The sequence below is a fragment of the Melospiza melodia genome, chromosome W, assembly GCF_035770615.1.
Source record: "Melospiza melodia melodia isolate bMelMel2 chromosome W, bMelMel2.pri, whole genome shotgun sequence".
NCBI classification, from domain to species: domain Eukaryota; kingdom Metazoa; phylum Chordata; class Aves; order Passeriformes; family Passerellidae; genus Melospiza; species Melospiza melodia.
This window is the reverse complement of record NC_086225.1, coordinates 58520186-58658970: the sequence shown is the minus strand read 5'-3', so window position 1 is coordinate 58658970 and position 138785 is coordinate 58520186. Positions and strand designations below refer to the sequence as shown.

The 138785-nt window shown below is 47.3% G+C and overlaps 2 protein-coding genes across 13 annotated transcripts; one reads left to right on the top strand and one right to left on the bottom strand.

The window, feature by feature from the left end:
• Positions 1-2460: 2460 nt before the first annotated feature.
• On the top strand, positions 2461-29267 carry ALPK2 (alpha kinase 2). The gene is made up of 11 exons (XM_063179545.1): positions 2461-2532; positions 5059-6537; positions 9973-12817; positions 14764-14911; positions 15596-15723; positions 15826-15861; positions 16825-17099; positions 17219-17307; positions 17559-17776; positions 18550-18598; positions 22228-29267. The coding sequence occupies exons 1-11, from the start codon at positions 2461-2463 to the stop codon at positions 22460-22462; spliced, it is 5574 nt and encodes a 1857-aa protein (XP_063035615.1). The 3' UTR covers positions 22463-29267.
• Positions 29268-48406: 19139 nt separating this feature from the next.
• On the bottom strand, positions 48407-125344 carry NEDD4L (NEDD4 like E3 ubiquitin protein ligase). 12 transcript variants are annotated; one of them, XM_063179554.1, is made up of 32 exons: positions 125265-125344; positions 105723-105796; positions 96725-96806; positions 94025-94063; positions 92937-92990; positions 74081-74131; positions 72147-72208; positions 71928-72030; positions 71537-71700; positions 70510-70642; positions 69836-70012; positions 68685-68759; positions 67267-67326; positions 64532-64663; positions 63949-64068; positions 63116-63313; positions 62639-62716; positions 61289-61343; positions 61143-61199; positions 57378-57436; positions 56026-56091; positions 55329-55558; positions 54592-54713; positions 53758-53828; positions 53560-53655; positions 52465-52538; positions 51451-51511; positions 51091-51150; positions 50511-50618; positions 50100-50196; positions 49748-49820; positions 48407-48787 (listed from the first exon to the last, which is right to left on the bottom strand). In XM_063179554.1, exons 1-32 carry the CDS (start codon positions 125310-125312, stop codon positions 48685-48687), a joined length of 2982 nt encoding a protein of 993 aa, XP_063035624.1. In that variant the 5' UTR covers positions 125313-125344; the 3' UTR covers positions 48407-48684. The 12 variants fall into 12 exon arrangements, with proteins under 12 accessions (XP_063035624.1, XP_063035629.1, XP_063035626.1 ...); XM_063179559.1 differs by lacking the exon at positions 125265-125344 and adding an exon at positions 110696-110716; XM_063179556.1 differs by lacking the exons at positions 105723-105796; positions 125265-125344 and adding exons at positions 99145-99241; positions 101392-101606.
• Positions 125345-138785: the final 13441 nt, after the last annotated feature.

Here is a 138785-nt window from a genome sequence, read left to right as displayed (position 1 = left end):
TTGACTCTCTAAACAGGATCTGTCTGCTGGAGAAAGCACTTGAGGAGAGCAGACTGTGTGTGGCCTCACACCCACATCTCCTCAGGCGCACCTACGCACAAAGGAGGAAGGCTTGCCTTCTTGCGTGTACAGCTCTGGTGAAAGTTAATCCGTGATCACTGCAGGCAAGGGCTTCTGACAGGATTGGTGTGGCCAGCAGCAGCTCAGTTCCTGCAGCCATGGTCCACGTTGCCTGCGGCACACGGTGTTTTCTGGAGCTCTCTCTCATGGTTCAGGCGTCCCAGCAGTGCTGTCAGCTCGGTGCAGAGAGCCCGGAGCGCTGGTTGATGAAAGGCTGTTTTCCCGCTGTGGCATTGTCAGTGTCACTGCCCGGTGTTGTGCTGAGAAGGCGCTCAGCCTCTCCCTTCCCTCTCCTGGGCCGGGCGGGCCAGAGGCAGCTCCTTGGCAGGGCCTCTCTGAGTGGGAGCCCTTGGGGGTCGCAGCTGGGCTCCATCCGGGGGGGGCATTGGCCAGGGGCTCACCGCGCCGTGGGAACGCGCGGGGCTGCTCTGATAACCGGAGCTGGCCAGCAAGGGCAGGGGACAGAGAGCGCTGCTCAAAGACAGCCGGGAATCCTGCCGAAAAAGGGCGTGGGCCGAGGAGGGCCTGCACACAAAACACAGATCACTCCGTGAATAGATCTGAAATAAAAGAAAAATGCTTCAGAGAGGTCATAAAGGGTATTTTCCCACTGACTCTAGAGGACATGAACCTCACAGAAAGGCACAAATTCACTTCTGGCTTGCTAAAATGCATAAGCTTCCTGTAGAAATAATTTCTGTGATTATAAAAATTGCTTACAAAGAATGTGAAAAAACAGAAATCACTGCTTACAGTTTTTAAAAGTTTAATGATAATAATAATAATGATAGTAATAGTATTAGGATAAAAAAGGACAATATTTCCAGTGCTGGGGGGGGGGGGGCATACAGACAATGTTATCTTTATACAGTTACATCAATAAGATACATACATATTCTTGTGTTTCATGCATTATTCAAACGTTCTTTTGAACTTTCTGATGTTTTGGGAACTCCTTTGTTTGACTTCTTCATACTCCAGCTTATCTGCATGACATGCTGGGTGTCAGGTCAATATATTTTATTTCTTTTTGCGTCTCCATCCTGCTGTTTTGCATCCTCTGATAAGATTTTAGTATGCCCTCCTTAATTTTAACACGGTATTCTCTAATTGTGCTCTGGTTTGTGTCGTGGTTACCTTATCACTTGGACAGGTTGGTCAGTGGGATGGCCTTGCACTGGTTTTGGTTACACAAAAGCCTTTTTTTCCACATCTTATGTTTTGCTAAGGTCTGTAACACAGTACATTCATCACACTATTATTTCCATAAGTGATACATAGCTATTATATTCATTACACTGCTATTTCTATGAGCAACACAGTGCATACTTTAGCTGATAGGTAATATTAACATGCAGCTAAAACCAGTTTACAATTGATTACTATTTCTAAATAGTTATAATCACTAACAGCATGCATAGGCTAATACTTAAATGCAAAAGCCAGTATTATCTGGTCATTTTTCACAGGAGGATTTTTTGTTTTGGTAATAATTTAAATAAAGTAGGAAAAATGTGATGCAAGAGAGAAAATTTAATGGCCACTTTTTAAGTTTAATCAAGTTTATATTTTTTTGTAGTTAATTTTTTTTCTGACATTAGGAATAATCCCTCTGAAATCACCAGAAGTGGCTTTGTCACCAGAACTACCTACAAAATATAAAATAATTTAAAATTTTTTCCTTCCATGTTAAAGTGTAATTCAAAACTGTTTTGATCTCAGTTGAAATAAATTATCAAATATTGAACATATTTAATAATGTATAAAAATAAGGTTCAATTAGGAGTGATGTCATTTCAAGGAAGATAATATTGAACAGTCAAATTTTATATTTAGAATTGGAATTTCAGACAATACTTTCATTATGAAGAGTGAATAGACTTTTCACAACCAGTGTGGAATTATGACAAAGTATGAATTTTAAATGAAAAACCTCTTCTGGAAATTGACTTGAATTTGTTTTATTATATATATGCCTTACAGAAATGTTGAGTGATTGTTTTAGCCATTTTGATGCTTTTCCCAGCCATTCTTTTGTTAACTACTATTTGAAATGGATTATTTTTCACAAACCCTGATAACTTCCTGCCATCAAAGGGTTTTGGTGAAGCAGCTCCATCTGTCTCTTGCTGCTTTGTTAATCTGACTGTTGCAGGTTTGCATCGGTTCAGTATTTCTCCTCAATCACACCCAAGCACAGTTGTCAGGTTGCTGTTCTCGTGCTGCTCCCAGCTTTGTTCTCCCTGAATCTCAGTTCCCAGGCACTGCTGAGCATGAACTTGTCTTTCATTTGCCTCAAGGGCTACCATAAAAATTCCCCATGGTTCTGATCAGTCCGAAATGGAAAATCTGTTTACAGAAGATTTGAGAGCCAAAGCAGGCATACTTCCTGCCGTGACCTGCTCAAACCTGGTGTGTGAATTCCTCCTGTGTGGCTGGGCTTCAAGTGCCTCCTGTTGTGAGCCAGGGCCTGATTCAGCAAGTAACATCATTGGTTTTCAGAGTGAGAGTTGGGACAAGCAGCCACAGCACCCTGGCATGTCCTCATGTCTTCTGCCAGCAAGTGTTCAACTCCCAGTTTATCGGGAAGTGAGTTCATTTCAGGTTACTGGTCAATAGCTGATGGTAAATTACCATGGTCTGTCCCATTCCTCTTCCCTTTGTGAATTTCACTGTGCATCCTCTGTCACAAGTTTTCCTGATGAGCTGAGAGGGTATCGTACTAGAAGTTCTCTTTCCAGTTTATGTCTAAATTCAGTAATTGGATTTTTAAAAAATCTTAATGCTTTCTACTTTCCTCCCAGATGTAAAAAAATAGTATCTCTTTGTCTTGGGTGGAAACCCATGCAGTTTTCTCCTGAAATGTTATTTTGCTTTCATTTCTGTGGTTGTGTCTGACAGTGCATGGAAACCCAATGTAATTTTCATATGGAGAAATCTTGACAGCTCTTTTCCCCTCAATGTCAGAGTGCAGCCTAACTGAGACAATGATAACTGTCTAGTACAATGGCTTTAGTAAAGGCTCTGCATTAGTCAATCTGCATTAAGAACATGTTGCCAGAGCTCTTTTCAGCTGGGGAAATTACCTGCTTTTAAAATAATTTGCAACCTCCAAAAGAGAGGAGAGAGCCATCTGGTCTTCTGAAAACAAAAATGAGAGAAGCATTGAAAGAATGCAACAGGAAACATTAGACAAATGCATATTTGCCTAATGAGGAGAGGCTGAACTCTGAAGGGTATTTCCATGGTACTGTAATACAATGGATGAGGAAAAGATGAATCCCTACTGCTCTGTTTTTGTCCTGTTAAATATATTCATTGGTGTTGAAAAGGGAAGCAGTGAGATCAGAAAGGCCGCTTTGGTTGCCCCGCGTGCTGTTTGTCTGGGCTCCTTGCCGTACATGGACTCAAAGTGTCTGTCACACATCTGATGTTGTGTCCTTCCTGTTCCCCACTTTTCACCAGCCAGGTGACTGTGGAAGAGGTGCTGGTGGCAGGTTTCCCCAAAGGGAGCTAAGGTATCTCTGGCAGCTTGGTGCTCTTTAGGGAGAGGCAGAGGGCAGCCGCTGCTGTGTCACCCACGGGCTCCATCCCGCTCCCGCTCTCTCCCTCCCGCGGCACCGAGCTGGGCCCTGCTCTGCAGGCAGCGCTGGGGCCGGGCAGGGACACCGGCTGGAAGCATCATTCCAGCACAAGCAGGGAGAAGGAAAAGGAGAAGGAACAGAGGTGTTTTTAAATTACTTCATTGGATTACATGGCAAGAAAGCTTTTCCTACTGCTTTTCACTAATTCTGGAATAAATGTAGTCACTTTTTTTCAGAGCCCTTAGTCTGGCATCCTCCAGGAGGTCAAATTGACTCAAAACTGCTACAGTACTTTTCCAGTGCTACCATGTCACACCTTTTCCAAGGTGACTGATGAACCAGAGTGCTCCTAGCAGTGTACAAAAGCTTCTCAAGTATCTAAAATACTAACATTTGGGAATGCTAGGGAAACAGGGGCTTTGTTACAGGAAAAGAGAAATTATTCCACATTTCTTTGGATTCAGCCAGTGGAAGCCTTTTGGTGTATCTCACTTGGATTTTATGTGAATTCAGCATTGCCACACCACTGTGCTACTGCATACCTGCTTGAGGGGAAAACTTGATATGAGCAGGAAATTGAAGCAAGCCCGCCTCATTTCATGTTCTTTCAGCACAGGAATGACAAATATCAAGCCAGAGCACAAGAGAATTGCTTTAAACAGAAATTGCCCTATAAAGTCTAAGCAGGCTGGTTGTTCTGGACATTTCTACAAACAGAGTTTGAGATTTATGTCCCTATGATGCCAATCCAAGGAATAGCCTGCTGTTGTGCCAATGTGACCACCAAAGCAGCAGGTAGCTGTAGCAGTGGTGTCCGTGTGGAAATGTACATTGTCTGCAGGTTCCTGTTTGCATTTAGAAAAGGTGAAAGGCTGTGTACTAGAGCCCCTGTCGAGGTGCCACACGCGTGTGTGGGTGTGCTCAGGGTTTTGTTCTCCTAGCACAGATCACTCCAGACACTGCCAGTAAGTGTCATTGCATAGACAGCCGGGTTAGGGTTACTGCCTTAACGTCTGATCTTGGGTCTTAAATAATGATTTCTTATTTTGAAAGTGCTTGCAAATATGTGTCAACTGACCACCTTTTAGAAAATACCTATAGCCATTTCAGAAGTAATTTTAAGCTTTGCGTTTCTTTTACTTGCAGGTGCACAGAACAAGATCTGCACTTCATTGAGAGCTAGAATGACTTTTCTTGACCCAGAACCACATACAAAGAACAAAACTTGCGCAGAATTTGTTGTTGTCCTAAATGAACTCGTGACAGTCTTCAGGGTAGAATGAGGAAAATGGGAAACATTTTGAACAATGCAAGAGTTCCCCCTGTGAGGGTGAGACTGTGTTGATTTCATCAGGTTCTGACTCTTCAAAAATCATTCATTTACTGCTTGAGAAACTCAGCAAAGCAGGAGTTTTGTCTCCACTTGAGAAATCCCTCAAGACACTTGCCTAACACAGAAGACAACATGGATGTTAAGAATGTAGTTAAATCCCAGGCAACTTTTTCCTGCCTGAGGGATTTGTCAGAGGATAGTGATGACCTGCTTCATTTTAACGGTGTGGTTGATGTCACTGCTGGAAGAGCCGAGGAATACTGCAGCAGGCAGGTGCCTTCCCACCCCACAGATGTAACCACTTGTCACACAGGCAACTGTTGCCTTAACACACAAGACTCTGGATCTCCTCAGTCTCTGGCCGATGTCCAGGCATGTAAAAGGACTGGGCTGGGCAGACCTCTAAGCAGGAATTCCCTGCTGGGTGAGCAGGCAGACACTTTCCAAGGTAATCTCACTGATTTTGGAAAATATGACTCTGAAAATTCTGCTGCTGTTGTGGAGATTTATTCAGAGAAACTAACAAGCGTAAGTGATGACTTGTCTGATGATGACCTGGAGTACTTTGAATGTTCAGATGTGCTTACAGTGCATGAAGATGAAATCTGGAGAAAGAAATTAGAATTTTTACTGGAAAGCGATGAAGATGATCTAAAACTGGGTAAGGATTGTGATGGGTGTGCTTACTTCCTCAGTGAAATGCCTTGTGTGTTCCAAGTGTCAGATAACACTACGCCTATGGATACCCCCATTGGCTTCTGTGAGCATCAGTCAAAAATCAAAGGAGTAAACGTAAGGAGAGACCCCTCTATGTACAGCCAGTCAGCTCTGCAGACAGAGATGACTCTCACTGTTGGACAGCACCGAGATAAAAGTGCCATTTTGAAAGACAAAGAGAAGAATCAAGCGCATGTTGCTTCTGCAGCCACTGGAAATGAACATCCCAGAAGTGAGGAAGAGACTAATGGAAGTGACCCTCTGGCTGCAGGTTCCTCAAGGGACGGACCAGAGCCCACGGACACTGTCCCTGCCCAGGTAGATTGCTCTGCCCATGGCACAGGTGCTGCTTGCCCCGATCAGGCTTCGGGGACAAGGACAGAAACCAGCCCCAATGGGGACGTGCTGGGGGAAAGCTCACTGCTGCTGGAGGAGGGGAGGAGGAATGTGCCAGAGGAAAATGCACAGCATGCTGTCTGTACCTTAACAGAAAGTCTGAGGAGAAACCTTTTCAAGCTGTTAAACCCTATAGAACTTTGCAGATATGTAAGTACTATAGGACAGTCTTTCCAGGCTGCAGCAGCAGGCAGGGAATCCAGAGCTCCGTCTCCCAGTCAGGAAGGTGTCTGTTCAGCACAGACTCCCGAGGAAGCAGAGAGTGTGCAAATGCAGGCTGCTCTGTGTCCCACAGAAGAGGCAGATAACGACAGTCACTGGGAAAGGAAAAGGACTCGGGGGCCGTCTGAGCAAAACCAGGTGCCAGATGAGAACATCGCGTTTGGGGTAAGTAACATCTTTATCTTTTAACACAAAGAGCTGCTCTGCTGAACTCAATGCAATTTATTCCTGTTTGTCACAAAATACTGTAAAATCAAAATTACTTTGAAAGATACTATTCATGTACTTCTGAATGACAGCTACGGCTGGGAGGGAAATCTGGGTTTAGAAAAGGCCCAAGTAAAGCCTAAGCTGTTCTAATTATAGAGTGAGCCTGATAATGGTGAGAGGCACTAATGGGCCTCTGGACAGCTGGATAGAGAAATCTGATATGGAGGGTATTGCACAGGTCTTAGCAAAGTAATGCTTCTTTCTACCCAGAAAGTTTCTCAAATACCTGTTGGTATTTGAGCAGAGAATGCTTTCATTTACTTTCTTTTCAATCTATATGCAAGAAACAAAACCATCCTCCACTAATGGTGCTGGAAACCGAAACCAAATCAGCAGGGGTTTGCTCTGGTTTTTTAACAATGAAGGGAATTCAATGCAGAGAGTTCATGTTACAGAGGTGAATGGAGCTCTGTGATTTTTAAAAATGAAACAATGAAAGACTTGGATGTTACAGTTGACACATACAAACCAATTAAAAGTTAAAACCCCTGTGGTACTGTCCATGTACTTGCATGTTTTACACTGTTGGTAGAAAATGATCTGGAGAAATCACTACAGTTGTAGAGACTGGTATGATACTCTACCAGTTTTCCTAAGTAGGAAAATTGAATCATCATTTTTATTTCACACTGTAAGGACTCAAGATATAGAAACACTATTAAATCATGAATCATCTTATTGTCACCAGTTTTTCTAGCTTGAAGCTGTGTAGCTAATTGCACAGAAAAAAACTCCTTTGTCACAAAAAATTTTTTTTCCAGTTGCACATGCTTTTCTTTGTCTGATCATTTGGGAAAAATATCTCCCAGTTCTGTCGTGTCACAGTAGAGGGACTTTAATCTCACCACTGGGGTGTCTTCAGCAGTCAGAAATCACTGAATTCTTCTTCCTGAAAAATGCTCATAGGTTTCTCTGGTTTTATGGTACATAAAATTCCAACCCCATCTGAGGAGCACATGATGTCCTTGTGATGGGGAATACCCCTCACTGGAATGAATCTTCTCAGAGCTTCCTGACAGGGTGTATGGCCGTGGTTTGCCAGAGGCTGTGTTTGCTTTCTTTTCCCCAAGTCCAATGCAATAATTTAAATCCCAGAAGCCTCTAAGCCAAGAGCAGCTGTCAGGTGCCTGGCACAAATTTCAGAGCAGCCCCTTAAAGTCTTATTGTGCCTAGTCAGTAAGTCTGCATTTCCATGGCCAAAACTCTTCACTGGATAAAAAATTACTATTGGTGTACACAAAAGGATGAGAGCTGGGCACACACCAAACCCTATTTTTAAACATGTGTGTATGACAGTGAAATTCAGGTGTAGCTTCAAAATTATGTGGTCTTGAAAATGAGCCAAGCAAAAGCATCCCGCCTGAATACTGCTCCCTTTTTTGGAGCACTAGAAAAACGTGGACAGCTTCTCACAGCACCCATATAGTAAGCCAGAAACTCCTCAGAAATCTGCCTGTGTAATCTAAGAGAGGCTAGAGCAAATCTATTGCTGCACACAGGTTTCTGTAGAAGTACCCCCAAGTGAGACTGCTCTGCGGGAGCCAGGGGAGGGGCTCGCAGCAAGCCCGCAGCTGACCGCTTTGGAAGGGTGGGATATTTTCCCTGTCCATATGGGAATCGGGTCTGCTGAGGGGTACAGAGCAGCCACGGGATCAGCACTAATGACCCAAGGATTTACACTTCCCCGTGGCACCGAGAGTTCGAACTGGAACAACCTTTGCAGTGTGTCTTGTGCAGCACCTGCTGTGCTGAGTGACTCTCCTTCCATTAGATAGTTAAAGTGCGAGGCTCCTCACTCCTTTCACGACCTCATGGCCTAGCCTCAGGTGAAATTCTTTAATTACCTGCTGCTTCAGAGCAGCTTCATTAATAATAGTTCCAAGACACCAAAGGTGCCAGCTGTGTGATGTTGCATAGTGTGCAGAGAGCCAGGAGGCTTTTCTGGGTGTCATGAGAATCTGGTTCTGTTAGCAGTCAGCCAGCACCCTGTTCCTGTCAGAGTTCAGTGTTCAGCCAGAGCCCTGTTCCTGTCAGAGTTCAGTGGTCAGCACCCTTGGGTCCCTGTCAGTGGTCAATGTTCAGCGCTCTTGGCACAAGGTGCTGCTGTCACTCCTGGGTTACAGAGCCATTATTCTGGTTTTTTCCATATCAGAACAGCCTATTCACATAAAATCTGAGAGATACTTGGTTTGACCTTGCCAAGACAGATTTCTGTCACTTGTAGACAATTTTGAATTTTGTTATCCAAAGAGGAGAGAAGCAGAACTGACACAGGTAATTGGGTGTCTGGCTGAGATGAGAGCTCGGTGCTGCGAGGGAACGGTCCGGGCCTGAGCGGCTGTAGCTCTGTGTCAGAGCAAGTAGGGGAGTCCTGAGCGGAGTCACTGCAGCTCATGACACCAGTCCTGCTCATTCAGTGGGATCTACCCTAGGAATGACAGTTAACATCCCATTTTGTTGCCCATGTCTTAAGTTGGCTCCAGTCTTTCCTGGGAGACACACCAAGAAAAAATCCCTTAGAAAATCTGTACCGCTTTGGAGCATGGGCTCCTGACAGCTGTGCATGGTCAGCCTGTTGCTCTGTGTTGTTGGCAGATGACTCACTTTCTGGCCTTTAAAATATTGTAGTTCTTCCTCTTTTTCTGTCTTTTGAGCAAGAACAGCAGGAGGCTGGCAGGATGTGCCTGTCACTCTGCAGGATAAAGCACAGCTCAGGTCTTTTGTTTCACCTGTCTAAAGCAGATGAAATAACTACAGATATTGAGGTATTTCAGCTACTCCAGGGCAGGTGTGCCATTTAAAAGGGAGCGTCATTTTAGGAAAGGGGAATTTGAGTGGCATTGCATGAAACAGGGAAGTGGCAAGATCCACTAAGGCGGATTGCTGGAGAACAATATAAAGTAAAAGCACTCCCAAATGTAGTGGATTTGAGGGAGCTAAGACCCAGAGACAGTGAGTCTGTATTCTAGTCTGTATTCTAGGGATTGCTTGTTACACTCCCTTTGTACAAACAGAGCGATATAAATATAACATGGCGGCTTTGCTTGCAAAGGAAAATTACCTTGCAAAACCATTTCTGCTTAAAAAACAGTGAGAAACTGTGAAGTAAAATTGATTAGCTTCATTACAAATCCTTCTCTAAGGAGCAACACTTTCAGACTCAGACCCAGGAGGTTGATTTCAATCCTTTATGTTGATAATTACAAGTCAGAAATTTGATTATTGACAAATATTAAAAAAAAAAAAAGTTAAAAAAATGCAAGTCTTTAGGCCTGTGTCAAGCTGTAGTTCTAATTTTTAATTACATTGCTCTATTCTCCTTCTTTGAAGAGTCAAGGTGCTAATCTTAAAAGTGTTACCCAGAATTGTGAGAACCTCTGTATGGAGCCCAGCGCAGAAAGGGAAGGCATCCTCAGCACTTGTGAGAGTGCAGGCACCAGCCAGCTCTCTACTGAAAACACGCTGCAAGTGAAGAATGCAGATTTACAGACCTCTTCTCTTCGCTGTGCTCCTTGTGAAAAGAGAGAAGGTTGTCACCAACAGGTCTTCTCCGGACAAGAAATTATTAGGAATGGCAAAATGTCAAAGAATAACATTTCTCCTTTTCCTCTATGGGATATGGACTCTCTTCCTGATAAACAGGAACGCTTGTGTGCTGTTCTCTCTTCTGCAAAGCTGTGTGATGAGCCAGGGGAGGGAGAGCAGAGGCCTGGGCTTGACATACATGAGAGCAGTAACCCAGATATTCTCTGCAGCCAATCAGCCGATGAGGCTGTGTCTGAAGCTAATCCCAAGTCAGTCCTGGAATCTGGAGAACCTGAGTTCAGCAAAGGAGATGCTGATATATCTGCAGTGCATGACAAGCTGTGGAAACTTCTTCATGAAGATGACTCAGACTATCAAATCCCATTTGAAAGCAGAGGCATCCCAAGTTTAGGTACAGGGCAGACAGATATCAAAGTCACAGAACTGGACTTTGTGCAGGAGACCTGTTCCAATCGTCCTTTGCCAGTGGATTTGATAGAAGAGCAGGGGCCCATCACAGAACCAGCTCATAACCCCAGAGCTGAGAAGGCCGACTGCAATGTTTCTGATATCCTCCTGCAGAGAGCTGCAGCATGTGAGAGTGCATCCATAGGAAACATTTGTCTTGCACAAGTGGTAGGAACAGATGGTGTCTGTCTGAATTCTGGCACTGGGAATGACAGGGAAACACCATCCATTTGTGTTTCAGCAAGCAGTGTCCTCCTAAGTACCCAGGAGTGCTTGGAGCCGAAGCCAATGGCCACGGGCAGGAATGGATCCACTGTGGCTTGGGAAGGGAAGCCTGCTGTTAATAGTGCTGCCCAAACATGCGAAGCAGATTCTCCTCAAGGGTTACAAAGTACTCAGAGTGGTAATTTAGCATGTCCCAAAGCTGACTTATCAGATATGTCACATGGGACAGTTGGACAGTTACTTCACACTGAATACAACACACCCATGACAAATGAGTCTATACCTGGAGAAGGCTGTCATTTTACAGACTGCTATCCAGTGAGGGGAGAACTGGCTTATTTCCCTGAATTGGAAGACATTTTCCCCAGTGAAAATACCAGCCAGTTTACACATGCAGAACACTCTTCTGTTAACTCCGTACATAAAAGTTGTGTAGTGAATTTACAAGAAAAAGAAAATCATTCAGGCTTGAGTGCACCAAATTTCACTAATTCTGACGGCTACCATCTTTCAAAAAATAATGGCTGTCAGGATTTTCAAATTGTTCCTAATGCACAGAAAAACAGTAATGTAATGCAATCGCCTAGTTTAATTCAGATTCATGAAACCATAGCACATAAGAATCTACCCCAAAATACAGACCAACTGCCAGAAATAGCAAAACAAGAAGGGGCAGTCTCTCCCCCTTTTGGGGAGCCATTTTTAAGAGATTTTTATCTAGAAGTGCCCAGCTGTGAAGCAAGTAAACCAGGAGGAGAACAGACAGAGATTTGCATACCTGAGGAACACAGGGCTGAAGCTTCCTGTGACTCAGGAGTTAGTCAGGTTTCAGAGAGTCAGATTGCAGCTTCCCCTTGTAATACAGCAGAACAGCATTCATTTTCTGTTGACAGCACCTTCAGGTCTGATGAAGGGTTAAAAATAGATTCTTCAAAAACTCCCACCTATGCAGCTGGAAGTGTAACATCAGCCAGCGCCCCGCTGCCCAGGGAGGTTCCGAGTGAGCACCACAGCACAGCAGGTGGGGAGGATGGAGGCGCCCAGGATTGGCTGCATTCCCAACAGCTGCTTGGAAACAAAACCCTGCCCTTCCCCACATCTGTAAGCCACTCAGAGGGCCTTCCCAGTGCATCTGCAGTGGCGTGTCCTGCCACAAGAAATGAGGGAAAAACTGGAGTCAAAACCATACAAACTGGAGTCAAAGTAAACAGAAATTTAACTACATTGGAAATTTCCTGCATGCCGTTGAAGGGTCTGTTACAGAGGGTCCCTGGAGAAACCAAAGGAGAAGCAGCCTTGGGTGAAAACGACCATGAGATTCCAAGAGCTCTTGAATATAACCCAGATGAAGCTGAAGCAAAGGCTCCTTTGCACACTTTGACTGGCTCCCGGGCTCCAAAACAGATTGTGAATATTAACACAGAGCAGCCTTGTCCTGACTTGATCCCTTCCAGCAAGATAGCTGAGGCTGAGAATTCAGTTAAGTCCACTGAGTATGATAAAATGGAGGAAGTCAGGACAGAAGAGACTGTGGTAAGGGGTTTAGTTAATTTGCCACCAATTGATTCAGGGAACAACCAGCGTTTTCAAGAACAACCACCCCGCAGAAGAACTCCGTCATTCTCTTTGGCGTGGACCACTCTTGATCCATTCCCAGTCATCACAGAAAGTCAAAGAAATCAGGAAGGGTCAAAATCCTGCCAGATACCAGTGGCTGCTGCAGAGCCTGAGCCCATCAAATGTAAAGAGGATGCAACAAAGAGTGGGCATGCAGCTGCTGGAGCTAAGAAGAAATTACCACCAGCAACTCTGTCCAAAAAACCCAGGTTGGAGGAGAGGGGAAGTGTCAACAAGGACACCAGCTGCGCTAAAAAGTCTGGCAAGAGCGAGGGAGGCGTGATTCATAAAGAGGATAGAAAAGAGCAAAGGAAACTCATTTTGAAAAAAGATAGCAAAGGTAAGAGAAAATGGTTTTTCTTTTCTGTCCTTTCCCATCATTCTGGCTACAGTACAAAATTAAGATTATTGAAAGGCACTGCAGGCCTCTTTCAGATTGACTCAGTCAGCTAAAGGTGTCCTGCCCTCATGGAGCTTTATTTCCAGATTTGTTCACTTAGTAATGAGTGCTGTGTCCATGCCTCAGAGATGAACCCTTTTCCCAGCTGGCAAGTATATTCAATTCATGAGCTTTGTAACCTATTTAAAATAATCACTGCCTCATTGGCCTCTTGGAGTAACTTTGCATGGAGGAACAGCATAATGGTACCACATAACTGCACACCACATAGCAGCTGCAAGCCCACTACTTGTTCTGTTCCCAAAGGGCTTGTTCCCAGTTATGCTCCTGCATTGCAGCTCCCAGCTGCAATTCCCCCCTCTTGGTTGCCAAAGGATTTATTACTAGCCAAGTGTTACTGTTAGCAGTAGGGTGCCACTGATAAACAATGTTTTGAGGTCCTGTGTGCTGACTTCTGACTGGTTCTGCATTGCTTTGCCCTGCTGCAAAAATGACACGGATGAAATGAGCAATATTAAACTGACAGAGGAAACATATAATGGAAAGGAGATCTGGGTTGCTGCCAGAGTTTCTAGAAGGTTGCTAACACTGTAGCAGGATTGTGACTCTGGGCGGATGAGGGATTTGTTGTTGCTATGGGTAGTTTGCCCATATATATATGGTATAAGGACCAAGGTCTTATTTTTACCTTCTGACATGACATTTCATGTTCACATCATAAAATGATTTAATAGTTCAGAGCAAGACTGAACAGTGACTAAAGGTAAGCTACACATTTGTGGAGCTTTTCACACACTCAAATTACTGTGCGGTCTCATGAGACTTCTACTTTTTCTAATCACATTTTAAAAAACCCCAGACTTGTCTCTGTTCAAAGATGCATCCTTTTCCAGGGAACCAGATGTGTGGGAGGGGAGACACATTCCTTCAATGCCTGACCTGTTTCCATTGCTTGAGGCTACACTTGCAAAATGTTTTAAACATTCAGGCTGCATCAGATAACAGTGAATTTTATTCACCTGTTTCAGCTCTGCCTCAGTCTCGACTGAAGTATGTCTGTGGTCTAGAGGACAGTTGTGGCCCTTTCCCTGGCACTATGGGAAGGCTGGTTTGGTTGCTGTGGAATATACTCAGTGTTCTTTTGCAGTATTTCAGCTGCAGGAGAGAAGGCTGGCCAGGCCAGGAATCTGGAGCCATTAGTTCTATTTCTAGAGCTGTCAGGTCCTGTCTGTGTCACTTTAGCCCTGATACAGCGCGGTTCACATGCCCCAGGACTCAGGGACTGCTAGTCCAGTGGGGAGACCTGGACTGGATGGGGCCTGGAACTGGGAATGGGGAAAACCATGGCAGTGTGCCTGACCCTTCAAGTTGGGTGTTACTGGAGTAACACCAGTACACTGTAATCTGCAGGAATGGGATCCCTGAGGGGGCACATGCCATGCTACCTCGTTCAGAGTGCAACAGCTCAGAATTAACACAGTTGGAAACAAAACATCTTGCATTTTACATCTCTTGCATCGAGCAGGGATGAGTGACTTGAATGATCACGGGGCCGATCCCAACACCTTTCTCTAAGTCCACGTCAATTCCCTTTCTTTCCAAGTCCCCTCCAGCCCCCTGCCCGCACCATGCCCATGTGCAAAGACACTGGAGTATTCTGTGAGGCAGTGAAAAGTCCTAGCAGAGGTCCAGGCTGGCAGGACCTTTTGGGACTTTTCCCCAGGCTGTGATCAGCTAAAAAATTCTACTAGTTATTAGTATTGAGACACCAGAAGTCATAATTACTTACCGGGGATTTCAGCATTTGTGTTCTTAATGTGAAATGTTAAAATGCCAAAACAATGTAATTGTCATCAAATCCTAAACTGTGGTTCTTGTGTTTCAAGCCCCCAGGCTGCTGAAGAAGATCCAAGCAGAGTTATTCCCCGACTGCTCTGGAAGTATTAAGCTGTGCTGTCAGTTTGGTGACATTCATGGTGACTCCACCATTATATGGACTAAAGATTCCCAGGTACTGGCTCGGCTGCAGAGAAGGTAAGGGAATGTTTCTGAAGGACTGGGAGTTTCGGGGTAACTGCTGTTCATAGGAGGCAGATCTTCTCACAGTGCATTGATATTGCTCACAGTTTGTGCTACATCACCTCTCAGCTTGTTCATAGCCAGTGTCATCCAAATTAAAAAAAAAATACCAAAGAGGTTTGAACCTCATTTAACCTAGAGAAGGGTGGAAATAAAAGCTTCTTAAGGGCATTAACAGCATCTACCCTTTCCATTTTAATGAAATTAGTTATTTTCCTTGTAATTCTGGTATTTTCCTTGTAATTCTGTATTCTGATTTAAAAAGCTGTTTAGAATGCTTCAAAAATGCAAAATTAAGATTATCCAGAAAAAAAAAAAAAAAGAAAGAAAATACATTTCCATCAAAATGCTCACTTCTGAGAAAATGAAAAATTTTGTAGGAAGGATTCTTCTTAGATGTTCTTTTAAGTGGAGAGAAAAAGTTGCATGAATTGCTTAAACTTTCTATTCTGATTCTTCTTGTTTTAACTCTTCTGATTTTGATTGTTGTATTGCAATACTAAATGTAGTATCAATACATGTCATTATCTGCTGAATAATTATGCTGCGTCTTAACAAATGGTGCAGAGAGATCAAATTTATCCGTTTTTCCAGTGAAAACAGGTAAAATATGTGATAGCACAAAATGCTCTGTTGCAGTGCCCAGGATGACTCTCCCGTCTCTCTGGAAATAGCTGAAGCCAGTTACCGAGACCAGGGGATGTATTATTGCTGCTTGAATAACACGTATGGGAAGGTGACTGCTGAGTTTCATCTGACTGCTGCAGGTAAACCCCAGTTTAGAGTTTTGATTAATAATAATGACTACGACAGTTTCCATTCAGAGTTTTTTACTACAAAATTCTTTTTTTTTTCTTGCTTCCTCCTAGTATTGGAGCGTCTGTCAAGTTTACAGAGTTATGAAGGTAAATATAAAGTGAAGTAGCATTGCATGGCATCATACAGAGACACACACATACACACACTGGCAGCTCTTTGGCACAAACACATGGTTCTTGCAGGTCACCTGCTGTGTAACTGTATCCAGGAGCAAGGCAGGCATGGAGCTTTGGAATGCTTTCCCTGTGTGTTAGCTGGTGTTCAGTGACACCGGGCATGTGGCCTGTGCTGCAGCTAAAGATAGTGCCTTGCCAGTGGGGTTGTCATTCCTGAACAGCCTGCAGAGATCCAGGTCTTCAGTTGGCATGGTGACTTTTCTTTCTTTCCCTTGAAGAATTAGAATTAAGCATTTATTTCCTTGTGCAAAATAAATACAGGACTTATCATGTAGCAGCACTGTATAACTTTTAATCAGAGAATTGGAGGTGGAATTAAGGAGTGTTCTAATTCTGGCCTTATCTGTGCAGTGTTTCCTCTGTGCTTTGAAGAGAAGCAATAGTGTACAGAGGCTAAACCAGAGGTAACTGCAAGGGACAGCTGAAAGGAATTCCTTGTTGTGTAGTTCTGTTCTCCTATTTATCCTCTTTACTGATGGTCCTTGAAATGTTATTATTAGAGACACCTGAAGTGTGGTTAGGATGTTTTAGTTTCTCTCAGTGCTTAACTTTTTCCCCCTTATGAATTTTTTTGCATTCGGATTCCAATGAACATTTAAAGCGGTGAAATCCAGAGTCTTCCTTGATTTCATCTGTAACAGACTTGTAGGCTGCACTCTGGCTTCTCTCCTTATGATCCTGAGCTGCCACCTTTCTCCATACTGGCTTTAGATACCGGCAAGCAGCTGCCTCTCAGGAGCTGCTTGGGGTCCCAGCCCTCAGGAACACAATTTCTGCTTCCACTGAGCATTTTTTCCTCCTCTCTGGAGAGGTGCACCTGCTGTCCCATGCCCACCCCTCCACGTGCCTGCAGAGATTCCTGTTGTGTTTTAGGTGTGGAAGAAATCGAATTCATGCAGCTGATGTTCAGAGAGGACCCCCTCAGCTCCAGCTACTTCGGTGGGACACTGCACGGAGCAATAATGACAGAGGGGCTGCACTTCGGCGAGGGGATGCACCGCAGAGCCTTCCGCAGCCGCGTGCTGCAGGGGCTGGCGCCCGCCTTCGCCCCCGGCCACCCCTGCGTGCTGAAGGTGCACAGCGCCCTCACCCACGGCACCAAGAGCCGCGACGAGCTGCTGCAGAAGAACTACAGCCTGGCGCTGCAGGTGAGCTGCCCCGGCCTCCGTCATCCACGCCTGTGGGCCAAAGCTGCCCTCAGATTCAAACAGATGATCTGTTGAATGTTTTGAGCAATATTCCCATAGGCATGTCTGTTGTAATACAGGAATGCTATGTCCAAAATACTGCGAGAGAGTATGCAAAGTTATATGCAGCTGAAGCTGAACCCTTGGAAGGCTTTGGAGAAGTACCAGAGTGAGTATAAATATATATTTTATATACATATATATGCCTATGTATACCATCCTGTGCCATGGCAACCCACTGATTGCTAGGACTAAAGAGGAAAGAGGAAACCTGGGAGCAGCGTTACAGCTCTTCCAGCTTGGTTTAGAGTTGGTACCTGTTCATTCACTCTCTGAGATCACTGGCCACTTTTGTCTGTTTCTTACCCTTTTACTGAAAGATTTCTCAGGATTTTATTAGTTTCTATCCCTTAATTTCAGAATCATTCAGATTTTTCTTATTCATCGCCCTGCTAATAACATCCCCTATGCCACAGTGGAGGAGGAGCTGGTTGGGGAGTTTGTGAAATACTCTGTCAAGGATGGCAAGGAAGTGAATTTCCTGAGAAGAGATTCAGAGGCTGGCCAGAAGTGTTGCACCTTTCAGCACTGGGTGTATGAGAAGACCAATGGGAACTTGCTTGTCACTGACCTGCAAGGTGAGTTGTCTGAGTAGGGGCAATTTTTATCAGGCTTATGTTCTCGTAAGAGGGCAGTTTGGAAAAGGAAACTAAATCTTACACTCTTAATGGAGGAGTTGTTCTTTTGCATGTACCTTAGTGAATCTGGACACTCAGTATGAGCCAAATCTGCCTTTTTCTCTCACCACGCAGAGATTAATGAAATACCTGCTGAGTGAAAGACTTCAGGTGTTAATGACACCCTAGTCCTTCCCCTTTCTTTTGGGTCCTGGCTAGTTTTGAAGAAATATATTCCTTCAAAAAGAATAGGGAAGAAACACCCTCATGTTTGCTAAGTGCTACCTCAGCTCCCATGGGTGTGACTCCTCTTCAGTCCTGCAATATATCTGGAACAGGGGAAGAAAAACAGAAAAAGCTGGAATCTTAGGAACATCCTATATTCTTTTACATGTGAAGGCAGAAAAAATAGCAAAAAGGCATCTAAACAAGATCCCTGAAGTAATTTAAAGGAAGGAGAAAGAACAAAATCCTAGCTCAGGAAACAAGCTGTGCTGTTGATCACCCTGACAGCTGCAAAATAGTGGCATGAGCCTGACTTCTAGAAACTGCTGGTGACACAGAGAACATCCTCTTCTTCACTGGGGTGCTTTAAAATGCTTTGAAAAAAATGTGACAAATAATTAAAGTGAAAAATGTGACTCAATAAATAATATTTAACACCTCCATATGTGAACATTGTCCTAGAAATTCCAGTATAAGCTAAACTCTGTGTTTTCCTTGCTGCCTTGCAGGTGTAGGGATGAAGTTAACGGATGTTGGCATAGCAACCCTGGCCAAAGGGTGAGTGAACGTGATTTCTCAGCAGCATGCTTGTGCTTTACTCCTCTGACTCTTCACAGTTAAATGTGGATGGGGGAGGGTGCACTGGAAATTCATTCTTACTTTAACTTTAGAAGAAAACAGTCCTTATCTAAGCGTTTTAACTTCTTTGTATTCATATTTATGAAAAACCTGCCTGTAAAGGAAACACTTTTATTTTGTTATGAAAGAATGGGGTTACCCTGTAGATTGAGCTTTGTTTTTCCTGCCTACCTCCCTTGAAACGGGCTTGTCCAAAGGGCATTTCACAAGTGACACGAAGGGTTCTGGTGACAGCAGGTAAGGCTCCTGGTGGTCCATCAGCTGGAGGAAGGTAGGGCTGCACACACGGGGCCAGCACTGGCTGCAGTCCGGGGTAAAAGGCACCCCAGAATCACTCCTGCAGCCAGCAAAAGTGCCAGAACTTTGGGATATGTATTTGTGACACAAGCTTTTATAAAGACTCTTCTCAGTGGGATGCTGTGTTTTGGCCACTTCCCTGATAAACAAGGACAATTGTGAAGAGATTTGATGGTATCTCTCCCCTTTCTCTCTCAAAAACAGCAGTTCTGAGCCTTAACAAAAGATTATTCAGGGCATTGCTAGAGCCTGTTTTCTAGTCGTGTTGCAAAGGCTTCAGCTCTTTTGGGGAAACTTCAGTGTATGTGTAAAGATGTAGACCTGTAATATTCTAACTTTAATCCACTTAAGGCTTCTAGTTATAACACAGGCCAGCAGAGCTGTGGATAGGAGTAGGCAGTGGCTGCTGGACAGGGAAAGGGGATGGGGGTAAGTGCTTTAATTTCATATTCTCCTTTGAGAATCTGGCAGGAGAAAGAAGATCTGATCATGTGTTCAGCCCTTGTTCTAAAGACCTTGTCTGTATACCTCACAATATCATCTAAATTATTAGAGTGTTATTAATATTATATTATATTATACCATTATTAAAAATGTGACTCTAGAATATTCTGGGAGAATCTTGAACATGTGCAGGCTGGCATCCATTCAATTAGACTGATTTACGGATTTACTCTTGCAGCTGTAGATCCAAAGTAAAATCAGTTGAAATAAATGTACATCATCCTGTTACAAACCAAAAGAGTAATAAATGTTTTATTTAGGCAACACCATTCTCAGGAATCAGAAGATTTATAAAAATGCTTCAGTGAATGTTGTCCAGCTCACTGTGGGAAATGATTCCTATAAAAACACACATTGTGTTGGGGAGGAGGAAGTGAGCACACAATGCAAGCTGTAGTAAGGATCACCTCATATAGAAAGGAAAACAATTTCCCTAAATGAACAACCTCCTGAAAATGCTGAGTATAATTTTGTTATTTAGCTAATGGTATTCCTGCAAGATGACAGATTTTTCCTGGTCCTGTATTTTGTTTGCATGCTCCTTTCCTGGAAAGAAGATCTCTGTATTAATGTCAGCAGTTGGATTTTTAATTCTGTGAACATGGGTGGGGAAAATCAACTCAGTGCCTAGAACTCCTGTGTGTTGCTGGGTCTTGCTGCTTTGGGTGTGTTCAGCCGAGCTGCTGAGAGCTAACCTGGTCCCATGAAGGGGGAACAAATCTTCTACTGGTTCTACTGAGCCAGAATTGCAGAGTGGGACTGCTGTGGCTTGCGCTGTGCTGGCAGAGGGGACACAGAACATATCTCTTCTGTACTCCAAAACAGAGTCCACGATGTGTGGAGGAAGGAATTTTGATCTTTTGTCCTCGCTTTGTGTGTTTTGCCAGGGAGCTGGAAAGCAGAGGAGCCCAAAGCAGCGGTGGGGTGAATGTGCTGCAGGAGCTGCACTGCAGTTCTGTCAGGAGAGGGCGAAGTGGATCTAGGAACGCCAGGGAAGCATTTTTAATGCGGCCACAGTGCCGCTCCTGAGCCTTAAAATCGGCTGCTCTGTAGCCTCTCTGGCGAACGGAAACAAAAACAGCACAGCACAGTGCCTGGCTCTTTGCATGCAATGTGCATGAGGGCCCAGGGATTTATCCAGGAATGGTGCACAGAAAGGAGGGAATCAGGAGCACAGTAACCCATGGTTATGGTCATTAACTGGAGTGCTGGTTGCCAAGTCTGGATCTGAAACTCTGCCTGGTTCCAGGGCACTGACAAGTGTAGCTTTTCCTTCACATGGTAACAAGAGGCATTGGGGAGTTTAAGCCTGAGGGCAAATCCAACATTTCCCCTTCAGATTTGAGGAAGATTTGGTTTGGTTTGGTTTGGTGCTGGATAGAAGAAATTCTCTTGCTGAAGGCAGGTTTGTTTGCCTGTGAAATTCCTGTTTTGTGGGTGTGTCTGGTGCATCCACCAACACAACACATATCTGTGAGCTCTTGAGAGCAGCTCAGTAAAGTCTGAAGTCTCTGATTTCTCCAAGGCAGCAAGAGAACCATTGATGGCCCTGCTGGACTCCAGGATGCAGTCTTGGGGTAACAATGACATGGCTCTTCAACCTGCTTTGGTTAAACAAACACAGAGCTCACTTGGAGAGGAGAGGAAAATCCCTTCAAGGTTCACCTGCTGTTCAGAGCCAGCTGAGTGGGGTCTCCAGAGCAGGGTCTGTCTGTCAGCAGGAGCCTGACTTCTCAGAGCAGCAGTATTCTCTTTAGCACTGTGTAGTCTGCCTGAGGAAGGATATTCTCTGGATGCTGGGAATGAGCATCCTCTCTTCATTTAAGAACCAAATCTTGTTTGGTTGGCTTTGTGTAGTCACAACTCACAGTTCACCTCTGAGGACACTGGATGTCCAGCAAGCCAAGGGAACAGGGTAAAACAGGCACTAATTAAGGTTAAAAAAGGAGAGAAGCCCCCTGGCCTTTCTTTTTCCTTCTCCATCTTGAGAATTTAACCAAAAAGGCTCCTTTGAAGAGCAGGTGCACCTTTTAAAATAATCTGATGCAGCTTAAAAAGCAGGCCCTGGGAGGACTGTCAGCATCCAGAGCAGGGTGAAGAGAGGAGGGATACATGTGCCCTGTACTTCTCATGGTGGGAGGTACAGTGGGGGCTGGATGAAACTGCCTTCCTCAGGAACATTCCTTCCATCCTCCCTGAGGGGCTTGGCTCCTTGGGATCCTGTAGGCAGCCAGGGCAGGGCAGCAGCATAGCCTGGAAATGATGTACATGTTTGGATGGAAACAGCTTCTAGTTCTGAAACACCTTGTGCAGCAACCTTGTTTCTTCATGGTGGCCACCAGAACTGTTCATAGAGAATGATGTAGCATGGATTTCCTGTGTGTATGTTACTGAGAAAGGTAGCCAGCAGACAATTTTATTCCCAATTTAATGCCATGAAAGACAGTGCCAGGACCCAGCCCACAGAGCTTTGCCTCTAGTGCTTTTCCCTCTTGTGTCACCATTTGTTATCTGGTTCCTCTCACCTCCCAATGACCCAGTCTGAGTTTCTGTGGCAGTCGATGCTTCTCAAGCCAGCATGGGTAGAAGAGACTTGCTTATTGCTTTCAAGTTGCTTATGAGTCAGCAGTCATGCTCTGCCTCCCTGTGCTGAAAATGAATCTTGAATTCCCATTTGGTTTTTTTTTTTTTTTTTGTTTGTTTGTTTGTTTTTTGTTTTTGTTTTTGTTTTCCCTTTGCTGCTACAGATACAAGGGGTTTAAAGGCAACTGCTCCTTTTCCTTCATTGAGCAGTTCAGAGCCCTTCACCAGTGCAATGAGTACTGTGAGATGCTGGGGCTGAAATCTCTCCGAACCACTCATCAAAAACAGAGGAAAGCAACACCCACTAAAAGTAAAAATCTGCCCAACTCATCAACAGTAAAGAAAATGGTGCCCAAGAAGGCAAGAGAACCTAGAGACTTCATTTCTTCAGAGCACTGAGTCTCACTATCCCACTTATGAAACTACTCTTGAGGACAGTGATATGCACCAGTGACCTGAGGGGATAACTTTGGTCTTTTGCCTTTTGACATTGTTTTGGAATCATCCTGATGCTGATGCCAGCAACCAAGGAAGAAGTTGATCCTCTGCTCTTGGTGCCTGAGATTTAACACTGGGACAAGGTTTTGGAAACAAACTATGCCATCTCCTGGATTTCCTTACAGGCTTCTGTAAACTGGCATTGGAGAAGAACATCTCTGTGTCTACATCCATGGCCCTGTGGTACAGCTGCTATGGAAACATCAATATATTTAAGATGCCAAGTACAAGATTTGCACAGTATTGCATATGCATATGCATGCTGGGTTATTTAGAACTAGAAGTCAGGAAAGGTGAAGTTTGGAACACACTGATGATTATTAAAGTTACCACTTCCATTGCAAATCAGAGCATAACAAATCTTGGACTGTTCAGTGGGATTGAGGCTTCTCAGTACACTGCTGGTACCTGGCTTTTGGAAGTTCCTACAGATGATGCCTATTCTTTACAATAGCGTTCAGAAGAATTTCTGTGAGGACATTGTGACTGTTTCCAAAACAGGAGGTTTAGAACATAAGGCAAGGGGCTTGAGCATGGTGGGATGGGAACAAAGCTGAAAGCATTGGATAAATGGTGTTTCAAGTTAGAGGCAATAGATTTTTATCAGAATTTTGGGAAGTGTTCTGTTTGAAAAATGCCAAGAGCATCTCAGCCAATTAATATTCCAAATGTATGTTGTAGTTAGGTCCCAAAGTCAGAGATGGAGTTTCACTCTATTGGCTAATTGCCTTCAGCTTTATTGTCCTGGTCAGTTCAATGAAAATCACAAGCTGACCTCTCAGAGGGAAACACAGCCCTATTAATGCCAAGGAAATCCACATTCCTAATGATGACAGTATAGTGATGATTCCTTAAGATGTCTGGTGTGCTTTACAGTGGGGATCTGGAAGTGCATGTGTCAGATATGGATTTCTCCCATATTCTGGTGCTTTGGCCTCTAAAAGAAGGAGTGGAGTCATCTTCCTGTGCACGTACTGTGGTTATTTATTCCTCAGCACAGTGGGAAGATGGACTGCCAGAGGTCCCAAACCTTCCTGACCCGATGCCTTGTCTGCCAGGAACTATTTAGTGTGATAATGGCGTTTGATAGACTGGACACAAACACCATTGTCACACTCCACAGCTCTGGGAGCAGGTCCTTAGCCTGGGAAGGAGTGTTGGAGGCACGCTGCAGACTTCAGCAGAGGGGGTTTCAAAGACCTGCAAAACAGACACAAGACCACGTTTGTGCATATTTAGATGTGGCATATCAGGGTCCTCCCAAGGAGGCGGGACACAGGATCCTGAATTGGTTTGAGGTGAATATTGTGTCTCTGCTAGCTGTGAGAATGTAAAAGCTAAATGGCTTTGAGTGGCCTTACAGACAAGGGAGATGGACAGCACCTGAGAAATAATCTGTACTATTCTAGAGGCAAATTCCTGAGGAGAGGGATGAGTAATTTTTGCAAGGGCCTGTGTCTTCCTCCAAGTGGTGGAGTCAGCCCAGAATCAGCATCAGACTTTTATAGCTATGTCAGACCTGAGGAATCACAGTGCTGGGGATTATATTTGATTTTCATATACTTGTTTTTAGCAGCATTTTTGAGTAGCCCACATGCAAGACAGCCAAGCTGGTCTATAGTCCTGGTCCTACTGCCCCTGTGCTATTCTATGATGTTCTTCTGGGACACATCAGCACCTGTACATCAGAGAATTAAACTCTAGGGTCCATAGCTGCGGTGCTCATCTCTGCACAGGCTGGGTGTTTCAGAGTGTTTCTCTTGTTGTTTAGCGTGCTAGCCAAATAACATTTCTGCACACTCGCAGTCTGAGAGTAGAAAATATCCCATAAAAGATTATGTGGACTAAGGAGTGGATTAAGAGCACACAAATATGCTGCACAGGGATTTGTAACCCATGGAAATTCAGTTATATGCCATCATCATATCTGAATGCTGCAGAGAGGCAGAGAAAACAGAGAAGGAGGAGCACATGGAAGGGGGGAGGTTAGAAACCAGGGCTGGGGTGAACAGCAGTAGCCTTTATTATTTCTAAATACTGAAAATTGAACTTATTGAATGCCAGATTATTACAAAAGTAATAATCTGGCATTCCCATCCCTGCCATGAAAGCAAGCCTAGAAATGCTCAGACATGGCTGACTTCCAAGGGGTTTTCATGTCCCACTGGTTCTGTGTTTTGAGTTTGTAGTGCTGCAGTGGGACAGTGCTGAGCATTTGAACACACATACAAAACAGGCAGATGTGCAGATCCACAGGTCAGGCTCCTATGCAGTCCCAGCTATGAAGGAGATAGCTCTGAAAGAAGGAGACGAGCTCCAGCACACCCTGAGCATCACATGGCACTGGGTCTTTGGAATTAATGATGGCAAAAACCCAGTCATGCCAGAACATTCTGTCAGTAAGGATGCAGCTGTGGCCCTGAGGTTCACGGGGCTGGTTTTGGTAAATGTGCCCGTGCTGCAGCTGGTGAGAGTGAGAAATGAATGCCAAAGGGACAGAGGTGCTGTACCTGGCTTTCTAATTCCCCTCAGTGTTGGTGTCTTCCCTTTCCTCAAACACATTTTACTCAGCCTACTCTCTGCAGCAGAGGGGAAGGATCATGCAAATTCCTACTAATTAAGCTCCCTGAGGAAAAGGTTGGCAATCCTGTGCAGAGCAGGAAAGCCCAGAAATCCAGGCAGAAGGACTTGACTTCACTGCAGAACATGTAAGGAGAAAGCAAAGCAGCTGATGCCACTGCAAATAAGCAATTTTTAGTCCCTCAGCTACGTGGGAGCTTCCAGCAAAGCAACAGGAATACTTCCAAGACAAAATAGCATGCAAGAAAGAGAAATGGCCACGAGTTTTTAGTACTGCAAGAGGAAAAACCCCAAAAATAATAGGAAAGCTACAGGGAGAAAACAAAGCATAAACATCAGAGGAAAAATCCCCCTTTTGTTTCTCTTCTGCCGGGCATCTGTGTAAAGAATCTCATTGGGATGTTCCAATGCAGAGGGCATTGTAAAGAACAAATGTGTTTTCAGGAGGGTTTTTTGAGATGGGTCACAGAACCTGTCCTTCCCACATGGCCAGGCCTGGAAGCGTTCCTGGTACCCCAGAAAGTCTGTCAGCTTCCCCAGCACCCCATCTCTTAAAAACAATAAACAGGGTGGCTTACACTACCCTAACAAAAGCCTAATCTCTTTCCAAGTGCAGGTAGAGATCACTAGGTCCAAGACATTAAATCCTGTTAAATTACACAGTTGAGCCCTGGGTATGTGTGGATATTTTAGTATGCCAAAGTGCTTAGTGTTGGAAATCCACCTGCACTATTTTATTTTTGTTAATCTCTTTTAGCATTTCCTTTTCCTCACATGAATTTTGCTCAGGGAGGCACTTACCATCGGAGACAACAGCCAAAGGATCCTCTGGGGTGTTGTTAGGGCTTGGCAGAACTGGGATTCTCTCGCTGGACGTTTTGCTGACTGTCTGTACTTGAATCTTTGGAGTCGTGGATTCTTTTCTGAGTTCCCAGCAGTGGGCAGCTGCTGCAAGCCTCTGCTTTCTGTGGACACCTTTCCCTCTCCCTTTATGGGATCCTGAGGTTTTAAAGTAAACAATTCATTCTTGTTCTGATAAGTCATATTAAAATATTGATCTGGGGGAGGGAGATGACCCTTGCTGCACTGAGCCGGAGTCACCTTTAGTCAGACTAAAGAATGGAAAAAAGCTCAGAGACTTCAATTTTCTCTGTTCCTTCAGAGAGCACTTGTGGGGAGGGAAAAATGCAAAAGATAAGGGGGTTTCAGCTCTTTGTTTTGCTGAACCCTGAGATGAAGAGTGTTTACCCTGGCTGCATATTAATTGCTTACTTCTGCCAGTGAGACTGATTTCATCAGTTTCTCAGTGCTCATCTCATGTTCACTGCTGAGGCTTGCCAATCTTTTTTCTTTCTTAAATTTTGAGGTACTGTCTGCTTTGCCTAGTAATTTTCAGGTTTTACTTTTTCCAGCACACCTGGGAAGTAGGGGGAAAAACCTGGCTTCAGTTGAGCCTGTCTGAACAGCACTGGCAAACCCAGGGATGGTACACACCTCCCAGGACCTCATCCAACAAAGAGATTGTATAAATCTCCAGTTTAGGGCCTGATGAATTTCACTTTTTAGGCCAAAATAGGATTTGAACCTGAGATCTTCTCTGAACATAAAATAAAGTCACATTTTGGGTATGAGAACATTTGCTAGTTAACTAACAGTTGTTTCATCACTTACTTCCATTACCACTTGTGTTCTATTAGAATGTTTTGGAAAAGTCTGAAGTAATAGTTTGGGGGTTTAGGAAGCAACATTTTCAGTATGAATACTTCACAAAAGTGAGGAACCAGGTAATTTTACTGATTTTGACTGGATGTTCCGTCCAGCAGCAGAAAACCATCATGAAATCAAATTTGGAAAACATTCTGTGTCTTGCCCTCTCCTCCTTACACCCTCTTGGTTACCAGCTGATGACACATCTTTTTTGCTTAAATCTGTCTTGGACTGCAGATCTGTCATGGCAAGAATAATCTATGGTTTCCTAAAATGCTGATTCCTAATCCCAGTCCTGTTACGTAAATAGTAATTCCTTGTTTGGGACTGGTCCATGCACACAGTGTAAAGATGACGAAAATATTTCTTCTACTATTTCAGAGTCTGCCCTAGTCGTAGAAGATGTTTTGGGGAAAGTAGGTATCTAAAAATGACCTATAAAATTATATCAGCATCCTGTGTGCAAACTCCTTATGCTACTCGGAACTGCTCTGAAAGTAAAGATGTGCATTTGAAGTCTACAGAAGATATATGACAATATGCTTAATCAGAATAAAAGAGGACAATATTAGGTCAGGAAGACCTCATATTAAAAAGAAATCAACCAACCCAAAACCAAAATGCCACATGTTGTCCAAAACTAGCAGGAAAAACCCCAAAATGTGCTACTTTTAATCACAGCAGAAACACCACTTATTTGGTGTTTGTGAGTTGTGTTTCTGGGGAAAAAAAATCCAGTTTCCCTCAAAATGGGTCTCTGCAACTGTAGGTGAAGCACTGGTCACTCCACAGGGAGCCTGGGGAAAGTCTGGAACTGCATTGCAACATCCAGCACTGCTGCAGACTGGTTGGGGTCCAGTTCTCTGAAATGAAATGCCAAAGTATTGGGAAATTCCTGGAAAAAGAAAAGGAACTGGTTTGTTTAAATGTTACTAAAGGTGACACAGGGGCAGATAATGCAATATACATTGCACACAGACCTGAGGGCCAGATTCTTCCCTTGGAAATACATACCTATGACCCCAAGCAAAATCATCTAACTTTGAAGTGCAGTCTAACTGTGAGGCTGGCACTGCTCAGAGCAGAGGACTGACTCCTGTGATCTCCAAAAGTCCCTTCCAGCCTAAATGATTCTGTGCTTCCATGTTATATGCAGAGTTCCTGGTGAGTAAGGTGTCACTAGACAAAGGACACAATTTGATCCCTACAAAAGCTCTTTCCTCTCATTTATCTTATATACAATATGAAAGATATGTTGAGGGAAATGGAAATCACAGGGATGGTGTCTTTTCTGTGTAGAAACAGTGGAAGAACCACTTCAAAGCTGAAGGAATAACTGCAGGGACAAAAACCTGAGCTGTATCTTGTGGCTTTACTCCAGCACATAATACTCTTCAACTGATCTGGGGCTGGCTATTGCCATCTTTGGAAAAATCCTGCCACTGTCCCACCAGCTGTGGGCATGGCTCCCTTGGCTTAAAATTCCAGATTCAAAGATTTAGGCCAGAATCTTTTATGGAGAAAAATTACACATAACCAACAGTGGAAGTGAATTTATCCCTTTGCTTTCTGAATGTCAGTAACTGTGCTGACTCACATCACTTTTGGATATGGCCATATAATTTTTGAGAGGACATTGCTACAGGAATTCTTGGGCTCAGAGGAGGCAAAGGTGGTGTTTATCAGCTTATCCCAGAGTACTGCAGCATTCAAAGGGCATATTTACCACAATCTCATGGACAGAGGTAAGGGCTACAAGTGCTGGAACACTCAGTTACCAGAGCTCAGTTACCAGAGGAGAAATGCTGTGATCCTTGTCAGTCAATGGCCACTGGTTAAAGATTACCTGTGCTGGTCACTCCGATGGCTGGGTGGAGAAAGATTAGCTCAGAGCAGCAGAAAGTTGAGCAAAGGTCTTTAACCTGGAAGCCATGATCTCTTCTGATTTCTGCTGGGGATCAGTAAACGAAATTGATTTGAGTTTCCCAATCATCAAACTCATTACATCAGTTCTGGATCACCCTGGCATTTCCTGTAACCATTCGCCCTCTGACAGAGAGGGGTTGGGAATTATCTTCAGATTAGGAGAGTAAGGTCTGGCTGACAATGTACTCTCCATGACATTGCTTCTTCCCCAGCAAAATAGTTGTGAGCAGAATTTAAGCAATTTTGCTGCAAACAAAAGGCTAACACAAAAACCTTGTATTTACCAGTCCCTCAGGGTGACTCTCCTTGTCCCAGGAGATCTGCTGGCTCTGCAGACAGGTGTGCTGGGCACACCAGTGTACAAAGGATGCCCTAGGGTGGCTTTGAGGGAGCACTTCCGGCTCTGTTAGTCCCCTGTCCCCTGAGCCACACATGAAGATAAGCAGCTTTATTAATTTTTTGTCTCTGCAAGTAAAAATTCTGTTTCAATCCACTTCTGAGAACTTGAGGAGACTTTGGTGACCTGCCGTCTGTCAGTCCCTAGCGCAGTCTGTGCCCGGGGCTGAGGGTGGCTCTGCTGAGGGGCACTGTGCCCTGGCCCTGTCCCTCCTGGAGCCCAGCCCCAGCAGCCAGGCCTGGGGCAGCGGGGACAGGGCTCTCGGTGCCCTTGGCTTGCTGCAGCCAGCTCTCATTGACTGCTGCTTGTCTGAATGGCAGCGCTGCAGGTTTGGGTGCGAAGGGACCTAAAAGATCATCTCCTTCCACCCTCGTGGGCAGGGATGTCTGCCGCTCTCCCAGGCTGCCCCAAGCTCTGTCCAACGTGGCCTGAGACACTCCCAGGGATGGGGCAGCCACAGCTTCTCTGGGCACCTATGCCAGGGCCTCATCACACTCACAGCTGAGAATTTCTTCCCATTATCCCATCTAATCTTGCCCTCTGGAAGTGTGAAGCCATTCCTTGTGTCCTGTGAGTCCAGGCCCTTGTCCCAAATTCCCTTCCCATCCCTCCTGTGAACCCCTTAGGTACTGCAAGGTTGCTGTATTGCAGGGAACCTGCACACAGAAAGAGCAGGGGGGTGAAATACAGATCTTGAGCTCAAAATAAAGTGAGCATTGGCAGTTCCTGACCTAGCACTGGGCATTTTAACATTATGTATGAAAGGAATGGAAAGAAGAATTATTAATGTCTAGTACAGGCTGCAGAAGCAGGCGTGGGAATTTACACAGGTGTTCAGGTGTGCTGAAGTCAGTTAGTCCTGATTGGGATCAGGTGTGGCTCAGGGAGCTTGTAACGGTTTTTTAGTCTAAAGTCATTGTCAGTGTCGTGAGGGTTTAGGAGTGTTTCTGCCAAATTGGACAAGGTAATCCATTGCATTGGATATTAAATTTACTGGATAACAACAGCTCTGGAGTTCCCGAGACTGCTCTTCTAGACTGACTTGCCTGGAGAGACTTAAAACTGACCAGTAAGTGGACTTCTGTTTGTTGTGGTTGGAATGAGGTGACTGAGGTTCCTGTACTCGGCAATTAAAACAGGTGGTGGTGTGCCTTGGCATGTATTAGATTTGGTGAGCTTTATAGAATGATTATCTGTGGGAAATGTGCTGGATCAGAAAGAAATTACCAGAAAACTTTTTGCCTGCCTGCCAGCATCTTCATGCTCTCTGAGGATAGCTTAGAAAGAAAAAAACTGAAATAAAACAGAGTGTGGTTAGTGAATCAGAGGTGGCCTTGTGTTTCAGCCTCTGGATCACCAAGGGTGATGGTGTCTTGATCCTGGACACTTCTACCTGCTTCCTGAAGTCTTTTTCACAACATTCTGATTTCAGGACCTCAGAGAAAAAGAAGCTGCTATGTTTTCCCAGTCTGTCCCTGTGGGTAATCCAAAGCAACAGGTTTGAGGGGCTGGCTGTGGCTGCACAGGTGCAGCTGGTCTGTAATTACTTAGGTTGGTGCAGGTGCTGACCATCAGACATCCTCAGGTGTTCAAAGATAGTTTTGAGTGAAAAGAAGGACTAAAGTGGGGAGGAAAGTGAGGCAGCAGCTTTTGTGAGAGAACAATTCCCTGCGTTCCAGGGCTTTTTCCAGATCAGCTCTTGGGAATCAGTGGGTTTGTACTGTGCTCACAGAGCTCGCAAAGGTATTTAGCTGAAGTGTAATCCCAAATGCTGTGTGATGGACTAGGCTGAGGTATTCATTCATGTGCCCTTCAGAACCCCCATGGATGTCCGTACCCGGCACCTGCCTCGGTGTGTGAGGAACAGGAGCGGTGCGGGCCCTGGAGTCCCTGTCCCTGGGTCAGGCGGTCACTCTGTCCCTGCGGGGAGCCCTGGCACGGCCTGAGGGTGGCGCAGAGCGCCGGCCGTGCCCAGGCCCCGCTCCGGCGCGCCGTGCCCGCGGGCCGTGCTGCGTTTGCAGGCGGCGCAGGGCGCTCGGGGGCTGCGGGCAGCGAGGGCAGGGCCCCTTGTGCCGCCGGGGCTTGTGGCACCTGCCGGGCTGCCGGCCCTGGCCCCGGCAGCGAACGCTCCTGCGGGTGAAGGGCCGGTGCGTCTGCGGGCACTCGAGAACAATGAACAGCCTCTCCTCTCGCTGCGAAAACAGACACAGTCACTAACCTGCTGCTCCGTGTCCGCCTGTGTCCCGCACACCGTGGAGGCGTCACTGGGCAAACGGGGCTGCCCGGGGCCGAGCTGGGCTTAAAAGGACACGGGTTCTTGTTGGGTGGGGAGGAGAGGAGTGCCCAGCTCTGGAAGGAAACATCTGGCTGTCTTTAACCACTAGGAACTGCGTGCACGACCTGCCTGTGTAATCACATACCAGTTCAGCTCACCAGAGCTTGAAATCTATTGCCATAGCCTCACAAGGTTTCCCAGTTACACAATGTTGTCCTCAGAATACAGTTTAAAAAGTTATTTTGAGAATTCCTTTTTATGTGTTTTGTTTCTTACTGTTTCACAGTGTTAGTAGTATTAGTCTTTGAGAAAAGAACTCGTTTGCTGGTTAAATTAATTCTTTCTTTTAATGGAGAAATGAGATCCAACAGTGAAAAGTAACCTTTTTAAAAGAAACACAAAATAAGGGAGAAGGGAGGAAAATTCTGTTTGATTTCCAGCAAATGCCCACTTTAAATATCTGTGTATTGATATTCTTATTTGGAGATAATGCTAAGGTGTTTCAGTAAATTTTTTTTGGACCAAAGGTACCTGCTCTGTCAATCTATATCAGTCTCACCAGGGATTATATGGTACAGCCACTGTAGAGCCTGTTAATGGTGTATGGGACCCCTCTTTATTTTCATTAAATAGGACATAGAATGTGCCCATTTAAAGATAAAGAAACAATTAGCGAATTTTATGTCCAAGTGAAGATTCTTAAACTATGTAATTTGCAGTTGTTTCAAGATTATTTGCTTCCAATACATATTCAGGGATTCAGATATTATTCTCTCTGCTTACCAAGAAAAAACCCCAAATTTTAAGTAATGCTTGCAGGATTAATTCTGTATGAACTGACATTTAGAACTCACCTGCTGTTCCTAGAATACTCCTGAAAACTTGGTTTTCTTCCTCAGAAGTTTATTATGACTAGAAAAAACCAAAACACCACATATACAAATCTGAATCTTTGTCCCCAGTGGGAAGTGAGTTATTTCCTCCAGATATCAGCTGACGCTTTTCCAGCTGAGGTGAAAGCTCTCTGCCCCTCCCAGGCTGTGGAGCTGTCACTGGCATGGATGGGGTGGCCCTGGTCCCTGCCAGAGCATGTGGCATGTGGCAATGGTCCCAGAGAGTGCCCGGGGCTGTGCCAGGGGCACCTGGGCTGCTCTGTGCCCCGAGACTGTGCCAGGGGCACCTGGGCTGCTCTGTGCCTGGGATGGGCTGTGCCAGGGGCACACACCAGGGCTGCTCTGTGCCTGGGATGGGCTGTGCCAGGGGCACACACCTGGGCTGCTCTGTGCCTGGGATGGGCTGTGCCAGGGGCACACACCAGGGCTGCTCTGTGCCCGAGATGGGCTGTGCCAGGGGCACACACCAGGGCTGCTCTGTGCCCGAGATGGGCTGTGCCAGGGGCACACACCAGGGCTGCTCTGTGCCTGGGATGGGCTGTGCCAGGGGCACCAGGGCTGCTCTGTGCCCGAGATGGGCTGTGCCAGGGGGCACACACCTGGGCTGCTCTGTGCCCGAGATGGGCTGTGCCAGGGGCTCCAGGGCTGCTCTGTGCCCGAGATGGGCTGTGCCAGGGGCACACACCAGGGCTGCTCTGTGCCTGGGATGGGCTGTGCCAGGGGCACACACCTGGGCTGCTCTGTGCCTGGGATGGGCTGTGCCAGGGGCACACACCAGGGCTGCTCTGTGCCTGGGATGGGCTGTGCCAGGGGCACACACCTGGGCTGCTCTGTGCCCGAGATGGGCTGTGCCAGGGGCACACACCTGGGCTGCTCTGTGCCCCGAGATGGGCTGTGCCAGGGGCACACACCAGGGCTGCTCTGTGCCCGAGATGGGCTGTGCCAGGGCACACACCTGGGCTGCTCTGTGCCCCGAGATGGGCTGTGCCAGGGGCACACATCAGGGCTGCTCTGTGCCCGAGATGGGCTGTGCCAGGGGGCACACACCAGGGCTGCTCTGTGCCTGGGATGGGCTGTGCCAGGGGCACACACCAGGGCTGCTCTGTGCCTGGGATGGGCTGTGCCAGGGGCACACACCAGGGCTGCTCTGTGCCCGAGATGGGCTGTGCCAGGGGCACACACCAGGGCTGCTCTGTGCCTGGGATGGGCTGTGCCAGGGGGCACACACCAGGGCTGCTCTGTGCCTGGGATGGGCTGTGCCAGGGGCACACACCTGGGCTGCTCTGTGCCTGGGATGGGCTGTGCCAGGGCACACACCTGGGCTGCTCTGTGCCCGGGATGGGCTGTGCCAGGGGCACACACCTGGGCTGGGCAGCCCGTGGCACAGGAGGGGCCGGAGCTGTTGGATCACAGCTGCTGGGGATGTGGATGGAGATCTTTGGGGCCTGGCTGAGAGGGGCTCTGGGGTGGCAGGGACACGGGTGTGGGTGTGGTGACACCTGCTGCTGGTGGCACAGCTCCTGTGTTCCCAGTGTGCCTGGCGAATTAGGTACCATCTGCCCATGGCTGGCAGTTGGAGCTGTTTCACATATGTGAGCTGCAGCATGTCAAACATTAATCATTCCTCTCGAGCCTCTGTGGGTGTGGGCCAGGTTTGAAACTAAGTGGTTGCGTGGCAAGATTATGTGTGTTTCACAATTCTTAAATGCTAGTAGAACATTCCTGAGTGCTAGTGGAGTGTAAAGTCCAATTTTAATTTAGGATCAGTGAGTAACTTAACTAGACATGTGTACCATACTGCTGTGACAAGCAGCCTGGGAATTCCTGAAGCTTGTTGAGGATAATTTCTCATCACAAGTGCTCAGTGAGCCAGCTAGGAAAGGTGCTCTGCCACAGGGGTTTGTGAATAGAGGACTCATGGCAGGAGTGATGGTTCTGGTCACAGTGACCATGACATGGTTTGGTTTAAATTTTCTGTGTAGTTACAAAAAGCAGAGTTGTTGCCCTAGATTTCAAATTGAAGCTGCCAGGGAGCAGTTGGCCATGTCCCCTGAGTGCTGGTCGGGTTTGACTGAAACGTGCAGAGAGGCAGTGCCATTGAGGCAGAAGCCAGGTGGGTGGGGTGGATGCCAGCTTGGCTCAACAGGGCACGCTGCTCTGGGCTCTCTGGGAGCCAGGCCAGGTGCCACGGGAAGAGGAGAGCTGTGGTTTGCCAGCAGAGTGCTTGGGTCTCAGTCCAAGGGCCCGCACTGTTCAACGCTGCTGTGCAGGGTCTGGGGGCAGGAGTGAGGATGCTGAACTGGGAGGTGCTGTGGGCTCGAGGGACCAGAGGCCTCGCAGAGGGGTCTAGAGAGGTGGAACACTGGGCAGTCATCAGTGGCACGAGAATTCGTGGTGGTTTCTGCAGGGCCTGGATTTCACCCAGTATGTACTAGTGCAGCGCTTATTGTGTGAATTACAGGATTTTGCTGAAAAGCATAAAGATTAATGACTGTACCTGCTGGGAGCATGGGATGGAGTTCTCTCGAAGTCAGGCAGTGGCAGCCACAGGTTTGTGAGAACTGGCTGACTCACCTTTACCCCTTTACCCCAAACTGGGAATTTTTCATCAAATTAAGTTTTCCTGAAATGCATCATTTGACAAAATACTCCTACTCTGCTGAAGTGGTAACTTAAAAAAGCTTCTATTTAATTTGTAACTGTATTTTTTTTTAACTCCTGAAAGCTGGCATGAGTATGGCAGTTTGAATTAATGTTGCTTTTTAAGTGTTGTTTAAAGTTGTGCTTTTGTTTACATTAAGTCTTGGGGGTTTCATGGTTGGGGTTTTTTTAAAAGTCAGCTTTAGATAGTACAGTTTGAGCATAAGAACAGAAGGAAGCTGAGTGAGGGTTGCTATGAATTGCTTATGTGTGTTTGCTGAACAAGCACCTAGTGAAGTAATGGTGCTGGATTAAGTTTTTGGGTTTTTTTCCCTCAGCACTTTCTAAAGGCACCCAGTTATTTTCAGTACCAGATAAGTTATGATTTTGGTGCTGTGCTACATGTCTGAACGATGCTTTACTGACAGAGAAGTTTGCAGAGCTATGCTAGTAAACGGAGAGCTGTCCTGGCCCTCTGTGCAGGCAGGAGCTGTAGGAAGGCCTTGCGTTGCCTTGTGCCTCTCCCAGGCTGTTCCCCAGCAGCCCTTGCCCTGCTGAGCTGGAAGGAGCTCAGGAGCTGATGTGGCACTTTCTTGGTGCCTTTCTTCTCTCGTGGTGCCAGGTGAAAGCTCTGGAAGGTGGTGTTAAGCAAACTGCGTCTGAAATGTGTGTTGTACCCAGGCATTGATAAAACATAGAAGCACAATTTATACTTACGTTATTATGACATCATGGGAGACGGTGAGCCAGCTGCTTGATTGCTGAGGAAGAGGAACTGTTTCAAACTTGACAATTTTCTTAAAAGCTGCCGTTCACAGAAGTAACGCACTAGGGCAAAGGAAAGTCCTGGTGTGGTAGGGGAAATGTTGTCACTTGTGCAAACAGGTGGCTCTCAGTTCCCTGAACTCTAGGTGGGCTGCGGAGGAAGGTAATTACTGGACTTACACTATGTTACCCCACTTTAGGCAGGTAGAAGTTATTTAATGGTTGTGCTCTGTGAAGAACCCCTTAAAACTAAATATCCGTGCTGCACCAGCATACTAAAACATGTAGAGGTACAGCAGAGAGGTATCTGCCTGTGGCATACAACTAATATTTGCCAAGTATTATCTAGAGTGCATCTCTTATCTTTTAGCTGTAGTCCAAGGTTCAAAGTTTACCTTTTGTTTAAGAACTGATTTCACAGGGAGGTCATGTCCTTTGGCTAATCCAGCAGCAATAGAGGTCTGTAAAATGGAAATTGGGTTTACCAGTACTTGGAGGAGAGCCCTGAAGCCTACATGGAATCCCCTGTGGCACAGAGGTGTATCCACTGACATGGCAGTATGCAGAGAGCCCGGACAAGCGACAAAGTGGAGGAAATAATTAGTCTGCTGTGGAATGTTGTGGTGTTGCCAGACCCAGCCTCAAACCAGGAGAAGATAAGCCCTGACCCTTTGCTCCTGACCCAGGCACAGCCCTTCCCAGGGTACTGGTCACTCATCCCCACCTTCCTATTTTCACTGCAAAGAGTCAGTTGAAATTATTCCCAAATAGCTGAAACCACCAAGCATACTGGGAAAGGCAGGTTTACCACAAAACAAATGGCCACAAGAAAATCATAACATAATGTAGCAGAGGGTGTTAGTTTTTACTTCTGGTTTTCCTTTATATAGCTATGTGCATTTGTATATAACGATCTGTAAATAGGGGTGAGGAAAATCTCTCCCTTTAGAGGCAGAATTAAGTGATTATGCATCAAGAATTTATTCAGAATTTTAAAACTGAAGCAAGCACAGAGTAGTTCCTGTCCACAGCAAGTTTGGTGCATTTCGTTTCTATTTAAGTGGCACTGGCCTCTCTGGCCAGGGTTGTCTCTGTGTCTCAGGCACTGGGGACTGCAGTGACCAGGGCATGGACAGTCTGAAACCAGAGCAGATCTCTCTGGATCAGCAAGCAACACGCTGGGGACAACTGAGGACAAGAAGGAGCAGAAGCCTCTGGGACAAGGACTTAATTTTAATCACACAGATCATGCCTCATGTAGGGAGGCAGATCCTCAGACCCTCTTAGCACAAAAGCCCGTTTTGATCTAGTTCTCCTGTCCTCCACACAAACCACAGGAATCCGAATTTTAGGCTACCTTTACAAACTGCATTTCAGTTTTGCTAAAGCCAATCCCTGCAGGCCCCTGCTTTCCAGAGCACCAGTCCTTACTGATCTCCAGTTCCCTGGAAAACCTGCCCCAGTCCCAATCTGAGCCAGCGACGGCCGCAGCCTGGCTGAGCAGAAGTCTGGAGAGGTCAGAACCCTCTGCTGGACTGCTGTACTTGGAGTGAGATCCAGCTGCAAATGGAGCTCTGGAAACAGCCTCCAAAACGTTCTAGCGTCAGACCTTTAAAATGGCTCTAAAGAGCTCCAGTACGAGTCCTTGTCCCAGCCCTGGCTCACACACACACAAGAAACCAGGGGTCACACAGGCCCTGCTTGCAGAATTCCTGATCCAAACCCGCACCTTTTGTGCCCAGCGCTGAGGGATTTCTGACAGAGGATTAATAAAGAGCAGTCATCACCCCAGCCCTTCAGGCTTTGGCAAGATTTTGTAGTGAACGGACCCAAATTCAATTCTTTCATCTAAATCTCTGACAAGTCTTGTTAGAAAGATACCAGACAGTCACACAGGCCACAGAATTAAAAGCCTGCAGAAGGAATAAAGGAAGCTTTCCTAGTAATAACAGAAGTGCCTTTCTTCCCTCATCAGTCTGGGACCGTAGCACTAAATCTTTGCCAACGCTTAAACCCCTCACAGGTTTTATTTCTCAGAGCTGGGCCAGTGCTGAGCTGCTCCCATGTGCCTGCAGCGCTTTGGGGAGGGGCAGGACAACATCCCACTCCTGCCTGGATACATGTCAAGCTCATAGGAAGTAATTTCCCTTCTCTCTCTGACCCGCGGTGCTGTGGGAAATGGTGCTGAGGTGGCGGGCTCTGGGTTGGGGTCGGGGTAGGTGCTTTTCCGTGCCGTTTTCCAACCGTCCCTACCCAACACAGCACCGCCCTCTTGGAAGGACACCCAATCCGTGTCTCGGGTGCCGGGAACTCCACTTCTCTCACCATGCTGGCTTCTGGCAGGAGCCACTGGTGGCCACTGGTGTGGGCTGGCTCCAGCTCTGCTCTGCTCTGCTCTGCCAGGGCTGCTGCATTTACCTGTGCCGTGCCAGGACAGCAGCAACAGAGCAAACGGGCTGCCAGAGCTGGGGCCCACCAGGCTGTGTTTCCCCCTGAGAACAGTCTCCATCCTTCTCTGGAGAAGAGAATGAAAAATGGGGAAAAGGAGGCGATGAGTAGGGAAAATTGTGGGAGTAAATATTGAGAAAAGCTCCATGGTATCAAATAAATATTTTGAAGTAAAAATGAGGGAATTTGTCGAAGAGTAGGGGAATTTTGGGGGATGAAACTTAAAAAAAAAATCTAAGAATGAGTATTTTTGGGTAAAAAAATAAGGTAAGGAAAATTTGGGTTGTAAAACTGGAGATAGTCCCTAGAATAGATGATTGATATTTTCTTGTAAAAATGAGGAAATCAGAAGTGGAAAAATAGGGAAAATTTGGGGAGGAAAAGTAAAATAATCCTCAGAGATTCAGGAATTAACATCCTGAGGTAAATTGAAGTCATCAGTTGTGGACATGGAGCAAAAATTTTGCGTGTAGAAATGGATGTTTTCTCCAAGATGGAGAATGAACATTGTGAGGAGAAAATAGGATTACTGGTAGTGGACAGGTAGGGAAATTTGGGGGGTAAAGAGTTAATCTACATGGGGATATTTTTGAGGGAAATTGGGCCCAGAGGTTAAAAAAAAATCCAAAACCAATCCTGCTTCACCTCTATTTCCCAGGATAAATTCTACAAGCTGCCAGTTGAGGGACTAAAAAATTATAAAAATGGAGCCAAGAATATTAAGGGTTCTAGGAATCCCATCCAAGTGTTGTCATTGAATTTTTAACAGATCTTGAAGCTTTTGATGACAATAATGCATTTCTCTGTTGGGATTGCCATGGACTAAGTGAACCCTCAGGACTTGTTTTGCTCATTTCTCTCTGGAAAAGGATGTTGCACATTCCGAGCCATTGATGAAATGCTGGAAAGGGCAGTAATTTAAGGTTATTTGGAGGAGTTGTATGTATGCTGTCTTGTCAGGCGCCAGCCAGTTCTGCCTTAGGGTCGTTCAAGGGGCTTAGTGTGTAAAACAGCAATAGTAGAAAAGGAGCAGCATTCCCATCCTAGCGCTTTCTCGTGATCCCAAAATTGCTTAGGAGCTGAGAATATGAACATTCTGAGTTCAACCCCTAGATGGGCCAATAACTTCTCATCGTTTGACCTGATGATCCTTGGGGGTCTCTCCAATTCAGAATCTCCTCTGCTCGGGAAAAAAGGAGGTAACAGATTCCCCTGGCATTATAAACCCAGAGGTTTTTCCATTGGAGAGAGCCACAGAGAAAGCGGGGGAGAGGAAGGAGAGCATCGGGTCTCACCCGGCAGGTGTCGGATGAGCGGCCCGAGCGGGGCCCCGCTCTCACCCCGGGCGCGGTCGAGAGCGGCAGAGAGGGACCGGCTCCTTGTGCCCGCGGCGCTCCAGCCGCGCTCGTTCCGCTGCGCCCCGCGGGGTGCGCTCGCTCGGGGGCCCGTGGGGGGCTCGCTGTCGCCGCGGGGGCTGCGGGGCGGCGCCGTGTCCGCCAGGGGGCGCCGCGCGGGGCAGGCGGCGGGAGCGGCGGGGCCCGTGGGGTCCCCGTGTCCAGCCCGCTGCCAGCCGCGATCCGGCGGCCGCTCCATGGAACAGCGCCTCGCACACCGCCCGCCGGGGACGAAGCGGCTCTGCCCAGCTTCCGCAGTAGGCACCGGCGGGACCAGGACCCGAATCCCCGGCCCAGATCCCGGTCCTGGCCCCGCCAGAGCGCCTCGGGCTCCGCGCAGCGCCGGGAGCGGCCCCCGCTCCGAGTTTCCGCACAGCGCCGAGCGACGGCCCCGCCACACGCCGAGATGAGCATCCACCGCAGAAAGCGGGCCGGGCCGGACCCGCCGGGATTTAGGGGCGCGGGCGGGGCGGGGCCCCGGGGGGGCGGGGCCGGCACAGGTGCGAGGGGCCCCAGAGCGGCTGCGCGGGGCGGGGAGGCATTCGCTCCTCGGCGCTCGGTGAGCGAGGCTGCGGCCGGCCGGGCTCTGTATTTCTTTTTCCCTGTATTTTTCTACTGCATTTCTTTTCTTTTGTATTTCTTTTTCTCTATACCTCTCCTTTCTACCCTCCCTTCCTGCCCTCCCTCCCCCCCAGGCGCCCCCCCATCCCTTACTCACCCCTACCCTACCCCTCCATCCTCTCTCTCTTGCTCCCACCCTTCCGTCTCAAACACAGTAGAAATTCTCCAGAGTAGAAATCCATTTTGATTTAATTGAAATGTACATCTTTGAGTCTATGGTTAGAAAACATAACTATGTAGCTTGACTGCAAAAGCCTAAGCTCAAAGAAACTGCTTCAGTGAAAGACAGATAAGGAAGAAGAGACAAAAGGTGATAAAGAGAGACGGAGAAACTACTGTGAGAGCAAGTCAACCTGACTTAAGAATTCTTTCTGATAAAGAAGAACTAGCACCAAATGTCACGCGAAATTCGTAAAAATGAATATGTATGAACCTGTTGGGAAATTATATGCATATGTATCCAAGAGGGAGATAAAAAGAGACCTGAAGTTCCCAGAGGTACGCATGTCTTTTAAAGAGCGTAATGTCCACATGCGTCCAGCGCTGTAATAAACATACCAGCTTTACAACTTTCACAAAGTTGTAGAGTTTTTAGTTATCTCTGCAAAACACTTCCCTCCCCAGCCGGGCTCCTCTCTGCCCCCTCTCCCTCCTCCCCTTTCTCCCGCCCGCAGTCTCTCCGCACCTGCCTTCTGTCCTTGTCACCCTCCTCTCGACTAGCCCCTCTGCCCCCCCCTATTTCCAGTCTCCATCTCCTGCTCTCGCTCTCTCTTGCTCTCTCTCGCTCTCTCTCTCTGTTTTTCTTTCCTCGCAGCCGCGGGGCGCGGGGTGCCGGGCAATAATAAAGCCCAGAGGGCCGGAGCCCGGCGCCCCCGCCCTCGCTGGGGTCCCCACACGGGGCGGAGCCGCTCTGCGGGTCCCCCCATTCCAGTTCAATACACCGCCCCACACTGCCGGGGTTCCGGCTGTCCCTACATCACACTGGGGGGGTCCTGGGGCGGGGGGTGCGGGTTACAGCGGCCCCCTCACTAGGAGGGGGTGGGGGGGGGCTTCCTCCTTAGGAGGGGGTCCCTCCGGAGGAGGGGGTCCCGGGGGTGTCGCGGTGACTCCCTCCGGAGGAGGGGGGCAGGGGGGCCACCCCCGTCTAGGCCCCGCCCCCTTCCCGGGGACGCCCCTCCTCCGGACCGGGGCCCGGGGGGAGGGAAGGGCGCGGGTGGTTGGGGGAGCCGGGCGGGAGCGCCGTTCGTGTGTGTCTGTGTGGGGTTTGTTACGTCTGTTCTCGCTGCAGAGTGACGTGTCCCCCCCTGATTCCCCCCAGCCCACTCGAGGAGGGGTCTCCGGGAGCGGCCCGGGGTACACCCCGTCCTGAGGAGGGGTCCGGGGGAAGGGGGCGGGGTCTGGAGGGGGGTGGCCCCCTCCGGCCCCCTCTCCGGGACCCCCTCCTCCGCAGGGGGCTCTCCCTGACCCCCCATCCCGGGACCCTCTCCCAAGGAGGGCGCCCCCGTGTGACCGGGGAAGCGGTTGCGCCGAATTCGGTGCCGCTCGCTGAGTTCGGCGCAGCCCGGTTCGGCTCCCTCAGTTATTTATTAGTCAATAAAAATTATTATAATTAATTCTTCTGAAAGCCATCATTCTTATTATTGATTTACTACTTCAAGAATAATTGTATAGTTATTATTCATGACATCACCATTAATTAATTACTACTTTACAAGTAATTTTACAATTCATGAGTAATTATAGCTCATTAAGTTGTGAATAATTAATTGCTCCCTAATTTTAAAATTAATTATTAGTTAAAGAATAATTACTAGTAATAAAATTAATAATTAATAATTAGTAGCCGAGTGTAGCCGAACTGAGCCGAGTTTAGCCGAACTAAGCCGAAACGAGCCGAGTTCAGCCGAACCAGTCCGAGTTTAGCCGAGTATAGCCGAAGCGAGCCGAAGAGCCCTGGGGGCGTGGCCCGGAGGCGGTCGGGGGCGGGGCCAGGCGGTACCGGGGGCGCGGCTTCAGGGGCGGATCCGGCTCAGGTGTGCGGGGTCCCAGGTGTGCGGGGTCCCAGAGCGGCTGCGCAGGGCGGGGCCGAGGTAATTTAAGGTCCAGTAACCGCCGCAGCCGCCATTTGCTCACTCTGAGCTCGGTGCGGACGGGTGCCTCCTGTCCGGGCTCCGCAGCCCGAGACAGGACGTGCTTCGGCCTCCACTTCTGTCCCCTCCTCTGCTCTTCCTTCTTCCTCCTCGTATTCCCCTTATTTCTCTGCCTTTTCCACCTTTCCCTCTCTTCCCCAAAGCTCTCTCCTTTCCCTCCCATTTCGGCCTCGCCCTTCCCCCCCTCATTCTTCTTTTCCAATTCTCCGTATTCTCTTTCTTTCTCTCTCCTCCCCCCCTTTCCCTCTCCTCCCTTGTCGGCCGCCCCTCCTGTCCCCCGCTGTACCCTTCCTTCCTCCTCCCCGTATTCCCGTTCTTTCTCCCCTAAACCCGACCTCCCCACTCATTCCTGTCCTGTCCCTACCCCGCTACTCCATTCTGTTCCGCCTTTCCCTCCTCTATCCACTGCCCCTCTTTCCCCCCTCCCGGGCTTTCCTTCCCCTTTCGCTTTCCTCCCTGCTGTCCCTCCTCTCTTCCCGTTCTCTCCGTTCCTTCTTTCCCCTCAGCCGCGGGGCTGGGGGTGCCGGACAATAATAATGTCCAGAGGGCCGGAGTCCGGCGCCCCCGGCCCCGCTGGAGCCCCGCTGGTGTCCCCATGCAGTTCCGCGGTTGTGAACGCAGGGGGCGCCACCGGGGCTCCGCTTCCCCCATCCCACAGGGGCCCCTCGTTTGGAGGGGGTCCCGGGATGGGGGATCGGGTTTGGGGACCCCCTTGTTTGGAGGGGGTCCCGGGGTGGGGGGCCCCCTCATTAGGAGGGGGTCCCTGGGGGGTGGGTTAGGAAGGGTACCCCTCATTAGGAGGGGGTCCCTGGGGGGGGGGGGGTTAGGAAGGGTACCCCTCATTAGGAGGGGGTCCCTGGGGGGGGGGGGGGGTTAGGAAGGGTACCCCTCATTAGGAGGGGGTCCCTGGGGGGGGGGGGGGGGTTAGGAAGGGTACCTCATTAGGAGGGGGTCCCTGGGGGGGGGGGGGTTAGGAAGGGTACCCCTCATTAGGAGGGGGTCCCTGGGGGGTGGGTTAGGAAGGGTACCCCTCATTAGGAGGGGGTCCCTGGGGGGGGGGGGGGGGGTTAGGAAGGGTACCCCTCATTAGGAGGGGGTCCCTGGGGGGGGGGGGGGGTTAGGAAGGGTACCCCTCATTAGGAGGGGGTCCCTGGGGGGGGGGGGTTAGGAAGGGTACCCCTCATTAGGAGGGGGTCCCTGGGGGGGGGGGGTTAGGAAGGGTACCCCTCATTAGGAGGGGGTCCCTGGGGGGGGGGGGTTAGGAAGGGTACCCCTCATTAGGAGGGGGTCCCTGGGGGGGGGTTAGGAAGGGGCCCCCTCATTAGGAGGGGGTCCCTGGGGGGGGGGGTTAGGAAGGGTACCCCTCATTAGGAGGGGGTCCCTGGGGGGGGGGTTAGGAAGGGTACCCCTCATTAGGAGGGGGTCCCTGGGGGGGGGGGGGTTAGGAAGGGGCCCCCTCATTAGGAGGGGGTCCCTTGGGGGGGGGGGGGGGTAGGTAGGGGCCCCCTCCGGAGGAGGGGGTCCCGGGGGGGGCGGGGCGGGCCCCCTCCGGGGGAGGGGGCCCCGGGGAGGGGGGCGGGGCGGAGGGGGGGGCATCCCCCCCTCCTGGCCCCGCCCCCCTCCCCCGGGCCCCCTCCCCCGGACGGGGTCCCGGCCCCGCCCCCTCCCGGGGACCCCCTCCTCCGGACGGGGCCCGGGGGGGGAGGGGGGGCGGGTGGGGTGGGGGGGGAAGCAGAGGGGGGCACGTCACTCTGCGCCGTGGACACATACGTACACGTGTAAAAAAAAAAAGCACACACACGAACGGCCCCCCCCGTCCGGCCCCCCCCCACCCCACCCGCCCCCCCTCCCCCCCCGGGCCCCGTCCGGAGGAGGGGGTCCCCGGGAGGGGGCCGGGCCGGGACCCCGTCCGGGGGAGGGGGCCCGGGGGAGGGGGGCGGGGCCAGGAGGGGGGGATGCCCCCCCTCCGCCCCGCCCCCCTCCCCGAGGCGGGCCCCCTCCCCCGGAGGGGCCCGCCCCGCCCCCCCCGGGACCCCCTCCTCCGGAGGGGGGCCCTACCTACCCCCCCCCCCCCCCCAAGGGACCCCCTCCTAATGAGGGGGCCCCTTCCTAACCCCCCCACCACCCCCCCGACCCCCTCCTAGTGAGGGGGCCGCTGTAAACCCGCACCCCCCGCCCCAGGACCCCCCCAGTGTGATGTAGGGACAGCCGGAACCCCGGCGGTGTGGGGCGGTGTATTGAACTGGAATGGGGGGACCCGCAGAGCGGCTCCGCCCCGTGTGGGGACCCCAGCGAGGGCGGGGGGCGCCGGGCTCCGGCCCTCTGGGCTTTATTATTGCCCGGCACCCCGAGCCCCGCGGCTGCGAGGAAAGAAAAACAGAGAGAGAGAGCGAGAGAGAGAGAAAGAGAGAGAGAGAGCGAGAGAAAGAGAGAGAGAGAGCGAGAGAGAGCGAGAGCAGGAGATGGAGACTGGAAATAGGGGGGGGCAGAGGGGCTAGTCGAGAGAGGGCAGGTGCGGAGAGAGTGCGGGTGTGCAGGGCAGCAGGGGCCGGGCTGGGGGAAAGGAAAGGAAGGATGTAAGGCAGGTTGAGGGGAAGGTGTGGGGAAGAAGGTATCATGGAAAGCGGGCAGGTGGAGCTGGGGTAGGGGGGGAAGGGAGAAGAACTGAAGGCAGGTGGGGAGAGAGTGCGGGGGGGAAAGGGGAGCACGGAGAGGGGGGCAGAGAGGAGCGCGGCTGGGAGGGAAGGACGGGTAGAAGCAAGAGGGAGAGGATGGAGCAGTAGGGTAGGGCAATAGAGAGGGGGGGGGCGGGGGGCGGCCATAGGGGGGGAGGGAGGGGAGGGCTAGGGGGGAGAGGGAGGGGGGGGGGTTTGGGGGGGGGGAGGGTGTGGGGGGTGGGGGAGGGGAGGAAGGGAGGGTTGAAAGGAGAGGTATAGAGAAAAAGAAATACAAAAGAGGAGAAAAAGAGACACAAAAGAAAAGAAACGCAGCAGAAAAAGAAAAAGAAATATAGAGGCCGGCCGGCCGCAACCTTACTTACCGAGCGCCGAGGAGCAAATGGCTCCGCCGGGCTCTCTCCGCGGCTTAAATCCTCCAAGCCCCGCCCCGCGCAACCGCTCTGCAACGCTCTGCACCTGTGCACGTCTAACTCGCCACACCTGTGCTGGCCCCGCCCCTCGCACCTGTGCCGGCCCCGCCCCCCCGGGGCCCCGCCCCGCCCGCGCCCCTAAATCCCGGCGGGTCCGGCCCGGCCCGCTTTCTGCGGTGGATGCTCATCTCGGCGTGTGGCGGGGACCGTCGCTCGGCGCTGTGCGGAAACTCGGAGCGGGGGCCGCTCCCGGCGCTGCGCGGAGCCCGAGGCGCTCTGGCGGGGCCAGGACCGGGATCTGGGCCGGGGATTCGGGTCCTGGTCCCGCCGGTGCCTACTGCGGAAGCTGGGCAGAGCCGCTGCTTCCCCGGCGGGCGGTGTGCGAGTCCCGGGGCCGGACGATCGAGGGTGGGATTGGGGCTGGGATCGGGACCGGCATATCGCCGCGGGCGGGAAGAGCCGCTCCGGGGACGGGCGCTGGGACTGAGCCCGGTGCTGCCGCACCTGCTCCGGCCGGCGCGGGGCTGGGGTCCCGCCGAGGCTCCGGGGCCGTGGGGAGCCGGGGCTGTGCCGCTGCTTGGGCCCGCCAGGAGGACGGCGCTTTTTCCCTGGACCAGCCGCCGGATCGCAGCTGGCAGCGGGCTGGACACGGACACGCCCGTGCCGGCCCCGGGACCCCACGGGCCCCGCCGCTCCCGCCGCCTGCCCCGCGCGGCGCCCCCTGGCGGACACGGCGCCGCCCCGCAGCCCCCGCGGCGACAGCGAGCCCCCCACGGGCCCCCGAGCGAGCGCACCCCGCGGGGCGCAGCGGAACGAGCGCGGCTGGAGCGCCGCGGGCACAAGGAGCCGGTCCCTCTCTGCCGCTCTCGACCGCGCCCGGGGTGAGAGCGGGGCCCCGCTCGGGCCGCTCATCCGACACCTGCCGGGTGAGACCCGATGCTCTCCTTCCTCTCCCCCGCTTTCTCTGTGGCTCGCTCTACCCAAGTTTGGAGGGAGAGGGACGTGGGAGGAAGGCGCAGAAAAAAAGGAATACAGGGAGAAGGAAGGAGGACTAGGTGGGCAGGGCAGTTTTGGGGGGGGCAGAGGGACGGGGGAGAAGAAAGGGGAATACAAGGAAAGGAGTGGTAGAGGGGAGAGAGGAGCAGTGGTTTTTGGGGGGCAAGGAAAGGGAAAAATGGGGAGGAAAAGGGGAACACGGGGAGAAGGAAGGAGGGCTAGGTGGGGGGAAGGCGCGGAGGTTTTGGGGTCAGAGAGAAGGGGAGAAAAAAGAGGAATACGGGAAGGAGGGGGAGAGGTGGGGAAGCCGAAGCCCCCACGACTCACCTGGGAAGCCGGGACAAGGAGCTCCTACCCGCGCCGCGCTCATAGTGAGTATAACGGCCGACGGGCGGTTTCCGGGGGTTAAATCACCTCGGCCCCGCCCCGCGCACCTGTGTCGGGCCCGCCCCCTGCCTCCCGGGACTCTCCGGGGTGCCGCGTTAGAGTCAGCTGTGCTTAAGGTGCAGGTCAGTGGCAAGACCTGGATTTATCTCTTCTATCCCCAGAGCCAAGCAGTCAGTGTGGCATTCCTGTCTACTCTGATGCCAGCCACTGTCTTGTGTTCCAACTCACTCCTCAGATGGAAAAAGGTCAGGCAGGAACGTCAGGAAGCATATTTAATAGAGAAGGAATCTTGTACTGCGCTCAAGTACTGCCCTAATCTTCCTCAGGACTGGGACCATAACTGCTGAATGCTACTGGCAGTGAGGCTTCTTCCCAGCTGGGTGATGCTGTATCCCAGGCTCTGCGGCGTGGCTGGATGCAGGCTGGACACGCAGGTAAGGCTAGGGCTCAAAAACTGTTGGCGGTGAGGTGAAAGTTTATTTTGGCAAGTGGTGTCATCTTGCTTGGATGCTGGGGAGCAGGCTGGGGCAGAGCTGCAGGTCAGTGGAACCAGCCCTGCTCCAGCAGTGCTGTCACCATGTCACTGCACTGGGGCAAGCACAAATCTGTCACCTTTAATCTGCCAGAAAACAGATGCAACTCAGACATTATAGATTAGGCATGCAACATGTCATAGGTAACAAAATGAATTAGATAGCAGTGCATATTAAATAAGTTTTTGTAAGTAAAAAAGAAATCACAGAAACAATTACTGAGGAACACATCTGCAGGCTCCGGTCTAGAGCTGGTGGGGTTTTCTCTTACACAGCAGCAGCCAAATTCACCATGTGTAGAAGGACATATGTGTAGTGGGAAGGAGTAAATCCCATTAACTTTATGTTCAAACCAGGTCTGCCTTCCTGGTGGTACAGAAAGTGCCTTCAGAGTCAGTGCTGTTAGAAATGAACAACCCCAGTGTTAATTAGGTTCGTTAGCAAGTGCACACAAACAGGAGCCAGAACAGAGCTGTGTTCCAGAGTGCCAGATTTCATTTGGAATGCCTCCATTGCAAACAGGAATGCAGAAAGGATGAAAACGAATCACTGTACAGAGAGAATGACAGGGTTCAGCATGTTCTCCTGAAAGGCTAAATGCCAGCCCCAGCCCAGATGCTTTGTGGCACATGTACAGCTTGGCAGTAACGAGGCAGTTTCAGTAGAACGGAGATCTGGACATGCTGTGTCAGGGCTCTGCTGTGCCTTGACACTCTTCTAGTACTTATACAAAAATGCAACATCCAGCCCATACTTCTGGATACAGAACAACAGTGATGTGCTTAATGAAGAGAGTTGCTTTTGAGAGACAGCCTGTGGAGGTAAAGCTTCCAACAGAGCTTTCTCCTACTGTCCTGGTTTAGGAACACAAGGCTCAACGTGCTTTGAAAAAAAGTCTGGTATGAAATTAAGAAAAATGCTCATTTTTCCAAGTATATGATATTTAATTGTAATGAAATAAAATCTGAAAATGCTTAAATCAATTAAGAAGTAAACATGAGTTGTAATACTATACCTGTAAAATGATTAATCCCGTTCATTGCCATTAGAAATTGTGTAAAATATTTATTAAGGGCTTTGCCTACAGAGGCACAACATAAATAGAGCAAGTCCTGCTGAAGTGTGATCAGTTCACAACTGGTGCGGGAACATCAGCAAGGCCACCCCAGGTGCCAGCCCCAGCCTCAGGGCTCAGCCCCCGCGCTTGCCGGGCTCTGCTCCAGAGCCAGCGCCGGGCAACTGCTGTGCCACAAGCCCTCGAGTCCCTCGGGCAGGTGCCAACGCCAGCAGAACGTGCTTGGAGAGGGAATGGCTGCTGCCAAGTTAATCCACCCCTTCAAACCCTTGGGCATTCTCCACAGCCATGAGGAGCTTCTCCCGCAGGTCCTCGAAAGTTTCATACAGAGGTAAGTCTAGGCGGTTAAAGCTGGAAGGGACAAGCAAAGGGTCACTCAAATAATCTATGGGAAAACAGAGTTTTAAAGAACTAGAAAATATTAAATAATTAGGAGTCTTGATTAGGAATACAGCTTGTGGTCCACAGTGTTCCCTGCATGCTTCACACCTGCCCAGGGTGAGCTCTCCAGTAACTGAGTGCTGCCTTCCTTTGGAAAGCTGGAAGCAGGAATTTGGTAAGAATCATTTCAGACAGGGAAAAAGCCAACAGAAAGCCCTTCACTGTATTTAGATGATGGAAAACAATCTTTGTCAAAGGACTGATTTCTTGAAGCTCAGCAAAGATATTCTGGATTTAGTGCACAGATCCTTTCCTCTCTGGAGGGGAAAAAGATTAAACATCCAAGAGTAAATCTTCCAAAGGTAAAAGCCAGCAGAGAACTGGAACCCAAAGAGGATGGGTTGATTTTGGAATGTGTTTGGGGTAATATTGTTGTTTGTGTTTGGTAGATTTTGTGCTTTTGTTTTCAGGGTTGTTTTTTTTTTTTTTTAATTTAAGCTCATTATTCTATAGAATTATTAGTTTCACAGAAAGATCCCCTAGTCTGTACTGACAGTCTATTCAGCACCATTTTTCTTTAAAAAGCCACATTTCTGAAATGTAACAGAGCAAGACAAATTTGTACTGGATGCTTTCAATGTTTGCAAAATCTATAAACCAAGGTTAAATTATTTTATAATCTTACATTTGTTTTCAATTCTCCAATGATTGATGGGCTTTTAATGGCTGTTTGGTGATGTCTGACTCGCTGTAGTTCATTACATCCACTTACTAGGATGTGGGAAATAAAATAATATCCTTCAGTTTCTCAGTTTGTGAAGGCACTGGAGACCCACAGAATTAAATGCTGTTTGATGCAGAGCTGAGAATGGTCAGCAGCAAGGACCTTTTGGCAGGAGCAGCTCTGGAATTCGTGCTTTGGTGACTTACCAGGTGTGAGCCCGGGGCAGCTTATCAGGACTTCCCCACTGCTCTATTGTAAACAGCTGAGGACCATTTGAACCTGGGTGAAAATGAAAACCATATGAAACAGAAACTGCTGGACACTACAGAGATTGCCTCAATATTATTTTTAACGTGAAATGTTGGCATCAATTGTGGGCTGGATTCTTCACCTGTAACAGGTACATTAAAGCAACATGAATGTGGTTCTTTCTTTCCAAGCCCAGTGAGCTGGTTTCAGAGCTTGCATAATGCCAAGGAGTTCAGCTCAGAGATCAGCATTTGCAGCCGAGTGCTGTGCGTGCATCAGAGGCTGGCTGGATTGCCACGAGCAGCTCACCGTAAAGTTCAGCAAATCCGTTCATAGGCACGCGTGACGTCCCGGTCACAAACTGCAGGAGCCGGATCCGTTTCTCAGCATCCATCAGCAGAACAGCCTGTTGGCAAATGGACACCGTCAGCCTCGGCCTCCTACCCGGGCCTGGATGGCCCTAAGAGCAGCCCAAAGCCAGCAGGAATCTCCTTTTGTATGAGCCACCCCTCTGGACACAATGGATTGTCTCTGCTCCAGGTGCCATCTGGGAGCTGCCCTAGCAAGAGCTACACCTGCCCTCACCTGAGTGAGATGGGAGCAGCTCCTGCCCCCAGCACAACACTCCCCATTCTTGGCAGTTTGCATGAAGAAAAATGATTGCAAAAAAGGGCAATAACTTTCGCTTACAGGACCAGTCAGAGGTGGTGCCAGTCTTACCTTCCAGAACCACTGGATAACAGGATGATTTGGGCAGTAACCATTTTTGTAGATGGTGTGTTGTCTCCAGTCATTGACATCCACATCGCCAAGGCCACACATCAGTAACTGCAGGGAAACACAAGGGTGGGATGTGAAGGAGTGTGTGCTTCCCTGCACTCTCGGGGTGACAAGGTGTCACTGCCCCTCAGGACTCTGACCTCCAGTCATTTATGCGCACACAGGGGAGAGACAGAGCTTCTTCAGAGTACTCCAGTCACTGCAGACCGGCTGCACACTGCCACAACGTGACAGCAACTTCCACGTGTTTGGCTCAAATGTGACTGGCTGAGGCATGATGGCACTTACCCACTAAGCTACTTCCAGGCTTTCAGAGGCACACTCTCAACCACCTCCCTGAGTGCAGTTCTTTGCATGCCATGAGTAGATTTATTAATTAGGAAGAAACATCTAATTTCCAACTCTGAGCAAGGGAGCTGTGTCTGCACATTCCCGTAGGGAGAGGGATGGATGACTGAAGAGCCCAGAACATGGTGCATCTGTCACAGAACTGTCAGCTTGGGGCACCAAATTGACTCACCTCCAGTTCATTTTCATCAAAAATTTTAATCAGATCAATTGGAAGCAGCTCTGTGAATCCCTAAAAAGAAAAAGAGCAAAATTAAAACTCTCATCCCACATAAATCCTAATTAAAAACATCAATGACCAAATTACTTCAAGCTCAAATAATTAAACTTGAAAGAGAATGACCTTATTCTCACAAGGCAAAGATGATATATTCTCACACAAGATAAAACTGAAAAATCATAAACGTAAGTATTCTATTTGCATTCCCTGCAAGCTCCCTGCTCTCTTTTCACAGATACCAGTGGGTAAGAAATCAGTGTTAGAAAAAAAAAATCCCTACTTTTGTGAAAGAAAGGAGCTAAAGAGCCTCACCTCCAGAAAGGCATTCATTTGTTTCTGCACTCTGTTGACAAACCGCCACTGGATGACCAGGCTGCAGAAAGAAACAAAACCCCATCAGAAAAACAAACTCGTGAGCAGGTCTCAGCCAAGTGTTCAGGTAACTAAGCAGCCTTCACCAGCTGTTCCAATACAATGGCTGGTGACTGATGGAATTTTGAAGAAACAAACCAAAAACCCCAGTGACTATGACCAAATGACAGTGGGAATATTTTCGCTCCTGTAGGTACCTAAGTGAGTAGACATTTTATTCTTCCAGAGCCCTGAGTAATTAAAAATTCCCAGCAAAGTCTGCAAGCTCTGAGGAGAGCTGTCAGGACAGTATCTCACCTATAAATAAAGAAATAAACTGCAGTGTCAAAGGGACACCTTGCTTTCATTACCAGTCACCCACAGCACAAACACCTCACAGGTGCAGGCACAAAAAATCAGTTCCAGGCATGGAATTGGTCCAGATCCAGACACTGGAAATGAATTCCCAATTTGCATGAATGTATCAATTTCAATGTCTTTCACCTTGGAAAAGGCCCTGATTTAAAATGCCAGCAGGTATAAGTGAAGTTAGCATTTTACATCCTGGTAGGCGAAAGAACTGGGAAAGCTGAAAATAAAACCTAGTTTCAGATTTGGCCAATGTTTGCTAGGAATGCTGGCACTGGAATCCTGGCTCTGGTCTGTGACTGGCAGAGGAGGACAATGGGATGAAGGTCAGGCTGGAGAGCACCTTCTGGCTCATGTGAACTCAAGCCAGATGTTGGAGATGCACGTTTCCATGGGGGAGAATTCCAGGAGAACAAAGCATGGAATTTAATTTACTCTTTGTTCTTATGTCTGACTGGATATAACCAATGATTAACAGTAAGTTGTTTTTTTTTCCAGCAATATCAGATGCTCTTGTGCAGTACAAAGGACAGGAATTGCAGCAGGGTCAATTGTAAGTACAACTGCTCTTTCCTCCCCCCAGGCATGTTCCATAATGATACTTACTCAATGTATTCCCTCTTGTTTTCATTTGTTACCATGATTTCGGACCCATTGGGTTTCAGGTCCACTTGATATGTCTGTATTTCACAAGACCAAAAAACCTCCTGTTATTTGAGGACATTTGGGACTTTCCCCCAGAACCCACTCTCCCTGAGCAGTATTTTACAAGCAGTATCAGGAAATCATTAGTAAATTGATTTACAGTTTTGAACAATCTTGCACAACAGAACAGAAAACTGGCAGAGAGAGGCTGGCCATTTACTAATAATATTATTTATAATAACAAAATGATATATTTATATAACCACTAAGTACGTACTTTACATATACAAAATTGTAATAGTTTTTATAATAAAAGAAGCTAAATCACATATTGAAACTTCCAAAGCCAACCAGTGTATTACAAAACCTCTCTATTCTGTGGCTTCAATACTCTCCCTAGTTCTCCATGTAATCCATGACCTTATGTTGCTTCAGGAGAAAGGCAGTACACACTGAAAAGTGGATCAGAATGTTTTTGACATGACATTGAGTGCATAGTTTGAATTGCTGAAGTAAGTTTTTATAAAAAGCCCTATAGTCCCCAGGTCCAGTCGTACCTGGAGCCAGGATTAAGGTCTCAGAAGTAAAAAAAAGTGAAGACACTAAAAAAGGTCATAAAAGCCTCTAAGCAAATTAATTTAATGCCTACAACATTTTCATTTGTAATGGGAAAAGTCACCCATTGACGTGACCCTTTTAAACCTGGCACTTCCCCCTGTCATACCAGCTGCCCCTGCGACAGGCAGGACAGAGAGGACCTCCCTGGCATCATTCTGCCACTCTCTTCTGAGAACACCTTTGACCTCAGAAGCCAAGCAGTCCCTGGGCTTGCACCATGTCTCAGCTAAACTGTGGGACAGCTTTATTCCTTCTCATTGCAAGTGTTTAACTCAGCTGCATTTCCAGCTTGTCCCAGAGATGTCACAGCTCCCCGGTAGGAATGTGGCACCCCAGTCCCAGCTGGGAACACAGCGAGGTGAAGGCTGATCAGTGCATTCACCACCACGAGACTCTGCTCAGTACTGAGGTACTAAGATGTAAATAACCTTTACATACCTGTCCAAAGTTTTCCTCGTCTATGCAGAACATGAGATCCAGCTCTGTAGGGTCATTTTCCAGGATCCACTTCAGAGAGTTGTAGTATTCACTATCCTAGGGCAGATCACAATTAGGCAGTTTGAAAATGGGCAATTAGTGCAGAGTTGTAGAAACCCATGGCCTGTGAGACCTGACAAGGGTTAAAAGGGGTCTTACCACTGATTCCATGTCCTTCAGCGTTATGGGCTTGCCCAGCATCATCTTGTAGAAAGGTCTGATGAAGAAGCCTGCGAGAGAGAGGAGAGCGTTACATGCCCTGCTCTGCACCTGCACATTCCATAAAGGTACGACTGCTTGAGGGCACCAGCCCTGGCATTTCCTCTTACTCCTGACTGTTACAGTCCTGCAACTGCAACAGCATCAGAGCAGCTCAGGTTTATGGAGGCACAGAAAGTCCAGTTTTTCAGTTTCTACAATTATCCACTAACTACCATACTCCAGTGACCACCCTAACATTAATGGCAGAGAGAGCTGGGGAACTGAGCTCAGGGCACACTATCCCATTTAAAATCACTGTTCCTCTCTCCAAGGAGCTGCCTGAAAACCAGGCTGCTGAGCTTCCTCAGCTCAGGATTCCTCCGTTTCCTCTTCTGCACCGGGGCTCAGGAAAATCTGATCAGTAATGTCTGCCTGGTGTGAGATTTCAAAATGCAGCAGAAATTGTAATTAAATCCTTCAGCAGTAATTTTACATATCAAAATATGCTGCATTTGACCCCCCTAGTTTGGCTGCAGGTTTTCATGGAAATGACTGATACAAATTCCATGCTTTTCCTCGAGGGACAGTGCTCATGCTGGTTCTAGAGTTTTAACTTGAGTGGAGAATGGAGCAAAACTTTGTATGAAACCCACTTGTTGAGTAAGCCACTGTAATTTTGTGAATCACCATTTAAGTCTCAACAGTGCCAGTCCCAGACTGTCCCCAGGGCTCCCAAGCAGGTGCATTTCCTTCCCCAAAGCCCAGTGGCAGCAGCAGCAGAGCAGGACTCACCGTCCAGCAGCTTCCCGTGGTACACGGCCAGGCCGGCCACCCGGCCAATGAACGTGAAGTACGACAGATGGTCTTCGTTACAGAGACCTGAATTAGGATTAATCTGAAGTGTATAGTTGTCCCTTTTTTGGGGAAAGAAAAAAAATAGCTAAAGAACCAAGTCTTTAAATAAGCACATACTCAGATATGTTAATAAATAACTTGTGCTCGGTGGCATGTCCCTTCAACAGCGCCATGGGGCTGTGTCCAAGTCCTTTCCAGCCCGTCCCATCACGGAGCCACTGAGGGCTGAAGGGCTGCCCCAGCAGCAACCCAAACCCACTGTGAGCAAGAGATGCCCTCTCCCCTTGCACTAACGCATTGCTCCAAGATTTTAAAGCTGGGCAGCCCCCATTTCACACTTCTGGGAGGCCACTGCTGTGTGAACGAGCAGCTGCATTCTGAGCTTGCTCTACAGCAGTGCTGGAGCTCTGGCCAGCAGAGGAAAGGGACTCTTCTCTGACATTGGTCCCTTCACCATTACTGGCCTCAAAAACTGCAGTTTTGCTGCCCTGGATATTGTCCGAGCAATGGAAATATTTTCTGGGTTCTCAAGGAGAACTCCAGAGGCTCTCTGAAGGGCAGCTGGAACAGGGCACCCCGGGAAGGAGGAGCTACTTCTGCCCAGAGCAACTTTGCCTCTTATGCAAAATGTAAAGTATATCCCTTGAGAGTACAAATATTTAATGGACACTTACGTTGCTGAGTATTCAAAGAGACCATAGTAAGGGTTAAACATCTCCTTGGACAAGAGAAAAAACCATTCTCTGGCCACACCTCCATAGTCAAGTCCTTTTTCTGACTCAAATTCAATCCAGAGCCTGGCTTTTAGTACATCAGGTCTCTTCACAGACATGATTCTTCTGTAGGACTCCTCAAAAATGTTATTTCTGTGTAATTTCATCTCAAATCTGTTGGGTATGTCAGCCTGTTGAAAGAAGATTAGATTACCCTTGTTAGTCTCAAGAAATAAGTCTTTGGGCAAATTACTGGTTGACAACAGCCCAGTGACAGCTCAGAAACCTGGTGCTCCAGTACCCCATGGTTTTATTTCCCAGTGCTCTCCCAGTCCACAGGCTGAGAGCATGGCGGAAACTGGGCCAGTTCCAGAACAGTGCTGCAGATTTCTACAGTACATATTTGATGAAAATGACAAGAAAAGTATCAAACAAACAAAACAAAAAAGGAGAAACATTGACTGTGCTCTATTTTAAGAGCATTTGCATTTATCTAGAAAAATGTGAGTCTTAAAGACTTAGAAAAGCTTTTTGTTGAGAAACCCATCAAATTCAAACTTTGCTTCATGTTTTTGGCTCCTACGTGAGCCGCTGATGAGCAGCACAATGGAGTAACCTGGCAGGTGTGTCCTGCAGCCCCCGAGCTGGTTCTACTCACAGGTTTCTTTAGCTTCTTGCGGAAATAGTCGTATTTCTGCTTGAACTCCCTGGAGTACGGCACCGCCTGTTGGGAGCAGTGGGAGGACGTGTCATTCCTGCTACTCAGCACTCTGATACCCCACAGCATTCAAAAGGGATGAACAACCCACACACTGTGCTATGGGCTCCCCTGAACCCACCCATGAGGCACAGCAGCCAGGAGAGATTTAAAAATCCCACAAAATGACATCATTTTACTCTGATCATTTTACTGATGTTAATATGACTTTACTACAGCCATTAAATAATATTCCTACGTGTTTCCTTTATTTAAACACTACGTGAAATACAATTTAAGTAATTCTGTTTGTCATGGCACCAGAAATATATTGAAAACATTCAGATGAATCCTTAGTGCCTCTGTGAAATTGATTAGCTCCTGCTTTCTCTTAAAACCAACAAACAAACCACTGTCAGTTGCTCAAGGGGACCACGATAATTTCATTTCCTTCAAACAAACTTTCTCAAATAGTCTCTCTCATTTATGCTCAGCATTTCTGGGGAGAGGCCTGTTAGCAACTCGCGCAGTGCTGTGTGTGAGGATCTCCAGTTTTAAATGCCTGATAAATGAGTAAATCCCTCCAAAAGCAACTATGGTCAAAAAGTGACTATTATTGATATTATTACTAAGCAATTGGAATTTAACCTTGCAGCAGGCTCATCTGCTGTGTCCTGAAACTCTTAAAAGTCCCAAGGACTTATGCAGAATAAAAAGGTACTCTTAGTACCAGGAAACATCTTGGGATTGAAGTCTGATTACTCAGAATACCATAAAATGGCATAGACTGGCATAACCCAGCAGAAAAAGTCAAAGAATCGCTCTTTGATATTTTTAAAATTCGATACTGAAGTAAAATGCTGTGTTTATTTTTTTCTAAGGCTGATATTCTGAAACCCCTGTTTATTTGCAGAAAGCTTTATGTCTCTTAAAACTGACAGACCCGATTTTTTGTCCTTTTTTTCCCACACTTTGAATCTACATAGGCCCACCTCTCTCCTGCCAAATGTAAAGAGCTTTTCACTGGCCAGAGATCCCAAAATCAGTGTGTGTCAGCTCAGTAAAATCCTACTGTCAGTAGTGATCCAGGTCATGGGTCAATAGGAGCACTTCTCCACAACCATCCCCAAACCCTGGACAATCTGGGAAACTGCCCAGAGCTTGGTGTGACATTCCCAGCTTTTTCCAACTTAGGATGTGGACTGTCAGAGCTCCTGCTCCCCAGGCTGCCAACCCCTGATCTGGGGAGCAGGCAGGGCCTGCTGCTGTTCCAGCTGTACCCAGTCAGGATATTTCATGGAAGCAGTACTTACTGGGCCTGTGATTGCTGGGTTCTGCAGTCTGGGGTCTTCCCACTGGGTAATTTTATTATCTGCAAATAACAAAAGAAATGATCCCATGGCTTCTCTGGTACCATACCGTGAATTTCTGTTGGTTTTTTCTCCCTAGCACTGCTCAGGTCTGTCAGGGTTAACAAAGGCTTTTGTTTCCCCACCCTCCCCAGCTCCAACACACTGTTTAGTTGAAAACATTCACTTAAAAACACAGAACTACCCCAAAACCCAGGGAACTTGCACTGCTTTGATGGCAACATCTGCAGGAGTGAGTGAACATGTTCATTTGAACATGGACTAGGATTGGAGATGCACAGCCCAACAGGTAACGGAACCCACAACTTTTGGCAATGACACCCTAGGTTACTTGGGAAATTTTGCATAGACAGCAGAAGTATCATACTTCTAGATTTGGAGGGAATAACATTTTTCCTAGGCTCTGATTTAATGAGAAGGTAAAGGGAGGCAGAACTGTCCTGTTTTGGTGCAAGAAAATCACCCAGTTATGACCAATGGAGATGCTGGCAGTGGCACAACACAGCCCAGTTCTTTCCATCTACAGCTTTGAAGAGCACCAGGAGGGTGACAGGAAAGGTTCTACAGGACCACGGTGAGACTCCCCTTCCCTGCCTCCAGACAGCTGCTCCTCCCAAGATTCTGAACACGACAGAATCACAACAAAACAATGGTGTTGCAACAATAAGACAATGCTCCAAACCCCATCCCAGGTGCCACCTGCAATGGCGAGGTGCTGGCCACCCTTGGCCTGCCATCCCTCTGTGTGTTACAGACACTGCTCTGGGTTAGGAACTGGGTATAAGGAATCAAGATTGCATTTTCCACATCAATGGAACTGGAAAAGCCCTGTAAGTTTGCATCCCAAGTTGGTTTAAGAGGGACTGGGATGTGAAAGATGTCATTCAGCAAATGTTAACTGGAGAAAATTCTACATGATTGCAAGCACATTTCAAGACATTAGATCTATTAGTTAATTTAATAGTAAAATACTATTTCATTTCCCTTCACACATTGAAGCTATTTATCACTTATGGGAATGCTGGAGGGCTGCCAGCCTGAGCTCCAGAGACCCCAGAGGTGCATGAAGCAGAGCTGCTGCCAAGCTGGACATCCAGCCCCACCCTTTCTCTTTTCAACCCCTACACTGGAATTCCCTTCTACAAAGTTCTCTGGTCACCTTCTTGACACCAGCAGCCACAAACCACAGTGCCAGTTTTCTGTGGAATCAGAGATAACTCAAGTGGAAATGACTGACAGTGTGTCAGCTCTTTGCTCTCTGCACTTCAGGGTGTGCGATGACACCAACGAATCTCAGTCTAACTTTCTCTTCAGAGTCCTACAGTGACTCCATACTAAAAATGGTTTTCCAGGGCTACAAGGGTCTGACATGAACCACTTCACCTGGAACTGTAGCTCAGGATTCTCTGTCCTATCCCAAGTGGATATGAATAACAAACTTATTCTTTTTGAAGAACATTTTCAAAAATTTCAAAAATTTGAGTCTTCCCACCAATACAATTCTCTGTCATAAACCAGGCTCTCAGGCCTTCGAGGATTCCCTCTTCTCCCTGCCTTTCCAATGGGGCCACAATTTCCCCTGTCAGACACAGAACTCCCACAGCCAGACATTCCCAGAGCTGATGGCATCAGAAGGGTTACTCCAGGTTGGATTTAGGCACTCCTGTCAATATATCACAGGGTGAGATAGCTCATGACCAGGTGGTGGTATTTTTCATGCCCTTTTCAACCCAAATTCTGCTAATTACTCCCATTCTGAGTAACACTTTGCAATTCTCCTTCCACAGCCTCTTCCTGCGCACTGCAGTGGCCATTTGCAGACTCACTCTGACTCCCCATCCCATTCCAGTGAGCCCCTCTAGAGCCCCTCTCCTGCCCTGCTGCTTCCTGCTGAACTAAGGAGCACTTCCCCCTAATTCCTTGTGTAAATCACTGATGCATATTGTGAATATCACCATGTGCAGGTGGATGTGGACAGACTCTGAGGGGAGCCCACTCAGTGTATCCATCCTCCCTGCCCATGAATCACGGGTTCAGAAAATGGTTGCAGAATGGTTGTTTTCCCTTCTGATCGCTTCCAACAGGCAGACAGCACATTCCTGGGAGGCTCCCAGGAATGGCAGCAATGTGCAGGGAACAGGGAACACCAGTGTGTCCAAGGAAGGCAAGGGCCCAGAGAGCCAGGGGGAGGTGTTCACTGTCACACCCAGCCCGTGGTGCCAGTAACACCAGCGTGCTGCATCAGTGCTCCTGGGCCCTGGGCACAGCACAGGGGCTGTGCTGGCTGCAGGGGACTTTGGCACTTTCTTCCAGGGATGAGAAAAACATCTCAAAAATAGGACAAGCAGCGCTGGAGAAGTATGCAGCAGAGGTACAAAATGTAGCAGGGAAGCAGGACATGACCAGCAGCTGACTCTGTCACCCTTGTCCTGCTGGTTTTGTGTCCTGGCAGTGGCACAGCCCCTGGCCCTCCCTCCAGTCCCCCAGCCCAGCCACCTCAGCAGTGCTCAGGCACCAGGCTGGGACCAAAGGGACATCTGCTAGAAACAGGCAGCATTACCAAAAGCTTCCCTGAACTTTTGTGAAAAATGCTATATAAGAAGCTAAATCCACTCAGATCAAAAGAGACTAGAGGGAGAATTCAGATGCACATAAATTTTGCTTCCTAACAAATTCTTTGAGGAATTGTAATTAATGTATGACTTTAACATTCCATTTTAGAGACTAACATATTCTCAAATAGCTTTAGGAGACTGAAAAATTAAAGAGTTTTAAGACATTGGGAGGCTCAGGAGTTACACAGGTGTTTTAAATGGGACAGATTTATCCTGCGACTCCTTAGTGGCAGCAGTTTAGAATCATTTGCCATAGTTATATTTCCAGATCTCTGTTGAGAAAAACAATTACAGAAGGGATAAAGGATAATAACTCTGTACCAAAGTTTGGAAGAGAGGTTCATCAGACGCTTATCATGTGTGTTATTTCTAATGTTTAGTTAAAAGTATTTATACCATTTCAAAACTGGTATTACTTTAAAAGCAGTCTTTTAATCATGACTTAATATTGTCATCTCTAAGGATAAGCGTGGGAGTCAGCGATACTGAGGGACAAACCTAATTCTGTCAAACATGGGTAAGTTTAGGCTTGAACTCTGTGTGCACACTCCTCTGATGGTTATGAGAGTTAGCTATGGCTGTGAAGAAATGTCTTATTATAAGAAGACCCAGCCCAGCCTTTGTGGGCTGCTTTGTTTCCAAACACCAACAAAACTCACACAGCAGTTCTGAGATGCTCTAGGAAGACAAATCTACAATGAAACATCACTTACACTAAAACTCCACTAACAGAACTGGAGAGTATTAATGGGCTGGTGCAGTTTCACATGCTCTAAATAGGAAATAAGATCAGAATCAGCACTGCCACAGACCTGAAAGCAGAGGAAAGTACTTCTCAGTGCTAATTGCTCCACTGCCTATATGTGGAGCTGTGGCTACAGGATCTTTTCTCATCTTATTTTCTATTCCTAGTTTATATTTTAATTTATTAAGTGCAAATAAGCCATGGGATCATCAACAACAACAACAACAAATCCAAAATATCAACAAGAACAAAATAAACCACAGAGAGGAAATGTTAATGCTTCACAAGTCAGAGAGGGACAAAGCTTGATGAGCCAATTAAAGCAAGCTTCCAGTGAATGTACAGTACCGTAGGAGGGCACTAAGTCTCTGGTATCAATGTCTCCACATATCAACACCTGGCTTCCTAAATGAAGAGTAAAATCACAAAGCTTTCACTTCAATACTTAGTACCTCCCTTTGTCTATCTGCTCTAGTACCTGAGTGCTTACTTACTATGGTCTATATAAAATGTTCTTCCATCCAGGTGTATTCTTTCCTCCCAGCCAGGCTGGAAATGGGAAATAAAAACAAAGAAAAGAGAGAGTAAGTGAAATAGTATCAGTGTCACACAGCCTGAAGCATGCATTGCTCACACCTACTGGACTTGTCTCAAAGATGTTTATGAGGTAGGAAACCCCAAGTGACCAGATGGATAATGGCAAGGCCACAAATCCAGGCAGACTCAGACCTAGCTCTTACATAGGTGACTGCATCCTGTGCAGGGAATATTTTTATAGTGGAAACCTCTTGCCTCAGGATTCCCACCCATCTCCTCTGCGAGGAAACAATCACAGAGAACAGATGGTCCATCTTAGTTGGAACGTTTCTGCTCCTACTTCTGAAAGCCATGTGGGTTATTTACTGTAAATGTGTAACCCAGGCTCCCTGTACAGTGGGACAAGAATGTCCTAACCTAGTCCTCAGTGCTTCCCTTTTCATCCTTTCCCTTTTCTCACGCCCCAAGGGCCTGCAGTGCAGAAAGGAGAGTGGATGGCAGGGACAGGTAATGCTGGCCAGCCTGGGATGCCAGAAAATACAGAGGAGAAATTATTTCACCTCAGTCTTGTTGGAGAAACTCGTGATAAATTCTGTAGTCATCCCAACCTCGCTCCAAACCAGGAGGTTTAACTGAGGTGAAATCTGTTACTAACAATCTCTTGCTAGTGACAGGTCAGGCTACCCTGGTTTCACAGCATGTTTTGCCCCTTGCAGTTAACAGAACAGATTGTAATTGGGCCTTCAGTGCCTCAAGGGTAACACACGCCCCATGTACCTGGACAACTGCAAGAGCACAGCTGTTTCCTAAAGCCAAAGAGCATTCCTGCTGCTGTGACCAGGAATGTGTCAGCTTTCACACATTACTCTCTACCTTTAAGGGCTGGGAGTATTTTAAAAACAAAGCAAAGCTCTGCATTTGACATGTCTGTAAATCCCCATTATACTTTGATTACAAGTATGACAAAACTTCTGACATTCGATTGATTATTTGTTCTGCAAAAGATGGAGGTTTCATTGAAAAATCAAAATTTATACTGATTTGTTTTTCCTAAACAGTGATTATGATTATCTAAAAGCACAGTCAGACACAGCCCAGGTAAGAGTGTGCAAAGCTCAACACTTCAGTAGCACAGAAAAAGGCCATGAGTTAGGGCCTCCTGGGCTGGCTCTGGAGGGCCTGAGTGAGCCCCAGGGCACAGCAGGGCTCCAGAGGCTCCAAGAAGAGCTGCAGCAACCCATGCCCAGAATGGAGCAGAGCCCTGGCACAGGAGGTGTAGGTTAGAACACAGGCACAGCATCACTTACAGGAAGAGGGCCCAAATCGTTGGGGTTCAGAGACGCTTTGGATCTCAAATGCACCGGAAACTTCAGTCGTGGATCCTCCTGGAACACAGGTATGCAACTGTAAATCCAACAGATCAAGGCAGATCTACAAAGTCAAGCACAGACTCTGGAAATCCTTCTCTGTTACAGTTATTCTTTTCTTTTCAGGGAATAAAACAAAACATGGCTTATTAGGATTTCTACAGTGCAATGACTTTTCCAGTGCTGAATAAGCAAGGGTGATGACTCCATTAAATGTGTGCTATATTCAGGGATATGCTTCAAAACCCACAGGCCTGTTCTTAGGATGCCTGCACTCTTCTACAACCTGCTTTTACAACCACAGGCACATTTTTGGCTCTTAAAAACACAAAGACAGGTGCCATGCTGGAATAGGGGCATGCAGCAGGAAGACAGAGGTGGGACCGTGGCCCAGGGCCTCGGCTGGAGCACCCTTACCCAGGTGGTGGTCTTGGTGTTGTGGTCGATGAAGAAGGGGCGGCCGTTCGGGGCGATGCGCATCTCCCAGCCCGGGGGCAGGAAGCTCTGCGCCCCCTTGTGCTGGGGCTTGGGGGAGTTGTAGGGGGACGGCTGTGGGGACTGGGGGTTGGACAGGGTGTCCTTCACCGCCCTGCGCACCGGAGAGTCCTTCATGCCCTGCGGAGAGCAAACAGAACCATTGCACACACGGCACTCGGGGCTGCAAAACCAACCTAACCTGGCTTCACAGCAAATAGCTTTTCATTCCTCATGGCATTAATACCAGAATTAAATACTGGGACTGATTTACTACAACTTAATTACCTCTATCTGTGCCTTCTAACATGCCCAGTCCTTTGCTGTAAAGGACATGGCGTTCCGTGCCTTTCTCTGCAATAACAATGTCCCCAGTATTTACACCTGGCTCTGCCTTCCTCTGCACCTGCCCTGGATGTGTCCACATTTCATTTTATCACGGAAATGACAAAAGCAGTGCTTTGTGCTTCAGGGGCAATACACCTCATTTACAAGAAAGCCTATAAGTGCAAGGCTGTGTGAGCCACAGCTCTCCAAACTCTTAAGCATGAAGAGGAAATCTGAAGAACTGGCTCTCTTCAGCACAGCCATGAGTAGCTGAGACAAGAGTTTGAACCACACTGCCACAAGTCAAACACGCACAGGCTTTGATTGCGTAGGGAGCCACTTCAGCTATTCCTTAGGCACGTGACAGGGAACATCAGTGGCCAGCATTTGGGAAGACGCTTAGGAGCGACGCAGGGAGGAGCGTGGGTGCGGGGGCGGCCGGGACTCACCTCGAGCGGCGCTGACAGGGTGACGGTGGGCGAGCTCAGGCTGCGGGGCCGCCGGATCTGCGGCTCGCTCAGGTGGTTGCTGCTGCTCGTGCCCGGCCCCACCATGCCGTCCTCGGCGAGCTGTGCGGAGCAAAGCCGGGTCACAAACGCCACAAACACTGCCCACGCGCAGGACACGATAAAACTGATGGCATTGTTATCATCACTACTGTCCTGAACCAGATTTCCTTAAGGCCAAAAAAGGTATTTAATGTAATTCCACTGGAAGGGCCAAGAGCTTACAGCTCTATTAATGGCTCGAGCCAACTTTCACATTTAATCCAAAGAACACATTTGCCTCCTTTTAAGAGCCCTTCTGCACCTCTGCAAATTCCTTCTCTTGCAGCAATCACCTTAACCCTGTGCCTTGACATAATTAAAAGTAACCAAAAACATCCCAAATTATTGCAGCTTTTTATGACTCATCTGTATTGTCATGACAATGATTAGGATATTTCCTTTCAATTTCAGCTTTCTGGAAGCTGCCGCAGCTGAATGCCCCTCAGGCAAGCCAAGTGCTGGCTCCCAGGGAGCAGCAGGGTACCTGCATGATGGGCCGTGTCCACGTTGTGGTCCGGTTGTTGTGGTTGACGTAGTAGGTCCGGCCCTTGGCGTCCTTGCGCTCCTCCCAGCCTGAAGGCAAGCCCGGCGTGGTGTGCACGTAAGCCACAGAAGGCTGCTCAGGCAAGAAATCATTGAATTCTTATTTTATAATAGATAAAACAACTTTACATTTTAAACTCTTGCTTGTAAAAAGAAAAGCAACTTGTTAACTTACACTCTTCTTAATCACAACAACCATATGGAAAAATCCAGTTTCTGATTTAATTTAATTCAGGCTCTTTATCATGTGCCTTTGAATCAAATAATTTTTTTTCTCCCAAGAGATCTTTTGGGTCAGTTTGACACAGATTCATCAAAGAGACAAGTTTATATGCCCTCAAACATTCTATTTTGTTACACATAATGACAAAAAGCAACTTTATGTTTTAGTGAGTTTTCCTTAAAAGGCTGAAGTTTCTTCCTTTTATCAGGATGGATAAGTAAGAGTTAAATAACCACAGAGTCTAGATCTCCCAAGTCCTGTTCTCTCCATTACCCCAGGGTATCTTGATTCAGTTGCCAGAAACTACTGAGGGGTTAGAATGTTAATCATTTTGCTCTGTCACAAATGCTGCACTCAGGGCTTCTGTATCCCAAAGACACCAGATAAGCCCAAACTGAAGCCTCAACTTCAGCATGACAGAAACTTTTAGCAAAAGCTCCACAAGCTCCCTGTTCTAAGAGATGCATACAGGTAAGGAAGAGTCACGTCCTGCTGCCCCACAGGAACTGTCCCTGTGTGTGGCTGACATTCTCTCGTGTCTATCCTGTCCCCAAAACACCCAAGCACGAGTTCATAGACACGAGCTAGGAACTGGAACCAAGGGGGATGAAAGACCTGCCTAATTCAGAGGCTGAGGCACTACAAGCTCTGGGCTTTTGCCATGAAACAAGGCAAAAGGCTCCTGCTGAAATCCAGGACACATTCTCTTCCTCCCCACTACATTCCTTGCTTCAGCAAGATAATGAACTTAATTCTTGCTCTTGCTTCATCTCTGCCAGACCTTTCCCAGAGCAGCTGCCACGGGCAGGGCAGGTGCTGTTTAAAAGCAGAGCACTGTTGACACAAGGAACTGGACAACTGTGGGGATAACGAAGAAAGGAAAGGAGAAAAGATACTGGATGGGTCAGGAAGCTGACATACTCCAATAGAGAAGAGAAAACAGAGGAAAACAGGTGAGAACCCAAGTGCAGACTCTCAGACTCATTTCCTTCTCTCTTGGAGAGCCAAGAGCTGTTTTACCCATGTTGGTTCCCAGAGCTGGCAGGCCATGAGGAGAACACATTGCCCCAGTGGTTGTCACTCAGTTACAACTCAGAGATGGGGAGAAGGACACTGCCTCTGGGCCTCAGCCTGGCTCCTGCTCCAAGGAGGGGGTTTGTAGGGATTCTGAAGGCAAAACCAAGGTGACCAGAGACTTTTACTGCTGACAGCTTGCTCATCTGCAAGCATCAGGTGCCCAAGGATCCAAGAGAATGCATCCTTTGAAGATAAAGGATTTAGACCATGAATCCTGTGTAAGTCCCAATTCCTCCACGGATCTGGGACTCTGGGTGTAAATGCTGAACAAAGTTGGGGGGGGGGGGGGGGGCATTAGATACTGCAGCATGGTGAGGTAAAACATCTTGGTATGGCAACACTAATGGTGAGTCAAAATATTAATATTTAGCTCTATAAAGTCTAATCAAGACAAGATGCTCTACCAAGGGAGTACCACTATCGTGCAAGTTCACCTAGCAAAATTAACTAACTACTAATGAGTCAGGCATTTTATTTAGACTTTGATATTTGCAAGTGTGCTCCTCTGGTTCTAAAATTAAAAACCAGCGAATATAGACAATAGAATGATGCATCAACACCCAAAGTAAGATTTATTTATTTCCCAGATGCAAATAGCAATTTATAGCAATTACAGATTAAATTTCTTTCTCTGAAACACATTCTCTAGGAGGGCACTAATTCATAAAAGCCATTTATGATAGTTACTGTAAATGACTTCCGTCAAATAACTCACTTCAGACTGGCAGTTAATTAGGTTAAAGGTTCAACATATATAATTAGAATAAAGTTCAATATAGATTAAACCCACTTTCCTTGTATTACACTTTCAGCAAAGCATACCAAGAATTTTATGGAATGATCAAACTACAGTCTTGGACTGCTGCGAAACTGCTGGAAAATGAAACTGGCATTCAGTAAGACCATTAAGAGCTCTGTGCTATATCACTGTACCCCCAAGGCTCTCAAATTAAGACCAACTTTAAGAATTAAAATGAATTAGTCTGGAGGAGAGTCATGGGAAAACAAGAAGACACAAGATGCAAACACAGCTATATGTACAATGATTTGATGTCTCTAATCACTGCAGCTTCCAGTACCTAAAAGAATTAGCTATTGTAGCTTTCAGGAGCCCAAGGCATTTACTTAGTGCACATCTTTGTCATAATTCAATGTCACATCCAACTCCCTAAACCATGCCAGTATTTGAGTACAATTGCAGTGTTTTGAGAAATGTTGAGAAAATTTGGTACAAAAATATTGAAGTTTTCATTCAATAGCTGTATTTCATTCAACACATGGCTGCTTTTTTTTTTTTTTTCAAGTTCCTCATTGTACAAGACCTAAATGTCCCCCCATTTTATCCAGAGATAGTGCTTGATAAAGAGTTTTATTACCGTTGGCTCCTCTCCCCCTGTGACAGTTGAAGAACGAGCTCTCCTAGAGGGACCATTCTGCTGTTAAATGATAATTAAAGTTACACAGATTTACTGAAGAAGGTCACAGGTTACTGTCACATCTTTAGGAGCATTTGACACATTTGCCAAGAGACAGCAGTTAGATGGTAACAGCAAATCTGAAAGTCATCAGTCACTGGTTACCAAGCCAGAATCCCAGAGGAGCGCTGGATTTAGGAAGAACGTGTACTCAGTTGCCAGAAGAGGAACGAACATTAGCTCAGGAAGGATGAAATGTGGTTAAGCTCAGGTAAGGTGATGTTTAGGGCAATGCTCAGTGCTGCTGATTTGAAATGAGTGTCCCTCAAGAAGCAGGAGAAAGGCCCCTCTCTTTCTCCCCAGCCCACGCCCGGCCCCTGGCTTTAGCATGCTAAACACAGCAAGAAAGCAGCCCAGCAGCCCCTGTTCCCCCTGCAGCCAGGCGCAGAGCTGCACTGGGACTGTGCCCAGAGCCAGGGACAGTCCCAGTGCTTCAGCTACACTAAATAGCTGCTACAGCCAAGAGGAAACCTCTGTGGTTTCTGGAAATGTTCTCCCAAGAGCAGCAGAGAGAACAAGCGACAGACACACCAAACTTCTTTGTATGCACAGGTTTTCTATTTGCACATTCACATGGGACATATTTATAACTTTTAAAAATGAATAAAAAACTCTTGGAAGAAAAGTATAATCTTTTGAAAGATTCTTTTGCAATCTGACCAGTTTTATTCAAAAGCACATCTTGCACACTCCTATTTTAAGTGGTCTCTGTACCTACTGCTGAGAGGTGGCAGAGGGAACAAATCTGCCACCTCTGCAACCCCTGCATGTGGGCTGTAGGAGAGGCACCACGTTCTGTCAGCTGGAGCACAGTGTGCATGGTTCTGATAGGAGAGAGAAGCTTTGTTTACAAAACATCTTTGTATCTTTTCGTGTTTGAACAATCTCCTTAAATAAACCTGCAGAAGTTGCCTCCTTTTCACTACAACCAGGCAAAACACCAATCCTTTAAGATTTTAGAGAGATTTATAGATTGCAAATAAAATCAATTTATGGGCCACAGAAATATGTCTGCTATCAGTCCTGTGGCTGCTCCAGTTCCAAGTAGAGCTGGCTCTCCTGTCCTCTCCTCCCTTGGAGGACTTTCTCCACTGAGTGCACACAGGAGTGCAGTAACCTAAATTTCCATGGTAAACAACTGAGGAGAGGGTGACTTGCTCAGTCTCCAAACATTTTCCTGTCTCAGGAATGTCCTCCTTTTTAAGCTCACATGAATTTGGTTTGGGACAATCAGATGTCCACCTGACTAGAGCTGGCCCAAGGCAAGGTGTTATTCAGAATGAGAGAATCCACCCAAAAAGGAAGGAGCTCTGGCTTACCAGGGATAACTGGGACTGCTCAGCGACTGCGTCTGTCACACTGCAGGACCTCAGTCGTGAGGAAGGTTCTCTTTGCTGCAAGGAAAAAAACAGAAAGATGTCTCCACGTTAGGGTGTCTTAAAATAATGATGTTTATTCAGAAAATTCAGTAATTACAGGTACTAACCTCTGAGAGCTCAAAGTCTTAAAAATTAATTGATTTTAAAATTTATGGTATTTCTTAAAAAACAAAAAAATCTGTTTCAATCTTCCTCTTTGCTGCTAACTTTTGAATTGGTTGTGCCTTTCCCAAGACACATCCTTCATGACTGTGAACTAGAAACAAACCCCCCCTAAAAAAGCAGACACACATCATGTTTGACACTACAATGTAATTCCTCCCCACCAGTCCAGCTGGGCACTCCAGGGCTGAGCAGTGTTTAGGAAAACACAGCACTGACATATCTGCAGTAAAACCAGTGGGTGCTACTAAAACTGCAGTTCTCAACACAAGCCCAAGTGCCTCTGCATGCAAATCCAGGAGAGCATCAAAGCTGTCACTGGCTGACCAACCTCCAGGTGACATTCCCATCAGGCAGAGACCAACTGCACTGGCTCTTTGGGAAAAATGCACCTAATCAAGATTCTGTTGGATGAGAACAGAGTATTTCTTATCTCTTGAACTGCAGAGGTACCTTGAGAGCATTGTACTAAGAATAAAAAATAAGAGTATGATGCTCTGTTTAATATTTACAACTATTTTTGTCATCAAAGAGACATAAAATATTCCCCCACTTGTACATGCATTATCCTGATTTTTAATGGCATCTGACTAATAGATAACACAGACAGACCATTTTTTTGGTTTTCCCTTTCCTCTAGAAATTCCTAGCTTAATACCCTGGATTCTCATATATTTTGTTTCACTAAAGGTCTAACAGTATCAGAGTCTGAAGTTAAACTCACACAGAACTCTTGAAATCTGAACAGAGGAATTCTGTTGTCTCAGGCAGTTTGCTTGCTGGTGAAGCTGTTTTTTGGAAGGTAATTTTAACTACATGCTCAGGTTTTCCTGAGCCCAGCAGTCACTCCCCATGCACAAAGTGATTCAGGTTATGCCAAAAAAATGCACATTTCTGCACTAGAACTTTACAGATGATAAGTTACGCACAATCAAAGAGCCGAGTTGTTCCCCATTGGAATCAGGAGTGACCTGGAGTCTTCTGCTCAGCTCCTCAGACAGCTCCTGAGGACTGGTCCGGGACACCGGAGATGCAGGAGGAGGTGGCAGTGACAAGCTCAAGGAATCCCCACTGGCACTTGCCTCCTCTGAAATGGTTTCCCAAGGCTAACAAAAGAGAAGAAACTAACTTCAGATTTTATACAGACCAAGTCTTCTTTCCCTTTGCCTTCTGTGTGATCATCTCGCTGTGCCCACCACAAACAACAGCTTCTCTTCACCCTAAATCAAGGCACTACAGAAAGCTAAAGCACAGGGCAGCTAAAGCCAGTCCACTTCCCTTTTTTTTATCATTTATTCCAATGTTGTTTAGAGCAAATATGAAAGTGTTTCTATCAGTGTATGTAAGACAAGCAATTTGGAATGATAAATGTTTCTCCCAGCATTGACATGGGACTCAATGCTGCCCATAGGCCAGCAGGCAGCTGCAGCTGCACAGGAGCCTGGCAGTGTGCCTCTGGCTGCACTGTCTTTGTGCTGCTGGCATCTTCCCAAGCAATGTCCACAAACGCCGTGTAAAACCACGACTTTCTGTGCAGCTCACATGTGAGAAGCACAGCAGCTCAAAGTTTAGTCAGCTCCTCAAGCCCAAGGCTTGGGCTTACCTCAGGAATGTCTCCACTCTCCACAGGCTCTGGCTCCAAATCCTCGCTGATGTGGCGCCGAGAGCGGAAGCGCCTGTGAGCTGCCTCTTGGTTTATCTGTCTGATATTGTTATCTGACTCCGAGCCCACGTCGCTGCAGGGGGGGAACCCAGCATGGGAAGGAGCAAAGAGAGAACAAGGAAATAACCCAAGTTAAACTAAGCCCCCCATTTTGTCCACTGCCTTCAAAACCTTGGTAATGCTTTTGATTATAAAAATCATCATTCATGCATGTATCAAGCTTCATAATTAGGAGACTGTTAAATCTCTCAGTTGAAAGAAAATAAAACTGGGAGCACTTCGCAAATATCACAGAACATCAGGTTGGGAAGGACCTCAGGGGTCATCTGGTTCAACCTCTGCTGGCAGGGAAACCATAGCCTAGACAAGATGACCCAGCACTCTGTGGAGCCCAACCATGAATGTGTCCAGTGCAAGGGCGATCCAGCACTTCCTTGGACATGGTTCAGCAGTGGCCTTGGCAGTGCAGGTTAAATACATGATCTCACTATAACTCCTAACACTGTCAGTTATTCACTCTGTAAAATGTAAGCTTGCCACAGCGTTCTAAAGCTAATCTTGAGAAGATATTGCTACAGAACTCTCTGACAGCACATCCTGGGAATGAAGCCTATTCACAGAGTAATAACCAGGATCTCCCCAAAGCCAATGTGTTCAACTTCATTTAAACTTAGTAGAGTTGACTTTTTTCCTTACCTCTTCAACAGTCTCTATAAACAAAGTAATTTCCTCCTGTCAAATTACTTACTGAAAAATTCCTTATCTGTCTCCTAATATTCTAGGGTGGTTTGTTAATGCATTGCCTTCCCTGGCATCCCAGAGCTCCTGGAATTTCCCAGAATACTCTGTGTCTCTGTGATCTGCTGGGGGCAAGCAAGGTCTCTTTCAGGCATAAACAAAGCACGCTTTCCTTTGTGCCTCGAGCCCCAGCCTGGCTCTCCATCCCCCCCCAGCCCCAGCTGCTTACATGAGGCTGGGCCGGTGCCACTGGGTGCTCCTGTTGTTGTGGTTCACGTAGTAGGTTCTCCCCAGGTTGTCCACCTTCTCCTCCCAGCCAGGGGGCAGTGGAGGAGGCGGCAGCTCCTCCTGACGAGACGCGGCATCGCTGGAATCCACCACGTCCCAGCCGTGCTTAGGAAGGAAGGAAAAAAGACTCTGTGGTTACAGTGTGCACCTCATTTCAATGAGAAAAGAGCTAAATCCCCAGCGGTCTGTTGAAGAGGGATCTCCAAAGGTGGCTGGGTGGTGGCTTGGTGCCAAAGAGAACCAACTGCCAACTCTGTTTCCAGGGCTTTATCCTTCAAGTGCAGCTGACTCTACAAGTTTTCTTGAATCCTTCCTTGAGGATTCAGCCTTACCTCAGAGTCATCCCTCTGATCACTATTTTCTTCCTCTTGGCCACCATTTTTGGGCATATACGCCATCTTCAGTCTCAAGAAACCCTTCACACGAGATTTGTGGCTACAAGACAAGGAGGTACACTGCATTTAAGAACACTTAAATAATTGCAAATAAAAAAATCATGAAGTAAGAAATGTTTTAAAGTCCTCAGATGTTTTAAAGGTCCTTCCTCTCACCTTCTTGGTCTGAGGAGGAAATCCTTAAATGTGTACGGCCTCTCCATGGTTGGGTCTTCAGTCTGTAAGAAGTGGAGAAAATAGCAAATTAATGGGCTTGCCCACAAGTCCAGCCATATAAAGAACATTCACACATCAGGCTGACAGATTACATCTCTGATTTCTACTGAATCCTAAGTTACCTAAAGCCTGGAATCTTGCAAACTTTCTATTCCTTGAGAATTTCAGCTTTCTTACCAAGTAAGTCACATCCTTCACATGTGCAAGCACACAGCTGCTGTGGGCACAGAACTAGGAATTTCAGATGCCAAGGGAAAAGGATGATGAATCCATACACACACTTCCCCTGCTGATTGTCTGGGGAGCCTTACTCTAAACTTAAAGCATGAGCTGTGTTACACTTGGCAGCCAAACCCCACACAGCCTCTCCTTTCACTGCCTGACCCAATGTCCGCTTTCTCTGGGAGAGACACGCTGCCCGTTTTGCTCAGAGATGGCAGATCTGAACAAGCTCACCGGGACACCGAGGCATGCAGGATTCTCACTGCTGCTCAGTGCTCAGCTGGAAGGGACGTGCTCCCAGTGAGGAATGTATTATTTACCCAAATTCTGTCCAGAGTAATTAGCTGGTATTGGAGAAAGGAGGACTTTGACAAACAAACCAGCAGGATGAGAATGCTGATTATTAATTTGTTAATAAATACATCCCAATGGCTCCTACCAAGGTAAGGAAGGATGAGTGCAGATGTACAGTGTGCTCCCACACCTTTCCAACAGGTAACTCTAGCCCTGGAACGGAGCAGAGCAGGCAGGGAAGTGTCTGCAAGGTCACAGCTACTGAAGGAAGGACTGCTCTGAGACACAGCAGCTTTGCCATGGAAAATGTCTGAGGGGCAAAGGACTCTTCCCACTGTCCCACGAGGGCTATTTACATCATGTCTGTACACAAGGATACATAAATGGAGATACCCACACAAGCCCAGGCCAAGCAATCCTGCACAGCACAGCTGGGATGACAACAGCTCCCATGAGAAGGGAGCCACGCATTTGTCACCACAAGGTGTTCCTGATCCTTCCCTTGTAGCCTTCCACTGTTACAGTTTATAACCCAACACGCTCCAGATCAACCATAACAGACACATCTAAACAAGCATCACAGTGCAAGTCATTACAAAGCAATTTTTCTCCTACAATAACATCCATCAATAGCAAGAAGTCAAAATTGGACACAAAAAGCCAGTTATGCTCAACTGACATGTTAAGATTAACATGCAGAACATTTAAAAAATATGAACTACATTCAGCTAATGTTAGTCATCCAAAACAGTATATAATATCAGAAGTGTTTGTACCAAGGCTAATGCAATCACCGTATATACATACACATATATATTTATTCTTATTTATAAATCTCTAGATAGAAGTTGCACTTAATTTAACATCTAATTTTACAGCCCTTGCAGAATCCTGGCTGCTGGGGGGAAACCAGACAACTTTACCGATTTACAGAACCAGCTTTACTCTGAATTCCTCCATTAATTAAGAAACAGAAACAAACATTACTACCTTCAAACCAAACACCTTAAATGTCTATTGACAATAAAATGATTCAAACCCTGTGTCAAATTACTTTCAATTAATTGCTATTGAACTCTTACTATTGGCAAAGAATTCAATTGCAGCTAAAATAATGAACAGATGACATAGTTCTGGCAGTCTTTTGGCTTTTCATGCATTTGCTGAAGCAAAGCTGCTCACATGAAGCTGTTTTTGCACAGAAAGTGCATCCCTGTCCATGCACGGCTGATGCATCTCCCTGTCCCTGCACAGGTGAGGCTAGGTTGTCCACAACAGTTTATTTTAAGCTCTGCTGGGAGCACTTGCTTTAAGAGAAAGTACACAGCCCCAGGGGTTTCCAGAGATCTGGTGCTTACCGGGAGGTGACTGAGCGGCACATCCACCTGGCCCAGGAAGTCGTCTCGGGTCTGTCACACAAAAGTAAACTTACATCAGAAAAGCAAAAATAATAAATATCAATCTAGTCACAATGAGACAAAAATAAAGATGGCTGAGTACCATTATTTTAGGAAACCCTGGTTTCTACCCCAGGGTTTTTATTGTTGCCCATAATTTGTTGTTGTAATTGATTTATCTTAGCACAGTATTTCTCGTGACACTCCAAACAGGTTTCTGAGCCCACAGCACATGTGGTGGCGCTGACACATTCTGCTTGGGGGAACCATCAAACCAACCCAGAGCCCCCCCAAGCACTGAGGAGCCCCGGGTGGTTTCCTGTTGAAGGGGGACAGGTCCAAGCCTTCCTTCATGGACTGACAGTCCTAACACCTACCCACGGTGGGGGCACCTCAGCCAGCAGGGTGAGTTCCAGCATTTGGGGCCCTGGCTCGAGGGACACTTGGGACTCACTGGGGCAGGAACTGTCACCATCAAGCAGTTGTGTTCTTCCAAACCCCCAGGGAAGGCAGCTTCTGTTCAGATACTGTTTGTGACACCAGATATCAGCCCCAGTGATTCCCAAATAACCTGCTGCCTATTTATAACCATGCTATGCACGGAATTCCAGGAAGTGCATGCTGCTGCTGCACAGCCAAGTTTACATATTTCTCGTAGCAGAGCATTAAGTTTAATATTAAAATTCATATTTTATATGATAACCTCATAAGAATTCTGTTTCTACTACAAAGATAGGATGACGTTTTGTGATCCCCACAGAACGGACACATCCTCCTGTGCTGGATGCTATGGAACAACACAAAAAGCACTACGGAGACCATGGTTTTTCCAATTTTAAGTAAAAAATAGGGAGTAGATTTTTCATTACAGAATTTTGACTGTTAATCTACTTCCTAGCAAATACTAGAAAAACCTGGTAGCATGCCCCATTTTTAGGAAATTAGCATGTTTTCCCCTTAACACTGGCAAATCCCAAGTACTTGCCACCTCCTGCTTCAGTACAGTCACTCCAGTAACAAGTACTCTGAAGAAAATACACACCTATTGCTACATCTCTTCTTCCAGCTTTTAGCTCAAGAAAAATACAACTCATGGATACAGGAAATGTTCAGGTAGGTTAGAAACAGCCTCAAAGAATCTGATCCAACAAAATATGCTTGTAGCTTACAGTGGAACTGGAAACCCCTCAGTCCCAGCCAGCTCTGTAAGCAGAATCACTTCCTCATCTAATTCTGCATGCATATGGTCACCTTTGCCAGAACTAGGGCTCTTGTAAAACTCAGTCTTTATGTAACACTTGACTGTACACATACATCTGTAAGAAAATGGGGGAGGCTACTATATTAATATTAGTATTCAGTACTTTTGTCTGTGAAAAGAATTTTCTCTTGCAAGCCTCCACAGCTCTAAAATTTAGGCATTCTCACTTTGGGGCTTCCTGCTTTCAGCAAAGGCACCTCATGAGCCACAGGAACTTTTTCCACGGCCTTCTTTTTCCATTTCTCATTATAATGATGCTGTTTGGGGTTTGCCCTTTTTTTTTTTTCTATGTTCTCTGTATTCTTCACACATATATTTGTAACTCTGTCACCTATCATATTAGTAGCTAGATATCCCAGTACTTTTCCATAGCCTTTCCCTAAGCAGAAAGACAAAACAAATTCCAGAGCTCCAAGCCCTGGGAGGTACAAGACTCCAGTACTATCTTGGTTCTTCCTGGGAATCAAGATTGAGAACAACCCTTCAAGATATATTTTCATGGACAAAGTACAACTAGTGCTGAAGAGGGGGCTCCAGACAAGGGGCTTAACTGGGGGGAAATTGCATCAGCACTTGTCCTCCTCCTAATTGGTGCTTTTTATCAAATATGCTAATTTCCTAAAACCTATAAAGATGTACTCACCCCTGGGGGTGTAGGCTTTTATGGACATCTTTCCACAACTACTCCTGAAGGCCTTCAAATGAAGATTACCTCCTTATTGAAATTATTTCCAGGTTGGGAAAAAAGCAACGATAACAGTGTCCGTTTTGAGAAACTTTCTCTCACTAAAGTCCACAGAGCCATCCAAGGCACCAGCCTGCTCAGCTCTGTATCACAGTATCACACTGCTAACTCCTGCTCCAGTCTGATCCCCCCAGACAGTGAGTAATCCCTTCTCCACCACAAAGGTACAGGATGCAGATGCTCACCTTGAGTAGGACTTTCCCAGCCAGAAGGAGTGACCCCTCAAATGCCATTGCTCCCTCAGTATTGCTCCTGTCCCACCTGGAATGTGGCCTCTGTGTGGGCAGCAGGACAAGCACACACAGGCAGGGGTGGGGCAGGGCTCAGATGCTTTGTTAGAGTCTTACTGCAAAGCCCAAGTACAACAAAAGCTATCCCAAAATTTCCTAATTAGCCTTTAACACTCAGAGCAATTTTACCAAGTTTCAGCATCCTCTGGTCCACCTGTTGGGTTGGTTTAGCACATTTGTTGTGGAACAGGAGAAAGTCAGACACTGTCCTATTTTCCAAGGAGCTCTCTTGAAATGAAAGGTAATCACTGCAGTGTTTTGGCAGACTCCCCCTCCCTGTGCTCAGGAAACCCATATCTGTCCAACCACCTCGCTCATGCATGCATTGATCCTGCGGGAAAGCAGCACCAGGCTCACACACACCAGGCATGGTAGGTGTTCATTCTGTGCACTGAATTGTGAGGGACCCCTCACACCTGCACAGACACTGCAATGAAACCTGGTCATCACTGCATCCCAAGAACAGCCAACACCTCAGCTGTCCAGTGAAAGACAATGGGAAAAACCAAGGAAACACTTCATTAAGTGTAATCAGTAGTCAGTGACTGAAAAAGCTTCAAAAACCAACAGAACTACTTATAAATTCTAACTTGTGCCAAAAAAATTAGGCTGTAATTTGATGCCTGTCCAAGTTGCAAGCCAGGAAGAAAAGCCTGGGATAAAATTGCAGTGCCCTAAACACCCTTAGTCTCCAAAGCAGCAGAGAAAGGAAAAGCATCTATTGACACTTCAGTTCAAACCAGAATATTTAGCTGAGCCTCGGGATTGTATACATACACATCAGCTTTACTTGGAACCACACAAAAGTATGAACAAACGGTTGCATTGATGCTCATTTCAATCACTGAAGCTTGTTGTTTTCCAGAAGGGAAAGTGTCAATAATAACAGTTCAGCTGTTTGAGACTTGTTCATTTCAGCTCTAGAGTAAAAGGTAAATATCACCTCAGATGTGCACCCGTAAAGTAAAACAGACATTACAGCTGTTCCCATGGAACGCCCCTGTATGAAACCGTGATCACCTTGGCCTGGGAAGCAGCAAGAGCCACAAGCCACAGAGCCGTGGCTCACCCAAACTAAGCACTGCACAGAGGCAGTGACAAGCTGTGAACAGAGGAACAGCCCCCCAAAGCCACACTGCTGCCAGCCAGGGCTGAGGCTGGAGCACTGTGGGCACAGAGCTCTCAGAGGTGCTTTGCTTCCCTGGCCAGACACCAGGCTGGGAAATAACACTCCACCCACCTGCAGTTCCCTTGGCATTTTGAGATGATCAGATCAGGATGTTCCCAGCTTCCTGACCTGAAAATTGTAGCGTACTATTTCTGGGCACTGTTTAAAGAGATGCCACATTCCAACCTAGATATCGCTTAATTTCAGAGCAGGCAGACATGATCCCTACGGTAAATTTAACTGGTTTTTAGTGGCCTTAAAGTAAACCAGAGTTCACACCTTTCTCAGACCACAACCACGCTGTGCCGTGCTTCAGCACACAGCTATGTGCCTAAATTATTATCCAGGTGGAAACAAACCCTGCTGTGGTTCAGAGCCCATCTTCTCTTGACATTTATTCTAAATATATTACAGCCATGTTATTTCCAAACTTTTCGAATGGCTGCCGCCCTGGTGGGTGACATGGAACGTGATGATAGTGGCTGTGAAGGGTGCTCATGGGAACACCGTGTGGAACGCCATGTGGAAGTGTGCCAGCAGGGGTTTGGTGGGAAAGAGGAGAGGGGGACAGGGAACCCAGCCCCTGGGGACACGGCAGCTGGCTTAAACCTGCTGATCCTGACAGCTACAGGCCAAAGGCACCGTGCAAGATGGGACAAAACCACTTGGCAAGGCCAAATCCCAGGCTCTCAAGAGGGCATTCTCACCTCCACTGAGCACTCAGCAGCCACTCTGGTACAGCAGAAGTGAAAAATTAACCACGAAATAAGCCAATTTTCCTGATGTAGTACTTAAACCCAGCACTTGAGATGTGATGTGCCTTTGCCGCCAAGTCCTGGAAAACTGCTCCAGGACTGGTCCAGACTGTCTGGTTCAGACAGCACCACATTTCCCAGCAAAAATACAAGAGTTGCACACAGCAACAGGAAAAATACAAGAGCAGAAACCACTGCTGCCTTCCCAGAGAGCTACAGGAAATCACCTGTCTCACCTGGAGAGAAAACTCTTCTGAACTGTACTTTTACCAAAGGCTTTAAAAATGAAAAGCACCCCAAAAAAACAAAGAGGATTTGTGTTCATTAAAGTATTGTTAATTATAAAAAAAAAAAAAAAAAAAAAACAAAACAAAACCAAAAAAAACTAGCAGCAAACCACAATTTTATTAATTGAAACAAAGAGCATTTAACTGCTCTCAACTAACACCTTAAAGTATTAGTTAGTCATCATAGATGTCTCTCTACACCTAAGGCTTATCAACTCCCTGATCTCATTCTCATGAATAAAGCTACAATGATATTTTTACGATATTCCTCTATCATTCGATTATATGATTACTAAAATTCTTAGCTGGACAGTTTCAGCAATCTTTTTCTTTCTTTCTGAACTGTCATAAAACTCTCTTAATTTATATAAACTCTCAGAAATTCTGCCACTTGCCACTGTCACCACTTCTTTCTTAAGGAAAATATTTTCAGCAGCACTTCCCAAGCATAACTAAAATTCCACCTTTCATTTGCTAATAATGGCAACTGACTATACTTTTGCAGTGGATCTCTGCAATCTGGCTCTGATATTTTCACTGATATATTCTTAATCAAGAATATTGCACTGTAACCACAGAAAAAAACCCTAATTGATGTGTGTGGGGGTGGTTTTCCTACTCCAAATCTGTAAGTGCAGGTAGAACAAACAACACAAGTGGCTTATTTCTTAAAAAATGATCTGTTATTCCTTCCCTCCAGAGTAAACAAACACTGACTTTTCCCCCAGGCAGCTCAATACAACAGTGTCAGATTACACTTTCCCTGGTGCCTTCCCTCTCAGCTTTCATTTTACGGCCCAATTGCTGCCCCGGGGTGTCAGTGCCACGCACGGAGCACAGGGAAGGACAGGGAGCTACACGAGGCTCCCAGGGTCACACACAGCCCTCGCTCTCCAGCCTGGGACACCACAGAGCCAGGGAACACGCAGGCTGCTCCTGGGAGCCAAACCTGAGCTGAGATGAAGGAATTACGTTCTGAGCTGCAGTTTCCCAGATGAGGCAGTGGTGCTCCAGAATCAGCACAACTGAGAGACAAATGTCTCCTTCCTGGCACACATAGTCAACCACAACTGGATCAGTTCTTAAACGGATTAAGCAAATCGCAAGACATAAGCGCCAATTATTTAAATCCTGAATTATTTGTCTTGCACTACCACTGCTTATTTAAACACAACAAAAATCCAAAAACCACTGGGCACCTCTGCCAAGATCTGGCATACTCCTGAAACCCAGTAACAGCCAAGAAAACTGTGGAAAATGTCGGGGAAAAAAGAACAAGTTAAGCCTTATCTGTTCATGACAGGAAAATGGCTTCCTACTGAGCTGCCCACGGTGACACACAGGAGGGCTGCAAACAGGAGCTGCTCCTGCTCTCAGCTACCAAAGACTCTCTACCTGCGATGGGCAGAGCAAATGCTGCTATCACCATGGCTACATTACCAAGAGCCTCTGGAAACATGGGAATCCATTCCTCCTTAGACACTTAAAACAGGCCTGAGCTGTGAGAGGATGTGGAAAACGTACAATTGCATTAGAACAGCCTCTGTCCTATGTTCCGTAAGAAATGAAGGCATTACTGAAAAAAAACCTCTCAGAACAAAAATGAAACAATCTTCTTATGAAGCTTCATCATAACTCCCCAAGAAAGAACAGTGAGGCACAATAGAATGGGCTCAAATTACCAGTGCCATAGTCAGTAAGCACCACTAACTTCTAAACATTGTGCACAATAATCTGCTCTGTGGAGTAACAGAAAAGCCTGCTGTCTGCAATCCATCTAACTCCCAGAGCTGCGGCAAGGGCAGGAGCAAGCGCAGAGCCTGGACCCTGCTGCCGTGGCCGAGCAGTTCGTGTCTCTGAAGGCACACGTGAGGAGGTGCTGCCTCGGCAGCTCATGCTCAGAGCCGTGCCCAGCAAAGCCAACCTTCCCCTGCCCACACCACGCACACTCTGCCGCCACAGGAGAAGGGCACTGTGCCAAGAACGCTTTTCCAAAGAACTCTGGCTGAAACGCTTTGCTCAGAGCCCTCAAGCCACCTTCCTTACCGGAATTTCAGAGCCAGAAAATCATGGAAGTATTTCTCACACCAAGTTTGGGAAACATTGCTCTTCAAAAGAGCAAAGAAAGGTGTTTTATGAAGCAGCAGCAAATACATAGAGTACATGCAAAGCTGTGGCACACCACGTGTAACACAAACACCTGCATGCCTTTGATAGCTGAGGATTCAAAAGGTACAGAATTTCAAAAACAATGGCCTTCCAGCTGAGAAACTGTAGATGTGAGGCCAGCTTGGTAAAGCCAGCAAGTGAAACAAAGACAAGTTTACAGCAGGAGGATTGTTCCAAGGAAGAGGTCTGTGGCTTTCCAAAGCACCAACAGCTGCCTTTTACTGCTTGGAACTTGCACAGGCTCCCCCAAACGCTCTGGTGGCACTGCTGCTGCCTGGGGAGGGTGCCCAGCGCACACTGCAGCAGCCCTGACACCCAGGGACTCCCAGCAGCAGCATTCCCAGAGGGAGGGGCACCTGGGACCTGCTCCTGCGGAGCCTGGCAAGCAGGCAAGGGAGGCTGGGGAAGCTCTGCTATGCTGTCCAGCACTGAGCAGAGCAAAACCAGTATAATTAGCTGGCAAATAGTTCATTAATGCTGTCTTGCTGCAGACACCAGGAACCATGCAAACAACAGACCTCTTACTGTCTCCACTGCCATTTCTTCTCTGCATTAATCTACTTATCCACTTATTCTACCTTTTTCCTTCTGCTCAGAGAAATGTCCTACTTTCTGTTTCTTTTTCTCATCAACAGCAGTTCAGATTTTTGGATATATTCAGACTTTTGGATTCCACTATATATCTGTCATGACCAATTTTTCTGTATAAGTGCTTTCTTGGCAGAAAGCAGTTAAGCAATATAACCCTCAGAAAAGCCAAGTACTGTTAGAGTAGAAATGCTCTCCTGTGCTAGGGGGATTTATATTCCCCCTAAAGCTATTCCAGTGCTTCTAATATATCCTGAAGAATTGCAGCAACTGAGATCGGAAGGGCCTAAGATGCAGAATGTATCCAGTCCTGCAAGCATGCTGGAAGATGAGCAGCAGGATAGCTGGCTTTAACAGGAAGGTTAAAATGGTCACCTTTTAAAACACTTTCACCTCCTCCTGCAACTTGAAGGCAGCTGAGAAAGAAAAAAGATGTTCAGACTGTGACTTCTGTGGGAATTGAACAGAGACAAAACTGAAGAAATCCATAGATCCTCTCCCAGAATCTGTCAAAAATGGAACTGCTGTTTAAATAAACAGCTTGAAAAACAGAGGGATTTGGGGAGCATCACTTCCAGAGGCATAAAGTGTACATATTCTGCACAGACATGCTGAGTAAGCAAAACTGTGCACTTTGGAAATTTTCTAAATAATTATTCTTCTCTGTGCATCTCTTCTATGATTCTGGTCAAATTTACTGGCATTTTTCATACAAATTAGAATCATTCTCAACTCAAGAACTCTGCAGCAAAGAATTGGTCTTGAAGAACAATGAAATTTTAGTCATCCATCGCAGTGACGTAACATCCTTCATTACTGAGCACTATTCCTGAATACGCACACTGCTCATTGCAAAGCAGCACTAAAATAATACAAAATGACTCACGGCGAAGCAAAAGTCCCCAGCAGAGACACTCATTTCTGCCATTCCACCCTCCCCTTATCCACACCAGGCACTGGGCCATCAGCCACTCCCAACAGTTCGGAGCAGCCTCAAATGCCTGCAACAATCCCCACTGTAACCCGAGCGCGACAACCCAAGCTCACGGGACCAGGGACAGTTTGGAACCAAATGTTTGTCTGACCCCTCCAGAACCCCCAGTAAACCCTTGTGGGCACACCAGCTCACACCCACACAAGCTGTGATTGCCCTGTGGGCACACCAGCTCACACCCACACAAGCTGTGACTCCCCTGTGGGCACACCAGCTCACACCCACAAGCTGTGACTCCCCTGTGGGCACACCAGCTCACACCCACAAGCTGTGATTGCCCTGTGGGCACACCAGCTCACACCCACACAAGCTGTGATTGCCCTGTGGGCACACCAGCTCACACCCACACAAGCTGTGACTCCCCTGTGGGCACACCAGCTCACACCCACAAGCTGTGACTCCCCTGTGGGCACACCAGCTCACACCCACAAGCTGTGACTCCCCTGTGGGCACACCAGCTCACACCCACAAGCTGTGACTCCCCTGTGGGCACACCAGCTCACACCCACACAAGCTGTGATTGCCCTGCCAGTGTGGTGGCTGTGTCCAGCTCACACAGTTACCGCTCCCTGTGTGCCCAGCTGAACTCCCTCTCTCTGGGGAAGCTGAGGGTGCACATCTTTACCAGCAACAGTCCAGAAAACTGCAGTTTAAGTTCACCTCAGTAATCATGTAGGATCGGGCCTTTGTTTAAAAATGACATCCCAGGACTGCAGCAGTGCTGTGAAAGCTCTGCTCTCCCCAAGAGTGTCTGAGTGCCCTACAGACTGCCAGGGATGAGCATAGCCCCAGCCAGCACCTTGGTGCAGCCCTGTTACATCAGGAGCATCACCAGCCTTTTCTGGATCATGATGCAGTGCTTTAGCTATGTGGGCTGAGGTTAAACAACAGAGAAGCCGTGGCAGGGAAATCAAAGTCGTGAAAGGCTCTGCAGGCAGGGAAATGAGATTGCTGGAATGGAATCAGGGAAAGCACGCTGACATTTATTCAGCCTGAATTTTCCAAAGGTACTAAGTACGTTCTTTCAACTGGCTGATCCCAGCAGCACTTACACTCAAGAAGGCATTAGGCCTGGCAATATGTGACATCATATTTTTGCTTTAATGATTTTCCTAATGTTATGGAAAAAAGCAAGATCCACTGTAAGAGTTCTAAGGCCACTTTTCTGTGACACAAGACTTCTACTAGGTAATAATCAGAATCCTGAGGGGAAACATGGCTGTGTACTGACCAGAGGGAACAGTAAGGTACTTCATGCTTAGGCCACTGACCTGCTTATTAGTGGACATTAACTACTCCTAACTTCTGCAAATTAATAATCATTTACACCTACACATGTCCAAGTACTTTTTCCTTGCTGAGACCAAGAACCTTCACACATGCTTGATTTTCAAGCAACACATTTGTTTGTAACAGAAAGGAGAGCCAAGATGATATTGACTTGTTCATGGGGATTGGTCACTAATATTTACTGCCAGATTTTTTATGGTGGATAATTTAAATTGCAGTCAGTTGAAAACCCAGTGGGTAGCTGGTAATATGAACTCTCTGGGTGAAATTTCAAGAACACAGAAAAAAGCTTGAAAAGTTTGTTCCACGTTTTATTTTTTATTTTATTTTGTTTGTATTCTGGAATTCTGCACAATGATTTGATTAGAGCAAAAACCAGAAAAGCCAGAACTCCAGCACTATTGGCTGCAAAAGTCTGGTCAGAACAGCCAATCCGCATTAAATTTAGGAGCAGAACAAAAGGCAAGGAAGAGTTCTGGCCAGCTCCAAGCTCCCAGGAAGCCTCTGCAGGAGCCTGCCTGTGCTGGGAAGGGAACACACGGTGCCAACTCCCACATCAGCTCCGTGGAGAACGGAGCTGGCCCTGCCAGCCGGCGGCTCCGCATTCTTCCCTCCCTCCCTCCCCTTCCCGGATCTGTTCTGGCTGCACCTGGCACAAGGAGCCCAAGGGATGTCACCTGCCCAACCAGGCCCTCTGGAACCCAGTGCTGGGACACAAACAGTGCCCAGCACAGCCAGCTCGGCACCTGGGGGCACGAGGAACCCACAGCTCCGGCTGCCATCTCCTCCCAACCTTCCCGAGCAGGGCCAGGCAACGGCACCGAGACATTTCACAGGGATCGGGTCCCACCCTGGGATAAAGGTGCACCCACTCGGGTCCCACCCTGGGATAAAGGTGCACCCACTCGGGTCCCACCCTGGGATAAAGGTGCACCCACTCGGGTCCCACCCTGGGATAAAGGTGCACCCACTCGGGTCCTACAGTGGGATAAAGGTGCACCCACTCGGGTCCTACCCTGGGATAAAGGAGCACCCACTCGGGTCCCACCCTGGGATAAAGGTGCACCCACTCAGGTCCCACCCTGGGATAAAGGTGCACCCACTCGGGTCCCACCCTGGGATAAAGGTGCACCCACTCGGGTCCCACCCTGGGATAAAGGTGCACCCACTCGGGTCCCACCCTGGGATAAAGGTGCACCCACTCGGGTCCCACCCTGGGATAAAGGTGCACCCACTCGGGTCCCACCCTGGGATAAAGGTGCACCCACTCGGGTCCTACAGTGGGATAAAGGTGCACCCACTCGGGTCCTACAGTGGGATAAAGGTGCACCCACTCGGGTCCTACAGTGGGATAAAGGTGCACCCACTCGGGTCCCACCCTGGGATAAAGGTGCACCCACTCGGGTCCTACACTGGGATAAAGGTGCACCCACTCGGGTCCCACCCTGGGATAAAGGAGCACCCACTCGGGTCCTACAGTGGGATAAAGGTGCACCCACTCAACAGGAAAGGAAAGTATTTGACATTCTTACGTACAGGCTGGCCGAAGTTGGGCAGTTGGCTAATTACACTGAATTCACAGGATCTACAAGCTTAGACAGGGACAGCAACCAAAGCCCTTACAGAAACTCTTCTCTCCCTCCTCTTTTTAACTGAACCTTCGTGAAGGGACAACAAAATACCCAAACCCCAGCACAATGCAATGTTAATTCCCTAAGGAAAAAACACTGTGAGGCTTACTGGGGGTACGGCAAGAGCAAGAGTAGATTGATTTCAGTTCCCTCACTAAATATAAAGCAGGTAAGGTTTGCTTTCCTGTAAGACATTTGCACTGGGGTGCTGCTGCAAGGCCAAAAAGATATTAAAAAATGGTGACGTCAGACCAAAACAAATCTGTTAAGACCAGTTCCCACAGTGCAATGTTTCCTGGAAGGTTTTCCCTACTCAGCCAGTGTGCCATTCCCCACATCTGCAAACAACAATAGAAAATTGTATTTCACTTGCTCTGTTAAGATCAGGTATTTTTCCACAGTAAATTAAAAACATGTAATAGACCTCAAATAATGTCACCGCAAATTAACTGATTACTGAAAACTTCTTTTTCATACTTCATGTGTTACTAAACCCCTTCAGAAATTGCTGGAATCCAGCCTCACCTCAGAGACAAGGCAACTGCTCAAAAATGGAAATAGAATTTATTTCATTATGCAATTTTTATGCACAGAGCTGACTCACAAAAGTATACTTAGGCCCCGGATAACATCCAAGCTAATAACTAATTATGTTTTAAATTACATGCAGGTTAATTCCTAATATTTCTCATTTTACCTGCTCTTTTTTAATGCTGTAGGTATGACAGCACATGACTCACTGGTGAGCAAAAAGGGCAGAAACAAGAAGAGACTGTGATTGCTTCTGTCTCTTACCATGTGTCTATTGATACAGAGTCAGCATCAGATTTATTTTCTAAAATAAATCCCAGGTTGAAAGGGAAGCTGCAGCTTCCCACCAAAGCACTGACAGCTCTGGACTCACACCACAGCACAAAGTGCAATTTTCGTCTTATTTGAACAACTCATTCCTTTGCCTTCAGCTCTGGAAGCTTCTCCCATACACCCTTTTAATTTTTTCATTCCTTTCAGAGACAAAAACCTGGCTGGTCATAATGCCAGTTTATTTTATTTTTCTGTACATAACTGCTGACATTTGGAAGCTCCCAATGTCATCCTGGTATTCACTCTGGACTTCAGATGAAGACATTACATACAGTAATGTATTTTACAATGACACTTAATCTGGAAACTAACTAAACAGGACGGATTTGGCTTTGGAATAGCTGCTGAACTAAAAACTTCAGTTCGTGTGCCGAACTTCTGTTCTGTATATGTGTACAAAACATGCACATCCTGAAACTCATCATTACTTGACAGCTTTTCTCAAATAGAAAACCAGCTGAAGAGCACAAAAAGCAATCAACACTCTCTGTTTTCTTATCTGTAATTTTCTGTGGCCAGATCTGCAGCAAGGCAGCTCTGGCTGGCACCTGCAGCGTTAAACCCGTGTCAGCATTTCCATTATAAATTCTCCACTTTAGAGATTGCTGTGTACCCAAACTCACATACAGATTTTTTCCATGCAGGAGCAAGGAGTTTATTACTGCTATTTTAAAAAGTGATACTATTTCCATCTCTGCTACTCCAAGTTTTATTCTGGTTTCTTCACAGAGAAGTACCAACAGATACAGTTTTCAAGGAGAAAAAGAAAAATGCCTGACACAAAATTCAGAATCCCAGGGAGCTCTGGGAATGCGGAGGGATGAGGTAAAAAGACAGCACTGCCAATTCTTGACTCTGAAAACTTGACTAAAAGTTACAGATGGGTTTCTTAATTCTGCAAGCTAATTTACACTACTTGCCATGAATTATCTGTCTCCCACCCAGAGAGGGAGAAGAAAAAAGGTAGAATTTATTCAGGTCCTCAGTACTTGCTGCCTTGAAAACCAGCTCCTGCTCTGCCCAGGTCTGAGTGTGCCCACCTGCCCCCTCCCCAACGGCCAGAGGGCTCCAGAACAGGCCTGCAAGCTGATGGACACCAAAATCAAGAAGGGTGATTTCGGGTTGAGAAGAACTGATTTTGTCCTTAACAGATACCCAAGGAATGGAACTCATCATCCTCTACCTGCAGCTGTCAACAAGGTCCTTATCTGCAGAGAGCAGAGGCTTTCCAGATGGCCATCTGCACTCCTTGCAGAGCAAGTGGAGAGCCGGGAAATTCACTGCACTATTCATTTGAACCATTTAAACCTCCAGCTATGGCCACATGAATTATTTCCTAGAAATGCCTGTTAGGGGTCCAGGTAGCAATCCCTGAAGCAGGAGCAATATTTATTTTAAAATGATTTCGAAGAACGGAGAGGAAGAGCTGAGCTGTGAGAAATGCAGGCTGGCCAAACCCAGAGGTGCCGCTTCTGTTTGTTTACTGAATGTAATTCAGTCCTACTCCTGCAACACTTTGTTAGGGCACGCTGGTTTTTGCTCACAAAGATGCCTTTGTCAGCTCTCTCCAGCAGTTGTCCGATACATTTTTGAAGTGTTTCCCACAAATCCAGCTCTGCACTCACAGCTCCCAATGATAAACAGCAGTATGTGGGATATGCACAGTGCACAGACATTCTACTGCACGGCATATAAAATATCACAGCAGGCAAAAGAATTTGCAACAAGGCTTCCAAATAAAATTTTTCACAGCTTGACATGAGCGTAGCCTTTACTTAATATTTTACCCTGTCTGGTAATGAAAGACATCCTGCCTGCCCCAAAGCACTTGTCTAAAAGAGCAGATATTTGAAAGGTCACTCAGAGCAGCAGGACTGCAGACGCCCGCTCGGATGTTTGCTCTGAGATAAATCAGGCTGCAGCAGCTGCTGCTCCCAGCCCCGGCCCTATATCAGTCACATCCACATAAACTTCTTGCACTGGGACACACCACAATTATTTTTCTTTCACACTATCAACTATAAACCATGGCAACCTCTCCCCTCAGCTCAAGAGATCAGGTATTTCAGGCACTCCCTTACTCACTTCATAGATCTTTCAAACAAGCTTCTGTGGGACAGATTAAAAATGGCACCTTAACAAGTAATGTTCTGTGGTCAAAAAATGCAACTAAACTTGCACCAAAACGCTTCCAATCCCCCACACTTCCCATGGCATCCTGCCCAGTCCATCACCTCTACCCACAGTATTTCTGGATTTGCTACAAGGATAAGAAACACCCCAAAAATGTTTAAGTTTCAGTTAGCTCTTTTCCTTTGAGAGTGTCTGCCCTGCAGGATGCAGTGCCACATGGGCTGGGCACCTCTGTGCCTGCCATGCTGCACAGCTGCCTCAATCCATTCCTCACGGTCACTCAAACCAAGAGCACAGAGGAACAAATTTCCTCATTCTCCTCTGGGAACACTGAAGCACGTCCTTGGGATGGGAATTGTTACTACAAGGGGGATGAAAGCAGGAACTTTGAGGGGAGATGCTTTAGGAAAATAAGAACTGCTGCACAGACCCCAGGGCACATCTCTGCAAACCTCTGCTGCCTCTGTGCTGGGTCTGACACCCCACAACTACTTACAGAACTGGCCGTAGTGGGTCTCCACGAATGGCTGATCTGAGAAAGGAGCAAGGGATAATAAAGAGGAAAGGAAAATCAGACACTTTTTTCTGCTCCCTTTCATGTCTTGGAACCAAACGTGTACCAGGAAGGGATTTCTTTCTATTTTACGCTTTCAAGAGCTCCCAGAAAGAAGGCTGGCAAAACACGGCATCCAAAAGCTTTTCCATGGGAAAGCTGCAGAGTCAGCCCTGGCCTTGCTGCAGGGAGCAGCTGTCCCTGTGCTGCATTTCAGTGCCTGAGAGCACAGGAGCCATGGAGCCTGAAATCTCCTCAGAGCCCGTGCCACAGCTGGAGCCAGAGCTCGCTCTGCTAAATACAGCATCCCCGAGCTGGGAACTCGAGTGGGCCGTGTTGGATTGCACAGCAAAGCAATTTAAGCAAATGACTAATCCAAACCCTTCAGTTTCGTTCCTACTTTGGGCTTTGAAAAAGTGGCTGAAAAACATCGACCATCAATCCTCACCTGCTGTAACAAAGCAAACCCAGAAGAATAATTTTGCCATCCTAACACCAAATCGAGGCAAATCCAAACAACAAGACTGTTTACTGAGTTGTGCCAAGCCACTTGCACTTGGACTTGGATCAGGACTTGTGGCATACAAAAGGCATGACATGTTTTTCACTTCCAGAAGGAAGAAAGAAAAATTACTATAAGAAATTACTAAAAAAGATTATTTTTTCCTCAGACTTCCTGGTACCTTACCTAAGTCAGTACTTTGATTGAAATCACCCTAAGATTCTCAGAGTTTTAACAACTATTTCATTACAATACTTTTTTGGAAGTGTGTAGAGGTACATGTGTGTCCATTACATTTAGAAAGTGCCAAAGTATTCTGATTTTTAAAACCGGAGTGCACAAAGAGTGCTTCATGCAGTAAGATCCCAGCCAACTAAACTAACAGGAACATTTAATTTGCTATTTGAATGCTCTGATTTTAAAAAAAATCTTTCCAGCTGACATAACAGTGAATTAAGAAACATGTGACAGTAAGATCTGAAAATATTACACTGGATGTAATCTTAACTGAGAGCAAAGTTACATTAGATTAGAAATAAAGCTGGTTTGTGGTTTGCTCCACAGAAAGGCAGAACATTCCAACACTACCAATGGAAGTGCTGCAGTTGGCTGCAGCCTGGCAGCCTTTGTAAGGCAATCTGTGTTTCAGCAGCACAGCACACCCAGCATCATACTTACTGCGGTGCTGGCTGCCGCAGGACACGGGGTGCCACGACCCTCCTTACCGACACCCTGACTTTGTTCTTCCGGCCCACGCGTGACAAGAATCCTGAAGTGCTGCTGCCTCACGTTTTGATCAGGTCTGATTTTAAACAAGCATCCCTGCCCTTGAGGCATCCGCTCTACTGAATTGCCTCTAGGTATTTCTGCCCTGTTCCCGCTGTTTCCAGGCAGCTCCGAATTCAGCCCATCACCTGTGGGGCTAATTCCTTCTGCTGGTGGCTGGACGGGGTAGGAAGTACTCCTTTCCAGCCGTATCCGAGGGTACCTGACCAATCTGTCCCCTTTTGTTCCGGTAAAGCCAAAGTTACCTCCACCTCCTGTGCCCATACTGTTTGTCTGTGGCTGCTGTAACTGGAGAACAAAGAACTTTTTCCCTGAATTTGCTGACAGATCTGGCACATGCTGCAAGGACCAGCGCCGGGGTTCAGAGGTGGGAGCACTATTTGGAGCCTCAGGACCAAGGGGAAGTAGAGTAACCTGAGGCACCTCAGCACTTGAGGCCCGATGCTGAATCCTCACACCGCTTATGTTTAAACCTGAAGCTGCTTCCCTTGCTTCTTCTCGTTGGGCAGTCGGCAGAGCCTCCTCGCTCTGGGGATTAGCACTACAAAACATTCTACGGTTACAGCAAACAGTTCCATCTGTCTGCTGCCCTAACTCTTCCAGCAGCCTGGGTGAAGAACTTTCAGCAGTCACCTGTGGAGCACTTGGAGAAGAGCGCTTTTCAGCGGGGGATGCGTAACGCTCCCTGAAGTCTGAGAATTTCCAGGGGAGCGTCTCCTCCGGAGAGTCCGGGGCCGCGCTCTCGTCGGCGCAGCCGTCGGCAGCCTTGCGCTGCAGCGAGATCTGCATGGACGAGCTCCTGGTGGGGCGCGCGTCCACGCCGTTCAGCAGCTGCGGGATAAACATGGATGTGCTCCTCTTCAAGGCGCCCGCTTCGTGCAAACCTCCATTGCTGCCATCCTCTGCTCCGTGCCGCAAGAAGGCGTGAGGGCTGCTTCTTCTTGGCAAGGTGTGGAATGCCATGAAAAAGTCATCTTCTCTCTCCCGGGCGAGGATCTCCGATTCGGGGGCTGTGTTGCTTCTCCCAGAACCAAAATGAAACCGTAGCCGATGGGCCATGGTTTTACAGAGAGGAGAAAAGGAGAGGGAGAACAGCAACAATTCAGGCACTGCCAGAAGTTAAAAACCAAAGACATGAACTCCAAGAAAAAGTGTCCCATCTGCCAAACGGTTAGCACTGCAGCCCTGGGAGCGACAGATAGCAGAAATAGCCCAAGTGGCAAGCGGCATTCCAGGCATGATTGGGCAGGAGCAGTCAGCGCTCTTACACACACGGTGACATAGGGTAGGATGGTGGGAGTCACGTGGCCTGGTTCCCCCTCTCCAATGTAAGTGTGTGTGAGGAGTTTGTTTTTTCCTTTTTTTTTTTTTTTTTTTGTAATGCCAGCAAGAGCCTGAAACAGCACCTTCCCAGCTGCTCCTTTTCCATCAGGGAGGAGCGGCCCCAGCGGGAAAGCTCTCGCAGCTGACGGAGGCAGTGAACACACTCAGCACTGCTATAAATCTAAACCACATCAGATTCACAGGGCACACTTGGAGAAAGCACTTGCAGAAGAATGTAACTACAACAGAACACTTCCATTTTGTGTTAAAAGTTTAAGTCAACACCACATGCAAATGAGGAAAATTCTTTCAAGCATAACACGGGTGTGTTACAGCTCTGGGCTGTCATGGCAGGACAGGAATAAATACAACACGGTTATGCTTTCCATTTTAACCAGGCTCATAACGCAATTAAGCAAAAATCTTTTGCCTTTAAAAATCCCCAACAGCAATATAATCTGCAGCTCCCTTTGAGCAACTACAAATTACAAAGCAATCATACATATGGCAAAGATCTCTCACACAGTAAAACCAGCAGAAACATGCAGGAAAGCAAGACAGAAAGCTCCTTTTCCAGATTTACCAGGCAGTACAGGTGAGGGAAAAGCGGAGTTGGGTGTTGCATGTCCGTTTGTACCGATTTGTCTCAGACCCTGCACAGAACTGCCTGCTCCTGGCTGGCCTCCAGAGAGGGAGTCAGCAATGCCACCACGCGTGGCACTGCCAGCATGGAGTACAGTTACACTCTGAGAGCCAGAAGAGCTCAGGAGGACAGGCAGACAGGATACACCAAAACGTGAAGCAACCACCCTAAATCAGCTCTGCTACAACAAAGATATTCAGTGCCCTGAGGGCACTCCCACGTGAAGGGTGCACACACTTCTCAGCACATACCAGAAAAGAAACTCTGGTTAACCAGAAGCGCAGCTCCATCTCAGGGCCTGGACAGCTGTTCCCTGTGAGAACTGAAAAGCCTAAATCTTGTCAACAGCTCTGAAAACCTGTATGTGGCGGGTCAGTCCTCTGCCATCTGAACTCTGCTTGCCAGCAGCTTGCTTTCAAAAGCCAGAAAATTACCAATCCCAAGAGCAATGGCAGCTCAAACTGATCAAACTGCCAGCAGCTAGCACAATCCCACAATTTTTTATATGGATTATGAGACGCAACAAAAATGTGAACAGCTTCCACACAGCAATGGTCCTGGAGATTGCCTTGTAGAAGCACAGGTGTTGGTATTACCTTATTTTTCAGCTAAAACATGTTACTCAACAACACAGTCTCTGCATCCAAAATGAGGCTCCATCACATTTACTCTGTTGAGACTTTAGTGCCCTTTTAGTCCCAGACTCAAATGGTTTTTACATCTCTATTTGTGTTTCTTGGCACACTCACGGAAACAACTGTCTGAAGACACCTCTAGGCTGTGTTGTGTTTCTATCAGCTGTGATTAGTATAACACAACTAAGACAAGCACTCACCAGTCTGTTTTCATCAAACACCTCGAACAGGAGCCGATGGTTGGTTGGGTTTACCTGTGAGAAAATCCACATGTCACTGCAAGTACAGGAGCTGGACAATAACAGTCTGGGTGCTAGGTCAGGCAGCAATCAAACCAAGGTAATTAGGACAGGACTAACAGGTCTGATGTAAATCTTTACTTGAATTGGAGCACCAGAACCTTACTGTAACTGGAAAGAGCCTGGCAGTTGACATGAAAGCTTTTATTTACTGTGCTCAGTTACTGCATTTCCCTGGCAGAGGAGCCCAGTCCCAGTGTTTGATTCAGTTGATCTATTTTTTCAGAAAATCTTTTCAAGCTGGGTTACTATGACCAGCATGTTTAATTAAGAAAATTTAGAAATAATATACCACAATTCTGTGGGCTGGAGATAAACTTCCCAGTTTTGAGAAAATCGGAGAACTGTGACACACAGAATAGGGTCTAAATTGCTTTACAGGTCCCATCATTTCTGAGGACATTCAAGATGTTTTGACAGAGCATCTGTGAACTCTACCAGAGGTTTTGCAGCAGTGTTGTGCATTCCCTTTTCCTGAGATTTTAGAGCTGCATTACTGAGAAAAGCTGTTTGGTGCACGTGTCCCAGAAGCATTCCCCATGGCACATTCCACTGGTGGCACTGCTGTCCCAGAGCTCCCCGCATCCACAGAACTCCCGGCTGAACCATCCGCCCTCAGGCACTGCTCGAGATTAATGCTTGAAACCCACTGAAATTCTGCCTGGCCTGCTTCTGTGGGAGCTACAGCTGCACTAGAAGTCAATTGTTCTTTGGGAAAATATTGTCTGCAACTGAGTAGCAAAGTTACTGCCCTTCGCAATTATATAACTGCAGGTTGGGAAACAGTTTCCAAGGAACCCGGAGCCAATTCCTGCTGAGCATTCCATCCCCTCAGAAACACAACAGCAAGTACATCAGGGCAAGCAGGTCTTTGGAGTAAACATATAAACAAATACAAAATAAGATCAGCTGTACAATCTATTTGATAAACAGAAAACAAGATTAGCTGTGCATGTTCTAATAATGACTGCAAATAAAGAGAAACTTACTCTGAAGTAAAACTCTTCATTCCATTTAGGGTTCAGTGTCTGTAAAAGAAATAATATTTACATCTAATGTTTATGTTTTCTGGTGTGAATTATAAAAACATACATGCAAGTGACAGTTTTCTAGGGAAATAGAAGAGAAAGAAAAGCATGTAATAAAAGAAATTGAAAAATATACTGCCAACTAGAAATTCTCTATTGAGTTAACCAAATGTGGGAGGATATTTGAGTCAGATGATCCTAAAATAGACATTAAATAAAAATAGAATTTGATGATTAAAAGACAAATCATTGAGAACCTATAGAAATAAAATCTAAAGACATTTCATTCTCAAGATTCATTTAAACCCAGACAATTTTTTTAAACACAAAGGTAACTTTAGGGCTACAAGAATATGCTCAGATTTATACTGTGAAATAAACAGAAAAAATAAAAATAAAAAAAAAAAAAAAAAAAAACAAACAAAAAAACCCCCAAAACCAAAACATAACAAAAAAAGGTTATTTCTTGGAATAGGTAAGATATTCTTCCAATGTCCTCCCAGCCCAAGGATTTTAATTTTAACAACCTGATTAAAACAAATGTGCATATAGATTGCCAGCTGAAGTGAGCTCAAACATGACATAATAAACTGACAAAAAAGAGATGAGAACTACAAACAGTAATTTGGGCAATTCAAGCTTGGGTAAGTATAAAAACAATTGGACAATATGTCCAATGTTTTTGTGCTCATGCCAAATCATTCCCTCATGCTCTCACACAGCAGAGATTTACGGGCAGAGCTGACAGGAAAAATTGGCTTTACACCCACGACAATTCTGTTCTAGCAGAGAAGGGGAATCTTGGCTGTTTATCTTACTCCTTGCTATAGATCCAAGAGATTCCTTATATGCAGGACAAGAGGGCTGATTATACTGCATCTCTCTACAAACTGGGAATACAGGAGCTCATGGCAGAGCAGGAACCACTTTTTGGAAGAAAAGACCACTGTAAAGGGCAGGTGAATCAATGACAGGAAGAGCAGGGATGGGCTTGCGGGCGCAGAGAAACTTTCAGCTGTTTTCCCTGAAGGAGCACAATGTATTCAGTAAACATAAATTAAAATGAAGCAGTAAGGAAAACAATGTTACATTTTAAGCACTTGTATTCATCAAATGCTACTGCTGTTGCAAGAGAGGGTATATGCAATTTACCAAACAAAGCACAGGCTTAACACAGGTTTTGAGGGCACTACGGCCCACTGATAATCCATTCATTCTGAATGCTGCTTAACCACAGAGTTCAAGGAAACCTGATGGACAAGGCAGCAGAGTCTTTGGTAAATGCCTGGTAACTCACAGAAATGTGTCCCACCTTTACAGGCCCCGCTCTTAGTGAGCTGAGTCAGAAAGTGCAAACTTATCTTAGTGCCAGCACAGGAGAAGGAACTGCAGGAATGGCTCCATACAGGACATGAGCAGGGAAAAAATAACAAACACTCAACCTCAAGAAGAGCCACATCCTAAAAAGGGCAAGTGCTGCACATATAAAGGACTGCCAGGAGTCAAGCTGAGCTAGACCTTCCTCGGGTATTCAAAAATGAGTTTTCATTCAACCCTACACAGAAAAGAAGGACGTGGAGAGAAACGATGCTCTCAATGGGGAGACTGGGCGTTCCCAGAGATGGAGATATTTTTAATATTCCATATGGGAAAGGTAGAAGTCTTTGGAGCTCAGCACAGTCAAGGTGAAGAAATTAAAGAAACTGGATAATCTTTATCTGAACTTTTAAATTCCAGCAGGTATTTAAAGAACACACTGACCACTTATAGAACCGAAGCCAGCAAACAGCAAATACAGTTTTGTCTGCCTCAGAGAACTTTTTCAGCAGGGCATTCCAAACACAGCTCCAAAACAAAGCACAAAGCATTAATCTGACCTTATAGCTGCATTAACTATGGAGGGAGATAAACTGAAACAAAAAGCCTCAGAAATTTAACCTGGGTAGATCATGCCACATGAAGCTGATATTCTTCTGGTAACTTTACTTTTTCAGAGTAAGGAAACAATGTGCATTTAACCCCTTTGGCTGTAATGAAGCAATTCCAGAAGCACAGTTCAGTAGGATACAGGACATGGAAAGGTGAACAAAAAGGGGACACTGCAGTTCCTTCTGCTGTCCCAAAAGCACTCCTGCAAGGCAGGGCTGCACAAAGTTACCCATTCAACTGAGGGACACAAAAACAAGGAGAAAAATGAGAAACTTGTGAAGGGTTAGACACAGTTACAGAGCTGAAGGATGTAAATGCCAGTCAGTCATTCCTCAGATCGACTGTACTTGGTTGTTTTAAATTTCCACATTAGGAAAATACTTTGAAAATGGAAATTTTGAACAGAATGATCATTTTTGCTGAAAGTCAGATAAACGATAATTAAAACAGCATTTCTCAGTCCTTTATTTCTGCCATGTCTTCCAATGAAATATGAATTTGCAAAAAGAATCTGTGAATGGTGCAGCCAAGCTTTAGGGAACAATATGCAACATTAGGTGCTGTCTCCAGGCCAGACAAACTGAGGCGCAGGCACTTGTTCTCAGATTTTGCTTCGGAGACAAGCACATTATCCAGTTGCTAGACATGTATGTAATGGTTTTAATTAGTGCTGCATTATGTTATACAGTTGCATTCCAGTGTTCTTAATCCTTCCAAAGAGTATATACATACCTTTTTGATAGTTTTTGTCTGCACAAGAGCAAGTTCTCTGTTCTCATCTGCTACATACAAGGAAAGTTTCACATACGGGTCACTGTAAAAGAAGACATCAGATTTAATGGCCTACAATTATCCAGCCAAAGAGCATTGCAGAAGGAATTTTTCATGTAACTGGGTAACAACAGCACCTCCAAACACTCCTAGTGGAATTGTCTTCTGGTAAGCTACTGACACATTGAAAATGAGTGTTTGATTGTAAAACCCTGCCCGTAGCAGCAGAGATCATTCCCTGCAGCTCTGTCCCTCTCCCACACAGCTCCTGCCCACAAGCATGCCCGTGGCACTCCATTAAAACCAGGCAGGGAAAATGGGAGCCTGGAAGAGACTGGCTGCAGCTAACCCCTGGAGGCTGACACAAGTGCAACAGGAAGTATTTGGAAGCAGTGGTTATAATTGTTTTGAACCATAAAACCAAGCTGCACAGTATCAGCAGTGATTCAGACAGGGCAGAGAGTAACCTGCTGTAGTAGAAGCTGTTCCTGCCCTCAGCAGAGGGCGGAACTGGATGGCCCGTAAGGCCCCTTCCAACACAAACCATTCCATGGTTCTGTGCTCTAAGCTGGGAGAAAGAGCATCATGCAGGAACAGATGAACCTCACACAGGCACAACGTCAGGAGGTGGAACCAGAGCAGAGTCTCTGCTTGAAGGGGGGAAAATGGGTGCCTGAGTAAAACCAGGACCCTGACCTGCTCTGGTGCTTCCCTCTCAAGGCTGCAGCACACTCTGCTGGATGGTGACCCAAGGTTTCTTGAAAGCATCAATGAGAGACACTGACAATACCACCAGACACTCAGATTTATCAACCAAGTCATTGAAATGCTGATACTTTTTGAATTTAAGCAACTATTTTGTGACAGTGTCACTACAGAACAAGCAGCGCTTGCATGTTCATTATACTGGATGTTCCATGTATTGAATACAAAATGCCACAAAGGTGGCAACAATAATAAACAAGATGTCTTGTGGGATTGATTATTCCTATCAGTAGATGCACACCAATGCATCTACCTAATCTGCAATTAGGTTGAACATTAAGCAGCAATGTTTAGAAGAAAGCAAAGCATCATTGTGATTATAAAGAAATGCTGGTGCTGCTCTGAATTGCCTAATGTACCATACTAATATTTACAGGTATCCTCCCAGATTTGGGTTATCAATCCATACCTAGACAATGCTCTTTTCAGGAACCCTTAGAAATACTGCAGTTTTTTAGTGCTAAAATACCCTGGAAGAATCTTCTGCCTACAGAAAATTAAAACTGTGGCACAGTGGCAAAAATTATTTTTAAAATCTTTTTCTATTCTAAAAAACTACAGAACAATCAAGTTTATTACAAATTTCAGTAAGGAAATTTTGCCTTTACTGAACAGACTACTGACATCTCTGCCTGGTCTAAAAGCAGGACAGAGTGAGTCAGACTGAGCTGAGCAGCCAAGCTCTTGGTCCTGAAGATGAAGTTGGAGTTTACCCAAAGGACTGGATATTTGAGACTGTTTACTTACATGCATTTGTTTACTCAAAACGATCTGGAGAGCAAGGAAAGCTGACACTGCCCCAAGTGGAAGTGTCTCACACAGCCCTGCACCTGCACAGCAGAGCCACCTGCTCTGCCCACCCCCAGGGGCAGACCTGAGCTTGCAGGGGAACGCAGCACAGAAGGGGATTTAAAAGGGCATGCTGCAAAAGCTTAGGAGTGAAAGTGACACTGGATGAGCAGAACGAAGCCCTTCCACTCACACAGATAACATCGTGTATCTGACATATGGAACTAACAGTTCTGCACCTTGCTGGGAAAGCTCACTGCAGAGATCACTTGGAGGAAAAGTACTGGGCTTGCTTGGGGAAGAGGATCGAGGATTCAATGTGGAAATGTCTCAAAACAGAAAACTACAAGTAGAAAACTTTCTCTACATCAATTTTTACACTAGTAACAGTGCTAAAATGCCATCTTAATGAAACCTGCAGCACAACAAACTGGCAGTCATGGACTGCTAGGAATCTGTTAATGTAGGAAATGTCCAAGTGGAATCTACACGGTGTTCTGGTAGAATCACTGTAACACCAGAAAATGGACACAGGAAATGAACTGCATGCCTGGAGCCTGGGGACACTACAGATGGCCAGCCCATCCCCAGAGCTCCACTGGCAGCACTCAAACAGGGGCACAAACACAGAGGCACGACAGACTGAGAGAGAGCTGCCCAATGCAGCGCAAGAGACAACCCAAGGGAAGCCACAGTGATAACAAACCTACATGGAGGGCAACAAAGAGAAATTTCAAAGCACCAAGTTATGTTGACCAGAGAAATGAGCCCAGTCCCCTTCATACCAGTGGCTGGAGATGAAGGTGAGTTGATTTGTGGACACCTACCTTAAATGCTCCTCCATACAAAATCGGAAATTATTGAAAGCACCAAATCTCATCTATCCAAATATGATTGGCCAAAACCTGAAGAGAACATCAGCACCTGCCAAGATCAGGAGAACCTTGAAGCTGATAAGAGTTCTCTAGAGAATAAAAGGGAATCCTAAGAAAATGATGCTAATAATCAAAGTTATATTAATCATAATCACAACTTAGTACAAAGAGAGTTTTGCAGAACAGCCATCAAAATAATCTGAGGCTTTAAGAAATCCTTTTCCTGACCTCAGGAATCCCTCAGACATCCAGAATTAGGTATTTGCCATGGTTTTGTCAACTTGCAGTATTTGGCATTTTCTTAAAGCTCATGCAACTGTAGATATATAATTATCATCTTTCATTTGAATCTCAGCATGAAAAGGCATGCTTCCAGCTCTTCTGGAGGACAATAAAAGCACTGATGACTTAAAAACTCCAGCAAAAAATCTCGAGGAAGATCAGCCTCCTTTAAAAATCACATTACTTTAGAGCAGTGTGAAACTGGGGCCAATGAACAGTGTCCCATTTGTTCACTTGAGTCTGGAATCGCATTTGCTCTATACTTTTGAAACAGTTTTGAAAGCAAGTCTCAAACTAGCTTCTGCCAGTGACATGATGTATTATTTACTTATTTTAAGCTCTAAAAGAAGGGGGTGGAGAGCACAGGCACATGTAAAAGAACAATAGAACTACCAAGGCCTACATGGCTCTATTTTTATTTTAAAAGCTGAAACCGCCTCCCCACATACAAAATTTAGTAACACTTGTTATGCAAGTGCGTGAACGCCAGGCTTGTCACATGCAGGCAAACTGCATTTCGAAATAGCCCGACTAGTTTCCTTTGGAACAGTCTTGCACAAGATAATTTTGCTTCTGTAAGAAACACAGAACCATTCCCTTTATGCTACCCCTTTTCTGCCTCACATATCTGAAAGAATTCATCAGCAGCTCCTGTAATTCTGGCTGCAGAAACACCAGCACACTCCAACATGAAGGCAGAGAAGCCTCTTTCTCAAAGCCACATCCCAACCAGATCCTTTCCCTGGTCTTGAGGAGACCACTATTTGGCTATCAGTTAATCTTCATCCATCCCCTTTTCCCACTCCCTCACTCCATCCAGCCCAGCTGCACCCTCCTCAGTGCAGGTACACATAGAACACCCCTCTTACTGAGCCCTGAAGGCATGTGCCTTCTCATACTCCTAAGTCAGAGAAGTTGAATGTTTCAAAAATCCCCAAAATGAGCACCTTCAGATTTCTGCCAAGAACAGGGAAGACCTCAGGCCACCTCCTCCCCACAGGACTGGATGGCTGAGGGCCCTGTGCTTGCCTGCTTTGGGGGTCCCTCCACCTGTGGGCAGGTTTGGGGGCAGAGGTGCCCAGTACTCAGCACTGCAGGGACCGACCCGCTGCACAGGGACACTCTGGTAAACCTGCAGACTGGGGGCTGTACAGGGGAAATGTGCTTTTACACACAACATGCCTTCAAGAACACCAAACTCTCACAAACTCAGATCAGTGACATACACTGTCTTCAAAAACATTCATCTCAAGGAGTCTCCACAAAATTATGGGAGCCCTTGGATAGCAGTTAACATCGGGGCTGAAAAGCAGGTTATGCTTGACAAAAGGTAATTCTGTGAACCTGGAAATGTTTTTCAGAATCATTTAATCATACTATCATACTTAGAGGAAACTAAGGCTGTGCATGCACTTAGCTTTAAAAATTCCAAAATTTTTTTAAATTCCAATGTTTTGCTTAGTTGCTTTTAAATCCAAAGAGATGAGGGAAACAAATTCCCAAAACATGCATCTTCAAAGAAGATGAGAATTATAATGAGACACTTCTAACCAAGCTTTATGGAGAGCAGTAAAAACAATGTTCTAAGGCAGAGCCTCTTACAGTCACTGCCATTTTATTCCAATAACCATTCCCCCGGTGACCTTCCCCATCCTGCACAGTAAGGAGAAGTACAATAAAAATACAGAGCAATTAACTACAAGGAATACTCCAGAGCACACTGGCTGTGTTTGCTCCCTGCCTTTATTTTAGCACGAGCCTTCTGGGTTTCATCTTTCTGCCTGTACTGAGTAACAGCCATTAAGAGGTTTTTCTCAAACAGAAGGAAGATTTTGACCTCACATGTCCTGTGACACAAAGTGTCCAATACACAAGGATACAGGAACATCAGCTTCTGAAAAGAAAACAAAACCTTACCTTATCCTTCACCGAAAAGTCAAACTTGCAATCCATTGTGCTTAAGCATCCCAAAATCTCATTCTTCCATACCAAATCCCAGAGTCATTTTACAGACCTCCCATTTCCCTTCTAGTGTTTTATTTTGCAAAAAAAGGCTCACACTTCTGACTCTACAAGAAATATAGCAAGGCTTTAGCAAAGAGCTGCTAGAGATAATGACTCACATCACAGACAGCCGCGAAGAAGTGCCTGTGGGTGAAAAAAGGAGTTAAAAATTACACCTCAAACCCCACCTCCAGTGTCTCCACCTTCCTTTACCATGTTATGTTCTAATAAGGAGTAACGAGATGGATTCCTTTTGTATTCCTGCTCTCTTGGAACTCTCCCAGAGCATAAAGAATATTTTAATCTTCCAAAACAGATGGAAGTGTAAATATGGGGTTTTTTTCCTCCCTGAGGTCATTTTTTTTTTTTTGCAAAGGTTAAATGAATGCTCTAACAGAATATGCATACATCAGGCCCTGGAGCTGAGGGGCTGATGTATGTATAGATCTTCCTATGCCATTTCACACTCCCAAAATACCTTAACAAGTTCCAAAATCCAGCGGGGGTGGGAAAGGAGAGAGAACTCCATGACACCTGAATTCTGGAAGGGAAAAGCTCAGCACAGTAGTTCTGCCTTAAATATTTCAGACCAAAATATTTTCCTTAGATGATTTTATTGACATGCCCCTTTTTTCTTTTAAAGATATCAGATTGAGGTAATCTCACAGCTCACAGTAGACAGCAGGCAGGTGGGAAAGCTGAGGAGCTGAATGCAGAAGCTTCCTTTCTTCAAGCAACAAGAAACATTTTATGTTTCTGTATTTGTACAATTTTTCCATTAAGCAACTATCTGATGAGAATTATTTTTCACTATGACATTATAACTGTCAGGAATTATTACCAAGTCCTCTTATTAAGTAGCAAGACCACATCCTCGAAAAAGGAGCATTTCTCCATTTAAAGCTCCTGAAATATATACCCAGCGCATCCTAAAGACCATAACATGTAGGAATGGGTAAAAAGCTGCTGATTTTGGTGGAAAACCTGAAAGCCTACTTTGGTCGGAAGCCAGCAGGTACCGGTTGGCAGCGGAAACTCTCGGGCGCCCTCTGCTGCCGGGCACAGCCCCGGGCCAGCCCGCACCGATGTCAAGGATGCTCTGACACCCTGTGCCCACACCGGGCAGCTCAATATTCATTTCACACACCTGTAGGAGCATCAACATTGCCGTTTCACAAACAAAACTATCGACTATCCAAGCGTATTTCTGCTCTGCAGCCAGCAGTGACTGCACTCATCTCAGCATCTGCCCCCGGCTACTCCCTGCACCCCACAGCTTTTATGGGAGCACACTTCATTCCCCAGGGAAAGCACGAGCCACCTGTGCTTGCTGCTCTCTTTCCCTTCCCACGTGTTAATAACATTTCATTTCCACTACACTGGAAAAACTTCCACCGCAAAGCAGCTAGGAAAAGGAAAAAGCAACAACAGAGTATGAACTCTCCCCTACTTGAGCAGCTGCCCTCTAGTCAAGTGGCTCCGGGAATTCAGTCCCAGATCTGTTCCACCTCCAGGACCTCCCTCGGCCAGGATGCACACAGCACTCTCCCTCTGGCACACGTGCAAGTGCTGAAGAGGCATTCAGGAGCCAGATAATGTTTTTTAATAGTTTGATTAATTTATGATAGCACCTCCCTTCAGTGGATTTGTCTCTGCTTGTCAGGGGAGCCATCGGTACCAGAAGGGAAACAGGCTGTCAGCCAATCCAGTTCCAAGGCAGCACACGTGCTGGAGGAGATAGCTCCAGATCCAGTTTTCCAATAGTTAAAACCAGACATACCATAACTCAAAGCCGACTAGAAAAGTGATAGCAGACTTAAAAGAATAAGTACAGGGTAAATATCTGCCATCTCTGTCACTTGCAAAGCCACAGCCACATGTGCTCTCCTCCCATCATGAACCACAGTGACAGAACATACATGAATTAAAGAATTCAGACACATTTCAAGCAGCCTTGCTCACAAAAGGAGTATACAGCATGACTTACAATCCTACCAGCAGCCTGGAGCCTGCCTTCCCCAGCTCCATCATGGGTCCTGAACACATGAAATCAAACCAGAAAAAGGGCTTTTCAGAAAAGAGCAGGTAAAAGCAATAAATCCAGAGGCAAACCATAACTAACTCCTACGCCATTAGAAGCACAGCTGCCTGACAATGAAAACATCTGCAATTTTAACTGAAAAGCACCTTACATTTTCAACTTCCAGACAGCCACATTTTCACTTACTTCATGATTTAGAAGGCAAAATACAGTAGCCAAGGCACCCCATCAGCTGTATCTTTACAGGATACACACAATCCAAGTTCAGCCACTACCTGGATTCTTGTATGAAATTTACTAAGACACTTCAATTATGAAGTTGGAAGGAAATAAATGTCAAACATTCACACATGTAAACTGACACTAAATTCACAAAATCCCAATCTGCAGTTCACATAACAGACTTGAAATTTTACAGAGCAAAATATAAAGCAGGTTACAGATCCCCACTTACATCTACACTAACCAGCCCCTTGTGCCCACCTCCTGCATAGGTGCAGATGAAATGCCCCACATTTAACCATCACCTCAGGGTGCTCACACTTACTAATCCACTCTACATTCTAGTTGCTTTGTGTCGTTGCAACTGTAATTCCATAAATTTCTGAACTATTAGGGGAATCATAGCAAACTATGAGGTTGGAAAAACCCTCCCAGATCGCTGAGTCCAGCACAAGTCCATGTCCCCAAGTGCTACATCTAACTGGCTTTTAAATCCCTCCAGGATGGGGACTCCACCTCTGCCCTGGGCAGCCATGCCAGGGCTGGGCAGCCCTTTTGGGAAAGACATTTTCCCAAATACCCAACCCAAACCTCCCCTGGCACAACCTGAGCCCTCTCCTCCTGTCCTGCCCCTTGTTCCCTGACCCCCACCTGGCAGCACTTTCCTGTCAGGGTGCTGTGGAGAGCAAGCTGGTTTCCCCTGAGTGTCCCAAGGTATCCTTACTTGCTATTAAAATTATTTCTCAAGTCAAAAAGAAGCCCAAAAAATCAAACTCAAGAGCATTGAGATTTCTTTACTGTTACAATCCTCAGAAGAGAAGTACAAGTTTCTCCAGTGCTCTACACTGTAAGAGACTTTCCCTAGATGTAATCAAGAAGGAAATGGCTTTCAGACTCTGCAAGCCCACAGGCAGTGTTTTATAACGGTAAAGTTGATTAAAAGCAGGCAGAACTGCCCACTGAGATGCAAAACACAATGTACACCTTGCAGCCAATCCTTCACAGTCAGGCAGGAACACGGTAACTGTTCTGCTCCAGTCTGAAGCCCGGCACAGCTCCACCATGCAGAGGCACAGCAGCTGCTGGGGCCACAGCTCTGCAATGCCAACGTGTTTTCAAATCACTGTACATTAACTCATTTGAAAGATTCAAACAAATTTAAAAACACATACAGGGTATCTGTTATTAACTCTGTTTTTATGGAAATCCTGCTGATCTTGAGACCAATTTCCTTAAAATATGTTAACGGCTGCATCAATAGGATTCAGTACTAATTACATTTGGATTTAACTTCATGCATTTTGAAAGATAAAAGTTATGTTGCTTAGGTCAGCATCAAAAACTGTTCTTCAAAACAACACATTTGGAGAAAGAAAATAAAAAAGCTTTGGCATACCATATTCTGCACACAGCTACCAAAGGAACGCTTGTTGCAAATTTCACCCAAAATACTAAAGTTGATTAAACTTTTAATTGCTGCTTTCATGTAGTTTTAAGCTAGATACACAAGCTAATGAACAATTTGTAAGCATCATTAAATAAATACAGGAAAACCCACAGGGAGGCTCATTCATACATTAAGAAATTAGTCATTTCAATAAAAGCTAAAATTGGCTACCACTAATTTCCAACAGATAAAACCCTTCTAAGTAGATTGGAACATTTGCAGTAGAGCACTTTGTCATGCTTAGGCTTAAGAGAGCAGGAACGTCAAGCCTGAATTAACCTTCAAAAAAAGAAAATTACTGGGTTTGGGTTCATTTTAGCTTCAGAAGCAGTCTGTCCCTCAGCTATTACCTGGCTGGGTTCGGCAAGCCTGGGCCCTGAGCTGCTTCCTGGGCTGGCAGAGCGGAGGGAGGGAGCGGGCAGGAGCAGCCAGAGCTGCATGACAGCTGTGCCAGTGCATGCCCAGCACCTGCAGCGCCCTGACCCTGCCCAGCCGATCATGTTCCAAGGATCACAGGCGCTGCACAACACCCACCTGGCTCCAAAGATGTCCTTCTTGGCCAGATCGATGCCGGAAACCACCTTCACCCTGAGGATTCGAGACTCCTCCTGCAACAGAAAAGAAATGGGTTTAATGTTTATTCTCTATGCCTTTTGGCAGATCAGCAGCTGGCAAGAGGTTAGCAGATAGCAGGAGTCTGTCCTAGGGAGGATTTGGAAAAGAACCACCTCTTGGAAGGCTTATCTGAGTGAGGACTATTCTACTCCAGTCAGAGCTGTTAAGAGTTCAATAAAGGCAGAGCAGAAATAGATAACAGTAATAACATCATAGCAATAATACTGTAACAATAATAGCAATAAAAGCAGAAGAGTATTTGCTGAACAGGGCTATTTCACATCCTGAGTGATCCATATACCACAAATGCATTCTGCATTGACACTGAAACTCTTCAAGCACAAGGGAAATTATTCATAACATTTTAGTAATGAGAGATGTCTGCAGTGTAAAAAAATCAAGGATTCACAGTTAAAAAGAAATACTTAAAATGAATTTTTTAAGCCTGTGTCACCACCTTGGTGTACGTGGAGAGCTCAAAATCAGCATTCACTGGCAGATGGCAAGTCCTGCAGATGCACATCACTGGAGCATCAGCCTGATGCTCGGTTTATCACTTCACTGCATGAAGCGCCTGAGGAACATCAGTAAAAATGGCCTTTTTCCACCTCGGTTTTTTTCACTGCGTTTTAGCAACAGGAAGAGGCCACCAAAACGAAACCTGGAAAGTCTTCTACAGAAACAGGTTCTGCAGTCCCCCGTATCAGTGATACCTTCTCTCCTCCGATAAGCCTCCCAGAGCTGCAAGATACTGGATTCAATTACAGTAACTTGAGACTCTGTTCCTTGAAGCCTGTTCAGAAAACAATTACACTTTCCCACAGGTTTCTCCCGGTCTGTTTGCTTTAGGCAGCTGATAGCCAGACACAGCTTCGTGTCAGCTGTCTTGGCACGGATTTTTCCAACTGTGAGGAAGGTCAGGACCAGCCCCAGAGTAAAGCCATACCTGGGCAGCCCAACTCACCCCTCTGGAAGGAGGCACAGACAGAGAGAGGATCAGAAAACAACAGTCCCATTGAACCTGTCTACAGGGCAAGTTCCACCCAACCTGGCACATGTCCTGCCTGAGGAGCTGGGCTGCAGCAAAACAACACTTGAGACAAAAATCCTTCCTGGAAACCTGGCGTTTGGTATTGTCGCCAGCAGCACTTAACACCACAAGGTACTTTCTAATTAGGGAACAGGATTTTTCCCCAAAAGAGCCCAAAGCTTACCTGAGAGGTGACAAAACAGCATGTGAAAAAGAACAATCCAATGGACTCACGTTAGTGGATATTTCCTAAGTACCATGTGCCCGGTTTTCTAGAGCAGTTTTAATATACAAAAGGCAATGAACTTGCAAATTGTGATCAAGCTAATTCCTTCAATAAGAGAAGAGAGCATAGAAAAGAAACAAGCAAAAACTCAGACTGTTCAGACCTCACTGAAGTAGAACTACAGGGGAAGTTGCAATAGTTATTTCTATATTAACAATAGTTGTTTCTGAGTGCTACTCAGATTCCCTCTAGCAAAGTCCAACATCAACTTTACTAGAGCGGCATCTTCCTCCTCCTGAGGGCACCTCTGCATATTAACCGATTCAAAAGAAATCAAAGAAAAACACAAACAAACAATCCCCCCACCATCTTTGAAAGAGAAAAAAATGCAAGAGGAGATCCCAGTGCTGGAGGAACCCTAACTGAGTTCTGCAAGATACAAAAGATAATGTTGTAGATGATCTAAACAGATGCTCAAAAACATACCTGAAGGGTCAGATCCACTTTAAGGATCCCAGAACCTATGATTCTGTTCCCTCCTGCCAGAAGGCTCTCAGCCTCTACTCAATATTCCAATTTAACAAGTAGAACAAGTGCTTTTGCAAATGTTTGCTCCTATTTTCAATATGCATACACATATATTTAATGTTTAAAAAAAATTAAACCACCTCCTCAGTTAGTGATGAAGCCTACCATATGCATTAACTTTTGCTGACTCCTTGTATCTCGATTTCGCCCTTTATTTCCAAGTGTGCTGTGTCTAGGTAAAAATGGAGTTAAATGATTACAGCAACAGTGAGGTGATCTCACCTCATTGTCCACCAAAAAATCAGATAAAGGATTGCCTGGCTGGGCACAGCCTGAGACTCACAGAGTACCAATTACCTGATGCAAGTTTCCACCCAGCCTTCTCTGAAAAGACTCTACAAGAAAATTGGGATTTTGGTTGGTTTTTGCTATAAACCCAGGGCACAATGACAGGATCACTAACCACAGAAAAATTCTGTGCGACAAGACCCAAGATCCAAACCCCAAATAAGAAAGGGATCCCCAGCACAAGCAGAGAATGGGATAAGGAGACAGACTGGGAGGATTAAGAAGACGTGGGGATCTGACATGGCAGACAGCGAGGCTGAAGGATAACAAGCATACAGCTGGAGTCCTAATTTTTAAGTAAACAAACAAGAGGCAGCAAAGCAGGGTAACAAGGCTGATCAGAGACACAGCAGAGCTCTGAGGGACTCGAGTCAGGGAAGCAGGTACACACACGGCAGCAGCAAGGCTCCCTGGGGAGGAGCCACGCAGAGGGAAATGAGGGCTTCCTCCAGCACCCTGGCTGACCGACCACAGACACCCTGCTGCACTCTAACAAAGCACTTGCTTAATTAGCCCAGCCATATCTTCAAAAGGAAAGAGGTGCCAGAAGCAATGGTGCAACCGTGAGTTCCCTCAGCTGAACAGCTTCAGGTCCCGCATGAACTGACACCGCCGCACACACACACAGACTCACAGTCCACACCACAACCCAATCCACACAAAAACTGCAGAGCACAGTTTACTGGCAGTTAAGTACCCTGAGACTTCCATCACTGATCAATCACCTAACAAATTCTTAAAGAGCAATTTCTCAACACAAACGCCCATCTTCTGGCAAGACTATCTGATATCCTTTGAGTCAGCAAGCAGTGGAGGCAACTGCACACTACAGGGCACAATCTTGGCATACTTCTTGCCTTCTCCTGCACCCAAGAGGCCAGCACCCACCCTCATCTGCTTATCATCCCACCCCATCCTTCCATAAGCAGCTAAATTCTCCTCCTTGCAACATCACAGAGTTCAGGATGCAGGAAATGGCAACCTGGGAACAGTTAAGGGGAGACAAGTCTTCAGAAGCCACTTGCCACTTGAGTTGCCATTTGCCAAAGGAGAACCTTTGCTTCTGCCCAGTGTTGAAACTACACAGCACAAAGAAATAGTCTGGTGATGAGACTAAACTATATTCACCTGTGCAGGAAGCGAACACCCGACTGCAATTTTTGTGTTCCACTGAATTGCCTGTGTTTTGCAAAGCACATATCCTAAGCTGCTTTTTGAAGCACAGTTTGAAAGAGAAGTCCAGCTCACCCCACAGGGACATTTTTCTATCCATCCTATTTCAGCCTTGCCTGGAGCATACTGAGCTGGGAAGGGGCTGCAGGTGCTGCCTCTCCCTACCCCGGGTGGCTCCTGCTTCCCCAGGCCAGGCTGTGCTCAGCGCAGCCCCCGAGCTGATGCTGCAGTTCCATTCCTGCCTCGCTCAGGCTTGGCACCTACAGTGCACAACACAAGCGGGGATCCCAACAAGTGCTGTCCTGAGCACTGTGACTCAATCCACTGGCTGCTGGGAACAGAGGCTGCGTGTGCAGGTGAGGATGGCGGTGGGGCTGGCAGCGTTTTGGCAGCTCCCTGTGGACATTCCAGCAGCTGTGCCTGCCCCCAAACACAGCCTCCCCAGCTGCAGCAGCCTGCCCTGAAGGGCCTGGTTACCTATTAGTGCTGAGCCCCACTGCGCCGCACATCCACACCGACTTCTGCTTTGTCCAATCATTAACATGAAGTTTACATATTCCCGTCTTCCCAAAACATGTCAAAGGTTAGAGAGTTCTCTCTGCTGAAGGAGAACCTCTACACAGTTTGTGTTCTCTTAGCTGCAGTTCACAGTGCCATTTCAGAGGACTCAGCTTATTTAGGTGGAACCAAGCTGTGGAACTGGAAGCCTACTATAGATCAAAACCCGGACTTCATCAACAGTGAACAAACCTCAATTCACCTCAGAATAGATGAAGGAAAACAGATGTATTTCCAGATTTAGCAGCCTGTTGTATGTATATTTACCTCTATTATTAACATTTTGTTAGTTCTTTTGGAAAACCAAGTAATTTCAAAGACCCAATAAAGTACTGACATAAAGAAAGCTTAAGTTCTCCCCCTGGATTAGTAAAATACCCCGGAGCTGGGAAGTTTAGAGAAGAGCTGTGACAGCAGAGAGAAAGAATGAGGGCCAAACACAGTGTCCCGAGCTGCTTACTCCCCCACAGGCAGGGTGAAATGCTGTAGGTTCAAAGGGTGATCCAGGAGATGCAGCTCAGCCAGCACCAGCTTCACCGACACAGAAGTGCTGTAAAACCAACCTGAACAAGCTTTGCAATACACATCTCTATGTTCTGAATGCACAGAAAAGAAAGCCACAGCAATCCAGCCTGGTGTAAGAAGGAAAGCTGCAGATGTCAACTTCCAACAGGACAAACAATCCCATGACACATGTAGCGTACGCATTAAGAGAACAGCCTGAAAATAACAATCGATGGGGGTATAAAATTAGAAAGTTGACTCGTTTAAATGAACAGACAAGTGTGAAAGGCACAACGGCTGGATCAATGCAAACCAATATTTGAACAGCTGTCACGCAGACCAGGAAGATTAAACATTTAACGTGTTTTTCCAAAGGTACACAAAAGCGTCTCCGAGTCAAGCAGCCCGAGGCGGGCAGGTTTGTGCCCCTCGGTTGTGAGCCGCCCAGCGCAAGGGGGGCGCCAGGCTGTCCCCCCGCAGGCACAGCGCGGCCTCCGCCCCAGAGGCACCGGGAGCTGCACTTACCGCCGACCCCCGCGCCCAGAGCCCCGCCAGGCACCGCCGCTCGCCCGCCGCCTCCGCCCGCACACGCGGAAGTTCAGCAACGGCGGCAATAAATGACCATCGCCAAGGCAACGAGGGGAAAGGCCAGCGAGCTTGGGTTTCACCCGAGAGAGCTTCACCTGACTCACGGTGGGGGAGTGCCGGTCGGGCTCAGTTTGGCTACTTTTTTCCCTTCTCTCTCTGTAGACACATTTTTGATTCCAACCCACGATAGGCGCCAGAGAGGTAAATTTCCACTAACTGCGAGGAGAGAAACCAGATCCCACTGGAATGTTACCTGCACATAGAAACTCTGTGAATCCAGTTTCATCCACTGAGCACCTCTAGTTTCATTATATCTCAAAGTTTGCAAAACATCACATACTAAAAGATAACAGATCTTTAAGTCAGTGTTTTGATGGCAAAACAAATACAAATGGAAAAGACAACAAACCTTTAATTCAATGTTTTAACTGTGGCACTTCTGGTTTCCTGAATGAAAACACACACAGGGCCCTGTGTGCTACACACTCACAATCACCCAAACACACACCGCTCAGAATTCTCCCCATTTGTGGGAGATAAATCAACCAGGATCTGCAGTTCCAAAGCCAAACCCACTGTGTGTCACCTGCTTAAAGGCCAGTGAGTATTCCCAAATTGGCTTATCCTGTTCTGAATAAGCACCTCCCTAACATCAAACAATGCTGGGCAGCCCAAGAGGGAGAATCCAAGTGGGGTGCCCTGTCTGGTGGGCTGTCACCATCACTCCCAGAAAAGGCAGCTGAGAGCACCCCAAGGAAACAGCTCCATCTCTGATCACAGTGACTTTCTAAAGGCCATAGCAACAGAATGTGGAAAGCCTCCCTGTTAATTCCTGCAATATCTTACTAATCTTGAAATTGTCAGTGGCAATTTTGCCAACAGTGTTTGATAAAATCTCAGTTGTGCAATGCAAACAAAACCATGCACCAGGGCTATGACCCAAATCTCCACTCTCCTCTGCAAGTTCAGCACAGAAAACAAACTTAAAAGGTCACTTGGTTACAACTCATCTGGCTCAAGCATTAAAATCTCCTTTAAGCTTCACCACACTCCTCACCAAATCCAAGAGAAATCAAACTGTGCCTTTCCCTACCCACAGAGTTCTCAACCCTCGCTGCAGGATGCAATGTATTTGTACAAACCCCATTATTTTCTCCACAGATCGCAAAATTAGAGCAACTAAACCTAAAAGCTTTTGCACAAAAGAAGGCTACGCAATTTGGATCATAAAGACCCTCCTGGCTGAAATGCATTGGTCAGTTCATGGGGCATACCTGGTCCTCCAGAGCACTCCTGGCCAAGCAAGGACTCTCACACAGAAGGAATCATAAGATGAAGCAAACACTAGTAAGTATTAAAAGAACTGCAGAGTTTGGAGGACTATGGCCTTCAAAAGCTGATACAACAGAAAAATAGTAAATGTTTTACAATAGTGATTTAGGTCCTATTTCAGACCTCTAAAGAAAAGGAACTATATTCATGTTTTCCTTGGCTGGAATGGCACACTCAGCAGAAAATACCACCAGGCAGAATTTCATCAAGGCACCAGTTTGTCTTAGAGGGACACTATAACGATGCTGCTCTTCCAAGGGGACACACCAGATGAAAAGAGCACACAAAACTGGAATGAGCAAGTTGGAACACAGACACCAGGAGTGGTGCATAGGGATCAAAGGTACCCACACATCAGTGACAGCGCATGGGACCAGGAGTCCAGACACCCAGCCCAATGCCAAAAGCACACTATTAACAAACAGGCTCAAAACCACAGTGCTGCCCATCTGCATCCAAACTGAACATTTGCTGTGAATTTCAACAGAAAATTCCTAAAGAAAATCTGACAGAACTTCTTTTCCTTCCCTTTGGGGATACAAAAACCAAACTGATTAATTAAAAAATTAAGGTTTTATTTCAACAAGTACCCCACTTTCTGACATGCACAAACTACCATAAAACAAAGGAACAATGATTGTCTGTGTAGGATTTTGCCAGTGCTAGGGCAAAAAAACAGGACACTGGGATAAGAACAAGGCAGGTTGGTTAATTTCAAATCCTCATTATCCTCAGGTCAGGGCCCACACGGATCCATTACTTTCCAGCAGTACTTCAAAACTTACTAGGCAAAAGAGAATCACTAAAAAGCCATGTCCCCAGTGGATGTGTGACAACCCCGTCCAGTATCAAGAAAGGGTCTGAATTCCCAATTAGCAGCCTGCAGCAAGGACTCACAGAAGGACCTGACAGGAGGACTTGCTTTCAAAGCAGCTGCTCCAGAACAGCACAAAGGTTTTAAGCTTTCACTAAATGAACCTCTGACATATTTATACTTTAAATATTTTTAAAGAAACATTAAACATCTTGAATTGGCATTTTTTTGATCTCATGAAATGCACTAGGCCCTAAACATTCAAACTTTTTAAAAGTGAAAAATTATGCCTTACACTTAATAATCTCCATTTTTTTCCTGTGTGAAATAGCACACAAATCCAGTGGAAGACTGTATTTTAGACAATCAGTTCCCACAAAAATCCACCAATGTATCCAACAGCCTCCCTCAGCGCTCAGCAGACACAGCCGCTCCCCGCCCGAATTCAGCAGCGATGTCGCTCTGGTTAATGCCATTCCCAGCTCGGGGCCAGGCCGGGCGGGGCTTGGAGCAACCCGGGCCAGTGGAAGGTGTGGCAGAGCACGCAAAGCTCCTGTGTCAAACAGGGCAAGTGGAGCTGCATTCACTCCCCTAGCCCAGCTAGTTGCCAACGGATTACACAAACATGTTTATGTAACCACAATCTATACTCTTGTTAGATATTTAATGATTCCACACCATAAACCACCAGTGGCTGCACTGTTTAATGACAAAACACACATTCAATAAAACCGTAATCCAACAATAAACTGTGATTGGAGGCTCATTTCTAACCCAGATAACTGCAGGGATCGATTCCACAGCACACACCCACAGCCCAGAGCTGCACCACTGGCTGCTTCACCTGGAGAAAAATGGGACAGGGAGCTCCTTAAACAGGCTTTGCTGGAAAAAGCTTGAGAGAAGGAAAACTATGCCAACCGACATGAAAATGCCAGTGTCACTCTTAAAACCTGAAACAGCTCTGAGATTCAGTCTCAAAAGACACAAGGCTCAGGTACCCTGGGTGACAACACTCAGCCAGGCTGGGACAAGTGTTTGCCAGAGGGAAGAGCTGGCTACGCTGCAATTACTTTGGGACACCAGAACCCACAAGTCACCTCTCCTACCAGCCCGTGGAGTGTCTGATGTGAGGCAGCGCTCTTGTTACTGCTCCACGGAGCCTGGAGAAACGCATTTACTTGTGCCTCAACGGGCAAAGGGTGCTGGGGGCAGAAGCAGAGAGGCTAAAGGAGGGGGGTTGCTCAGGCTGGAGAAGGCAGAAACTCCTAATTCCTATGGATCACAGCCTGACATCTGCAGGGAATTCAGCCTGTACTTTTCACTTTTTAGCTACTGTAATAGCTTACCTGCAGTAGCTTTAGCTCAGAGCAGAAGTTGGGAATGTCAATTTTCAGAGACACTTCATTTTCTGACACAGTTTGTTTTGTTGCATGAATCATCCTATTATCCAACCAGAAATTAAATTAGATCTTCCAGCTCTTGGCTGCAGTTAATAATTAATGTTACTGTATGAGTTTCCAACCTCCCCTGGTGAAAAAATTCTTCCAAACACATTAACATTTCAGTGAGTGGTGTTGTCAGTCACTCCAGCAATTCACTCCTTTGGCTTCTCTTCTTCATCTTGATTAAGTTTCTTTTTCCAAAAGAATAACAAGTCAAAGCCTCTAGCAATACCTCTTGTCCATTAAGGCTTTGCTCCCCAAGAATTTGGGGGAAGAATCACTCCATTACAGCCTCTGCCCCCCCCCCGTACAGATTAGGGGAAAAAATCAGCCACCTAAACCAGTGAAAAGACCAAGTCAATAGGGAAGGGATCTGTTCCCACCAGAAACATCTCGTGCCAGGCTTTTGGATCCTGGTTGTAGTCCTGGTGTTTCCAACCTACTTGCACACTATGTTCTACCACCTCCTTCTACCTCTTCCTTTCCTGCTCCCTTTTTATTACAGCAGCCCTTGACAAAGCTTTGACTCTTTTTGTTCATTATAAGTATTTATTGGTCATATAAATGGATAGCCTAGGGTTAGCAGGCTCTTCCATCTGAGAACTGGTGTCTCACAAAGAACAGGAAAACTGTTCAGTTACTAATCCAGGCTTAAGGCTGACTAGATTTTGGCAACTGAGCAGGAGCAAGCACAGCCCCTCGTGGCTGGAAAGACAAATATGCCCAATGCAGGAGACTGAGTAATTCAGCTGCAGAAGCTCTCTCCTATATATACATGCATTGAAGGTGCTTTTGAAGAGGAAAAGTAGGCACTATCTTAATTTAAAGGCATTTTCTTCTTTTACTGGAATATGCTTGTCTTTCACACACTGTAAAAGAACAAACTCTAAAGTAAAACAAATACAGTGATAGCGATACTGAGTGCTTTTTCGGTTTGTATCAGTTCTGCTTATATATTGACGTGGAAGGCTTGGAAGTGTTTCAGGGAGGGCTGGAGTGTTGCTTGCATTGGTTGTTGGATTTGGGGTGGCCATTTGTTTTGGGGGTTTTTGTTTTATGGTTTATATAATTGCTTATATTAATTGTTTATGGGAAATTCCTTCAAAATTTGTGAAATTCTATCAATAAATGGATTGTTGACAGACCAAGCTCAGAGGTTAGCTCAGTCACTTGTTCCCAAAATGGTACTTGACACTGACTAGACTAAGAAACACCCATTAAAATATTCACCACTCATTATCTAAAACAAAGGCTGCACTTTGTGTCCTGCCAGGCACTCTGGATGCAAACTGGGGCTCGATGCCCCAAACAAAAGGCACATTCAGAATCCATGTTTTGCAGAAGCGCTGCAATAGGGTCAGTCATTCAGCATCCCAGAGCAGGCCCTTGTCCCGGGGAAGCACAGATGCATGTTCCCCAAAGAGGCAGAACAGGACGGGAGCAGAGGCCATAGCAATGCTGAATTCCTCAGGCAACTTACAGCCAGTGGCTCGGCTTCCACAGCAACCAGCTGTGTAAAGAAACTGTTGCTTCTACCTGCTTATTCCTGACCTGTATCACATTGCTACCTGCAGAGATGATGAGGTACACACAGGGCTGGTTGCTCCTGACACCACAAGGACTTTGAAAGGGCTCAGTCAACAACTTGGGAATAAAGAATAGGATTTTTCTTCCAAGAACACAAATGCATATTGCAGTGACTGAAGTACAGTCTGACTGAAGTACACTGAAAGGCTCTTGGGGTCACACAAATTAACACAAGTCTGAAGAACAAACTCAGTTTCCTCCAGGCAGGTTTAAAAGAAGTCACACCCCCTTCTAGAAATAACAAGATGATCTACACAAAGTCCAAATCTGCTGCTAAATGGTGACCGTGCTGTACAAAGCAAAGGCAGAAAACCAGCCTGGAGCTGCAGAGCCCAAACTGCAATGGCACAGAACTGCTTCCATAATACAGGCTCCCACTGCAGATAGGCTGAGGCTGCACACCAACAAACAACCTAACGCATTCCATGAGATGGTATTTGTCCTGCACGCAAGCCCATACTGCAGCTGCTTATACTGAACACAGCAAAATCTGCTCCAAAGATCACAAAACAAAAATGCTGGGAAGGAACTTGTGACACTAAGAAAAGTGCTAAAGTGGTCAGTGAAAAAACCGAAGTTGCCAGGCACAGCAACACCCTGAGGGCAACTAAATCAAACCACACCACCATACCGGGGTCAGCAGTTTGGTTTGTGAAGACTTAGTCTGTGTTAAAGCACAAGACCCAAAATATGAATGAGGGAGGCTTTTTTCTAAAAAAAAAAGTGACACAAGTAGGCACATATGAGAAGGTGACCACAGGACTTGAAAACACACTAGCTACGAACTCCAGCATCTTAACTCTGCAGACTTTGAGGCCAGTCACTATCAGTTGTGAAGGGCCCATGGTTTCAACAGCTTCCAAAGGGGCTCTTGTCAGGATCTTGCATGAGGAGCATGCAGGAATACGGTGACAAATGACCTGGCAGGTAATCCACACCCTGCCTGTTAACCATTTAGCACAGTCCAGTTTACAATGTTTGACTTTCAAACTACAACAGAAACTAGTTAAGACAAAACCAAAACCTGACTGCAACTTGATTTGGCGCAACCTCTAGTACAGCTGCAGGATATCCCTGGAAAAAACAACTCTGACCTTGCTCCCAGCCTGGTCAGACCTGCCCAGCACAGCACCCACAGGACAGGGGGCGTCTGCTGGCCTTTGCTGCAACCACCTGTCCCATTCTGGGGTTCCAGAGTGCCACAGCCACCACCCTTGGGATGCAGCTGCCCTAAAACAGGAATAAGTAAAATCTCAGCCTCAACACAGGGGAGGAAAATGCAACATGTTCTTTATCATGCTAATCAGAACACAGAATGAGAAGGCAGCTTCTGGATAAGAGAGGTAACAGAAGCATCAGGATAATCCACTTTGTAGGAAAAAGAAAATTTGGAAAAAATATCTATAGTGCTACCTTAAAAAGAGAACAATCCATCCAGGTTCACTGCCCCTTATGTCTCCTAAAGGCCCACATCCAGCTCTGGTTTCCAGACCTTCAGCCAGCCTCCCTGATGGCCAGGGGAAGCCTGTCTCTGTTCCTGCCCAGCTCTCAGGTCGCTGCACCTCCAGGGAGAACCCAGCAGCACTGCTGGAATCCTGACGTCATGGCCACAGCCAGAGAGCAGCTTCTGAGGAAGGAAAACACACCTCTGGCACTCTCAGGCTACCCGTGCCATGGGAATAGCTAGTTTTCCACGACAATGCTCTCGTCTCCTACGAGCCTCTTAGCAGCATGACTGGTAGGAGAGGATGAGCCCCAGAAGTGTGGGCGAGAAACAGCACCGGAGCCAGCCGAGGCAAGGACAGCGCAGGAGAAAGCAGCCCTCCTGCCGGGCTGCAGCGGCCAGGAGGCGCTGCCGACAGAGAAGGCAGGAAGCAAGATTCATCCCACTCACTGCACGCCCGAGGCGCCCTGCTCCAACAGCAGGGACGGCAAGTCATCAGCACGGACACTGGCACGATCCCGGCGCGTCACCGCATGGCTGGGGACAGCCCACCCTGCCCGGGAAAACCACACTGCAAGGCTCCCTCCCACAGGGAACAGAAAGGAGAAGCGCCTCCTCGGGCCACGGTAGCAAGAGTGGTGCTATTCACACACAGTCCAGGCCAGGCAGGCACAGGAATATACCTGACCCTGAGGACTCAATGTTTTTCTATAGACGCTGAAAATAAGGAATAAAATAGTAAATTACCAAACTTGACCAGATGGGCCTGAAACAAACCAAACAGCCAGCAAGGATAAATGCAGAGGTCTTTCTGGTACCCACCCAAATGTGTGCCTCCAGCACTTATCCTACTGAAACAAGCGCAGGCTGTGCAAGGAATGTGCCTCTCACTGTGGCACACAGCACCTAAGCTGCCCAACTCACCGCTCCTTGGACAGGACAGCTCTCCATCTCAAGCGTCCACCCACCCAGTGGGACAGGTGTAAACTTTAGCACTAAGACTGCCTTTTAACAAAGGAGTGGGGGGAAGGCACATATGAAGATACCAAGTGAGGCAGGGAGGTGATCCTGCAACCCTGAACTCTAAACAGTGACACCATTCCCTCAGCTATAAAATGGAGCTGCACCTACACCACTGCTGTATGCTCTCAGTTTACTAAAGCAAGGCCTGTCCAAGACAGAGCATGTTCAAGTTCTTTCAGCTCAACTGTTACAAACAATAGCCAATATTTTATAATACCTCGAACATCACTGTACCAAGAGCAGAGGTTAAAGAAGCACATCCATTGCTCATTGCTGCACAGCAAAGCTGTTGCTTTGTTCATGAGGCTGAATCAGCACAAGCACAAAGCCCAAACTCACAGTTTTGTCCACTCACCACTTCTCCCTCTTACCACTCCCTTCACCACAAACAGCAGGAATGGTCAACTCAAGAAATATTTAAAGAAAGGTTAAAAACTCCACTTATTTGTTAGGGAATTCATCTATTTAACATTCTGCTTTTACGCAAACTTGTCAGACTTCATTGGGGTCAGGATTCTAGCCAAAGCTCTGGATTCAGGAGACCTACACAGCCAAAGTCACAGCTCACAGCCACCAAAGAGCAGGTGCCCTACCCTCCCTTCACGCACACCCTCCACCACCACCCCAGCTGCTCGTGCCACATACCTCTGACTTCCACCACCTTTCCAGAAGTTACTGCAATCCAACAGCCCTGCAAAGACATGGGACACTGTCCACAGGGAGTCCCAGGGTGTACGAGAGAAAGCCACATCTCTCTTTCAGCACTGCAAATCCACTGATTTGGGTGGGCTTGCTCCAGAAGCCATCAGCCTCGACTTCTCCTCAGGTACAAGGTGGAGGTGCAAGTAAACTGTCCTGGGATCAACCACTGACACCAGCACCAGCTGAAGGTCCTCAGCACATAATAAGCACCAGGTGAAGGCCCTCAGCACATAATAAGCACCAGGTGAAGGTCCTCAGCACCTAATAAGCACAGCACCAGCTGAAGGTCCTTAGCACATATCAAGCACAGCACCAGCTCAAAGTCCTTAGCATATAATATTAAATATATAATATTAAATACCATATAATATTAAATATATAATATTAAATACCAGCACCAGCTGAAGGTCCTTAGCACATAATAAGCACCAGTTGAAGGTCCTTAGCACATACAAGTCCAGCCTAGAAGCTGCAGGGGTGAATTCTTCCCACAAAATCCTAAGATGTAACACCAATTCCCTTCTGACAGATAAGTTCATTCAGCACTCATAGCATGCCTGGTGATATTTTCCAAACAAACCACAAAAAATCCCGTCAGAAATCTGTTAACCGTACCTCCGAGCGCAAGCTGTGCCCCGAGGGTGAGGTGCCTGCTCATCAACAGGTATGGGGTCACAGTCCATGTTTGCTTCCCAGGAAAATGGCCTCTGTGCAGGAGCAGGGGAGAACCTCGCGTTCCCATTTCTTATTACACAGCGCCCTCCAGCGGCCCGCCCTTCACATGACACCCAAGGAACGCTTTTCCCCCTTCGCTAAGGCAGCGGCGGAACCACGGGCTGCACTACCGGCACACCACCCTCAGAGGACACGACAACAGCCAGGCGAGACAGAGCATCTCTGAATGGGGGTATAGCCAAAACTAACATTCCTCACACCCTCATATTACTACAAGCCTCCTTCAATGTCTTTACATGAATTTTATAATAAAACTAGAATTTACTTAGTGTCAGCACTAGTGACCAAAACATGCCGATAACTCATCAAAAGCTGGTTTAAAATGCAGGCTGTTATAAAAATCTATTGACCTCCTGAGAACCACAGCCTATTTTGATATTCTGCCACACAAGAAGATATGCAAGCCCTGTCATTTATGAAATGCTTCCTTACCTAGACTTTTTAATCATCATTTAAGGTTTACATGCTAGCCCTGAAGCCAGTGCACTTAGAGTCTATAAAAACAATTCGGGGTCGATAAAAAAGTCACTATTCTGAATTGCTTATGCCTAAGACACTGTCAGAGCTGTAACCAAGGGAGGCCCCTCGCACACTCAGAAGGCACAGTGAAGCTTTTATGTAACTGGAATATTCAGAGCAGAAACAACAGAGCTCTCATTTAAAGGGTCTGTGTTCAGTGGTGGTGACAAAGGGCGCATCTTCTCAAGGAACTCAAGGGTTTTTTCACATAAAACCTCCAGGTTTCAAGAACACAGTGGGCTGGGCTGGAGCTCATGGGGCCATCCCTGGGCACACAGGCCCCCCCATGCTGCCCCATTCCACCTCACAGCTGAGGAGCCACAGCCACCCACAAGCTGCTTCTGCAGCACATCAGTGCCCTGGGCCTTCATCCAGCACTCTTCCAGTGCCACAGCACCCTGAGCTCCAGTGCTGCTCCAGGAGCTGAGCTGGGAATGAAGGGACATGGCTCTGGAACCCCTCCCCAGCACCTGTCCTGGCAGGGGCTCTGTGGGCACAGCCTGGGCTCAGGAAACACCTCTGGCCGTGCCAGCACAGCGCAGAAGCCGGGTGAGCTGCAAGGTACAGCCTCACCACGAGACCACACAACAGGAAACGTCACCCAAAATCTAACTGCAACCATCTACAACACTGACACTGCCCAAACAACTCAGCATTGCCATTACTTCCAAAGTTGACGGCTTGCTTCAAATGCAAAGCAGAGAGATCCGGGCCTGAACTCCCACATGTCACTGCTGCCACCAAGTCCAGGGAGGGAGGGAAAATCGCAGCCCTTTTCCTTCCCAGTAAATCCTGCTGATAATGAGCAATAACACCTTCTTGGGGCCTTTGCAGCCCCATCTCATGGGTCTGCTAACATGATACTCGAGTACTGGGAAAGAGACACCCTCAAGGGAGATCATTCCAGAGCAACAAATCCATCAGGAACATGTAAACACGAGGCACAAAAGCCAACCTCCCACATGCCTCAGTCTGAAACAGTTTGCAGACAGTTTACCCATCACAGCACGAGCTGCATTTCACCACAGCACCACTGCAGCAAATCCTGGCTTACTCCTTACCTTGATGCCAGATCCAGTACAGGTGAGCCTGTGCTGTCCTGTCCATAGGAACTGTTTCCATCATACTCAGAGCTGGGTTTGTTTCCCTTTCCCCAAAGTGTGTCTCAGTAAAGCAAAGCACCACACAGGCTCCTGAGGTCCTGAAATCCTTTAGGATTCACTCTTCAGGCACAAGGCTTTGCCCAGCACAGCACACCAGAACAGTGATGAAAGGTTAGGCTACAGTGACTACACATAGAATTATTTATCTTGAGGCATATGGGATTGTATCTCACACATTGAGATATTTTCAGGAACATAAGATCCTTTTGACAAATTCTAAGGCATGACAAAATGTCATCTCAGTAGGAAGCTTCTAATTCCAATTGACTCAATCACAAGTCACAGAAGTTGAACAAAACTTAAAAAGAGAAGAATGCTGGAACTGCAGAGAGCAGTTTCACATATGAACCTCTTTTCCTCCTAATATTTTAAAGTATGAAAAGACACTCTTCAAGGATCTTTTTTCTGAAGTTCCATTTTTTATTAAAGCAAACAAGTTCCAAGGAGCTGCAAGTTTTGCTTCCACCCAAGGACACTACGAAAGCAAAATGTTTGTGGATTTGTGTGGGCAACATCTGACTCTCAAGAAACCCAAACTGAAACAAACAAGAAGTGCACTTCATTCACAAATGTTTTCCACTACAAAGGGCTATAAGTTTTTATATACACTGATATTTAGAGATTGCATGAGAGTACCTAAGCTTCCAGAGCCCGTATAAATACTATTTCACAGAATCACAAAGAGGCTGAGGTTGGCACAAGCCTCTGCAGGTCACCTGGCCCACCCCGGCTTAAGCCAGAGCTGGCTGCCCAGGCCTGTGTCCCAATGGTCCCAAACAGTCCCGTGCATTGAACTCCCAACAGCCTCTGAGCAGCCTGGCCCAGTGCTGAGGTCATCCCGACAGCAAAAAATTGGCAGGGTATGAATTTGAGTTACAACTCATTTTAACTAATTAATATAAAACACTTTACAGTTCAGGTTTACAAGGAGGCTGATCTATGAACACAACATCATCTGCCATGAAAAACTGCAATGGTTGGCTCATCCCCTGTGAGTGAGTGATCCCCAAATCCCCAAAGGCCTGGTGTTCCAACACCTGTCAGAGTGCTTGGGCAAAAGGGAACCACATTGGCGTGGAAGGCAGCCCGTGCGCAGGGATGAGCGCAGGCCCACAGTGTGCAGACACGCCGGCACACGCAGCCGGGCCTGCTCCACGCCTAGCACACACACCAGCTGTGCCTCTGGTCTGCAGGAGAGATTGCTGCTTCTCTCTCTCTCGAGCCACTCCGCGAGTCCGGCTCGCATGTAAATCACTGCATTTTCCAATCAGCAAATGTGCCAGCAGTGGAAGCATCAAAGCCCTCCAAAACCCATCTACAACAGATCTGCAAACTGCACTCCAAACCCAGGCAGGAACAAAGGAAATGAATAGGCTGAATATGTCCACGTACCTAACTCAGCCTCTCACAGCTCTCTCACAGCTAATTGAGCTCTGCTTTCCAAAAAATGATGAGCCAAGTCCAGGCCAATGCTAGAGGGAAGTCATTACCCACAGGCCAGCGTGCAAAGAGCTGTCAGCACACCTTCCTCAGCCCACCTGAGCTTTACCTTCACTAGAGCTTTCATGCAGACACCTTCCTGAGAGAGACCATCCTCCCCTCCCTCCGTGCTCTCCTCTGCCCATTACTAGAGACTCAACAGTGGGTCAGGCTCTCAGGGTCATGAAACTACAGCCTAACAGGCTCTAAGTATCACCTGCACCCTTCTCCATGCCACCCCTCCCTCAGACCCTTTTCCCTCTTTCTTCCATCCTATTTCCATTTGTGGACTCCCACTGTAGTTTTAGATGGTCACTGCTCTTCCTGAGAAGTGTCCAGCATCAGCAGATGCACAGCAAAGCCGGAGACAAAGCACAGTCTGCTGTCCCTCAGGCAGTGTGCCTGTGGTCGTCACTGCAGCTGTGATATTGGTCACTGCTGAGAGACCAAAGCCTTTCTTTTCTCAGCAGCTCCTTTTCTAACAGCTTGGTTTTACCTCGGGAGGTAAAACCACATCTCCCTGCCCACTGCTCCACAGGCCAAGTCCCCAGCATCTGCTGGGGCTGAGCATCATGGCAGGAACAGCCCCTGCTGTCCCAAGATCCCTCCACCTCCAAGCCAAGGTGAGAGCAGCCAGCAGATTTCTCCCTGTATCCATTTCTCTTTAGCATTCTGTGCAAGTACCAGCATATGTCGAGGCAGGAGGCAGGGACAAAAGACAGAGCCAAGCGCACGCACAACAGAAAAGGCAGCAGCCCAATTCCAGCGAGATGTTCTCAGCCACCTCCCTGGGACCTGGCAGGGTGGCTCCAGGTTTCCCTTTTCCTCACAGAGCACACTTGCTAATATAAGCACAAAAGCACCTCCAACCAAATGTCTTGGATTGCCCATGCTGGGCCAGCAAACCCCACTGCCTTTAGCTGTTCCCTAAGCTGTGCAAACCCCCCAGCAGCAGCAGGCAAGATCACCAGAGGCCCTCTGGAGCCCAGGACCGGACAGGATTACCGCAGGGCAGCCCCGGAGCAAGCAGGGCCCTGCAGATGGCCCAGCAGTGGGCCCAGCTACCTGCAGCGTGAGGCAATGCACCGGAGCCGGCCCAAAGCTGCTCGGGGACTGGTGCCAGCCACCGCTGTGCTCACGCTAAGGCTTATGGAAACAGCCCAGGGAGGAGAAGGTTCTCCTCTGCCGTTGTGCTCGCTATCTACATCACCCAATGCTCCTGCAACGCCCTCTCCTCTCCCCTACCTTCACACACACGCAGAGCATTTGCAATCACTCTGCTCTCAGCTTTATAATTTAACAACAACAGAATGACACCCCCCCCCCCTTCCCAAAACACCCACTCCTGCCCAGGAACCTCCTTCCCAATGAGAATTAAACATTACAGTCATCCAGACCCGGTGCCGCTGAAATATACCAGGTAAGAAACACAGCCAGTTTCACAAGGCAGAGGATGTTTTTAATGTTTCTTCTACACTACAGACAGACTGACACATCAGCCGTTGTGTTCAGCCCCACAAAACCGGAAGCAATGCTGTTATAATTACTATTCACGCCTGTAAAAATAAAAGATATACATGCGTTCCTAACAGCCGATACCCCGAAACCACAGCCCATAATGCAGCCTTGCCCATTGCTGATGCTCTATGACACTGGCTCCTAAGAAAAGGAGCACCTGACCAAGGCAATGAAACAAAAAGGGCATTAAGTAAGATTTTTAACATTCACCTAAAGTAAACTGGACTATTCTCCTAATGCCTGTATGATTTGCTTGATTCTGCAGAAGACATCGGCTGATAAAGCCGGCACACGGTGATTAGTTATCGCGGGTCCTACCCCGCTTATCAGCTCCATCTGCATTGGGGCCAGGCTGTGTCTGACACAGTACCCGGCGCACCGGCCCGGCGGCTGCTCCGCTCCGGCCCCGCGGCCGCTCCCCTGGGGACACCGGCAGCGCTGCGGAGGGGGGCGGCCGCCCCCGCCCGCAGCACCGCCGGCCGCGGCTCTTTGTTCGCCGCCGGCCCCACCGAGGCACCCGCGGGCTCTGGGCGGCCGCACCTGCCTGGGGTGCGGGCAGCGCTGCCCGACCCGGGCCGCCCCCGGGCAAGTGGCCGCTGCGGGAGGGGCGCGAAGCCCTGAGGGGCGGGCAACGCTCGCCCTCCCGGACCGACCGTCGACCTTCGCCCAGCTTCCGAACCTCAGCCGCGGCTCCCGCCGACGGGGCCCCGGCACACCCCAACCCAGCCCGTCCGCGCCGACCCACCTCGTCCTCCGAGAGCCCGTACACCGGTTCCGTCGCCGCGGTCGCCATGGAGCCGCTCCCGGGCCCGCCGAGCCGCACGCCGCCGCCCGCTCTGCCGCCGCCTTCTCCTGCTGCTGCCGCTGGCCCGCGGGCGGCGGAAGACGCCGGGAGCCGAGCCCGGCGGAAAGGGGCCGGGGGCGGGGCCGCCGGGGGCCGCCCGCGCTGCCGCCGCCGCCGCCGCGGGCCGGGGCTGAGCGCGGCCGCAGGGACGGGGAGCGCCGGCGGGGCGGGGAGAGCGCCGGTCCGGCCCAACAGCGGCGGGCGGGGCGCGGCACAAAGCGCGGGAGGGGCCCCGCTCCGCTCCCGCACCGCCCCGAGGGACGGGCGTGAGGGGCCGCGAGGGGCCGCGAGGGGGCGCGAGAGGGGGCGCGAGGGATGCGCGCGGTGGGGGGGGGGGGGCAAGAAAGGGGGGCGCGAGGGATGCGCGCGCGAGGGATGCGCGCGCGAGGGATGCGCGCGGAGCTGGCGCGCGGGGGCAGCGGGCGCGTGTGTGTGGCGCCCCCCAGTGGGCGGGAGCGGCGCCGCTGGGCCCGCACTGCGAGAGCGCTCCCCGTGCGGGACCGGGCCGCGTCCCGGGACCTGTCCCCGTGCGGGACCGCACCGCGTCCCGGGACCTGTCCCCGTGCGGGACCGGGCCGCGTCCCGGGACCTGTCCCCGTGCGGGACCGGGCCGCGTCCCAGGACCTGTCCCCGTGCGGGATCGCACCGCGTCCCGGGACCTGTCCCCGTGCGGGACCGGACCGTGTCCCGGGACCTGTCCCCGTGCGGGACCGGGCCGCGTCCCGGGACCTGTCCCCGTGCGGGACCGGGCCGCGTCCCGGGACCTGTCCCCGTGCGGGACCGGGCCGCGTCCCGGGACGTGTCCCCGGGCGGGCAGTAGCCCCTGTCCCGGGCCGTGTCCCCGTGCGGGACCGGGATGCGCAGGAGCGAAGCCCCCGCTGCTGGCGGCTCTCCAGAGCAGTCAGAGGTGGTCGCTCACTGTGGCATTTCTTCCCTCCCCATCACAAGTTTTAGGGAAACAAAGCACCGTGGGCACTTGGAGTGAGGGCACTTCTGGGGGAAATCAGGTCTCGCTTTAGCTCTGCATGAGGTTTTGATTTGCCTCGTGCCCCTGAGCTGGCTCTGCCCCAGCCGTGCCCCTCCCTGTGCTGATCTCCCATTTATGATCTCTCGCTGTCTCCTGGCAGTACGGTGGTGCTTAAGTGGAGGCTGTTGAGGGAGTTCCACGGCAGCGGTGCCCGGACACGTTTATGCTCTGCCACATTTACCTTGACGTGCCCAATGTGTCACCAAAGGCACGTGGGGCTACTGGCACGGGACAGATCTGTCACCACAGCCCAGCACAGGGCGGTTCTGGGCACTTCAGACAAGTGCCACTGGCTTCAGCAGCCCGCCTCTGTGTGCTCAGGTGCTTTGAGCCTCTTTCTGTTCCACAGAGCCGAGCAGAACGGGAAAAAGGAGAGATCCCACAGCAGTCTGTAGGCCAGAAAGTGTTTTCCCAGCCTTTCCAAAGCCCTTTGTGGGGCAGGAAGGATGTGACCTCTGCCCAGGCAGCAGTGCCTCGGAGCTGATAAAGTCCAGCCTGGGGAGACATCAGCCTTTGCACTGCCCCGTCCCTGCTGGCCATAAAGCACACGTGGTGCAGGCTGGGCTGGGCTGGGCAGGGCAGGGGCTTCCCCAGCAGCACGGCCAGGCTGCTCCTGTTTGCCTGGCCAAGGCCAGCCCTGGGATGGTGGAGCCCACAGGAGCACCTGGCACCGGGCTCACTCCACATTCTCTCTCCAAGATACATTCCCTTTGGTTCCTCTTTGTTCCAAGCTCAGCAGATCATTGCCAGCTCTGGATGTAGCTTTGCCCCCCTGCTTTACACTCACCTACTCGGCTGCCTTAGCAGGAGCATCTCTGCCACCTCTCATCCCCTGGATGCCAAGGATTTCAGGAGTCCTCTCATTCAGTCCACAAACACACCTCCGTTCTTTGCCTCTCATATCTGTCTGTGCTGACACCAGGAGGTGGAAACCATCAGGAACCTGCATGTTCCTATCCAAGAATGTTGGTTTCTGAAGGGCAGAATGAAAGAGAAACAGTTGTTGTAATTCAACATCTGTAACTGGACTGTAATCCCAGCACGGTAAAGATGGTGATACATGGAAATCTCAGAATCCAGATCTTTTCTGCAGCACATGTTCATGTCCCTCTGAAATCACGTCCATGGCTTTTCCCTTGCACCTCTCAGCACTGGGCTGCTGTGGTGCACATTCAGCCAGCATTCCCACCAACAGGTGCTCCCCAGGGAAAAGTACACCTGTGCAGGAGCAGGATGGAAGGATCTCTGAGGCCAGAGCAGAAAATTAGCACCACTAACAGCTCACTCGGGTTGCAAAGCTTTAGTATCAAACCCAGGCTGAAGATTGCTTGTTTGTTTGCCTGTGCATGTCACATGCATAATTCCTCTTTGGAATTGTGTTTACAGTGATAGATGGCCCTGGAGAGACGTAATTCATGTGATAATGCCGACATCAGAAATCTCCAGGTGCAGCTCGGATGATTTATAACTGGCCTCTTTATAGACCCAAGCCCCATGAATTATTTACAATTTTCTGAGACAAATAGATTTGGTGTGTCTTGGGGCTGGCGGTTCTCCATCCACCTGTGCAGGAGGGGAGCAGTGGCAGTGGGGATGCAGCAGGGCCGGGTGGCCATGGGGACATGGGGACAGTGTGGGGCGAAGGCTCCCCGGGCCACATCTGCAGGGACTGCTCCCCTGCCTCCCTGGGAACTCCAGGCACCCTGAGACAGAGGTGGTGTTACCCGAGCATTGCTGTGTGTTCCCTTGGGAGCTGCCAGTGAAACCCAGGTGGAACACTGAGAGCTCAGCCTTCCCCACCCTCGCAGCCACCCTGCCCTGCCAAAGCTCAGCCATCCCCAGCATTCGTGGCTGCTCTTTGTTCCCCGCTGGACTTAGCTGTACCAGCTGTTACCCAAACATTGGGAGATGCTACTTAGAAGGTCACTGTAACATGCCAGTAGGGAGACTTTACACTCTAAATCCCTCGTACTTTTAATCATCTACTGACAGCAGACACAAAGAGAATCCAAATAAACCATGATCTTCCCAAATACAGATGGTTTGGATTTTAGAGAATTGGCTTGAACAGATTAATAGAGCCCCGACCTAAGCAGAAAATGCTCTTTAGGAAATGAGCTGGATGCTTCCAGCTCACCAAACAGCATTATGAGAGCAAACTGCTGCCAGAGGCTGCCCAGAATGACTTGCTTTTTGCTGTTCAATTTATCATTTATTTATTCTCAACAGCTCTGGTGAAATACAAAATGGGAGTGCAAAGGTGAAAATCACCCAGACAAGGCTCCCTTTGGTTCGATGTGGCACCAGCTGCACATGGAGTTTGGTGATTCCTGTATCTTTTAAATTATTACTGTACTTCAGTGACTGCCAAGGGGTATTTAAAATGTTCTATTCACACTGTATTACTCATTCCAGTGAACTTAACAAATCATAAAAGTATAGTGGAAAGGTACAGATTTTATCTGATTGGCTCTTCCGTCGTGATTTAATACAGGATTTTTTGATTTCTGCAGAGGAGGAAATAAAATCTGCATCACACTGGGCTGAAATGAGGCTGTGTACAGACACACCTCAGCATCGTTCAATATTTAATGGTGTTACTTAACAATTTTTTGCTGAAAAAAGGCTTTTCCCACTGCAAAGCTTCTCGCTAGTGATGATTTTTTTCCTTCCTTCTGGAAAAATTTCATAAGAAATGTTAATATTTTATCAGGTTGCTGTTGGACTAACATAATTGCCTCTGTGTTCTCAGTATATACCTTCCTTGAAGCATTATTGAAATGGCTGGGGGCTGAGCATGGTTCAGAACACAGAAAACTAGTAAAAGATTAACTATTTAAAAATATGTCAGTATTTCATAATGTATTATTGAGAATGTCATAGAAAAAAAGCTATAAGCCAAGTTGAATCAAGCTCCCACCAAACATAAATTGTTAATTGTTGCTCAGTTCCCAGAGACAATATAACACTGCAGGCATGAGCAAGGAAAGAAAGATTAACCCTGGAGATGTCCTGTGTTTCTGTCAGTACTTGGCAGTTTACAGGAAAGGAAAAACCCAACATTTTGGGGCTATTTAAAGAGTAATAATAGAATTGCACGAGGTGTGGTGCCACAAGGCTTTGGACAGGGCTGCTAATTGTTCTGGAAGGCCTTTGATATAGGCAGGGGCCTGTTTTCCAGACAATTCCTTCCAGCTCAATGTCCCCCAGCATGGAAGTGTTCTGGATAGTGTGGGAGTGGAGGGGCCAGGTGCCCAGGGAGCAGTGCTGTCACAGGGCAGGGGCTTTTCTTCCAGCTCAGTGCTTAACCTGGCGATGTTTTACCTTGTTTAGCCCGTGAGCAATCCAAAAGCCATGAGATTTGTTCTGTGGACTCTTCCTTTCACTTGGATTTCACATTCTGTCTGTGTTCGTGGGGATGTGTGTGGTACTGAGGGTCACAGGCAGGCATCCCTGGGGAGGACAGCAAAAGAGACAAAGAGGAAACATGAAACCTGAAGCATGTATGAGAGTAAAGTTGCTGAGGTTCACCCTGTGTCAGGCTCACCCAGCTGCGAGTGACGCTCACCGTCTGGGTGGGTGGCAGGAGGGAGAGCATCCAGCAGACCCAGGGCTGATTGCTGGGGCTGGAGTCAGCTCAGGAGCTTTCCACAGCTGCCATGGCAATATGGGTGCTCAGGTGAGTCACGGGGCCTGAGTCAGGCCAGAGCCTCTAATCTTTGGGGCATCTCCCGAGCAATGCTGTCCCTCCTGTTCCACCACACACAAACCTCTGCAGGCACAGGAGCTCTCCCTAGTGCTCCCGGGGCTGCTCCCCTGAGGGAGGAAAAACCCCAGACCTAAACACTGCTGCAATTAACACTCAGGCTCGCCATGCCTGGTCTCTTGTCTCTGGAACTGGCCAGAGTGGAAAATTACCTCCTTCTGTTGGCCTCTCTAGAATTCTGTCATTTGATTTCCCCCGGTTCTTATGGTACATAAGGAGTAAGTATCAGCTGTCCATGTTCTCCAGGGATTTGTGCTTTTACAGGCCCTTTCCTGCTGCAAATCTGCAGCACATCCAGTCCCTCCAAGATCCCCAGCTTTCCCTAACCTGTGAGAGCTTTCAAACAATCCATTTCAGTTCCAAGCACTGCCTTTGCAATCCTCATCCCCTTTTCCTGCCCTCCCAGCCCGTTACAGGGTGGCACTTTGGGCGTCAGAGCCATGACAAACACCACCCAGAGACAACAGACCTGCACCTTCCTGTAAAGCACTTTTTGGCTGTGGATTTGGTGCTTGCAGCACTGGACTACCCCCCCAAACATGGCTTTTCTTGGCTCACATCCTGCTGAAGCTGGTGTGCCACCTGAAGAGCTGTCACCACCCCAACACAGGCCAGGGTTGCCTGTATTGCTCATTCTATGCAGGATTATCAATGGGAATTTGCACTAGAACCCCTCTCTGCAGACAAACTGGAGAGCTCTGGGAAGGAGCCCAGCTTTTGTAAATCCTCTATCATTCCTGCCCCAAACTGTAATCAGCACAGCCACCCCACCCATCCCACTGGAATCCCAAATCAGCATGCATATCTCCTTTCAGGGTGGAGATTTCTCCTGCACTTTGGGTTTCGTAACCCCAGTGTTTGGGTTGCAGCTGACAATCATTTCTCCTGTGTCTGCAGGGCATGGAATGGCTTCTGCCATTCCAAATGCCAGGTGCCTCACAGCAGCTTCGTGGAGGTTTACCCAAGTTAGGACAAGTCCTCCTCCTCGGGGAGTTTTGGAAGCATGAGGATAGATATTCTCACAATGGGCTGTCCCTACTTTTAATGTCATCTTTTTAAAGGAGAATTTGTTCCCTTACCTCAAACCCAGACAGCCTCAGGATTTTTGCTTCTTGTAGAGTTGAAGGCAGATCAAACTCACAGTCCCACCTGGCCATGCCTGAAGGAGAAATAGGAGTTATCCCCAAGACATGACCTTTAGAGTGTGTGACAAGCATACAATTAGTTAACAGCCAAACTGCTTCAGTGGGGTTTGGCAAGAGATGTTAGCCCCCATCTTTGTTCCTGTTCAAAAGAGAGAGGTTTGGTATCCCTCTCTCAAAAGCAGCCACGAGCTTTACCATTTCTGTGCCTTCATCTCAGTTGTGTGAATTCAGACAAAACTGACACCTGAAAACTGCTGTAAGAAGCTTTCAACCATTTCCATACAGGGCTATAAAGATGTGGGGCAAAAGTGTCTTTTTGTGGTTTCCTTCACGTGATGTCCCCAGATCAAATAAAATCTTTTAGGAAATACCTGCTCTTTAATTAAACATGCTCATTAGAAGAAGGATAATAATAACCTGGAGACCCTGGAAGGTCCTTGGGCACAGAAAGCAACAGCATCCCTGTTAATGGGGTGGAAGATTTGGCTCCAAGCCCATGAAATGCTTGCCAGGCTGTGGCACCCATCCCATCAGCTCGCACTGAGGCATTTGGATATTCCTGTTCAATGAGCTGCTTGGTTCCACTCGGGTTTGTGTTGGTTTTTAAGCAGAGCAGGGAAGGAGAGGAGGGAACAAACAACACCAAGCAGAGGGAAACAAGAGGGATTAGTTAGAGAAGAACTGGGAGGAGAGTAGTGAGCAAAAGGGTGAGTAGGAGGAAAATCAATCGGAGCTGTAGGCGGGGAAGAGGTACATAAAGCCGTGAAGATGGCACCAGATTAGAGTCGTGAGTCAAGCACTAAAGCATGAAACAAATCTCCAAAGGGTATCCCAGGCTCTTCTAATTCACACAAAAACTTGGGGAAATAACCCCTCAGCCAGAGGCCTGTTACACAAACCCATTATTCATCATGTGCAGTGAGTAGTGCTCCAAGGTGAGTCATGGAGCTGATGCACACCTCCGGGGTCAAGTGGTGGCACAGGTTCCAAATGGGCCCAAAATACAAGGGAATAATAGAATGGGATTGCGAATTGTGCAAAAATGTAAAAACTGAGATTACTTTGAAAGTAATTACTCACCCTGAAAAAGGAGGAATTGGTATGGTTTATACTTACAGAGCCAGCTTAGGCTCTGAAGAGGAATCAGTTCAATCCACCCTGCCTGTGACTTACACTCATGGACATTGTTCCTCAATCAACCACATAGACAGCAGAGACACCCTGGCAAGCTAAAAATGCCCAGTGCCAGATTACACAAAACTGTGATGTTTCCTCTTGCTGTAAAACCTTATCTGCCTTACTATTTATTCCTGTAAGGGTACACTTGATAGCACCCTCTAAATTTCTGGCAGCCCTGGATGAAACTCAGTGCTGAACTGGCTGAACATCATGTGGAGACTGTTCTCCTGGTGCTGCCATGCTCATCTCCATCTGGTGCGCTGGGAAGAAGAGCCAGAAGGATGCAGTGAGTGATGCCTCCTCTTGCCAGAAGAACCTCCAGGTAGCAGAACGTGCTCTCCAGGGATGGGATCACATACCTCATGTACTCAAAAGAGCAAACTCCTTCTCTGGCACAGAAAGATCCAGAGATGAATCTTCATCAGCAAGGAAGACGTACAGATCTGTCAAAAACACCATCTGAGGCTACCTGAGGTTCAGAAGATTGGCATTTCTGTGCCAGACAAACATGTTTTGCATTTCTCTTAATAAATTCTGAGCACAGTCATTTCTGCTGACGCTCACAGGGATGGTAACACATGGCAGAGGGAAGCTGGGGACAGCACAGCTCCATCCACCCGAGTGAGGCTCCTTGGAGCTTCTCTGGCAAGACAACAATTTGCAGGAGTTCTGAGAGCAAGAATAGGAAACAGTAATGAACCAGAACCTAAATGTGTTGTTTATCTGAGGGTACAAGGTGAACACTGCAGGGAGCCCGATGCCCAGCCTCCCTAACAAGAGTCAGGAACAGTTCTCCAGGGATGTGTTAAATTACTCCAGAGTAAGGCTGGTAGCTGGCATCTGTCTGAGCCTGTGCAGCGACTTTTCTTGCGGAGTGGGAGGAGGATTAGTGGAGGGAGAAGACAGGCACGGGAAGGTGCTGTGTGTTGCCAGAAGCTGCAGCACGTGTGGCTGCGTGGGTGGGTGGCTGCACATCCTCGGGAGTCCCCGCGGACTGCGGCGGGCGCTGCTGCCCTCCCATCAGCCAGAGCTGGGGGCTCCTCCTGCGGGCACACACCTGCCGCACAAACACACCGTGCGCTCGTCTGCTCAAACAGCAGCGCTTCTGGAGGGGCTGCATCCATTTAACGCAGATGTGCCTACATGAAGATCGCTGGCACTTTTATAGACCAACGCACACAAAGCATAAATCACATTTACCAGCAATCCAGTGCTAGGCATTTCCACTCTGCTTACTTTGGGAGTTTAATCAAATGAATGCTGTCACCATCTAACATCATTAATCAGCCATTTAAAGCAGTAATGGGGGCTTAAAGTAGGATGAGTGAGTGAATTTCTAGTTAGCACATGCTTCTCTGCATATTAATTTTAAGTCTTGAATAGAATCATAAAATATCCTGAGTTGGAAGGGATCCACAGGGATCAGCAAAGTCCAACTCCCGAAGTCCAAGGAGAGGGTGACCTCTCCTTGCCCTCGTTCTGTTTCAAATCAATCTTTGCCACAGCTCCACATGAGCTCTGCCCAGTGATTCCTTTTCTGGAATACTTTCCCTTTAATTTCAGGCCTCAAGCCACGTCTCTAGGGAACAGCATTTCAACTTCCACAAGGCACCTTCCTTGGTGCAAAGACCAAAGGGATTTTTTTTTCCTGTGTATACAGAGCCTGCGAAAAAACCATGGGAGCTCTAAGCCAGGAAAAGAGGAAAGGGATAAAAGGATGCTGTGACAAGTTATAAATATGTATACATATATGTGTATGTATATACATACAGTGTGGCCACTTTATTGTAATGCCTCTATTATATATATACACACATACATGTATATATAAATATATATATATGTATATACACATCCATAGCTATTGGTACAAGCCCAGTCATGAACACATTACATAAAATGACATTGTGAGGTGGCTAAAAGCAGCCACTTCCCTCAAAAACAAACAAACTGACTCACTTTCACATGTCCCTGGTAAAGCAGAGGGATGCTGCTCATGATGGATAAACGCGGTGGGTCCTGGGGACAGCTGCCTTGCCAGTGCCAGCAGAGCTGTGGGGTCCCTGGCAGGACGTGGCTGCTCTCCAGAGGCTCCTCACCTGTTCCTGTGTGCAGGGAGCCTTTGCTGGAAATGTGTGCACAGAGCTGGGTGTTCTCCCTGCACACTGCTCCTGCCACAGCGTCGCAATAACAATCCACATAACCTGGTGTTCCTTTTGTGTCTCAGGCCAGACACGCTGCCCATGTGCTGAGAGAGCAATTGTAGGGCAGAACAATCCATTAGGAGCATCTGGATGCATACCCTGCAGCCACAATTTGTCTTTGGTGTTCCTATTTTCTTCTCCTTAATTGTATTCCTTGCCTGCTGCTGTGTGAGCAGCATTTCAGTGGAATCACTTCACTAGGACATATCGCTTGGAGTTGCTTCAGAGATGATTTAATCTTTGCACAATGCTTTGAATTCATAAGTAATATTATTGCAATGCACCTTGCTGTCTCCCAGAGGATTCCCCTACTGCTGAGGATGTTCATGGAATTACAGCTAGAATTGCCAGGCAGACTGGTTTCTCCCCTCTTTTTTTGCATGCCAGCCAGTCAGGAGAACAGCAATGTGCACTATCTGGGATAACATCCCAAAGTAAACGCCCTCACAAAGGGCTCTGAGTAATGTTGTAGTAATTCCTGATCACAGAAGTGCCTCCAGGGAAACATGAGATGGATTCCCTCTTCAAACCACATAAAATAATAGCAGGGTTTTGTTGCTGCTCTAGTCAAGCCAACACACATTCCCTTCCCTCAGAAAGTATGAAAGCAGCAAATTGCCCCAAATGGGTCTGGTTTTGTGCAGACAACAATGCAAGCCATAAAATCAATAATATCCCAAAACAATCGCCCAGAGCTGAACAATGGGATCCACTGGGTGAAAGCTAAGCAGAAATAATGCTCCCTTAAGGAAAGACTCCTCACAAATCACAGAAGACAGGATGCAGCAAGGAAGAGTGACAGCCAGAAAAGCCAGAATTTTGATTTGTGGCAACACAGACTCATAGGAAGAGAAAAAAGAAAAAGAAAACAAACATTCTACTGTAAAAAGACAAACAAACAAACCCCTAAAACAAAACAAAACCAAACTAAAACCAAAACAAAACCCACCACTATAAAAAAAAAAAAAAAAACCAAACAAAAAAGTCCAAAACAAACAAAAAAAACCAACCAAACAAGAAAAAGAGAACTTCCTAAGTGTACTCTGGTGGGAACATTTCCATGTTCAAAAGGGTCCAGAGACCAATCTGTGAGCAAAACTCACCTTCCCACTGAAATTCCAAGTGAGAACCTCAGAAGGAATGAAGTGTGTGAGCAGTGCAAGGCTTCAGGACTAAATCAGTCCCTCAGCTCTTCTGGGGAAAGGAAATTCAGAAAGGAAATAGGATGGAAAGAGGCACAGAACTCGGGTCAGTGACTTTGAGTTCCTCAGTCTTATCCCTCATTTCCAAATACCCTGCAAGACTGCGAGTACATTCTACTACTCTGACGCATCATCGTGCCGGCAGCATTTGTCATTTCCCAGATCCCAGGGACTGCATTCCCTGCCAGCCTAATCCTGAGGGACAGCATGTAGATCTGGCGCTTTTAGAGCGTTGTTTTGGAGCCAAATGTGCTGTCAGGAGCGCAGCGAGGCTGGAGCAGCAGCAGCAGCTCGGTCCGTGCTGTCCCGCAGAGCTCACGGCCGGATTCAGCGGTGTGGTTCCCCATCTGTTGGCAAAGCCAGGAGTAACACTGGAGCTCCTCAGGAACACACATTTGGATCCAGATGGAGTCAAGGGCTCCATTCTGTGTCAGCCCCTGATTTCACAGCTTGGGAAAAGGGCTATTCTCCACATGGGAAACATCCCTGCCGTGCTGGGAGGAGAGGCTTTACAGAAACATGGGCTTGTATAAAATGCATGGATTTGACGGGTCACAGCCAGAAAGAGGAATGCACAGGAAACATCTTTTGAATAGCAGGAGTAGGAAAAATCTCCACACCTGCATGTGCTTGCCATGAAGTTTGTGTTAGGATTTCTGTGTGTCTGTAAGCACGAGAGGATCCCTTATCCAGGGCATAACGAGGCACACTCCAAGTGCAGCCGCTGCTCTGTCTTTGTGGAATTCTCTGCACTAACCCCAGCTGTGATAACTAACAATTCACTCGGAATGGAGCCTGATTTAAAGCTGAGCTCTCTCCAGCAAGTGCCAGGCGTGCGGCAGAAAGCACCGGGGCACAGAAAAGCTCCCTGGAGAAACCTGTACCCAAACACACGAGTGTCGTTCTAACATTCCTGTTCCTAGAAGAACTTCTAAGGTCTGGCACAACATGCACCCACCTTTAGCTGATCCAGGGACCATATTCCATCTGAAATGTTCCCACCCTGCTGCGTGAGGAGGCACTCGGGCACAGGGATCCCTCTGCCAAGGGGTATCTCCGGAGCTGTGGCTGCTGTTGATCTGTTGGTTCCTTCTCTCTTAGATATTGATGTTAGCAAACTGAAACTTCCAAAAGATCTGGGCTCAGCCTTCTTGACACTGAAACAGGGCTTTAGCCTAGGAAGGCCCCTAATCTATCAATTTTATCTGCAAGTTTTTAATTTAAATGGGGAGGAAAAAAGGAAAAAGAAGAAACCCTCCAAATTTTAATATAGAAAGGCACAATTCTTTCGGCATGCAGAATTGCCACCATTTATTTTCTGCCTACAAACTATACAAGCTGCAGCATCTGCCCTTTCCTCAAATTAGTAATTTTCAAAATTACCATCTAAATTACTTTTGATTCCAGGTTAGCTGAAAGGTATAGAGAATTAAACTCTTTCCCCCCATTTGGATTAATTGATAGAGGAAAAAAAACAGGGAGAGGATTGCTTAAAAAGACAATCTGCATTATCCCCTGGTTTCTGCATATTAGGAAATGACTCAAATAAGAATGGGAATAAATAGGTGTGTTCAGAGCTGATTAAATACAGAATTACTGATATGTATAACCCTTTCTACACAGTTGTGTCCCAAACCCTGACAAAACAAGACAAACAGGAATAGAGGCTGGGAAGGAGAGAAGCAGCAGTGGGACAGAAAGGAATGTTGCTATTTTGGGGTGAAGGGGCACGCGTGAAAGATGAGAGTGAGGAATGAAGGAGAGGATGGAGGAGAGAAGTCCCGAGGCAGAACTGGAAATACCTGCTGGAAGGGACCAAGAGCAGGGTCTGAGCAGGGTCTGAGCTGGATGCTCCTCCTCATGGCCCCAGTGTGGGGAACAGCAGCTGTTTCCCTCAGACAGGGATCTGTACTAAGCGTAAAACTAATATTTGGGCCGGGCCATTAGTCACTGTTAAGGGGCCCTTTTATCTGCAGCAATCTCCTTCCTGACAGTGTGTCCCACAGACCAGGCTGTGCATGCAGCAGCCTTGTGAATACTGAAGTGGAAGCCAAATGTTCAGCCCTGGACAGGAATTAATGTCCTGCCCAGAGCAGGAATTGTCAAAAGCACAAGTAACCTCTGCTGCTTTGTTCAGCCAAAATGTTCCTGATTTTAATTAACTTTGGTTTTATTCTGGTGTGAGGAATTTGAGGCAGGCAGAAAAACAGAAAAGTGTTGAACTACACAGCTGTGGAACTCAGCATCACATTTTTGTTCTAGGAAAACCAAATCTGTTTGAACAAGACTTTTCTGGCACAGGAAAATTGAGTATTGTTGCTCAAAAAAAGAAACCAAGTGATCTCTGCAATCCCTGCCAGTCCAAAACAAAGATCACTTTTAGTACGGAACAGCAGCCCATCATCACTTTAAGGGACAGAATTTTCCAGATTTTTATACTTAATCAGATCAGTAACTATATCTGCATTCCACTTGCCCTAAATTGCATTATTTGTGAACAAATGTGCATATGGCAGAACAGCACTACTGTCACCCCTAAATATGACCACTTTATCTATTAATTAATTTATCTGCTTATTAATGAGCAGATTCATCAGTTAATAATACCACTCCTGAGCATCCCCCAACTCCCCAGTCCTTCCTCAGAACGATTTGGGAACCAGGAGCATTTAAAAGGCCAAAAGGCTCAAATCCTGTAGCCCTTCCAAAGCTCTCTAATGCTGTGCAGCCCAGTGAATAAGGAGCGATAAAGCAACCCTGCCAGGAGGCAGGTCCCGGCTGTCACCAGGGCAGGGCTGGACCCGCACCTCGGCACCTCCGGCGGGTGGGATCACCCCGGCCCCGCACCTTGGCACCTCCGGCGGGTGGGATCACCCCGGTCCGCACCTCGCCACCTCCC

Bases quoted from the DNA above. Each gene is read 5' to 3' on its own strand.
- ALPK2 (XM_063179545.1), top strand. From the start codon at position 2,461: ATGGAAAATCTGTTTACAGAAGATTTGAGAGCCAAAGCAGGCATACTT. The intron at 2,533-5,058 runs GTGTGTGAATTC...TGATTTCATCAG, and splicing joins CCGTGACCTGCTCAAACCTG to GTTCTGACTCTTCAAAAATC. The intron at 14,912-15,595 runs GTAAGGGAATGT...GCTCTGTTGCAG, and splicing joins CTGGCTCGGCTGCAGAGAAG to TGCCCAGGATGACTCTCCCG.
- NEDD4L (XM_063179547.1), bottom strand. From the start codon at position 91,194: ATGGCCCATCGGCTACGGTTTCATTTTGGTTCTGGGAGAAGCAACACA. The intron at 71,701-71,927 runs GTAAGGCTGAAT...TTCCTTCCTAAG, and splicing joins ATCAGAGGGATGACTCTGAG to CACGGCTGGGACGTGGTGGA. The intron at 57,437-61,142 runs GTACTGTACATT...TGTTATTTGCAG, and splicing joins AGACTTAGTGCCCTCCTACG to ATAATAAAATTACCCAGTGG.